Source organism: Eumetopias jubatus, unplaced genomic scaffold, assembly GCF_037043125.1.
Source record: "Eumetopias jubatus isolate StellerSeaLion01/CBP00866 unplaced genomic scaffold, mEumJub1_p1.0 scaffold_3, whole genome shotgun sequence".
Lineage (NCBI taxonomy): Eukaryota > Metazoa > Chordata > Mammalia > Carnivora > Otariidae > Eumetopias > Eumetopias jubatus.
The window spans coordinates 34772753-34892748 of NW_028274809.1; the positions used below are offsets into that span (position 1 = coordinate 34772753).

General features: G+C 41.5%; 2 protein-coding genes, 1 long non-coding RNA gene and 1 pseudogene across 11 annotated transcripts; 2 read left to right on the forward strand and 2 right to left on the reverse strand.

Annotated features, from left to right (window-relative positions):
• Positions 1-255: 255 nt before the first annotated feature.
• CASP10 (caspase 10) lies at positions 256-32959 on the reverse strand. 3 transcript variants are annotated; one of them, XR_003612139.2, is made up of 9 exons: positions 32789-32959; positions 31001-31354; positions 29444-29537; positions 23334-23469; positions 18750-18868; positions 10925-11033; positions 8260-8752; positions 4518-4757; positions 256-3454 (listed from the first exon to the last, which is right to left on the reverse strand). XR_003612139.2 is itself a non-coding variant. In XM_028122326.2 (8 exons), the coding sequence occupies exons 2-8, from the start codon at positions 31345-31347 to the stop codon at positions 4610-4612; spliced, it is 1443 nt and encodes a 480-aa protein (XP_027978127.1). In that variant the 5' UTR covers positions 31348-31354; positions 32789-32959; the 3' UTR covers positions 3462-4609. The 3 variants fall into 3 exon arrangements, 2 of the variants coding, with proteins under 2 accessions (XP_027978127.1, XP_027978117.1); XM_028122326.2 differs by lacking the exon at positions 256-3454 and having other exon boundaries at positions 3462-4757; positions 10925-11030; XM_028122316.2 differs by lacking the exon at positions 256-3454 and having other exon boundaries at positions 3462-4757.
• Positions 32960-42535: 9576 nt separating this feature from the next.
• CFLAR (CASP8 and FADD like apoptosis regulator) lies at positions 42536-98214 on the reverse strand. Of its 7 annotated transcripts, none has more exons than XM_028122304.2 (12): positions 98116-98158; positions 96074-97875; positions 74006-74511; positions 71816-71921; positions 69737-69872; positions 68799-68884; positions 63859-63916; positions 60522-60571; positions 59715-59796; positions 51540-52050; positions 49734-49814; positions 42536-49208 (listed from the first exon to the last, which is right to left on the reverse strand). In XM_028122304.2, the coding sequence occupies exons 3-12, from the start codon at positions 74284-74286 to the stop codon at positions 49196-49198; spliced, it is 1404 nt and encodes a 467-aa protein (XP_027978105.1). In that variant the 5' UTR covers positions 74287-74511; positions 96074-97875; positions 98116-98158; the 3' UTR covers positions 42536-49195. The 7 variants fall into 7 exon arrangements, with proteins under 7 accessions (XP_027978105.1, XP_087877722.1, XP_087877724.1 ...); XM_088021596.1 differs by having other exon boundaries at positions 49628-49814; XM_088021598.1 differs by having other exon boundaries at positions 42536-49814; positions 97772-97875.
• Positions 66975-67799, forward strand: LOC114223412 (small ribosomal subunit protein eS1 pseudogene; annotated as a pseudogene).
• LOC148164683 (uncharacterized) lies at positions 95971-98990 on the forward strand. The gene is made up of 2 exons (XR_015767851.1): positions 95971-96665; positions 97500-98990. It is a non-coding gene; the product is annotated as an uncharacterized LOC148164683 (long non-coding RNA).
• The last annotated feature ends 21006 nt before the right edge of the window (positions 98991-119996 follow it).

Consider the following 119996-nt stretch of genomic DNA (forward strand, 5'->3'; position numbering starts at 1 on the left):
AGATGTGGGTGGAGGTACAGATATTGGTAGTGACAGAGTTTACTGGATGCAAGACTGGGAGGACATGGTGGTTAGGCTGATTTAAAGGTGGTGGGGAAGCTCAGGGACAAATGCAGAGTGAAATCATGTGAAAGTGCATGCCAAAATGGAATCATAAATGAATTAACTCTTCTTTGTGGGTTCTTCTACCTCCCAAATATTCCACAATGTGTATATGTTACCACGTGAGCAGAAATCAAAGATATTACTCAAAGGTAAAAAGGAAAAAAAAATCCTTTATTGGTCAGTTACTACTATTTACAGGTACTCAGTCCACAAAACTCATCAAGTTATTCCAACTGTAGAGTTGCACAAGTATTTCCAGGCATCTTACAGAATCATTTAAAATGAGACCAAATGAGGGTTTTGAGTTTCACAGTGCATGTCCTTTGTTTCAAGAAATGCCTCCTTTAAAACACACATGTATTTGTATTTGTTGCGTCTGCATCTGTGTTAACAAACCCCGAGACCACCTCTGGGATTCAGAGGTGGGAGGACTGGGCATCTGGTGGACAAAAAGGCAGGCAAGACTAATCTTGAATATCTTTTTGTATTCTCTTTGAGCAACGTAAAGATATTACTTATTCAAAAATAGATTTAAAAAGTAAAAATTCATATAATTTAAAAATTTTAAAAGAGGAAAAATTCTCTTAAAAATTCATATCTGCAAAAGTTATGTTACAAAGTGGTTGTTTATGCTGGCAAATCAGTCTTTCTTCAAACAAGGAATTTCTCCTAGTACTTTTTAAAAAGGGTTCCATTTTCAGGAATTTGGCTGCTGTTTAAAGATACAAATGTGTCCTTACCACACATGCGATATTCTTACCCGGTCCTTAAAGGCAAACTGCAGACTTTAGAGAAGAGCCAGACCCTACCAGAAACAAAGTTAAATAACTTGTCACAAGCAACATGTACTTCACGGGAAGATAGTGACAATTGTTTGGCAAAGCCGGAGATACACACAATTGCAAATCCTGCACTAAGAGCTGTAAGACTTGCGTAAGCCATTTGACCCTGAAGGCTGGAGCACGGGTTCCCTAGCCACTGTCCTTCCAAGCTCCCAAATCCATGATTTTGGGTGTAGTGTGAGTTCCCTCCGCTGAGTTCAGCAGGGGCTGAGGGATGATGGACTAGGAGCCTGTCATGACTTAAGAGGATGGACTGGAGCAGGTTTCAGGTAGATTAACTGCTGGTACCTGACAACAGGTCTGAGGACCTCTAGCCCTGAACCCTAATCCGGGCTACATTAAAAAGTTCAATATAAAGTTCATCACTCCCGTGGGCACCAGGATGTGGACACAAAAGTTGCTTGTCAACGCTCAAATACAAAGAGATCATGCAGAAGAGCCAGGATCCACCTCTATTAATAGAAGATTATCACCAAAAAGAAATTGAGGCATTTCAAACGGAAGGTGGAAGACTCATACACCCTGAGAATAAATCCATAAACATCCAAGGACCCAAGAATTCCAGGTTAAGAACAACATGACTAAATCATTCAGAAAGTATCGGTCCTGGAAGATTTTAGGATTCAAATATGGCACAGAAGTTATCTACCAAATGAGGTCAGCTTCTCATTTGGTCTACCTCAGTGGAGACAGGATCACTGATAAAGAGCTGCTCTTCAGTGGCATTCCCCATAGTGTTATACTGGTCAATGGCTGTTCTGATGGATCAGTAACCACACCGTATCACCATAATGCAGGTCTGCATTACCTGAGCACTGGCTACGGGGAACCCTGGCAATATCAAACCTGCCCACGCGCATGGCGAGGCCCTGCAGCAGAGATCAGGAGGATGCTCCGGTGACTAGCATCTCTAATAACAGTTATACCAGTAGTATCATTCTTAAACAACTAACATTTGCATAATATTCTATAAACTGTTTCCTCATCCTTCATTGTTTTGGTAGAAGCTAAACTTTCAAGAAAAAAAAAGCAGAAAAGAAAGAAAAAATTAACCATAGCTCTTGTAGGTTGAGCACAACTACGCAAAATATACAGAGACCTCACTCAATCTGCACACTTCTTTCATAAATGTCTGGGCTGACGATGGCCACTGCCAAATACCTGGGACCAAATCACCTCTAGTGTTTTGCTCTCAATTCCCATACACACACACACACACACACACACACACACACACAACACACACACACAAGGGACAAGTGTGTACACATTCCGTTTAGGAGAAATGATTGAAGGATGGGTGTGTTCTTGGTGTCCGCATAGGTCCATGACTTAGAGTCATCAACGTCTAGTGACTCCAGTGCTTGCTGGAGAAGTCTAAAAAGAAAGCTCGTGGGCTCGTTTCCTGATTCCAGAATTTAATCTTGCATAAGCACTAAGCTCCAGCACAAGGGCAATATGGACTAGACCCACAGGACCGGGGCACTTCAGCATCGAACCCCAGAGGCTGCTGCTGAAGGAGAGCTCCTTAGCGGTGTTTTGTCCAACTGGACTCAGAGCCAAGAGTTGGCCTGTTACTGCTGGGGACACTGTGATCAGTGAGGGAAGAACCAGCGCTTCACTCAGAGGACACCGGTGGGGATTGCTAGGGTTGATCTGCGGCTAAAACTCAGCTGGAATTAGATGCAAAGGAACTCAAACGCTGCTGTTTCCATTGAGGTTACTGCCAGAGGCATCTGCCACCTAATGGTCTTACAGGACCTCGCAACAACTGGAGTTAAATGGAGAGATATATATTTATTATGATATACATATATTATACATTCCCCTAAATCCTTATCTTTAATAGGTCATTTTTCTCTACTTCATAGATAAGGCTCGAAAAACTAGCTTGATTTAGTGTCTCAGAGCAAGGGAGTCACAAGGCCAAACGGAAACCTACGGCTTCCCTCTCCAGATTCTTTGCTTTTTTGTTTTGAATCACACCATCCTTCACTCCCAGAGAAGGCTTTTATGAAATGGCCAAAAGCTGTGTATATTCAATTGGGCAAAGACTGTAATCACCAGCGGTTAGCTTTGACTTGTATAAACACTGGTTTTGGAAGATGATTCTGACATATCTATTAGACTCCTTTCCTTGGTCAAGCTACATTCAAATCCACATAATGACTAGCTCCATCTACATAATTACTATTATAAAAAAACTTCTTATGAGTAGTTCTCATAGCAAATACACCATAAATTAATGCAACTTTCACATGAATAACTGCAAAATCAGGCATCACTGAGAGTTATTTTTCTTCCTTCCCTGACATCTTTCATGAACATCTGCATACCCGCCCCACTATGTCCATGATATTCCAGTTCACTCAAGTGGGAAATAAAATCCTATAAACAGTAACCATCTGGGGGACTGTAGCAAATCACTTTGCCTCCTGGGGCCTCAACTTCTTCATCTGGAAATAAAGGCCTTAAGGAGAGGACTTTCAACCTCCCTCCTGCAGGAGCTGGAAAAAAAAAAAAAAAAAACTCCTCTTGAAATTGAAAAAAAAAGTTCACATAAATAAAGATATTCAAAGCCTTAATGTAAGAAGTATCAAGTCTTCCAGACAGAACCACACACCCCCAAGGCACAGCCAAACAACTCTCTGACTAAGGAGAGAACAGCATCCCCTGTGAACAGCCTCAGACTCTCAGGCTGCCTCCCTCCTCCATCCTTTGGGCCAGAGGAACAGAGAGGGGCTGCTGACCGTAGTCAGCACAGCACAGCTGTCGGGAGAACCCCTGGCCAAGAGAGACATGCTATAGTGCAGACTCAGTCCTGCTTCAAGCCTCATAGGAAGTCAGCACCACCCATCTGTGTGTTTTCAGACGACTGCGACAATAAATTCCCTTCTTTGCTTTAGTTGGCTTGACGTGGGTGTTCAGTTATCAGCAGCTTCTGAAAGGGTCTCACAAACATGGATTTAATCTCAGGCTGTAAAGTCTCTGCTCCCAGAGTTGCTGAGTGTGTCTCTCTTCATTCAGACTACCAGCATCCTAGAGCCGAACCTGTTCCCGACCCAAGAGAAACAGTTCCTGCAGGAATACCTTCCTTACACTAAAGCAGGAAAAGAGCATCGTATAGACCAAATTTTCACCTAGGTAGATATGCAGGAGAGGAGCCTTAGGAAGGGGAGAGCAGAGAAGGTCAAGGAACCATGCGTGATCTCTACCATTATCCAATGTCCAGAACAAGGCCACGCAGAGGGGATGCAGAATGGTAACAAGGGGTGGTCAGGTAGAGAGGAAATCGAAGCTCAACTGAGGCTAAGTACAGTGGTTCTTAAAGCTCAAAGGAATCTTAAAATGTTTGTGGTTCCACCCTTTACCTCACGGATGCACAAACCAAGGCCAACTGCTTTTTCCCAGGGCATACAAACAAAACCAAGACCACAACCCAAAGCTTCAAGAAAGAAAGTGTTGAAACATTCAGACTTGTCAAAAAGAACAAGGGGAAAAAAAAGAATTTGCCGCATCAAAAAATAGGGTATTTCCAATAATTAGAATGACATATGCAGGCCAGCTCACCATCTATCATTGATTCCTGTGATGGGTGGGAGACTGGAATAGATGACCAAAGCCTCCTTTCAAGTCCAAGAGTCAATGAGAACTCTCTACTATTAAAGTTTTTCCTGTGGCACAGGGAATACTAGCTTTTTCCGTAGTGTGAAAGCGGGCTGGGGCATTTGTTTCTTTGTTCCTTCTCTGTCTGCTTGTTGACTCACATCATTGTTGACAGCAGTGAGGATGGATAAGATATCTTCATTTCTGCAGGCAGATAAGAAAAAATATTTTCACTCAGGAGACAGAAATCACATCATAGAAAGGTCATAGGAAGAAACCCTAAAACATGTGGCTTCTTCCTAGTTGAATAGGCCAAGATGCTAACTGGAATCCTGCCAAATATAAAGAAATGCTTATTTCAAAGTTGAAAAAAGAAATGCTAAATTATATATGAAGTTTTTCAGTTCTACATTTTGTGTTTAAGAACACTGTAACAGTCACATGTTGCATTTTAATAAGATTTCATTTATTTGAGAGAGAGAGAGCATGAGCAGGGGGAAGGCCAGAGGCAGAGGCAGAAGCAGACTCCTCCCTGAGCAGGGAGCTGATGTGGGGCTCAATCCCAGGACCCCGGGATCATGACCTGAACGGAAGGTAGATGCTTAACCAACTGAGCCACCCAGGTGCCCTTTTTTTCTTTTTGTTAGGCAATCTACACCCGACGTGGGGCTTGAACTCATGAACCTGAGATCAAGTCTCATGCTCTTCTGACTGAGCCAGCCCGGTGCCTCACACATTGCATTTTAAGGCACTTGGTCCACAAAGGAAGTTTGCATATAATTATATATTTTTTTCCATGTTTCTCCTCCAAGCTGGTGGATATAGACAGACAGATAGATGATACATGCATAGATAAATTGGATGGATGGATGGATGGATGGATGGATGGATGGATGATAGATAGGTAGGGGATAAAGACAGAAAGGGACCCTACTATTAAGAATGCCCTCTCTCACGTTCTGCATGGAGCACTGGGTGTTATGCACAAACAATGAATCATGGAACACTGCACCAAAAACTAATGATGTAATATATGGTGATTAACATAACAATAAAAAATTAAAAAAAAAAAAAAAGAATGCCCTCTCTATTCTTGGTTTGAGGAGGGATGCAAAGGTAAACATGACGCAGTTCCTGAGCTTAAACACTTCAGATGCAGACATGAAGCACATACCAAGTATGGTATATACACAAAATCCATAATGCAAGGCAGAATGTGATCAACACCATATAAAAAGTGGACAAATCCTGTGTGGCGGCGCCTGGGTGGCTCAGTCAGTTAAGTGTCTGCCTCTGGCTCAGGTCATGATCCCGGAGTCCTGGGATCAAGCGCCACATCGGGCTCCTTGCTCAGGGGGGAGCCTGCTTAGATTTCTCTCTCCGTCTCCCCTGCCCCTCCCCCTGCTCGTGCTCTCTCTCACTCACTCACTCTCTCACTCTCTCAAATAAATAAATAAAATCTTAAAAAAAAAACAAGCGGACAAAGTCCACTGCAAGTTCAGAGGAAGAAGAGCACTTTCCTTCTGGGAGAAGACAACTCCACAGAGGAGGTTGGCTTTTGAGCCTGGGCTTGCAGGATATGTACCATTTCCCAAAATGTTCCAGGGGTGGGCAATTCATATCCTTGGAAGCAAAGCACAGGCTCTGGAGATAGACCTCGGGTGTGAATCATGGCTCTGTCACTCACTGTGCGGCCACAGACACAGTGGCTGACTTCACCCTAAATTCACTGAGCCTCAGTGTTCTCAGCTGTAAAATAAGGACTCTAGGAGTGCCCATTTTAGGGGCTGCATGAGATGTAAAGGAGGTGATTTATGTAAAGCACAGAGAACGCTGACCGTAACACTCCACTGACCATCAATTTTAGTATCATTAGTATTACTACTACTTACCCTCATCATGACTGCTATTTTCAGGTGGGAATGCAGGCCCTGCCTGGTTCTTAGTCCTTGTGTCGTGTCTCATACCAGCCGGGCCCCCCGCCCCTGGCTCTCCCTGCGGCTACTCCTTCCGGTCATTCAGTCTCACTTGCAATATCACCTCTACCAAGAAGCCCTGGTCAAGGAGCTCCCCACCCCATTCTCTATATTATCTTCTTTGCTTTCTTCACAGCAGGTATCCCTTCCTGAAATTATCTTATTATTTTAAATATTCACTTACATTTTTTTTAAAGATTTATTTACTTGAGAGAGAGAGAAGAAGGGGCAGAGGGGGAGAGAGACTCTTAAGCAGACTCCCCACTGAGCGTGGAGTCTGAAATGGGGCTCAATCCCATGACCCTGAAATCACGACCTGAGCTGAAACCAAGAGTCGGATGCTTAACCAACCGTACCACCCAGGCGCCCCTCACTTCCTTACATTTTCATTACCTCCTTTCCTCTCACTGCACAATAAGCTCCATGAAGAGATTCTGTCTCTCCTGTTCACAACTGTACCCCGAGTTCCTAGCTCAGTACCCAGTACAGTAGGCACATAGTAAGACCTTGATAAATACTGCCTTGTCCCTGAAGTCATACAACACTGGTCTTCGATGGCTACGGTGGGGATGGAGGGATTAGCGAAGAAGAGGGAAAAGCTAAAGTTGAGTCAAGACCCCAATTGTGAGTTTCCAATTCTGAATCCCCAGAAGATCATGGTGACCATTCCTAGAAATGGGGATTCAGGAGCAGGAGTCTGCTGGAGAGGGCTAAGCCGATGAATTCAGGACTAGGCATACTGAATGCGAGCTCTAAGGGCAACCCAAGGTGGGATGTCTGGCATGCTGCAAGAAATATATGGGACTGACCTGAAGAAGGAGATCCACTCAGTCAGTCATTAGTTGGTCCAGAAAATATTTATGGAGCTCAACAGCAGAGAAGGTACTGTGTCAGGTATGAGGATATAAAGCTGAATGAAACAACTCTGCTCTCTAAAAATTCAGAGATTAATGGACCAGAGATAGCAATCTGGGAGACATTTTCATGGAGAAAGTGGCTTCCAGGGATAGCTTAAGCTGCCAAGAGCTATAGAGAGCCAAGAATCGGGTCTGGGACTAAACCATGGTGAAGGCCCATTTCCAGAGTAGCAGGTAAGCAGCAGGTGACAGATCCAGAAGGAAAGTTGTCAGAGCAGTGGTAGATCAAAGGTATTATAATGCCAAAGGCAACACACAGGCACTCGGCAAGTATGAGTCACTGACAAACGAACAAATAAAAGACCCTCCTGCCTTTACTCATACTGTTCCCTCTGCCCAGCATGCCTTTCATCCCAATTATTTACCCAACATCTATCTGCCATCTCTAGAAGCTTTCCCTGATCCTTCAAATCTGGGTGAGGTACTAGTTCTATGTGTTCCCATAACACCTATGCTTTACAATGTGCATTGGCCACAGGGGATGCTCTTCCCCCCATCTATTTTTTCTATCCCTCTAGACTATGAGCAACTTGAGGGCAGAGACTGTGGGTTTTTTTCAATTTCTGTATCTTCTCTTCCAGTTATATGCTGGTGCTCAATACAGGTTTGTTGGATGGACAGATGTTTGGATGGATGGATGGATGATGGATGAATGGATGGACAGAGGGATAAATAGATGGACAGACGATGAATGGATGATGGATGAGTGGATCGATGGATGGGTGCATGGGTGGGTGTGTGAACAGACAGACGAACACGTAGACAGATGGATGGACAAAGAGGCAGGTGGATGAAACAACTCAAAACTCTCACCTTGGGACCAAGCTCTTCAGATGATTACACAGAGACTGAATATACCAGCTGCCTTTCTCCACATGCCGAAAGGATACGTAGCCAGGGACCGTGGCCAGGCCAAGAAGGAAATCCGCCTCGTCGGGAATACTGTCCTGAAGGGAAGGGGGTACACGCTCAGGATTTACAGCATCTGCTTCAATGAAAACAGGAGGTTGTATCTCTTCACCTTGACAGGCCTGGATAAAAAAGAGTTTGGGCTTATGAGCCAGACCAGGGCATTGCTGGGCTGTGAAGTGAGACATGATCTCCTGAATGGGAACAAGGGTCCCATCTGAAGAGTAGACAGCTCCAAATTTCCCATGGGTCAGAACACAGAACACAAAGCAGTCTCCATCAGAATGGCCTGGATGACACTTATATTCCTGCAGAACATTGTCCAGATGTCCTTTGGTCACATTATCATATACACGTACACTGAACCCAAGCCACTCAAACACATGCCTCAAGTGCTCTGTAAAAAAAAAGGAGAGAAAGGGGAAATGATAAAATGAAATGAAATTGAGTGGAATGCAATAAAATGAAGGGATGAAACAATGTAGTTACAAAACTTGCACAGCAAAGAGCCTGAAGCTTGGAGTTTTTTTACTTTCATAACAATAAAATTTTACAACTTACGACCTGCCTTCTTATATATAGTCCCCACCGTGCTATCACAATGGTCCTGAGAGTCGGCAGGAGGCCCAAGTTTCATCCTATTTCACAGATAAGGAAGCCAAGGCCCCAGGACTCTCCCACAGTCACAAACTGGTTAGTGATGGAAACGGAACTCAAATATGGATTTTCTCTAGCGGACGCACCATGCTTTCCCCCAAACCACAGAGTCCTAACTGGTCAGGGACTCTTGTCACTCTTTCAGTAGGTTGGTGACACCCGTGCTATGGTTTAAATGTTTGTATCCCATGAAAACATGCTCAACATCACTCATCATCAGGGAAATACAAATCAAAACCACAATGAGATACTATCTCACAACTGTCAGAATGGCTAAAATGAACAACACAAGGAACAAGCAGTACTGGAGAGGATGTGGAGAACAAGGATCCCTCCTACACTGTTGGTGAGAAGGCAAACTGATGCAGTCACCCTGGAGAACAGTATGGCGGTTCCTCAAAATGTTAAAAATAGAACTACCCTGGGGCACCTGGGTGGCTCAGTCAGTTAAGCATCTGCCTTCGGCTCAGGTCATGATCCCAGGGTCTTGGGATCAAGCCCCACATCGGGCTCCCTGCTCAGCAGGGAGTCTGCTTCTCCCTCTACCCCTCCCCCTGCTCCTGCTCTCTCTAGCTCTCTCTCTCTCTCTCTCTCAAATAAATAAATAAGAACTACCTTATGATCCAGCGATTACACTACCAGGTATTTACCCATAGGATACAAAAATACAGATTCAAATGGATACATGTACGCCAATGTTTATAGCAGCATTATCCACAATAGCCAAACTATGGAGAAAACCCAAATATCCATCAACTGATGAATGGATAATGGAAGATGTGGTATGTGTGTCTGCATACATATATAATGGAATATTCCATATATATATAATATAAAAAAAGGAATGTTATTCAGCCATCAAAAAGAATGTGGATGGAGCTAGAGAGTATAATGCTAAGTGAAATAAGTCAGTCAGAGAAAGACAAATACCATATGATCTCACACGTACGTGGAATTTAAGAAAGAAAACAGATGAACATATGGGAAGGGGGAAAAGAAGAAAAGGAGAGAGGGAAACAAGCCATAAGAGACTCTTAACACTAGAGAACAAACTGAGGGTTGATGGAGGGAGGTGGGCGGGGGATGGGCTAGATGGGAGATGGGTGTTAAGGAGGGCACTTGTTATGATGAGCACAGGGTGGGGTTTGTTTGTTGTTGTTGTTTTAAAGATTTTATTTATTTATTTGAGAGAGAGAGAGAGAGCATGAGAGGGGAGAGGGTCAGAGGGAGAAGCCGACTCCCTGCTAAGCTGGGAGCCTGATGCGAGACTCGATCCTGGGACTCCAGCATCATGACCTGAGCCGAAGGCAGTCACTTAACCGACTGAGCCACCCCAGGCGACCCTGAGCACTGGGTGTTGTATGTAAATGATGAACCACTAAATTCTACTCCAGAAACCAATATTGCACTGTATGTTAACTACCTAAAATTTAAATTAAAAAAAGTTTGTGTCCCCCAGAATTCATATGTTGAAATCCTAACCCCCTAGGTTAGGGTATAAGGAAGTGGGGCCTTTGGGAGGTGATGAGGTCGGGAGGGTACAGCCCACAGGGAGACCCCAGAAAGCTCTCTCGCCCCTTCTGCCAAGTGAGGCTGCAGCACAAAGACTGCCGTCTAGGAAGCGGGCTCTCACCAGCCATCAAAATGTCAGAACCTTGGTCTTGGACTTCCCAGCCTCCAGAACTGTTAGAAATAAGTGTTTGTTGTTTATAAGCCATTGCATTTATGGTATTTCGTTAGAGCAGCCCAGGTAGACTACAACACCAGGGACATACAAGAGGCCAGAAACATTTATGATATCATCCTTACATTTAAATGGAAGATTAAAATTACAGAAAGAAAATGTGAAAATAAAAAAGTGATTTTTTAAGATCCCAACTTGCATGTGATATACTATTCCAGATTTTCTTACCAGCATCTTTATCAGTCCCTGGTCTATCCGACATTGAGGTAAATTTGTGGTTATTGACAACAACACAGTGGCCTCTGTGTTTCCGATCCATCCTGTACACACTTGCCTTCTTGAAAGAAGAAGAGATAGAACCACTTATTAGGGAATTGTCACTTTTAAGAGTTTCATGTTTCTAACCAACCACTCCGTTTATCAGTACCAAAGGCTGAGAGTTCTCCAGATTCTGGTCCTGGTCCAGAATTAAGCACTTAAGTCTAAGGTGGAATGCCAGGTACTGATTAAAATTCAGACTGCAGACTGTCAATTAGCAGTGTCAAATAACAGAATATGTATTTTAACTTTGGTAAATCAAGAGCTTATGCAAAAGTGTCTTGCTTTTTGGATCAGCAAAGTGAAGAAAGCGTAAGTAAGGATCTAATGAGACAACAAATCTATCAAATGCTTATCATTTGGCAGACGGTAAGATCCTGGGGTGATCTGACTCCTCTGAAAACAGAGAAATCTCTTCTGTAGAGATCACAGTGAGAAGTTTAAAATACAAGCAATTTTTTTTTAAAGATTTTATTTATTTATTTGACAGAGACACAGCGAGAGAGGGGACACAAGCAGGGGGAGTGGGAGAGGGAGAAGCAGGCTTCCCAAGGAGCAGGGAGCCCGATGCTGGGCTCGATCCCAGGACCCTGAGATCATGACCTGAGCCGAAGGCAGACGCAATTATTTTTGAGGGCTATCATTAACAGCATGTGATGACAAATAAGCTGAGTTGGCCTCAGTGGGGCCTCTGTGTGGCTAACATGATCTCCTAAAAACACGGTATGTCTTTGATCCGAGCAGAAAAGAGGTCGCTTCGGTCGATGGAAAAGAAAATCCTACCCGGAAATCATTCAAAGGCCCTGTGAGGCTGTGAGGGCAACAGCATGGCCTCCATCATGGCCAAAGGTCAACACACCTCTGAGTGTCTCAGAGAAAGGTGGGAAGGGCAGAGATAATCACAAAGAGAGGAAGAAGAACAATGACAGAAACAAACAGCTCTGAGCCCTCAAAGTCATTAAGGAATGGACCCTCGAGGGAGAAGGCCTGAAGAAACCGTCTAAACCTCTGTGCTGGTTTCAGAAGGTAGAGTGGCAGGAGATGCTCCCAGCATCTCCGCGGAGACCAGGGAAAAAGAAGTTCTCAGACTCTTCCAATATCTGTCCCCAAACATTTAGGTATCCTGACAGAGGATGGGCTGGGAGTCAAGATCCCATGAATCTGCTCCAGGGTTTCTGGCAGAAAGCTTGGGTGGGCTTTAGCAGCATGGATCTGTTACTGGATCCAGAGGGGCTATGCAAACACCATGAAGCAGAAAGAGGGGAGACAAGGGAAACCCAGAGACCCAGTCTGGGCAGGGAGAAAATCAGTCCACAGCCCAGGGATTAAGGTAATCATGTCTTGAGCCCTGGCTAAGGAATGCATTGCTCTGAAGTGTTCTTGCAAACTCCTTGGTTCCTCTAAATAAGAATCCACCCCAGAGATGAAGCCAATGAGGGGTTGTCACATGACAATACAGGAAAATGAAACTTAAAGTTTTCTTCTCCCACACCCCACAAGTTTTCAGTAGAATCCAGTTAGCTCTGCCCTCGTCTCTGAGGCCTGAGTTAATTATTAACCATAGTTAAGGGTCAGTCCTGTGTGCTCAGCTCAGGCTGAGTAAAGCCAGTTTCCCCAGACCATAGAACACGCCAAAAGGGAGCCAAACTGTAGTTGTACAGAGCACCTGTAAATTCCTCCTCACTTTAGGAGAAGGTAATGCTTCAGGGAAGTCATGTCCAAACTTCCAAACCACAGAATTGCAAAACTGAAAGAAACTCTTACTTTTCAGAGAAGTGAAGCCATTGCCTGAGCTCCTGGAGCTACACAGTAATAGAGCTAGGTCTTCGGGGGGGAACCTTGGAGTCACGCTGCTGGGTTCAGATCCCAGCTTCACTCCTTTCTAGTCGTGTGACCCTTTAGGAAAGTACTAGACCTCTTGAGTCTCCACTTCCTCATCATTAAGCAAGGATAACCGTGGTACCCAACTCCAGGTGATTGAAGGATTCAATGAGATAAGCCCTAGAAAGCTCTTAGAACAGGGCCTGGCACCTGACAAGTGCTCAGTAATGGTAACTCTCATTCAAGATTGTATCATGCAATCTCCTACTTAGGCCGAAAGCAGAGATTCCTAGGAAAGCAAAGTGTCTGGACTCTGAAGTTTAAATTTCCAGAAAAAAATAAATAAATAAGGAATGGCCTCTGATAAACTTTACATATCATGGAAAGACTACACCAACAACCTATTCATAAGCCATTCAGCCGTGTAGCAGATTCTGGAATATTTTCCCCGAGGTCATGGTTTTTGGGCAAGGATTCAGGGCACTAAACACACCAGCGACTTCTCTCCCTCTGGCCTCTCTCCCTCCAAAAACTACAAACAGCATCTGGAGCCACACACCAGACATTTCCACAGAGTCAGCATTCCGCTCTGTCATGCTGGCCTGTGGGTTCTAGCCTCACCAGGGCTTCCCATCCCTCCTTCCAGAGGGTGAGCTCATTGGGGGGGGGGGGGGTGGGGAAGGAATTGCCGCATTCCCCAGATGCTATTGCGCAAGGGTTTCAAAGCACAAACCACCCCACCCTTTCCATCCTCCCACAGAAAAGCTTGGTACAATCCATGCCTGAATGGAGGTAAGAAATGAATTCTCGGGATGCCTGGGTGGCTCAGATGGTTAAGCGTCTGCCTTCGGCTCAGGTCATGATCCCAGGGTCCTGGGATCGAGTCCCGCATCGGGCTCCCTGCTAGGCGGGGAGCCTGCTTCTCTCTCTGCCTCTGCCTCTCTCTCTCTCTCTCTCTGACTCATGAATAAATAAATAAAACATTTAAAAAAATATATTTAAAAAAAGAAATGAATTCTCCACTCGTTTGTTAACCTCCCAAGTCACCTCAAATTGCTTGGTGTGTATCAGATGTTTCTATTCCTGCCACACTGATCCAAGTTATGTAAAGTGTATTAGAAACACCTACCACTACTCCTTGAAGGCTGATCTTGCCAGGAACCCTTCTGTTGAGGAAACAGGAAATGAATGAAACGCAGGAAATCCACAGTTCGGATGAGGGCTGAAAAGCTGGACTTGATGCAGAGAAGGACGGATACCTTGTCCCCAGCCACAGAAAAGATCCGCAGGGACTGACAAAAAGAGAATCGACTCTGCTTTCTCAAAGGAGGAGGTTCACAAAGACACAGTGACAAAAATATGATGTATGTCACATGCACAAGGATATTTATTCGCTGCATTATTTGGAATAACTAAAGACTAGAAATAACCCAAATGCCCAGCAATAGAAAGTTTAGGGAAGAGCTGTGGTCCACCCACACGGTGGAGCAGGACACAGAAGACACTGTATACTTCTCCACGAGATACTATTACATGAAGGAAGTAAAGTGAAGAACAGTATTTTAATGGGCTCCCTCTCTTATAATAAAGGGGAGAGATGGTTGGGGTTTTTTTCCCAAAAGTAGCAACAGGATAAATAAATAATAGACTTAAAAAGAAATGGCAATCTATGGGGGAGGGGAAGAGGGGCAGGAATACAATGCAGCCTCCTCTGAGTATACTCCCTTGATAGTTTTGACTTCAGTCCCACATAAACGTTCTAGATCATCAAATACAAAATTGAAACATCACCAAAGGCCCTCATCGTTTGTGCATGATCCTCCCCATTCACTCCGCCCCCAAACCCCTTGCCCTCAGCCTGCAACAGAAAGCCGCACAAGTGTTCTGGGGAGGTGTTAACCCTGCCACTGGCCGTGTGGTGGGCACCCCCAGGAGGCCTGTCTGAGGTGACCGGCAAGTTGCCCCCAAGTCTCTAGGGATGCCTCCCTGCTGGAGCCCTCCGGGCTTCTGGCTGCAAGAGGGAGATTTATCTTCAAGCCCAACCAAAGCTGCACCGCCTCACTCCCAGGCTGCACAATACCAGAATTCCCTGACTCGGAGGGAACAAAAATGCAAAAGAACTTCGCTTTCACTTTCCAAAACACTTCCGGCCATTCTTTCCCCAAGCCGCGTTTTCCTTCCTGCAAAATGCTAGAGCTTCTCTCGGCAACAACCAAGGGCCAAGCAAGCTGTTTACGGGGTTTGTCCAGTTGGTTCTGAAAGCAGCTGAGTGAACTTTCTGGGATTAAGGGCAACACAGATGCCTCCCCAGGTTCTGCCCCAGGTTTTCTTGATTTGTCTCCTTCCTTGTGCTGATAAAATCAGCCAGAACAGGGACGAGAGATCAGCTTTAAGGTCTGCCTGGCTCTTTCTCTGAAAATGTTGCATCTTCTGTTGACACCCCCAATTCTGTGTGTCAGAGAGGAAGGAATGAATGACATGTGGCCTGGCCACATTCAGTCTTCTTTCCACTGTTTACAAATAATAAGGGCCCCAAATAACCTTAAAAGGAAGCTGTTGTTAGGTCTCCTCAATAGAGAGACGTGGCTCTCCTTAAGAAAGTCCTATGCCACACTCAAAAATATTGATTTGGTTTTTAATGTTAAATTCATTAATTAGGGGGTGTGATACCCTCATTAAATGCAATGGTTGGCAGTGCTCTTTTACATAAGAAAACCTGTCAGGTGCAAATGAAACATGATATGATTTACCAAGTTTCATTTTATCCAGGGGCAGGATTGCCTAGATAACTTTTAAGACACCTTTCAACCCCGAGAGTCTAGGAAAAAGTATGTAATGTGAGGTGCTGCCTCCCAGAGCCTCCTACACTCTCAGCACCATGACAGCTTAGCCCCCGTCACCAGGCCATGGCCAGAGTCCAAAGTCCACAAAACAGCTACACTTCAGATACCAAGGTTGAGCCACTCCCCTTACAAACAACTGAATTTCTACAGCAAAGAGCAAAGTCCTGTGTGTGTGTGTGTGTGTGTGTGTGTGTGTGTGTGTGTGTATTTTCTACATGCATGTAAGTGAGCATACACAAAACTAGTTGAAAAAGTGGGTGGGGGGGAAGGATTGAATTTAGTGGGCAAAAAAAAACTTCTGGGGGAGAAAGGAGGGCTCTTACATATAGCAGAATGCTGAGTGCTGACATAAACGTAGAGAAAATACTAGAGTTTGAAAATCATTGCTTTTCTTTTTTAAATAAAAGATTTTATTTATTTGAGAGAGAGAGAGAGAAAGAGAGAGCACAAGCAGGGGGAGCGGCAGGCAGATGAGAGGGAGAAGCAGATTCCCTGCTGGGCAGGGGGCCCGACCAGGGGCTTGATCCCAGGACCCCGGGATCATGACCTGAGCCAAAGCACTGAGCCACCCAGATGCCCCAAATCATTGTTTTGCAACCAACAAGGTAAATATTGAATCACACTAGAATTATCAATGGGTACTCAATCTAGGGGAAGTTCTTAATGCAGAGGGGGATGTTTGTATGGTCTTAAAATGTCTCCCCACCACTTGCTTATTAGTTGCAAGGGAAAAAATAGTAACTATACAAAACTAACTTGTACAGTGAAGAAATCACACAACAACTTGACCAAATAATCAAAATTAGCATCACAAATGGGGGGGCAGGTGGACACTGCTGCCTCCATAAGTAAGGCCCTGAGAAGGGTACATCATTCAGGTAATATTCTGGTGAGAACAGGTAGCTTGACACACATCATAGGCAAACCACACACCAAAAATGAGGAAAATTCTATTTTTTTTTACAAAAGATAATAGTGGAGGTGGCTATATTCTTCAAAACTGTCATAAAGAAAAGTTGTAGAAATGTTTAAGATTAAGGGAGACTAAAGAGACATGACAATACCATAATGATCCCAGATGAATTATGTATTGGAGGGGAAAAAGCTATAAAAGATATTACTGGATCAACAGACAAAATTGAAATGTGGCACCTGAACACAGTGAAAGTATTAAGTAAACTTTCCTGGCATCGATAACTGTACTATAGTTCTGTGAAAAAAAAAATGTCCTTATTCTTAGGAAATACACTGTAAAGTATTCAGCAGTAAAAAGCCATGATGTGTGCAAGCTACTCTCAGAAAGTTCAGAAAAAAATTATGTGTTTACATAAATGGATGATAGAGAAAGAGAAAGTGCGCAGAGGTTAACGCACATGGGGTAAAAGTCAACAGGTAGTGAATCTGGTAAAACAGTATACAGCATTCTTTCAACTTTTCTGTAAGATTGAAATTATTTGCAAATTTAAAGATTAAAAATGGTAAGTGTAAAAATATGAAATCATGAAAGTAGTAAAGAAGCTATCAAAGAATTTTTTTAAGAATAAAAAATAAAACTTCCACAAACAACCCAATTAAAAAATTGGCAAAGGACTTGAATAGACCTTTCTCCAAGAAAGATAATATAAATGGCCAAGAAGTACATGTAAAGATGCTCAACATCACTAATCATTAAGGAAATACAGATCAAAACTACTAGGAGATACTATCACACACCCATTAGGATGGCTACCATTAAAACAAGAAAATGCTATTTCTTTCCACAAGGCTGTGGAGAAACTGGAATTCTTATGCATTACTGGCAGAAATGCAAAATGATGCAGCTGCTGTGAAAAACAGTACGAAGGTTCCTCAAAAAATGAAATAGAGAATTACCACGTGATCCAGCAGTTCCACTTCTATGTACATACACACGAGAATTGAAAGCACGATCTCAAAGAGATATTTGTACGCCCATGTTCATAGCAGCATTATTCACAAGAGCCAAAAGGTGGAAGCAACCCACACGTCCACTGAAGGATAAATGGATAAACAAAATGTGGTAGATACACACAACGAAATATTAGTCAGCCTTAAAAAGGAAGAAAATTCTGACATGGATGAAGCTTGAAGACATTATAGTAAGTGAAATATGCCCGTCACAAAAAGACATATACTGTATGAATCCACTTACATGAGGTAAATAGAGTAGTCAAATTTACAGAGATATAAAGTAGAATGGTGTTCGCCAGGGCTAGGGGGAAGGGGGGATGGGGAGTTATTGTTTAATAGATATAGCGGTTCAGTTTTGCAAGATAGAAAGAGTTCTGGATATTGGTCATGCAACAATATAAATGTACTTATCAGTACTGAATTGTACATTTAAAAATAATTAAGATGGTAAATTTTATGTTTTATTTTACCACAATTAAAAACAAAAAATTTCAAGGCCAAGATAACTTCATTGATACTGACTGATGTTAGCAAAATAGAACTGCCCAAATCTGCTGGGAAGAAACATAAATCCCAGGAAAGAATGTCATATGTGTCTCTCAAGGATCATGATCATGTTGTTAAGAAACAGACTGCAAATCTCCCGGTGTTTCCCCTGTACTCACCTTTCTACTACTGGGCACTACAGGAACCCAAATCTTGTCCTCTGGAAAGGACAGGCTACATAATCTGTGGGGCTCCGTGCAAGATAAAATGTGAGGCCCCTTGTTCAAACATTATTAAGAATTTTGAAACAGTGACTGCTGAGCATTAAAAAAGCATGGGCCATGTGGGGACTACACAGGCTATACGTTCAGGAAGCTGGTCTTGATCAAATCGCATCGATAAGAACAGAACCATTTCACAACAACCCAGTGGTGTCCGGGAGTCAACTCAAACCAACTAGTGAAAGCCATCTGTCAGAGTTTCAGAAATTCTGCAATTGAATTGATGTCATGTTGGTAACATGAAATCAGCATGGTGGGTGATTTACACCAAACACTACACATCAGGGTCTCTCTCTCTTTCTTTTTGGGGTGGGGTGTTGAGGGTGGAGAGAAGAGCTAGTGGTTAAACATTTACTAACACACCAATGAACCTACCGGTAAGGCTGGTAATGCTTCTAACAACTCTTCAATGTCTGAACGGGAAAATGGTTCTTCCTTTCTTTGATGCAATGACTCAGGTTCTCTGTCTACTGGAGGTGTCACTACCTGGGAGGCTGCAAATAGAATCACAGCGTGTGAGACAAAAATCATCATCTGACTAGTAGCGATCCAAGATAACCAATCATCAAAAGAAATTATTTTATAGGGACCTGAAGATTTATAGTGACATTTGCTTAAAGAAGCCTACACATACACCTAGAAAAAAAAATGTGAACTTATAAATTGTTTTTCTTTATCATTACATTCTCATTCCTTTTATTATATTTTATTTCCTTTGTATTTATGTTTTTATTATTCTTATAATTTTATTAGTTCCTCAAAATTACTATATGCTTTATTAAATACTATTTCGGAACTTATGGTATTTTTTTTTCTTAAGATTTCATTTATTTGACAGAGAGAGACACAGCGAGAGAGGGAACACAAGCAGGGGGAGTGGGAGAGGGAGAAGCAGGCTTCCCGCGGAGCAGGGAGCCCGATGCGGGGCTCAATCCCAGGACCCCGGGATCGTGACCTGAGCCGAAGGCAGACGCCTAACGACTGAGCCACCCAGGCACCCTGAGAACTTATGGTATTTAATGTGTCAGATAATGGCCAAGTAGAGATTACAAAAGCATTACCTCAAAAAATAAAACCAGAACTCAGACTATAGCAAAAAAGATAAAGAAAGAAGAAAAGAAGGAAGGGAGGAAGGAAGGAAGAAGGAAAAGAAAAAAAACATTTAAGAAAAAAACATTCAAAAGTGGTGATTAAATAAATATGTTATATATATAAAATGTATTTCTATGGAACCATTAATAACAATGAGCTATGTCTGTATTATGTACACGGGGAAATGTGAGATATATTAGGTGGGACTAAACCAAGTTATAGGATATGATTAGCATGATTTTAGTTAAATATATATTCATCTGGCTATTTACACACACACACACACACACACACACACACACACACACACACACACACAGTCTCTCTATATATACTCCAAACAGCAAACAATGATTATCTCTGGGGAATGGGCTGACAGTAGATAAACTGTATTGTCATTATTTGAATTTTTATTTAATTTTATTCTAATTATGATACATTATTTTTAATAAGAAATTTAAAATACTAAAGCAAACACCAAAGCTAAGAAATTATCTTGGTGGTCCTTAAATAGAGCTTGTGTCCTAATCGGATACAATGAACTTTGTCTTTGGATCACATACACTTGAGGGAAAGTCCAAAATCTGCATACCTACCATCTTTTCAGTTCTTTAGTCCTTCATCCTAAATGGAAGAATTAAGCCCAAGCTCTTAGGACTATACTAAAGTCAATACTGAAATATTAATTGATATCTATGATATAGTAACAAATATATATATTTGATCTCTGCCCTCTTTTTCCTGGCACAGAGCTCCTAAAACTCTTGGAATCTCTGAAATGCAAAGTGTCTCTTGCTAATAAGATGTTAATGATGACTGGTGATTGGGGCTCCTGGGCAGCCTCCAGAGGGGGTTGGGCTGGGAGCCAGAGGAATAAACCTGTGGTCAGAGGACTGGAATTTTCCACCCCACACTCAGACCCCTGGGAAGGGGAGAAGGGCTAGAGGTTGAATTAATGATAATGGCCAACGATTTACTCAGTTGTGCCTACATATGAAGCCTCCATAAAAATCCCTAACTGAAGGGGCTTGGAGAGCTTCCAGGTTGGTGAACATGTAGAGATGCTGGAAGGGTAAGCTGCCTGCCCTATGCATTTCTTACATTTGGCTGTTGCTGAGTCAAATCTTTTTATAATAAACAAGTAATTTAGTAAGTAAACAGTTTTCCTGAGTTCTGTGAGCTGTTCTAGCAAATGACTGAACCTGAAGGGGGTCCTGGGAACCCTCAGTTTGTAGCCAAACCGGTCAGAAGCCGTGTGGGTGTTCTGGGGACCGACTAACTTGTGACTGGTGTCTGAAGTGGGGGGGGGCAGTCTTAGGACACTGAGCCCTTAACCTAATTTAGTTAAGGTCTGTGCTAACTCTGGTTAGTGTCAGAATGGGATTAAATCATAGGACACCCAGCTGGTATCTGCAGAGACTTAGAGAATTGCTTGGCATGGAAAAATCCTAGCCATCTATGTTAGAAGTTTTCCTGAGCTCTGTGAGCTGTTCTAGCAAATGACTGAACCTGAAGGGGGTCCTGGGAACCCTCAGTTTGTAGCCAAACCGGTCAGAAGCCGTGTGGGTGTTCTGGGGACCGACTAACTTGTGACTGGTGTCTGAAGTGGGGGGGGGGCAGTCTTAGGACACTGAGCCCTTAACCTAATTTAGTTAAGGTCTGTGCTAACTCTGGTTAGTGTCAGAATGGGATTAAATCATAGGACACCCAGCGGGTATCTGCAGAGACTTAGAGAATTGCTTGGCATGGAAAAATCCTAGCCATCTATGTTAGAAGTGTTCCAGAAGTGTTGGTGTGATAGTAGCAGAGGAAAACAAGTTTGTTTGTTTTCTTTTGACACCCAAAAGAGATCACACAGCAGGGAGGTTGTAGAAAAGAAAAATCACAATCAGAATTCTTCTTCTGATATAAAGCTCAGGTCTCAAGACTCACTGAGGCATTTACTACATAAACACTAGAGTGCCTTCTCCAGAGTTCAAGTATCCAAAATCATCTGACCCCCTACCCTGTTTATTTTGTGGGAGATACTAACTACAGGAAAATGGCAATGTAATCAGAAAAAAAAAAAAATCTCAGCATTCAGCGTTCAGTGAGGATTCTAAATGTACTTTTGACATCAACTCCCTGCTTTTTATTTCTCACTGATAACTTTGGTTATAAGAATCATTTTTATTCTTCATAACTTTTTAAATTATGCATTTATTCATTGCTTTAGTTATTTTTTGAGATTTTATCAATTTAACAACAGGATATTTTGTTCCTCAACTCATTTTGTATTTATAGAATTCGGTTTTTTTTAAGATTTTATTTTTTAATTACTTGACAGAGTGTGTGAGAGAGAGAGAGAGCGCACACCAGCAAGGGGAGTAGGAGAGGGGGAAGCAGGCTCCCTGCTGAGAAGGGATCCCTATTTATAGAATTCTTAGAGAGAAGTTTCGTTTTAGCTAGTTTCGTTTTTAACCAAAGACATTTGTACACCAAACTGACTCACTGAATTAAAATATGGGTGTGGTATAAAAGCTTCATGAATATACTCATGCATTTTTTTTAAGATTTTATTTATTTATTTGACTTTATTTATTTGACAGAGACAGAGAAAAAGCAGAGGGAGCAACAGAGGGAGAGGGAGAACCTGAGCCGAAGGCAGGTGCTTAATCGACTGAGCCACCCCGGCGCCTCTATACTCATGCATTTTTATTTGTAGCTCTTACCTGGAAAAACACAAATACTTAGCATATTGATATACGGTAAGGCAACCAGGTTTGATTTCCACCTTTGCTATTACCTTTAGTGATACTACCTTTACAAGACAGCATTAAAAAAAAAACAAACAAACAAGGAAATAAACATCTTCTTCTCTGATAGTAATTTCTGAGAAAATGAAAGTTTTCATGACTTTCTGACAAACATATTCATAGCAACATGTTTAATTCTATGCCAGACATGCATTTTATAGGAATTACTTCATTCGATCCTCAAAACCCCACGAGGTAGGTACTGTTATTATCCCCACTTTACAGATGGGGAAAGTGAAAGGTTAAGAAAAGAACCACTACCCCATTAATAAGTGGAGTCCTGGCAATCTAACTCCATAGACCTCATTCTTAATCCCTATGCTATCCTGCCTCCTTCTTTTTTGTTATTTCATTTAAATGTTTTTTCTATACTCTCACCCCCATGTAAGAAGGAGGAAAAGACATTTATCTAAAACTACTTTTATTGGGCGCCTGGGTGGCTCAGTCGTTAAGCGTCCGCTTTCGGCTCAGGTCATGATCCCGGGGTCCTGGGATCGAGCCCCACATCAGGCTCCCTGCTCGGCCGGCAGCCTGCTTCTCCCTCTCCCTCTCCCACTCCCCTTGCTTGTGTTCCCTCTCTCGTTGTGTCTCTGTCAGATAAATAAAATCTTTTAAAAAAATAAAATAAAATGAAATTACTTTTCTTCACTAGAATATAAGCTCCAAGATAGCAGGAGCTTTGCTTTATATACATTTCTGTGTCTCCACCTTCAAAAACTGAGCCTAGGTCAGAGTATGCATTCAATAAATATGTCTTGAATGAACAGATGGGGAGGAAGTTCTGGCTTTCCTAAGAGAATATTATCAGAGTGATGAGTAAACGTCATATAGGACCAATTAGTTTAAGAATTCCCATGATCTTGGGTGCCTGGGTGGTTCAGTCGGTTAAGCATCTGCCTTCAGCTCAGGTCATGATCTCAGGGTCCCGGGATCGCTCAGCAGCGAGTTGACTTCTCCCTCTACCTCTGTGCTCTCTCTCTCTTTCGCTTTCTCAAATAAATAAATAAAATCTTAAAAAAAAAAAAAAGAATTCCCATGGTCTTGTGCAAGCAAGCAAGTGTAAGCTAGTTACCTTTCTCTCTTTTATATTTTTCTATCTTTCTCATAAGGTTAGGTACAACTCTTCTGCAGAGATCCTCCAGTAACCTCAGATTATCTTCATCTATTAGACCTTGTTTCTCCAGATATGCCAGGAAACCTAGAGAGGTCTGCAAGAGAATCAGTGGAGTCACATTTACTTGCCTTCTGATGATCCATTCATTCTTTCAACATTACCTGCACGGCGACTAGTCACCAGATTTTGCAATGATGAATAAGGAACAGTGTTTGTCAACAGTACGGGGGAAGAGGCATTTCCAAGTAAGTTATCTATATTAATAACAAATACCAAATATACATAACTTACTACGTACTGGGCAGTGTTTGCTATATATTAACCTCAAAAACAAGCCGATAAGGCTAGATATTATATAACCCCCATTTTATTTTATTTATCTTTTATTTAAATTCAATTAATTAACATATAATGTATTATTTGTTTCTGGGTATAACCCCCATTTTAAAGATGAGATAACTGGGGTTCAACAACTTGTCCAAAGTCACAGAGCCAGTAAGTGGTAGAGCTGGTATTCGAACCCTGGCAGTCTGATGTCAAAGTCCCTCTAATTAACCATTGAGCTACACTGCCTCTCACTCACAGCTGTAAAGGATATACTTAGATTAGGGTGGCAACAAAACAGAGGCACCAAAGACACGAGGGGCAAATATTTAGCCTTTTAAAAGAAAAAAAAAAAATTCTTAAATGCTGCTGGGAAAAAGCACAAAGTGGCTAGTATTATTTTAATATTGAATTACATGTGGGGTGGAAGGCACCATAATCTTTTCAGTGAACAGGGCTTCTCAGCATATTAAGCTGGTTATTAAAAAATATATACGAATGACTTTACACTAGAGCCCATAAAAAGAGTAATTCATCAAAAGTGAACCTCTGCACACTATCTCACTGGGTACATGAGCATCAGCAGGGTGGGAACTGGGAAGAGGTCTCCAGACATACTGAAAGGTTGAATGTCTGGAAAGGGACAGAATGTTCAGGAACATTGAGAAGGAGGCTTGAGTGCAAACCCTGAATAAGAGCTAGGTCATGGTCGGAACAGGAGGCTGGCATGGGACCATGAAGGAACACACAGACACACAGTACATGAGGAGTTTGGCATGTGTCCCACGCACCAAGGCGTGTCAGTAGTAGTTTTTAAGGAAAATAGTAACGTGAGCACATTGGTTTTTGAGTGGAAGTCTTGAAACAGGTTGGGGGAGGTAGGGAATTAAAAAAATATTGGCAGTAATATTAAATACTCTGGCAAAGAGATGATCAAGACCTGGTCTAAAGCCAGTGGTGGAAACACAGAGGAGGCACTGGGTTTGAGTATTTCTGAAATAGAATTTGGTGAGTTGTGGAGATCAGCTGGAAGTGGAAAGGAATGAAGGAAGAATCCAAGATAACTTTCGGTGGTGATACCACTCATTTATCCATCATTCATCTATGGCACAAAGCAGACTTGACACAAGCTGCTCTGGGAGGGGATTCTTGAGGGATGACTAGGTCTTCATTGCCAACATGGAAAAGGACATTCCTTTGCCATGTTGGCAATGGACAGGAAAAGGCAAAGTAAACCACATGTGGAAATGATGTGAAACTAAAAACCTGGTTATGAGGAGGTTCATGTTGGCTTCAGCAAGAAGTTTCATTGGAATGAAGGAAGGTAAAGTCATATGGAAATGCACTGAAATGTGACCCAGAGTTGAGTTAGTGGAGAAAGGGTTTATACAAACTATCCTTTCAAGAAGTCTGGCAGTAGAGGGAAGGAAGGAGACTGAGCAGTAACGTAGGATGAGGAAGGGTTACTGAACACATGCGAGTGTGCGTGCGTGCGTGCGGTGTTTCCAAATAAGGCACTCAAGATGGAACAAAAAAGGGAAAGGCCAGAGTTACAAAATCTTACTAGATTTCTGTTCTCATCTGATCAAAGAAAGATTATAAATTTTTTGCAAAGATTTTTATTTTTAAGTAATCTCTACACCCAATGTGGGGCTTGAACTCACAAACACAAGATCAAGAGTCACATGCTCTACCAAATGAGCTAGCCAGGCACCCCTGAGAGATTATAATTTTTTAAGAAATTCCAGGCATAGGGAAGAAGGCCAAAAAGGCAAAGAAGAGTGTATGTCCCCACCTGCAGCCCTAGCACACCAATAGCTTGGCCAGGGAATAAAGCACAAGAGAGAAGGGGGTGCAGAAAGATTTGTCCAGAATTCATCAGCTGGGCAAAAGGGTCAGAGGCAATCCACCAAAGTTCTGCAGTAGGTCACATGCAAATGGGCTCTCACTGAACCTTAAAACAGAAAACCTATTTTTGACAGTATCCTACCGGGAAGAAGAAAAGGGACTAAGACATGATTCTAGAAGCAATGATGGAAATTCTTCATACTTTGAAGACAGTTTATGAGATGTTTGGTAAATGACACCTTCTACACACACACACACACACACACACACACACACAGTCGAAATGGAGTCCGTACTTTAAGAACACCACCCCAGTAAATACTAGCAGGAAGTGTCCGAAAGCTTTTGTTCTGCTTCTTTGCTAAGCTAGTACATTTGGGTGTGGTTTCCTTTACATCCAACGTTCATTTGATTACTACCCGAGAATGGATTTCCGGACTGTTTTTGGGTCTCTTGGAAGGTGTGAAGGCAGCTATACTCCTATGAACTTGTACGAAAGTTATCAAAAAGGAATCCCAGAACACCCTACAAAGGTCATTTTTCTAACTCGAGAGAGACCGTGTGAATTTAGAACCTTTCCTTTTTGACTGAGGGAAGTTTAGGCCCTCCCCAACTGGCTGCTAAACAATTTATTTCTGTGACAAAATATTTTGCAATCTCAACAACAGATAATGCAGCCTTATGAAGCCCTGGTACTAAAACTTCATCTGGGTTGCTCAGAGATTGTCCTTTACCCACTTCAAGAACATCCAACAGAGATCAATCTGGATTATCTAGGGTATATAACTCAGCCACAATTCTCACATGAAGAAATAGATCTCCTTTGGAATAAAGCTGAGATCATTTGAAACCCAAGCAGTGTACTTTTCCTGAATCTGACCGGCTATTCCCACAGTTCTATGCCACAGGGAAATACAGTGATTGCTCCTTTTACTATCGTACTGAATAAGAAAAGCATAAAATCCTTTGGCCACTTGAGCACGGGCCTTCAATGACTTAAAAGCTAATTTAGCAGGGGGCAAAATGTTTGGAATGCTTCTGGCCACAAACCACAGATGCCTGCAAGCTAAGGTCTAAGACCCACATAGGAATACAGGAAGAAATACATTCCCCAGTTTTTCCTACTAGAAAATCATGGCTTGGTGTGAAGCACACCAGGGACTCCTGCCCATCTCCTCATCCCCCACCCTGTCGTGGTTAGTATGAACTTCCTCTCCTGACACAGGGAGGGGTATAAACCACAGAAAGTGGTTTCATTGTATTTATAAACCCAGAGACTGGAGAATTTGTGAGAGGCTGCTCTAAGCTGGAAGAGAATATTATCAGAATTACCTGGAGAGCTTTTCAAACTATAGGAAATCTCTTCTAATGCTGAGACATTTGGCCTCTGAATCCAGCTGCCAGTTTGTAGGAAATGCGGAAGACAGAGGAGTGTGCTGAACTGTACCAAGCACACACAATCAGCAAAACTCAGACTGGGAGAAATTCTACCCACCAATTGTCCCGGGCCTCTTCAACAGATAAATGTTAAAAAAAAAAAAAAAAAGAAAGAAAAGAAAAGGAGAGGTTGGAAGGAGAGGAGTTTAACCTGTAGATTAAAAAACACTCAAAAGAAAAAAACTGGCCAAGACTAAACTTGACATCTAGGGATGCACAGGTAAATGATAAAACCATAAAGAAACATCAGAACATTGTTACTATAAAAGCCAGGACAGTGGTTCTTCTAGGGGGTGGGAAGGGGTTGTGATTGGAATGGGGTAAATGGAGGGGTTTCTAGAGTGGCAAAATTCAAATTCTTGACCTGGGTGATGGTTTCAAAAGGATGAGCCTTATAATAATTCATTAATCTAGATGTTTGTTTTATGTCATTTTTCTACACTTGTGTCTTGTTGGTTTTTTTTTTAAATAAAAAGATAAAAAGAAAAGTGTAAAAACCAAAAACAGAAATGTATCAGAACTTTCAGGGGCTATCTAAGGGAGAAAATTAGTAGGTTCTGACAAGTGGCAGTACGTGTAAGAATGTTAGCCATGTATCTTTGCCCATCCCATCAAGGTGGCTTGGTTCATCCTGCTAATCTCTCTAGTTATTCATCGTAAAAGCATATAAACAGAAAGGGTTCAGGACATTTTCTCAGAAAGAGAAAAGGAAGACTGTATCCATCCCATTCAGAGCACCATTTTGTAACAGATTCTACAAGGTTCTGGACCTATAATGGGATGGGTAAGCCTCAGTCCCCAACTCCACGGAACCCACAACCAACCTCAAGAAAAAAAAGAGCCTCAAGAGATGACTAATCATAGAGGGGAGAGGGGTGGGGGGATGGGTTAGCCTGGTGATGGGTATTGAAGAGGGCACATACTGTGTGGAGCACTGGGTGTTATGCACAAACAATGAATCACGGAACACTACATCAAAAACTAATGATGTAATGTATGGTGATTAACATAAGAAAAAAAATTTTTTAAAAAGATGACTAATCAAAAGATATAGAGGCTAAAATCCCTGAGGGCTCTAAAAGAGGAAAAAAGATCTCAAAGACTGTGAGCAATGTAAACAAAATGAACCTACTCAGGTCTACAGGTCGGACACCAGGAAACATATTTAATGAATTAGTTACACGGTCCTCATTTGACCTACCCCATGTAAAACAGCTTCCCACTCCTCAGTGATTTTTCTGAAAAGCAATTTTATTTGTCAATAATATCAGCTGATCTCAGGAGAATGTGATATGGGAGGGGCTACATGTGCAATGTAGGCTCGAGAGTGTGGGTGATATTCGCATTCCTAAGCTGCATGGGGGGGGTGGTTCACTTAGTACTACATTTCATAACTTCTATACACGTTACTTGTTTTTTGTGTGTTATCAGACACTGCGTAACTTAAAATCTAATAAAAATAGCGGTTGATGGGGCGCCTGGGTGGCTCAGTTGTTAAGTGTCTGCCTTAGGCTCAGGTCATGATCCCAGGGTCCTGGGATCGAGCCCCGCATCGGGCTCCCTGCTCCTCCCTCTCCCACTCCCCCTGCTGTGTTCCTGTTCTTGCTATCTCTGTCTCTGTCAAATAAATAAATAAAATCTTTAAAAAAAAATAGCCGTTGAATAGCACAATTATAAAGTAATGTTAAAGGGTAAAATTTGAAAAGTGGCCCCTTCCTAAGTTAACTAACCTGCTTGTTACAAGTTGATATTAGAATCAAAAGAAAAACATATAAAGTTTTGAGGCCTGGAAGAGAGCCCTGCTGCTACTTTGTTACCCTTAAATATGACCTATGTAGCAATAATATTAATAGACAGCAATTATGTTATTATTAAAAATACTACTATTAGTTCAAAACACCTGTACAGCCCTCTACAAAGCACATCCTCAAACATATGTCTCATTTGATTTTCACAAAAACCCTACACAGGAGAGAATGCAAAGTTCCTCAAAAGGACACGCAGGGTCCCTCAGAAAGCACACCTAATGTAGATGACGAATGACTCATTCTCACTCTGCCATGGTTTCCTGCCTCCTCATTTCCACACATTTCTCTACAGGAAAACAAAGGGGGTGCCAACAGCAGTTTAACCACTTACCACCTGATTACTAGGTGCCAAATTTTACCCACATTATGTTGTCTAATTCTCCCAGCAGTCCTGGAAGGAAGGAGGGTGACTGTCCGCAATATGACACATGAGAAAACAGGGTCTCAGAAAGCTGCAATCACTCACCCCACATCGAGGCGTTAGAACCAGGACTAGAATCCAGGCCCGTCCAGCACCAAAGTCAATGTTCCTAAGCGCTGTATGACATCATCTCCAGCAAATAGAAACCCTTCCTGAAAGCCCTGTCTGGCATATTCCAACACTGATTATGGCAGTGCTCACAAATACCCCACTCTATATGACACACTTACCATCTGGATTTTGGGAATCGATTCCCTCAGAAGGAAGATCATGTCCTTTAAGTTCTCTGAGCCAATGCTTTCTGACAGTTCATAGAGCAGGTTTCTAAGACACACATCCAGAGAGACAAATAAAACCTCACACTTGCAGAGAACAGCATAGTAAATCAAGTGCTTTTTTTATAAACATTCTCTTTCATGCGAATGATCACAACCTATGAGTAGACAATTTTGAATCCCATTGTACAGATTCAAAACTAAAACTCCAAGCTTTAAGTGGCCTATTACATTAAGATAACACAATAAGGGGGCGCCGGGGTGGTGCAGTCGGGTAAGTCCCTGACTTGATTTTGGCTCAGGTCATGATTTCAGGGTTGTGAGATCAAGCCCTGCATCAGGCTCCACACTGAGCAAGGAGTCCGCTTAAGATTCTCTGTCTCCCTTTCCCCCACCCACCCCGCACCCCCGTGCGCACACCTGCTCGCTCTCTCTCTCAAAAAATAAGATTAAAAATAAAATAAAATATAAAAAGATAACACAGTAAGCAGTAGAGGCAGGCTCAAAGATCAACTAAACTGTGTTATATATTTGAAAGTTGCTAACGAGTGGGTTTTAAAAGTTCTCATCACAAAAATAAAATTTATAACTATATGTGGTGATGAATGTCAAATTTACTATGGCCATCATTTCACAATATATATATATATATCAAATCATGATGTTGTACACCTAAAACTATTATAATGTTATAGGTCAATTATATCTCAATTATAAATAAAAAATCTTAAATAAATAAAATCATGTTATCTAAGGTCTGACCCATGATAGACCAGATGCTTGTATGGGTAAAATGTCTGTATTTTACCTCTCTGGGCTTCACCCAAAAATGTATGAAAATTTGAAAGTGGACATGGCATAAATGATGTCCTTCCCTACCCCAGAGACATATCTCCTTTTTCATTTTGCTTATTTGGCTGCAAGAACACATGCATTCCCTCTCTTTGAGTCCCCACAGTGACTCACAGGCAGGGCTGTCTGGGAACGGGAGGGCAAAAGGAAAGTGAAGGCCTGCTTTGTTGAGGCAGGCTTCCTTTGGCGGTGAGAAGCCAACCGAGGGAAGCCACTGCCAGGCCCAGAGTGGGGCTTTGAAAACCCTTGCTGACCTCCCAACCTCTCATCTCACGAGTACCTGCTGCAGAGAGATCTCCTGGTTTAAAAGCACTGTGTCATCCGAGAACGTAGGTAAGAAAAAGATCTTAATCCCAGCCTCCCTTCTTTTTTTTTTTTAAGTTTTTTTTTTTTAAGATTTTCTTTATTTGACACAGAGAGACAGCGAGAGAGGGAACACAAGCAGGGGAAGTGGGAAGAGGGAGGGAGAAGCAGACTCCCCGCTGAGCAGGGGTTCTATCCCAGGGCTCTGGGATCATGACCTGAGCCAAAGGCAGACACCCAAGGACTGAGCCACCCAGGTGCCCCCCAGCCTCCTTTCAAAGCCCAGTGGCCCGAATGAACACTAACTAGATGGAACACCTTCCCCCCACTCCGTCTTGATCACAGACCCCTCCTCACCTGAACAGAGAGACCCTCCCTCGGGTAGGCAGCAAACTCTCCACTTGCTCTTTGCTTTGGTTGAGGTACCGCAGCAGCGATTTCTGCTTGATTATGTAGAGGAGTTCCGCTAGGAAGAAGGGATCTTCCTCACTCAGCAGCTCCTCTTCCAATAGATGATCAAATATGTCTGAGGCCGAGCTGGACTTCTCCAGCTGCCTGTGGGAGATGCAGTCTCGGCAGAGAAACTTTAAGCCCTCCACATCTTGGTTCCCCAGCTTTGAATCAATAGTCAGAAGCTTCCCAAGGAAGCTCGATTGACCATTATCATCTGAACGGAAACCCGAATTTTGATCTTGAGATGTCATGGCCAGCCTGAAAGAGACAGAGGTGAGGCAGCACATGAGAGAGGAGGTATACACAGAACCCCAACTTCCCAGGCCTCCTCCGTTCCAGGCATAAGACTTTCCCAAAAGTGCTGAAAAATAAAAATTCCTGTGAGCTTGCTTCAAAAACCAAGAGTCAAAAAAATGAGCCCAACACTTGCGTGGTGACCCTTTTGGAGGTCTGGAGGGAGCTTTTTTTGGAACCCAATTTACCTTCATTTCTCCCAAATCAAAATGTCCCTGGTGAGAGCTAGTGAAAAGGGAGGATGACAAAGCACAATCTCTCCGTTAGAACTCTTAATTCATTTCCACCAAATGGCAGAAATAGTGCTTAGATTTACACCTTTCATTTTAGAAATAAAGCAGTCTGGGGATTTATATTTCAGAAGTGTCCACTAATCCAAGAACAACCATATCACACAAAAAGAGAAGCCATAATCCTAGACCCCAAAAGAAAGGGTGGTTTTGGACAAGAGTTGCTCAAATCATTAAAGGAAGTCACAAATTCCCTAAATTAGTATTTCCACCCGATCAGTTCATAAAGTTCATATGGTATTTTCTATACTGAATTCCATTCTAATCAGAGGAGCAATGAACGAATAAAATTTTTCAGCAAAATTATTCATTCTATAAGGCCTCAAGGTATATATTCCCTTTGCAAGACGTGGCTATTTAGAAACAAGGAACCACTTTCCAAAGGAAGGAGAATATTAACAAAAAACAACATCAATAACAAAGAGTGGTTATATCTAGGTGGTATAAATACAAATACCATAAATTCTCTTTTTGGCTCCTGTCTGAGTTTCTCGGATTTTATGCAATGAACACACATAACTTTTATTGTTAGAAAAATAAAATAGAGGGGTGTCTGGCTGGCTCAGTAGGTAGAGCATGTGACTCTTGATCTCAGGGTTGTGAGTTTAAGTCCCACACTGGGTGTGCAGCTTACTTAGAGAGAGAGAAAGAGGGAGGGGGAGACGGAGAAAGAAAACAAAAAATGGTATTTTTAATGTGATCTTCCATGAAGTCTGCCCTTCTAGTAGTAGTCTGTGATACCAGAAACCAAATGAATGGGTTCTTGGAGACGGATTCCAATTCTAAGGTATCCTACGTTTGCCCTGCAGTTTCCCAAAAATTCCAATCTGTAGTCGGCCAGACCTTGTCTCCACTTGAGTTGGCCAGACTTCAGTGAGTCCGCTGGACCTTACATTTATGGACTAGCATATTTCCGCCTGTAAAAGTCTGTGTTGGAGCTTTCCTACGGCTTTTTAAACCTTCGTTTTCCCTGACACGGCTAGTAAATCCAGGCAGAAATAGTGCCATTGCCCACGAGAGTTTTTGCAACACAGTTTAGTCTGTGACTAAAGCAAGGAACAAGGCTAGAGTGCAAGACCTGAGCAGGGGAAAGGTGCTAATCACATACCTTCAGATCCAATTCCGTTGATCCTCTGGAGGTAAAAGGTTCCGGGGGAAATTGCCTGAAAATAAAGTTTTAAAGAAATTAGAATCCTCTGCGTAATCCAAGTTCCAGAGAAACTCCCATTTGCGCGGGAAGAGAACCCAAGACTTCCTGCCTCTGCAAGTGAAAACTGGATCTCCTCTTTGGGTAGCCTTATATATTTCCTGCCTACGTCAGCGCTGCCTCGCCTGCCTTTTCCCCCTCCCTCTTCCAGGTTTAGGATAACACTGACAAAAGAGCGCCTCCTACAGGCAAGAATCACAACTTTCCACAACTGGACAGCTCGGGATTTTCCCAGGTTAAACCAACGGCTCCTACAAATGTACTTTTGGAAGGCACTAAGTGTTCTAGCAATTCCCTTGGATCACTGAGGGTGAATCAAAGAAGAAAGAGAGAGGGAAGGAGAAATAAAGAAAGAGAGAGAAAGAAAAGAAAGAAAGAAAGAAAGGAAGGAAGGAAGGAAGGAAGGAAGGAAGGAAGGAAGGAAGGAAGGAAGAAGAAAGAAAGAAAGAAAGAAAGAAAGAAAGAAAGAAAGAAAGAAAGAAAGAAAGAAAGAAAGAAAGAAAGAAAAACAGGGAGGGAGGAGGGAGGGAGGGAGGAAGGAAGGAAGGAAGAAGGAAGAAAGGAAGGAAGGAAGGAAGGAAGGAAGGAAGGAAGGAAGGAAGGAAGGGGGCGCCCTGGTGGCTCAGTTGGTTGAGCGTCTGCCTTTGGCTCACGTCATGATTCTGGGGTCCTGGAATCGAGTCCTGTGTCGGGCTCCCTGCCCAGCAGGAAGCTTGCTTCTCCCTCTGCCTCTCTCTCTGTGTCTCTCATGAATAAATAAATAAAATCTTAAAAAAAAAAGAAGGACGACAAGAAAGAGGGAGGGAGGGAGGAGAAGAGGGAGGGAGGGAGGAGAAGAGGGGGGGAAGAAGGAAGGAAGAAAAAAGAAAGGAGAGTTTATTTTCCTAACCATCTCCTTCCCCAAACTCACTTAACCTTTAAAATAAAACCCAAAAAGCAGGAGAAATAGTGGTCAGCCATTTTCACTCTCAAAAAACTGCATGTGCAAATAAAATTTTAAGGCAGAAAAAGGGGAGGGAGAGCTGGACTAACAGCCCTTTTGGAGGTATTTGCAGAGAACACATCAGCCGACAAAACTGATTAAGTCTTTGGCCTCACATCACATTCAAGTGCAGCAGGAAAGAGACTTTGAAGACATTAATTCTAAGAATAAAAACAATACCTTATATGCCAACTACCACGTGTGAGGCACTATTTTTTCAATTAATCATCCCAAATCTCTAAGATAATTACTATTAGCATGACTCCTCTTTTAAGATGTGAAAACTAAGACATAGAAAGTTTAAGTAATTTGTCCAAGATTACACTGTGAACCAGCGGGAAAGCCAAAATTTAAACCAGCAAATCTAACTCTGAGTCACTACACTATAATTCATTGAGCTAATTCAAATGTTCAGGGCTCTGAGAAGTGCAGAATCTTAGAAAGATATTTTATCTCTGAAAAAAAGTAAGATTTATGATGCTTTATTAACAAATATATTAAAGTGCCATTTTCATGTCCTTGGCATCATCCAGAGAACTTCTATGTTTAAGAAAAACAAGCCCTATTACTCAGCCATAAAAATGAATGAAATCAGGGCTCCTGGGTGGCTCAGTTAAGCATCTGCCTTCGGCTCAGGGTATGATCTCAGGGTCCTGGGATCGAGCCCCGCATCGGGGTCCCTGCTCAGCGGGGGAGGCTGCTTCTCCCTCTCCCACTGCCTGTAGCTCCCCCTGCTTGTGTGCTCTCTCTGTCTGTCAAATAAATAAATAAATAAATCTTTAAAAAAACGAATGAAATCTTGCCATTTGTGAAAACATGGCTGGACCTAGAGGGTAGTATGCTAAGTGAAATAAGTCAGAGAAAGACAAATACCATGTGATTTTTAGTTATGTGTAGAATCTAAAAACCAAAACAAACAAACGAAACAAAACAGTAACAGACTCTTAAATAGAGGAAACTGTTGGTTACTAGAGTGGAGGTTGGGGGACACCTAAGATGGGTGAAGGGGACCAAGAAATACAAACTTCCAGTTATAAAATAAATGAGTGATGGGAATGTAATGTGTAGCATAGGAAATATAGTCAATAATTTTGTAATCACTCTGTATGGTGACATGGTAACTAGACTTAACATGGGGATCGTTTCATAATGTACAAAAGTATCAAATCACTATTACGTACACCTGAAACTAATGGGCTATTGTATGTCAATTGTACTTTAATTTTCAAAAAACTTACAACTTAAAGCATACTATGGGCAGAGCAGTTTAATCGATTTAGTAAACCGTTCAAAAGATACTCCTCGTTGGTCCTGGAAACAAGTGTGAAAAACCCGATTGTGGCTTTGAGTGATGGGGAAACGATTGTGTGGGTATGACTTCTATAAAACCCCTACAGACAGACATGAGCACCGAGATAGGAAGTTCCATTTATTTTTGGAGTGTATGCCATTTGGAAATGTTCTTTACTACTACTAATAATAAATAAATGGTTCAGAGAAGAAAGAAAGAAACAAGGACAGACAAGTCCTAGTGGAGATGGTTGCACAAACAGTAAGTGTACTTAATGCCGCTGAATCGTATACTTAAACATCGTTTGAACGATAAATTTTATGTTACGTATATTTTGCCACAATTTTTTTTTGAAAGATAAAGATACACAAGCCCTAAGTCTTAGTCTTCTATTCAATTCCTTGTGGCATTTCAGAAGGTAGTTTGGCAAAACTACCACTCCTCACCCTGTTCATAAAGTACATTAGCTATTTCAACTTTGATGCAACAATATTAAATATTTAGCAAGCCCTTCCTCTGTGTACAGCACAGAATTGGGCACAATTAGAAAGGAAAGGTGAATAAAACACGTCTGCCTTCAAATAATTATGACCACTCCCATTTCTTGGCCCCTTCTTTTCTGAAGAACTGTCTAAAGTCAGTGTTATTAGCTATAGTCAGTAGATGAGGAAATCAAAGTTCACGGATGCAAAGTATCTTGCCATCATCCCAAAGCTAGGAAGAGATGGGGATTCTAGGTCTCTCTGATTCCAGATCCCACGCTCTCGATCCCAAGGCTACGGCTGCCTGTACCTCCATGTGCCGTGGCGCCGTAACCACAGGGCAGGGTGTGGTGATTCCGCAATGAGGCTTCACCTAAGTGCCACAGGAGACCCAGGAACACATCTTCACCTAAGATGCCTTGGAGGAGGAGGAGGTATTTGAGCTAAGCTGGGGAAGTAGAAGTAGAATAGAGATACATGCAGTAAAACTTCACCTTTTATCCTAGTACTCAGTGGAAACACTCAAACCAAGTTAACGGAGGTGAGATGGAGCGCCATTTTATTTGTATTCAGTATTTCATACTTCTTCCAATTTAGAGCACAGTAACTGAGGACATGCTGATGGCATGTTGAGAGTGGTGGAAAGAATAAACATTTCTTACAGCATCTTTCCTGATTGGTTGCCGTCAACTGCGTCTACATGAAGAGCCAGTCAAAACCTATATAGCCTTTCACAAGTGGTGAGAGTCTGCCGCTGCCCTGGTGACTAAAGGGAAATACTGGATTGTTTCTCTTTAGTTCCGCCTTCAGAGTGGCTGGTGGTGGTAGTAGTAGGCTTTCCTTTACATCCAGGCTTTGGTCCAAGTTCTCCACCCTCAAAGTTTATAAAGGGGAACTTGATAAGTGTATACTTGTGAATTTAAAAAAATGGACACGAGTGACGGGGAAGATGGGTATGCCAGCTAGAGAAGAGCTCTGTGCCTTGAAATTTTCAGTCCCACCCCCGGTCCTGAAGTAGCAGGTCCTCCCTACTCCCTCACTCCACACCTTATCCACAGACTCCAGACCCTGCCAGAACCAGTTTTATTCTCAGTATATGGGAGCATGGTGAAGCCAAGAACTGAAGGGGAAGACTCTCTTGGGTAAGGATCCCCACAGAGATGTCCAAATAGTGAACTGGCAAGAGATTGTAGCTAGACAAGTAAAGTGTGACCCATTTTGGATTCACTATACTACAAAGTGATCTGTTTTAGCATGTTTCTTTTCTTATTACAAAATTCATAATAGAAAAGGGGGTGAACTTCCAATATTTAATGTGGAAAAGCTGAAAGATGGAGAAACACACAGTCACTTGGAGTCTATAACTACCTTACAATTTTAGTATATAGGGGCACCTGGGTGGCAGAGTCAGTTAAGGGTCTGACTCTTGGTTTCAGCTCAGGTAGTGATCTCGGGGTGGTGAGATCGAGCCCTGCGTCAGGCCCCACACCCTAAGTCGGGCTCCACTCTAAATGTGGAATCTGCCTAAGACTCTCTCTCCTTCTCCCCCTACCCCTTCCCCCCAACACACTCTCTCTAAAATAAATAAATAAATCTTTAAAAAAATAAAATTTTAGGGACGCCTGGGTGGCTCAGTCGGTTAAGCATCTGCCTGCGGCTCAGGTCACGATCCTGGGGTCCTGGAATCAAGTCACACCTTGGAATCCTTGCTCAGCGGGGAGCCTGCTTCTCCCTCTGCCTGCCACTTCCCCTGCTTGTGCTCTATCTCTCTCTCTCTCTCTCTTTCTGACAAATAAATAAATAAAATCTTAAAAAAAAAAAAAGAAAGGGGTGACAGGGTGGCTCAGTCGTTAAGTGCCTGCCTTCGGCTCAGGTCATGATCCCGGGGTCCTGGGATCGAGCCCCACACGCACAGGTTCCCTGCTCCGCGGGAAGCCTGCTTCTCCCTCTCCCACTCCCCCTGCTTGTGTTCCCTCTCTCACTGTGTCTCTCTGTCAAATAAATACATCTTTAAAAAAAAAAAAGGAAGAAAGAAAATTTTAGGGGCACGTGGGTGGCTCAGTCAGTAGGCTTCTGACTCTTGATTTTACTCAGGTCTCAGAGTCATGAGACGGAGCCCCACGTGGAGCTCTGCGCTCAGTGGGGAGCTTGCTTGAGATTCTCTTTCTCCCTCTCCCTCTGCCCTTCCCCCCACTCAATGCTCTCTCTGTCTCTCTAAAATAAATAAATAAAATCTTTAAAAAGAAAAAGAAAATTTTAGTATATATCCTTTCACTTTTCTATGTGCATATTATTTGCCAAAAATTGAATTGTGCTGTACAATTTTCTTTTTTCACTTAATAACACACACATATTTTTCTCCATATCATTAAATGGTCTTTGAAAACATGATGTATGGAATGCCTGGGTGGCTCAGTTGTTAAGGGTCTGCCTTCCAGCTCATGGTCCTGGGATCGAGCCCCGCTCGGGCTCCCTGCTCCGCAGGAAGCCTGCTTCTCCCTCTCCCACTCCCCTGCTCGTGTTCCCTTTCTCGCTGTGTCTCTGTCAAATAAATAAATAAAATCTTAAAAAAAAAAAACATGATGTATAGTGGCTACATGATATCCCCTTCCATGGATGTACCATATTTTTTAACCAATTTCTAATTATCAGACATTTAATATGTTTCCAATCTTTTGCTATTGTGAACAATGCTGCATAGAAGATAGTTATAGATAAATCTTGGCACATATTTTAATTATTTTCATTGGATGAATCCAAATGTAGAATTAGTAAGCTGATCTTTAAATCCACCCTTCCCCAGTCTGTGAACACTGAAGGTCTTCCATCTTACTTTCTTATTTAGGTGAGTTTGGGACAAGAAGCTAGGTAAATCTGAAGTAACAAAACCTCAAAGATATTTCCTAAAAGAGTTTATTTAATAAACTAACATTAGATTGTCTAGGAAACTAGGTGGATGTGGTTAAAAGAGTAAAATATATTTTTTAAGGTTTTATTTATTTATTGAGAGAGAGTGTGAGAAACAGCAGGAGAGGGGAGAGGAGAGAGCTTGAGCTCAGCACAGCAGGGGGAGCAGCAGGGAGAGGGAGGGGGAGAAGCAGGCTCCCCACTGAGCAGGGAGCCCAATGTGTTGGGGGGAGCTTGATGCGGGGTTCAATCCTGGGACCCTGGGATCGTGACCTGAGTCAAAGGCAGATGCTTAATGACTGAGCCACCCAGGTGCTCCAAGAGTAAAGTATTTTTAATGCTGTGGGTTTTTTTTAAGATTTTATTTCTTTATTTGAGAGAGAGTGTGAGAAACAGCAGGAGAGGGGAGAGGGTCAGAGGGAGAACCACACCTCCCGCTGAGCTGGGAGCCCAATGTGGGACTCGATCCCAGGACTCCAGGATCATGACCTGAGCCGAAGGCAGTTGCTTAATGAACTGAGCCACCCAGGCGCCCATGTATTTTTAATGCTGTTTAAAGAAAATAAAAAAATAATTCAAAATGTGACAGAGACCTAAATGTAAGAGCTAAAATCATAAAACTCTTACAAGAAAATATGTGTAACTCTTCATGACCTTGCAGTAGGCAATAGTATCTTACATATGATGCCAAAACTTTTAAGCAACAAAAGAAAAACAGGTCAGTTTTGGACATCATCAAAATATACACATTTTGTGCTAGAAATATACCCTACCCAGAAAGTGAAAAGAAAACACCTAGAATGGAAGAAACTATTTGCAAATCTTATATCTGATAAGAGACTAGTACCCAGAATATATAAAGAATAAGTACGGGGCACCTGGGTAGTTCACTCCGTTGAGCTGAGCATCTGCCTTCAACTCAGGTCATGATCTCAGGGGTCCTGGGATTAAGCCCTGCCTGCATCAAGCTCCCCCCCACACATCGGGATCCCTGCTTAGCAGGGATCCTGCCCCTCCTGCCGCCTGCCACTCCCCTTGCTTGTGCTCTCTCTGTCAAATGAAAAATAAAAAATCTTAAAAAAAAAGAATAATCACACCAGAATAATAGAAAGACAATCAGTTAAAATGGGAAAGGATTTGAATAGATGTTTCTACAGCGAAGATATACAAATGGCCGCTATGCATATGAAAAGATGTTCAACAACATTAGCAGTCATTAAGGCAATGCAATCAAAACCACAATGAGATACCACTTCATACCCAGTAGGGTGGTTATAATAGTTTAAAAAAATAAAAAGACATGGGAGCCTGGGTGGCTCAGTTGGTTGGGCAACTGCCTTCGGCTCAGGTCATGATCCTGGAGTCCTGGGATCGAGTCCCGCATGAGGCTCCCTGCTCAGCAGGGAGTCTGCTTCTCCCTCTGACTCCCCCCTCTTGTGCTTTCTCTCTATCTCATTCTCTCTCTCAAATAAATAAATAAAATCTTTAAAAAAAAATAAAAAATAAAAAGACAAAAACAGGGATGTGAAGAAATTGGAACCCTTATATGCTACTGGGGGGAATGTAAAGTGCTATAGCCACTTTGAAAAACAGTTTAGCAGTCCTCAAAAAGTTGAACATAGAGTTACTATATGATCCAGTAAGTCCACTGGACTTATATATACCCAAGAGAACTGAAAACATGTATCCACACAAAAACTTACATGAATACTCAGAACAGCATAATTCATAAAGGCCAAAAAAGTAGGAACGATCCAAATTTCCATCAGCTGATGAACAGATAAACAAAATGTGCTATATCCTATACAATGGAATATTATTCAGCAATAAAATAAAATGAAGTACTTATGTATTCTTCAACGTGGATGAACCTTGAAAACATTATGCTAAGTGGAAGAAGTTAGATACAAAAGGAAACGTACTGTATAATATGAAATATCCAGAATAGACGAATGTGTAGAGATAGAAAATGGATGAGTGTTTGTTCAGGCGCTGGGGAGAAGGGGAGAATAGGGAATGATGGCTAACAGGTATGGAGGTTCTTTTTAGGTAGATGAAAATGTTCTGAAATTAGATTGTGGTGATGTGCACAACTGTGAATATATATTCAGTGACTTGTACACTTTCAAAGGATCAATTTTATAAAAGGTGAGTTATATCTCAATGAAAAAATGTCACTATCAGATGTCACAAACAACCTTGTGATTGTTAACTGTGTGTCAACTTGACGGCTACGGGATACCCAGACAAACAGTAAACATCATTTCTGGGCATGTCTGTAAGGATGTTTCTGGAAGGGATTAGTATTTAAATCAGTAGACTGAGTAAAGAAAATCTGCCCTTACCAATGTGGGTGGGCAATATCTAACCCACTAACGGTCTAATAAACAGGAGGAAGGGCAAATTCTCTCTCTTTTTGAACTGGGTTGGTTATCTTCTTCTACCTTAGGACATTAAAGCTTTGGACTCCAGGAATTAAACCAGCAGCCCCCACTCCCCACTTCATCCCTGGCCCCACCCCCCACCACACTCTTATTTTGTATGCACTGGAGAACCTTGAAGGTTTCAAAGGAGGGAGGTGACAAAGCTGTTAGGGAGTTCTTCAGGTTGCCATGTATGAAGTAATTATAGAATTTAGAGGCTAGAGGCAAGATCAGTGAGAAAGCTATTATCATAGTTCAGTGGAGAGATAATGAAAGCAGGGGGAATTGTAATGATGGACATAGATAGAAAAGACATTAACAGGTACAGAACCAACCAATCTGGAAACTAGCTGGATGAAGAAACATAGGAAAAGGTGGATCAGAGCGAAAATGATATTCTGGAGGTGCTGTTAACTGAAAGTGGAGACACAGGCAGAAAAGCAGATTTGAAATGGAGGTTTTGCTTATATTTGGAGTATACTGAGTTTGAATTCCCAAAGAGGAAATGAAGTGGAATGGAAATATTTTCCAGGAAGTTGCAGGGTGAGATTTGAATCTGAAGAGTCTGGACTAGAAATATCCAAAGCGTTAGCAGCATAGGAGTAGTAGCTGAAGCAACAAGGTTGTTAAAAGAGAACATATAAAGAGAGAAAGGAGGGATCCTTGTGCATGAACATATAAAGAGAGAAAGGAGGGATCCTTGTGCATATCCACATCTACAGATCTGGAGGAGAAAGATACTTAGAAGACTTGGCCTGGATAGAACTCTAGGGTGGGATACCCTGGAGAAGTAGGAAGGAGACAGTGACCCCGTGGAATCTCGCAACTACTAGTTTGGTAACTATGGTGCAAGTCACCCTTGGATCTTGTAGATTTGGCAGAATGGTTAAGGCGAGATCCAGATAGCAAGGAAGTATGGCGTAAATGCGTGAAAGGAGAGAGAGTATAGAGTAGAGTCTAAAACATGCGTAAGACAGTGGTTTGAAAGAGAGGGACCGGGGCGCCTGGGTGGCCCAGGCGTTAAGCGTCTGCCTTCGGCTCAGGTCGTGATCCCAGGGTCCTGGGATCGAGTCCCGCGTCGGGCTCCCTGCTCGGGAGGAAGCCTGTTTCTCCCTCTCCCACTCCCCCTGCTTGTGTTCCCTCTCTCGCTGTGTCTCTCTCTGTCAAATAAACAAAGTCTTTAAAAAAAAGAAAGAAAGAAAGAGAGGGACTTTATTTGATGGGGAGTCAGAGCTTGTTTTTGGACTGAAGGATCAAAACCAGAGAGAGAGAGAGAGATTAAAGATGCAAGACAGTTGAAATAATGAGACTGAGCTATGCCAGAAGAGGCACTAAGAATGGGATGGGAATCCTAGGTTTGGGGCAAGAAGTCCTTACCAAATAAGAAAGAAAAGATGTTACTCGTATCATCATTTAAACAGTGAAAAATTGTGAATAACTTAAATATGATACAAAGCATAGATACAAACATAACTATTTGAATGAAAAGATAGAACAGTGTTAAATATTATGCCATTTATGTTTAAAATAAATACATTGTGTTTATATATTAAACAAACTGGACCCTTTTACAATATGTAATTTTTATTTTATTTTTTAAGTCACAATATGTGTTTTGTATACAATGAAACAAATAATACAATTGCATTATTTAAAATTCCCACCATGCTACCTGTATCGGATATATTGGTATACTCAATATTAAGCTCTAAATATAAAGATCAAAACAAAAAATGAATACAGACATAGACCTTAACACCTTTCACAAAAAGTTAACTCTGGGCGCCTGGGTGGCTCAGATGGTTGAGCGTCTGCCTTCGGCTCAGGTCATGATCCCAGGGTCCTGGGATTGAGTCCCGCATCGGGCTCCTTGTTAAGCAGGGAGTCTGCTTCTCCCTCTCCCTCTGCCTTTCCCCCTGCTTCTTCTCTCTCTGTCTCTCCCGCAAATGAATAAATAAAAATCTTTATAAAAAAAAAGTTAACTCAAAATGATGATAGACTTAAAGCAAAATGCAAAACTCTGGTTAATAACATATGAAAGGCGTGCCTGGGTGGTTCAGTGGTTCGGCATCCGACTTTAGGTCAGGTCATGACGTCAGGGTCCTGGGATCTGGTTCCGCCTTGGGCTTCCCACTCAGCAAGGTATCTGCTTGTCCCTCTGCCCTTCCCACCACCCCCCCCAACTTGTGTGCAAGGGCACTTGCATTCTCTCGCCTCAAAAGAATAAATAAAATCTTAAAAACAATAACAGAGGGGAAAGTTTAGGTGAGCTTGGGTTTGCTGGTGATTTCTGAGATACACACTAAAAGCACAATCCAGGAAAAAAAAATAATAACTGTAGGTTGAATATCATTAAAATTACAAACTTCTACCATAGACTGGAAGAAATAATTTGTAAAACATATCTGATAAAGGGCTTATATCTAAAATATACAAAGAATTCTTTAAAAAAAGATTTTATTCATTTATTTGACAGAGAGAGAGAGAGTGCACAGCAGTACAGCAGAGGAAGAGGGAGAAGCAGCCTCCCAGCTGAGCAGGGAGCCTGATGTGGGGCTCGATCCCTGGGATCAGGATCAGAGCCGAAGGCAGCCGCTTGACCAAGTGAGCCACCCAGATGCCCTATATAAAGAACACTTAAGGGGCGCCTGGGTGGCTCAGTTGGTCAAGTGGCTGCCTTCGGCTCCGGTCATGATCCCGGGGTCCTGGAATCGAGCCCCACGGTGGGCTCCCTGCTTGGCGGAATCCTGCTTCTCCCTCTGCCTCTGTCAGCCACTCTATCTGTGCTCTCTCTATGTCTCTGTCAAATAAATAAATAAAATCTTGAAAAAAAAAAACACTTAAAACTCACCAAGAGGGGCACCTGGGTGGCTCAGTTGGTTAAGCATCCGACTCTTGGTTTGCATTCAGATCATGATCTCAGGGTCTTTTTTTTTTTTTTTAAAGATTCTATTTATTTATTTATTTATTTGAGAGGGAGAGCACATGAGAAGGGGGAGGGTCAGAGGGAGAAGCAGACTCCCTGCCAAGCAAGGAGCCCAATGCGGACTCAATCCCCGGGACTCCAGGATCATGACCTGAGCTGAAGGCAGTCGCTCAACCAGCTAAGCCATCCAGGTGCCCATGATCTCAGGGTCTTGAGATCAAGCCTGGAGTTGGTCTCTGCACTCAGCAGGGAGTCCGCTTAAAAATCTTCTCCCTCTCCCTCTGCCCCTACCCCCTGCTCTCTCTCTGCCTCTCTCAAATAAACAAGTCTTTAAAAAAAAAAAGTCACCAGTAAGAAAACAAATAACCCAGTTTAAAAATGGGCAAAAGATTTGAACAGACATCTCAACAAAGAAGATATATAGATTTCAAATAAGGATATAAAGAGATGCTCACTATCATGCCATTAGGTAATTGCAAATTAAAACGTGTTATCACTATACATCTATTAAAATGGCTAACATCCAAAACACTAACATCATCAAATACTGTCAAGGATGTGAAGCAACAGGAACTCTGCAAAATGGTATAGCCACTTGGGAATACAGTCTTGTGTTCCTTCCAGAGTTAAACATAGGCCTGCCATACGATCCAACAATTGTTCTCCTAAGTATTTACCCAAATGAGCCAAACACTTATACCCACACAAAAATCAACCTACAAATGTTTATCACCCCTTTTCACAATGCCAAAACTTGGAAGCAACCAAGATGTGTGTTAAACATATAGGTAGCTCAGATTTTTAAGTGTGCATACATTTTTAAACAATAATCAGAAAATTAAAATCATTTAGACAAATTTTTCTCTTAAACTTATAACATGCATAAACATTCTAAATATTTTAATCAGACAATAATGCATCAGTTGGACTGTGTTAGGAAAGAAGTATAAATCCTACATTTTTTCTCTCACATAAAAATCCAGACCCTGCCCTCATCCAAGAAGGCTCCTTCCTGCTCACCACTTAGCTATCCCTACAGTGTAGCCCCCCTCCTCACAGATGGCTCCAGCCAACTACATTCTGGTCAGCAAGATAGAGGAAGGGATGAAAAGCTGAAGGACAGGGGCACCTGGGTGGCTCAGATGGTTGGGCATCTGCCATTGGCTCGGGTCGTGATCCCAGGGTCCTGGGATCGAGTCCCGCATTGGGCTCCCTGCTCCTTGGGAGCCTGCTTCTCCCTCTGCCTCTCTCTGTCTCTCATGAATAAATAAATAAAAAAAAAAGAAAAGCTGAAGGACAATAAACTGCCTTTTTAAAATTTTAATTCTAATATAGTTGACATACAGTGTTCTATTAGTTTCAGGTGTACAATATAGTGATTCAACAACTCTGTATATTACTAGGTGCTCATCATAAGTGTGCTCTTAATTCCCTTCACCTATTTCACCCATCCCCCCACCTCCCCTCTAGTAGCCATCAGTTTGTTTCCTGTATTTAAGAGTCTGTTTGCCTCTTTTTTTCTTTGTTCTTTGGTTTTGCTTCTCAGATTCCACATGAGTGAAATCATATGGTATTTGTCTTTCTCTGACTTATTTCACTTAGCATTACACTCTCTAGATCAATCCATGTTGTTGCAAAGGGCCAGATTTCATTCTTTTTTATGAATGAGTAATATTCCACTGCATATATGTATATATACCACATCTTCTTTATCCATTCATCTATGGATGGACACTTGGGTTGCTTCCCTAACTTGGCTATTGCAAATAAAATGCTGCAATAAACATAAGGGTGCATATATCCTTTTGAATTAGTGTTCTTGCATTCTTTAGGTAAATAGTAGAATTGCTGGACATATAATAATTGTTTTCAATTTTTTGAGGAACTTCCATACCATTCCCCACAGCAGCTACACCAGTTTTCATTCCCACCAACAGTGCACGAGGGTTCCTTTTTCTCCACATACTTGCCAGCACCTGTTATTTCTTCTTTTTTTTTTTTTACTTAAATTCAATTTAATTAACTTACGTGCATTATTAGTTCCAGAGGTAGAATTTAATGATTCATCAGTTGCATATAACACCCAGTGTTCATTACATCAAAGGCCCTCCTTAATGCCCATCACCCAGTTCCCCCATCCCCCCACTTTCCTTCCTTCCAGCAACCCTCAGTTTGTTTCCTAGAGTTCAGCGTCTCTTATGGTTTGTCTCCCTCTCTGTTTTCATCTTATTTTTCCTTCCCTTCCCCTATGTTCATCTGTTTTGTTTCTTAAATTCCACATGAGTGAAATCATATGATATTTGTCTTTCTCTGACTTATTTCACTTAGCACAAAACCCTCTAGTTCCATCCACGTCGTTGCAAATGGCAAGATTTCATTGTTTTTGATGGCTGAGTAATATTCCATTGTGTGTGTGTGTGTGTGTGTGTGTGTGTGTGTATATATATATATGTATGCATATATATATATATATATATGACACCTTCTTTATCCATTTATCTGTTGATAGACATCTGGGCTCTTTCCGTATTTTGCCTATTGTGGACATTGCTGCTATAAACTTTGGGGTGCATGTGCCCCTATGAATCACTATGTTTGTATCCTTTGGATAAATACCTAGTAGTGCAATTGCTGGGTCGTAGGGTAGCTCTATTTTAACTTTTTGAGGAACATTCCTTGTCTTCCAGAGTGCCTGCATTTCTTCCCTTTTTGATTTCAGCAACTGTGACACATATGAGGTGATATCTCATTGTGATTTTGATTTGTATTTCCCTCATGATGACTGATATTGAGCATCTTTTCATGTATCTGTTGGCCATCTGTATGTCTTCTTTGGAGAAATGTCTCTTCATGTATTCTGCCCATTTTTAATCAGATTGTTTTTTGGCTGTTGAGCTAAGTTCTTTATATATTTTGGATATTAACCCTTAATCAGATATGTCATTTGCAAATATCTTCTCCCGTTCAGTAGGTTGCCTTTTAGTTTTCTTGATTGTTTCCTTTGCTGTGCAGAAGCTTTTTAGTTTGATGTAGTCCCAATAGTTTATTTTTGCTTTTGTTTCCCTTGTCTCAGGAGACACAGCTAGAAAAATGTTGCTACACCCAATGTCAGAGAAATTATGCCTGTGCTCTCTTCTAGGATTTCTATGGTTTCCGGTCTCACACTTAGGTCCTTAATCCATTCTGAGTTTGTGTTTGTGTACAGTTAAGAAAGTGGTCCAGTTTCACTCTTTTGCATGTAGCTATCTCATTTTCCCAACACCATTTGTTGAAAAAACCATCTTTTCCCCATTGCACATCCTTGCCACCTTTGTCATAGATTAATTGACCATATAATCATAGGTTTATTTCTGGCCCTTTATTCTGTTCTGTTGATCTATGCATCTATTTTTGTGCCAGTACCATATTGAAAAAAAAACAACTGCCTTTGGAGGAAAGTTTTCAGCAGCTGCCAAATGATACTGTTGCCTACATGTTATTGGCCAGGACCTGGACACGTGACCACATCTAGCTACAGTCTGGAGCTTGGCCAAGTAGACTATATTCTGTGAAGCTTTGTGCCCCGTCACAAATCAAGTTTTCTATTACTAAGGAAAAAGAAAATGAGTCTGTGCGGATAGCAAGTGGAGTCTGAACACAGACAAATTGACATGGTTGACCTCAAACTCTGACCTCTTGGCAGCATAAATAACATCCTCACTCCTGAACACTTGCTCCTAAAATCTCAGAGGGCAAGAAGAGATTCTCATATCAAACACTGCAGAGAGAAGAAGGTTTCAAGTGATCCCAACGATGACCTATTCTAGGAAGAGGGTTGAAGGAACGGGGGAATGGGATAGAACAGCAGATGGGCTAGAACAGGGGTCGGGATAAGGGTCAATGAGGGGTTGACTAATCAGTCATCCTAACCAGTGGCTCAGAAAAGCAGCCCTGAGACTAGGGGTCCTGCTTCTGGAAAAGAGGGGCTCGAGAGAAGTGAGGACAAAAGTAAGAAGAGAGGGGTAGTTTTGTTAGTGATGAAGAACCAACTCCTTGAAAGTTGAAAGGAATTACCTAGGCTTTAAGGCAGAAGCCAATATTCTCAAATATGTAGACAAAAAGAGCTGAGAATTTGGAAAACAGAAAGAGAAAATATCAGCCATAGGTCTGTCACCCATAGGCCATTTGAACCATTTCTTTCTGGCCTTTTGTTTTCCTATGAGAGGGTTTTTTTCTTTTAAGCATAGTTACAATAAACAGACTATTTTGTACTCTTTCCCAGGTAACATGAATATATGAGCATTTTTCTCATCATGATGTTCTGTCAAGGCCATATTATGAACTGGTTAAGGATTTGGGCCCCAAAGTCGCTCTCTTTATAGGGCTTGAGTTTATATCCTAGTATGGGGTGACCCTGAGTAAGCTGCTTAACATCACTGTGCTCATTTTCCTCATCTATAAAATGGAAGAAAAATGATGAGAGCAGTAATACCTACCTCACAGAGCTGTTTTTGAGGGGGGATTAAATGAGATAATCCATGTAATTTATGTAATGAGCTAATAACAGCTCAAGGTAAGCTCTTATTATTTATAAACATAATTTTAATGGTTACATAAAATACCAATCAGTGAACATTACATCATAACCATACTCTTATTCCTGAACACTGCGTAAATTTTCAGTTTGGGTCTATTATAAGACTTGAAATATTTTACTACGTTTACACATAGAGATACATACCATTTAACACCAAGCCAAAAAATATAAAAATAAATAATTTTTTTTTAAACTTTAAATGATATTTTAAATAATGACCTGCTTTTAGATCATCCCATCAAATCTGAGAAAGAAAGGTATACATGATTAGCTGTAAAATACCACTTGAGTCCCAGACAGACAAGCAATCTCGAATTATAAAGGCACAGTTGTGTCCTGAATGTTTGCTTCCATCACCAAATTCATAGGTTGAATTTTTGAGGTGAATATTTGAGAATAACCCTCAGTGTGATGATATTATAACTCTCAGTGTGATGATATTAGGAAACAGAGCATTTTGAGGTAATTGGGTCATGAAGGTGGAGCCATCACAAGACAGCTTGCTTCCTCTCTCTGTCCTCTGCCATGTGAGGGCCTGGTGAGAACATGGCCACCAGCAGACCCAGAGGCGGGTCCTCATCAGACACCAGACCTGCCAGAGCCTTGATCTTGGACTTCCCAGTCTCTAAAACCACAAGAAGCAGGTGTTTCTCTAAGCCGTCCCGTCTCCGGTACTTTGTCATAGTAACCTGAACAGAGGACAGCCACCCGGTCTTCACATTCAGACATTTTTTCTTGGGTACAGAAAAAAAACTGCACGTTAACTGTGGGGGTTGGCGGTATGTAAGAGTTTAAGTGTATGTTATGTTTCCTTGTTGTGGTTTTTTTAACTTTTCTATTGGAGCATGGATACCCACAGGCTCATAGACTGTGTGACTACAATCCTATCTCCGTGGCTCTGATTTACTTGATTGCACAAACGAAGGCAACATAATCCTGAGGCACCCAACTCAACCAGTCCTTTTTCAGGTTTCAGAGCCATTTGCTTCCTAACACAGGCCTGACATGCTTTCAGCAACAGAAGCCAAAGCCTTCCGTCCAGAGGCTTTGGTTCAAACACACCCTCCTGACCCCATTCCTCACAGAGGCTCATTTCAGCACCTACGGGACCTCACCTTCCCCTACATGACACATAGACTCGTTTGAAAACTACCTCTGGCTAGTGGTGGAGACGGCAGAGCTAGGAAAGACTTTTGGCTGTTCATTTGCAAGAGAGGACAAGCTTCTTTCTCAGAGTATGCTGCAGCCAGACATAGTACCTCTCCTTAGCAGACACTCTGCTGTTCCAGTCATACACGCTGCCATTGAGTTCAATATGGAGTTCGAGGAGCGGGCGTCTTCTGGAGGGAATGAGAAAGGCAAAAATTAATGCCATGCAAATATGAAAGAGGAGACAGATCACCGTTAGGCTGAAATGAGCCAACAGATGTGACAGTGCGTTGAAATCGTTCCTTTTTAAATGCTCTACAAGCTGCTTAGTGAGTGATCCAAACCAGCTGGCAGCACTCTGGCCCAATGACCACAGTCCCCTCACCCAAGGGGCAGCTGAGTCTTATCCTGGAGACACTCCAGCCAGATGATAATGCACCTGGATCATCTATGCAAATGCAGGGTGGATGCCAAGAATACTGCTGGCCCAAGGAAGGCTGAATCATTTCTGCTACAGCCCACTCCTTGCTGCTAAGCCACGACTGAAGGGGCTCGGGGCACGGGTGTCACAGGCCTTGCGATATATTCCTGGGGTCCCCAGAGCTACAACATGCATTTCACACATGGCTCCAAAATTTCATTCTAAATTATAATGAGGGGACAACTGAAAAATGACTGCTAATCTTACATGGGAATAATCTTCTTAAGTGCAAACCAGATCACCGAGGTTTCCCTTAGAAAAGTATTCTTTTTTTTTTAATAATTTTTTAAAATTTATTTGACAGACAGAGAGACAGCGAGAGAGGGAACACAAGCAGGGGGAGTGGGAGAGGGAGAAGCAGGCTTCCCGCGGAGCAGGGAGCCCGATGCGGGGCTCGATGCGGGGCTCGATCCCAGGACCCTGGGATCATGACCTGAGCTGAAGGCAGACGCTTAACGACAGAGCCACCCAGGTGCCCCTAGAAAAGTATTCTTGCCAATAAGCATCAGAAATGTTTGTATAACAAAGACTTGCAGACGTGGGGAGTCAGGTACCACTTTCCACCTCTCAAACTGTCGGGACAGGGAAATAAAAGAGCATGCGGTGTCGGGCAGAATTTGGGGACACAGGCACTCTCCTGCAGAGTGGGTACAACTGTCCTAGAGGACAATATGATAAGATGCATCCAAGCCTTTAAAAATGCATGTTTGTTTAACACAGCAATTCTTCTTCTGGGAATGTTCCTCAAGAAAACAGTATGGATAAGCACGAATACTGAGCTACAAAGGTACTGAATGCTTTCCTTTTATGAAAGCAAAACACTTTTCAACAACTGAAAATGGGTCAAGTATGCCATAGCCGTATTCTAGACTGCTCCACAGACATTAAAATGATGTTGTAGACTACTGACATGTAAAATGTACGTGATATACCGTTATATCAACTAAAGGCAGATTATAAAGTAATAGTAGACGATGATTCCATTTTGGTTTAAAAAACATTTAGATATGATTGTGCAGGTATCCAAAAAAGATCTGGAAAGCAATACACCAAGATGTGGCTAACAGAGATTGATTCTAATAAGTAGGACTATAACTGCTTGTTATATTCAGCTTTCGGCATTTATATTTCATGGTTTTTGTTTTTGTTTTTGTTTTCAGTAAGGAGGATGTACTGCTTTTGTAATTAAAAAAACAATTAAAAATTTATTTTGAAGAATAAGATGTAAACTACAAGCTGACTAGCAAGTGACCTCCTGAAGCAGAAAGCATTCATAAAATGCACCTCCTCCTAAGTCAACTCCAACACGGAATGAAAAGTCCTTTCTCCCTGAAGAGAAGAGCATCAAAGGTGACACAGTGGCCATCTCCATCTTGGTAGCAAGAAGAGAGACAAGCGGTCCAGGGATGGGCCACAGCCGACCCAGGGGGCTCACCTTTCTTTCCCCAGTTTCTGGGAGAGGCACTGCAGGTACAATGAAGGAGGGCTGGAGGGCCGTTCCAACAGGGACACGTCCGCCTTGCACAGGCTCCAGAGGAAGTCCGCTTCTCGGTGAATGGTGCCTGGCCCAGGCTGCTTGGCTTTGGATTCCACATTGTTGATGGCTGGTCCATCCACCTCCAGCAAGCTGCCGTTGTCCAGCGGGTCCTCTGACGCCACATAGTTCTGAATAAAAAAGAGCTTTGGCTTCCCTAAGAGAGAAGGGCATGCGTCTCCCATGAACATCCTCCTGACCTGATCCAAAGGGAAACCCGAGTGTGTCTGATCCACGCCAAACACACTGTGGGAGCCGCCTCGGCTCACCAGGACACACACAAAGCTGTCGTAGTCTTCATGTTGGGGCATGCAGGCAACTTGGCGAAGAATCTGGATGATACTGTCCATCCTCAGATACAAGAAATACTGGACTTCATAGCCCAGGGAAGTAAAGGTGTTCCGAAGAAACTCTGGATAAAATAAACAAACACACAGAGAAAACAACACTCGGGTGAGAAAAGCTTAAGAGGCACCAGGAAGCAACCCTAAGCACAGTCTGATCTCCACTACTTATCCATTTCTGCTTTTGTGCCATATTTTGAGGTTTTGAAGGACCTAAGCAGGCAGCAGGAAGAAATCAACCTGAAACACACGACATTTATGTCCCAGGTTCTCAGTTCCGATCTGTCCCTGCCAGAGGCTACCTCCACATCTGGCCACAGGCACAGACTGAGCCCACTTCTAGTCCAGTGCAACCAAATGGGGAACAAATTTTTTTCTCTTCCACCAAAACAAAGTTGGGGATTTTTCAAAAGGCTCTTTCTTAAACTAACACACAAATATGTAGGAAATGGATGCATCTGCAGAGCGTAGATCCAAATCTAGGTCCAAATGGCTGCAGAGAGGATGGCCCGGGTCACGTGTTCCCTCATCTCCCCAGGCTGTGTGCTGATACAGAGGCCCCTACGTCTAAGTTGTGACCATTTCCAGACTCCCCAGTTCCTCTCATGACCTGCTTCCCCGTGTTACCTCCTAGCAGAGGAATCGAAGATTCCCTGTAGTGCCCCCAAGAATTCTTCTCCTAGTTTCCAGGAATCCTGGATTGACTTTGCCTGCAGAAACAGTGGAAGGCAGTGGAAAAGGCAGAGTTTATGCCAGACAAGCCTGCCTTCTAACACTGACCTTACCACACCTGTGGGCTGCATGACCTTAAGGAAGTGGGTCTCCCTAGCTTTAAATGGAAGTGATGATACCCACCCTGTGAGCATGTTGTGAGGATTAAATGAGATAATACAAATAAAGCTCCTGGGGCTCCATTCCCTTGTTTAAAAAATCTTGTTTCCATCTTTTAGAAATTCCTATAGCCTACCTAGGCCATTTCTTTCCCATCTGCTCAGGTTGCCTTCCTCAGAGAGGACAGTCTCCTGCTTTGTTATAAATCTTTCTAATAGCAGAGACAGACACATCTTTCTCTTCCTCATTAAAAATTCCACATCCCTTTGAGTAACCCATTAAGTTTCTGTTCCTTGTCTGAGGGATGCCTCCACTTCTTAGTTCATTTGCAGAGCAGAAAAATTGCTATTCCCTAAGCTAAACAGGCATCTCTAAATTCAGATTGTTACCCAAACCCTTAGCCAACTTCTCTGGATTTCTCTCCATGTCTCATGACTATGTACCCACCTCTCTTCATCCCCTGGGGTATGGTCTTCCAGAAGTCTACCACTACCACCCCAAATCAAACAACACACTAGTAATTCAAACAGATAGAACTTCTACCAAGGAACAAAAGGGTCCCATCTCACACCAGTGCAGGCATCACAGAAAGGAGAGAGAAATGATTCCGCTGAAATTACCATATAACTGTTTGCCACAAACTGTCAACTCTCTGCATTAAATGGAAACAACATGAAGTCTGACTAGTCACAAATAATTCAAAGACTCATAGCTTCAACCAACAGTTTCAGGCTTCTTGCCCTGCAAACGTTACCAACCACTAATAAACTATAAAAGTCAAAGGTAGCTATCACAATTTCTCTTCTGGCGTCTCAACAGGAACTACAAAGGGAAAGCTAGAAAAAGAAACATAGCCTTGTGTAAACAAAAAGCTGGAAAAACCAGCCACTGGACAAATAAGAGCTCTCCTGAGTGCTCTGAGTTTAATTCACCCAGCCCATAGACAGTCCCTGGATATGTTCATATTGGGTCTAGTAGAACTTCCGATTCAGGAGAGCTGGGATTAATTGTGGCCCCACATCTACCAGATATGGCAGTTTTAAATATGTCCGCAAATTCTTTGACACTCCTTCCTTAAAAAGAGTGTAATTCCTTTCCCCTTGAATGTGGACCATGTTTGGTAACTCATTTCTAATGAATACAGCAAAAGGGATACTATGTGACTTCCAAAGCTAGATCATAAAAAGGATACAGCCTCTACCTGGCTCTTTCTCTGTTTTGAACAGCTCACTCTGGGGGGAGCCAGTCACCATGACATGAGAACACTCAAGCAGTCCTGCGGAGAGGCTCACATGAAGAAGAACTAAGGCCTTGCACCAACTTCACGGCCACATGAATGAGCCACCTGAGAGGATCCTTCAAGCCCAATCAAGCCTTTGGATGACCCTAGCTGAAATCTGACCACAATCTGCCAAGAGACTCGGCCAGAACAGCCCAGTTAAGCTACCCCTAAATCCCTGCTCCACAGAAACTGTGAGAGATATAAATAAATTAATGTTGTTATTTTAAGCCACTAAATTTTGGAGTGATTTGTATACATTATTAGATAAATAATTCACCAGGTAAATCAGGAAAAGGGAATGATAATGATCATTACTTAAAGATGTAGTTAGGCTACGTCCTTTTCATCTGGCCCACAGGTAAGGGTGGAAAAAAAAAGAATTATATATCACATAATAATGGAGAGATATAAAGAAGGTGCTAATCTCCTGGAAACCCTATGATAAATAAATATTATGAGGGAAATGAAGGACATGATACACAGGTTGCTGGAGAAGCTAATAATAGCTCACTCATCCCCGCAGTGTGGTAGAAAAAGCCCACCAGCACTGCCCCCTGGCCTTCACCTCAGCAGGTGTAGGCAAGCCTTCCATACCCAGTACTGCGCTCAGTTTGGAACACAGGACCGGACAAAGAGCATCCAGGCAAGGACCCCAGGTCATCACTACTGTTTGATTCCCAAGTCTTCGAGGACTCTCATGTCGTGGCATATTCTTTCCTCCAGGGGGCAGAAGCAAACAGGGAAACTCCAGACTCAAAGCTATTGTTTACTTCTCTCAGACTGACTCACTTCCCTCAAAACCCTCTCCTCACTGATAGATTTCCTCCCTTATCAAAGTCCTCGAAGCAAAGCCATAGTCTGTCTTTCCGAGATGGTATGCCGGGGTCAGGGACAGAACAAGGGCCGTCCCGTGCCTTTCATCTCTTTCCTTGTTCTGGGTCCCCAGTGGGTTCCAGCCAGAGTGGGGGTTGTCACACAACCCTGAGCAGGCAGCTGCGTGGCACCAGCCAAAGAGGAACCCGTCTTGGAATCACAAGATCTGAGTTTCAATCCTGGCTCCTCTACCTATCTGCTGGGTCTGAGCCTTGCCTGGTCCTGGAAAAACTAACTTATACCAACAGAGGGGCTAGGAAGGGGATGGGAATCTGATGTCTGGGGCAGGAAGTGCTTCCCTAATAGGACAGGAGAAAGAAGAATAAAGGGGAGGTGAAGCCAAAAACGTGACATGTCCCCCAAAGCCAGTAAGAACAGCAAATCTGGAGGGACCTCAGACCAAGATGGAGCCTCTGGCCGCCCAGTCACCTCAGGAGACACAGCCGGAAGTCATCATAGTCGAGATTTCCCATAATGTCACCTCTTTTCTCTATCAGATAGGGAGGGCTGATGCTAGCTGGCCTTTGCAACTTTCTTTCTTGGGCCAGCAAGAACATGGGTATAGCCTGGTCTGATTTATAAGATCCAGGGAGTAATGACGGTGTGAGTTTGAACAAATTAACTGTCTTAGCTTATTCATCTGTAATTAATACTAATGCCTATACCATGTTCTTCAAAAGGTGCCTGTGAGGATCAGGGGAGATGTCTGTAAAGACACTTTGCAACTATGAGTGCTTACGCAAATGTCAGATATTAATTTTAAAGAAAATAAAGGCAGGGGCGCCTGGGTGGCTCAGTCGGTTAAGCATCTGCCTTCAGCTCAGGTTGAGATCTCGGGGTCCTGCGATCGAGCCCCACAGCATCAGGCCCCCTGCTCGGCGGGACGCCTGCTTCTCCCTCTGCCCCTCCCCCTGCTTGTGTTCCCTCTCTCGCTGTGTCTCTCTCTGTCAAATAAATAAATAAAATCTTGAAAAGAAAGGCAGCCATTTCACCACAAATCATGGAGCCTGCCACGCATCTCTCTCATGGAAGCTTCTCCTTAGAAGGGACCTCCATAAGGAAGTGTCTCTAGCCTACATCAAGATGGGCTGGGAGCAGTCAGATTCTGTGTCCCATTTATCACAGGAACTGCCTTGTCATTTCCCTCGAATAGGGGAAGAAAAACTTGGATGCCGAGTTTGGAACATAAAACTTGAACGACCGCAGAAATCACACTTCTCCTTCCACGCGCCCTGCGAACCTCACTCCTGACCTAGGCCTATCTCTGTAAACCTCAACTTCCCAAAATGATGAGTTTTCATGTGGCCTTGCAGTTAGGACAAGGGCTAGGGTCAGCACCACCCACAGGTTTGGGGGTAATTGAGATGAAATCCAAAAAACTATACACAGTAAAAAGTCATGAAGCCATTCATTTAGAATTTGTTCTCATCTAAAATGAGTTCACATTGGGGTGCCTGGTTGGTTCAGTCAGTAGGGCATGTGATCATGAGGTCAAGGCCCACCTGGGTGTAGAGATTACTTAAAAATAAAATCTGAAAATCAAATCAAATGAGTTTGCATTAATCTTGCCACAATCTATAAAAAGAAGTCCATTAAACCAATGTATAGAATAAGGAGGGAGTGTTTCATCAGTCTATTTACCACTACTTAATGAGCACCTTGTATGAGCCCAGTTCTAATTATAATAAAGCATACAAATGGGGGCACCTGTGTGGTTCAGCTGGTCAGGTCATGATCCCAGGGTCCTGGGCCCTGAGTCGGGCTCCCTGCTCAGCAGGAAACCTGCTTCTCCCTCTCCCTCTGCTGCTTCTCTCTGCTTGTGTGTGCGCACGCTCTCTCTCTGACAAATAAAAAAATAAAATATTTTTAAAAAAAGGTATACAAATGGAACACAGTTGGGCAGGATATTCTTAATGAGAAGGGGAGTTCTGAAGTCAAACATAAATGTGAAATGTAACGTTAAGATTTAAATAAGCTTCTTTACAGAAGGACTCCTCGGTCTTTAAGACCAATATGCAAATCTCCAAAGGAGGAACAAACTATTCATCATTTCTCAAATTCGCTTGACCCCAAAACTCATGTTTTAAGAAGTTCTTCTCCCTATGTTAAAGAAACACTGTATTTCATGTTGGGAAATACAAATGAGGTACCTGCCCTTCAAGGAGACTATCATCTAGTTGGGGAGCTTATAAATATGCACAAAACAATGACTGGCATGTCACACAGTACAGCGGGATTTTAGGCATAATAAGGGGTCAAAGGAGGGACCGTCAGTGCAATCTGAGACACCTGGAGATGAGACTGTAGTAGAGGTATAATTCAGGCGGGGGCCTGACAAAACAGCAGAAAGGGGAGGCCCCCCCAAGTAGGAGGATGATCATAAACAAGAACAGAAGAATGAGTGAGTTAGGAAGCAGTGGTAGAGTCAGCTTTGTGTAAGTCTGACTTCTCATTTGTTTCCATAGACCAACCAAAGGGTTTTAATGGACAACCTACATTCGCTCAAACTTACAAACTACTTTTTAGATATCTTCTTTTTAAATACAAATGGTTACTAGTAATTCCTTCTGGACTAGCTTTTCTTAGGAGAAAACAATATCAATAATAAATCTGTCTATTGCATGTCAAAGGTGCTTGTAGGGCCCCTCAGGCAGCCTCAAAGTACTCTTCCACATATCCGCAACTCCTTATCCACAATTCACAATTCAGAAACCCCAAAAGCTCTGAAAACCTTAAGTTCTTTTCCCTGATTCATTTTGTGGCAAAACCTTTCCTAAACCGATGAGAGGCTATTGATAATCTTTATTCCACTTAGTGTGAATATCCATTCATTTTGCTGTAGAAATAGTAATGTGTGGGCTCTAAGCCCTTTACAAGTGTGAATTCATTCACTTTTCCCAGCCTCCCCAAGAGGTAGGTCCTGTTATCTAACCATTTTATAGAAGAGAAATTGAGGGGGACCTGGGTGGTGCAGTCAGTTAAGTGTCCCGCTCTTGGTTTCCATTCAAGTCATGATCTCATGTGTCATGATCTCATGGGTCATGGGATCAAGTCCACAGGTCAGCCTCTGCGCTCAGGAGGGAGTCCGCTTGAAGATTTGCTCCCTCTGCCCCTCCCCCAACTTGTGTGCACACACGCGCACTCTCTCTCTCTCAAATCTTTAAAAAAATAAAAAAAGAAGAAGAGAAACTGAGGCTTACAGAGGCTAGGAAAATTGTCCAAGGTCACACACCAGGACATGACAGAGCCATGATTCAAACTCACACAGTCATATTCCAGGACCCAACTCTGACCATGCTCCTATAATACAGGAATACACAAATACACATTCAACCCTGGCACACAAGAGGCCCATAACTCAGCAAGGGAAGTAAACACAGACACTGGATTTTAGTCACAAACTCACAGCAGGTCGTGGCTTTATGATTCTCTTCATACAACAGATATACATCCTGCAGTTGGGAACTGCACGAATGAAACAAAACTGATTATAATAGAAAGTGGAAGACAAATACTCTCTTTTAAAGCAGGAAGTTACTCATTAAGGAAATATCTTCTCATTCTTATATCGGTACTAATGGCTAAGAGAGAAAAGACACTTATCTATAGCTGAGGAGACAGCATGTCGCACATCTAACCAAAAATAGGACATGAGAAAAATGAGATCATATCTGAAGTCCTGGGAAATTCAACCTAATATTTGCTAATTTGACCTTCTCTTAGATTCTCTTCCCATACAACTCACGATGGTAACATTTTAAGTGAGCCTAAAAGACAGATCTGACTCATTCCAAGAATTCTGAAAAGCAAGAAAACTGTGGAAATGTGATGATCAACCCTTCGGAGGGAGAGATAAATAATTAAACATGTTCTTTCACAATGAGATTCTTATTCTCTCTGACGCATCACCAGTGATTGATTCAGTTTGAATAGGACATCCAACAACAACTGAGCAAGAGAATCAGTCCAGATCCAAACAACAGTAACACACAAGTAGTACAGACTCCAGCAGACAACCCAAGGACAGGGTGGCAGAACTAAGTAACACACTGCCTCTAAGTGAACACACATTTACAATATTTTTTACTTTTTCCCCATAAAAGCTTTCATAGTCTAGCTATATGCAATGATGGGACGTCTGATAACACCGAAGCCAGAAAGCCTTCCATTTTAAACCCCACTCTGGGGTCCTGGGCCCCAGGACTCCTCCCTGCTGCAGCATCCAGCATGAAAAAGCAAGACCGAAGCTCCCAACTTTCAGCCAATCACACCATTGTACCAGAAACAATGCTTTGTACTCCCCAAATTCCCTTCCCTTTCCTTCCTGGCATGTAGCCAGTCTGAGTTCCTTGTCTACTGCAGTTAGGTGGGGTCCCAGGAGTGAGTTCGACCAATGGAATGTGGATGGAAATGATGCACCTCACTTTCGGGGCTGGTCCCTAAAATTTCTTGTGAGATCCTCCACGCACTTCCTTCATCCACCAGCCAGATAGAGAGGATCCTGTGGAAAACCCCAAGGCTTCAGATGGTGAAGTCACTGACTGATCACATGGAACGAAGCTCACTCCAGACCAATGCACACTAGGCTGTGACATGAGTGAGAAAGCACCCCTCGCTATGTGAAGCCATAGACTTCTGCAGAGGTTTGTTGTAACAGGTAGGGTTGATCACTGATGAACACAGCTTGTCTGGGCTCACTGAGACCTCACTGTGGGGCATCAGTTAATCCACAGCGTCCATACCTACCTGTGTCATTGCCAATGCAATCGATTATCAGGCAGATTCCTAGGGGCTTGCTCTGCATCCTGTATCTCTCTTCTGGTATGTGCTGGAAAGGAAAGCAGGGATTGTTAAAAAACTCTGGACATTGCTCTGTTTCCATAAGGTCCCACACATATACCATCTTTTCTTTTGGATTTCCTCAAACTTCCTGTTGCCAGGTGAGTCATGCAATAGACACAGCCTGAAGTCACCACAGCTGACATTTCCCATTAATTTCACATTTTTTCTCTATTTAGGTAATGTGCTGAAGACAAGCTGTCTCGGTTTTTAATTTTAATGAAAATCACAGTCTCTCTACACATGACTTAGCTCTGCAGGATGAAGACAATTTAAAGCTGAGAGAAAGGATGGGCCATATGTTTCTACAGTAACCTGAGGTTATACAAGTGGTATCTTTCCAAACCAGTACAAAAGGAGGCCTTCTATTGCCTCCTTATGGAGAAGGGGTTTCAACCTTTAAAAAAGAAGCCAGAGCAAGTCAAGGTTCAGTGCCACTGCTCACTAATACATTCAGCAATCACTCAGCTGAGAGGAGAACCGCCGCTCTGGAATATTCCCACATTCCAAAGTTCACGAATGCAATCCACATCAACATTTTTCCCTTGGCTCTATCCAAGTTCCTCCCTAGGAGAGTTCCCAGGAGAATGGCACTCTCAGCATCCTATTCTTGTCCCAGAGAATTATTAACGGACAGATATCTTAAAGAAGCCCGTGTTCTCCACAGATACTGTGCATACAGTACAATACCAAATCAGATCATTTATTCTGTACCCGCGGTAGAAATGTTCCTGATTCCTGGATGGATGCCTTCGCTGATTCTCCTGGAGGATGAGAGAGAAATCATTTACAAAGCTGAAGGAGAACAGACCACTCCCATGCTGTCTGGGTTTCTTTATTTCTCAGCTGTTTTCTTCCATTATTTTCTTCCCCTTACTATCTCTTCTTTGCTCTACTCAGCCCCACAGTTCCAACCACACACTGAAGAACCCAACTGATAAGAAAACACAAGTCCGCCTGCTGTGCAGGGGGTAGGTAGAAAAACTGCTTAAAGAGCAAGGGAAAAAAGGCTCTCCCTTGCCCTTCTCCAGGCGAGGACCGGGTGACTTGATGAATTTTTAAATAGATACGGAGAATCCAATAACCTCACCACCCAATAGTATCGATAGCTTTCTTTCCTATGCTGAAACTGTGGGCAGCACCGAGAGGGGCAGCCTTAGAGACTGCAGAGAAGGGATTATATTTGTCACTTGTGCAACAGATGGCCATGTTTTCTTAGTCCAGTGATATTGAGAGGTCATAAAATAAAATGGCAATGGCAAGATAGAGGACAGTGAGCCTAGCAAATGTAGATGAGCCTAAAGCCAATAACATTAGTTAAAAATGACTTTATTAGCGCAGAGAGTGGAGAAACCACCAGTTTTGAAGCCATAAACGGCTGGCTCAAACCCTAGCACCATCACCGAGGAGCTCTGTGATCTTAGGCAAGGTTCCTCCTAAAGTCTCAGGGTGTTTCGTTGTGTTTTGCTTTTAAATCCCAAAGATGAACATACCAACATCTACCTTATAAGATTGTTACAAAAATAAGAATGCCTAAAGACAAGCAAAGACCATGCCAGTATTTGTAAGGTTTGGGGGAAATGAGCACTTTCAAGTGTGTAAGCTGAAATAGTCTTTTTAGGGGCACCTGGCTGGCTCAGTCAGTAGAGCATGTTACTCTTGATCTTGGGGTTGTAAATTCAAGCCCCACATCGGGTGTGGAGATTACTTCAAAAAAATAAAATATTAAAAAAAAAAGAAACAGTCTTTTTAAAGGACAACTGGCAATACTTTCTAAACCAACATTCTGCTTCTAGAAATTTATCCTAAGGAAATAATAGAGCAAGTATGCAAAAATATCTACTGAATAATTGTTTATAATGGCCTCAAACTAGAAAAATACTTAAAAATCCACCAACATGAAACTGGCTAAATAAATCATGGTACACATAATGGATACTATACATGTTAAAAAGGATAAGAAAGATCTTTATGTATTTAACATGAAAAGATATGGGTATATTCAGTGAAAATGGATTATTGAATAACATGGATAATATTAATCCCACATACTTAAAAATACATATTTATGTGCATATACTTACACATATATATGCTTAAAAATAAGAGTCTAGAGGTATATAAATCAAATGTTAACAGTGGTCATCTGATACTTGGGATTAAAAGGAAATTTCTCTTTTTCATTTTGTATTTAAGCAATCATGGATTAACAGAATAAAAAACCACACAAAATAATCTGTGTACTATGCCTATCTCAGGTTAAGGCACTTCGTAAGAGCTTAATAAATTGTAGTGATCATCATCATCCAACCAAATCTATTTGGAAGTCCAAATCAATACAAATGCTTTTTTCTTTACTAGCCCGTAAACCAGATCCAGGCAAAAGCAGGTCCCTAGCTCTCCGAAGGGTCCCCACCGGTGTTGGGAGCCTTACCCATCTCATCTGTGTCATGACATTTTTATTAATTTAAATTCAATTAGCCAACAGATAGTATATCATTAGTTTCAGAGGTAGAGTTTAGTAATTCATCAGTTGCATATAACACCCAGTATAATTACAATTAAGGAGAAACCTGCCATCAGGGTGCGCTATGGAAAGAACACCAACTGTTTTTCTTTCCTATCCAAATCTACCAGGTCTCCTGTTTTCCTTTTAAACAGCTTTCAGAATGCTAATTCTCACCACCATGTTTTGAGAAACATGCTGTCACTTCAGGAATAAATTCACTTCTTGGTAGCTTTTGCTGGAGAGCAGAAGACTAGGTAGGGAATGACAGGCATGAGCAGTACCATCTGGCGAATCTGGGCGAAATGCTTCTCAGTTTCTAGGTGCAGGCAGACAGCATGGAGGCTGACTCAGAAGATTTTGGCAAGGGGTCTGCCACACAAAGAAGGTTCCCAATGGGCCACTGCTCTACTGGGAACATTCACAATCGCCACTGCACGCGGGATGCACTCAGGACAAATTGCAAGCCCCTCAGGGAAGACTGAGCCCTCCTTCCCTGCCTACTGATCCCTGCCTCCAGAAGTGCTGAAGCACAGTCAGCTACAATAAAGTATGAGACCGAGTCTCACCCTTCACTTCAAGGAGGACGAGAGACAAGCAAAAGAAAAACACTTTTTGGGGCGCTTGGGTGGCTCAGTCAGCTCAGGTCATGATCCTAGGGCCCTGTGATCCAGCCCCACATAGGGCTCCCTGCTCAGCAAGAAGCCGCTTCTCCCTCTCCCACTCGCCCTGCTTGTGTTCCCTCTCTTGCTGTGTCTCTGTCAAATAAATAAATAAATAAATAATAAAATATTTTTTTAAAAAAGAAATACACTTTTTAAAAATGATGTTATGGGATCAAGTGCTGATGTTTTAAGAGATAAGAGAGAGATCGTATGGGGTTGAAATGACTAGTTTTTTATTCTATTATTTTCTTTCTTTTTAGGAGTAAGGGGATGTCATCTGTAGAGATATCCTCTGTAGATTTATTAAATGAGCTATAAGACAGGGACGCCTGGGTGGCTCAGTCGGTTAAGCGTCTGCCTTTGGCTCAGGTCATGATCCCAGGGTACTGGGATCGAGTCCCACATCCCTGCTGAGCAGGGAGCCTGCTTCTCCCTCTGCCTGCCACTCCCCCTGCTTGTGCTCTCTTTGACAAATAAATAAATAAAATCATTTAAAAAAATGAGTTATAAAACAATATCCTAGTAACCTTTCTTCTTCCTGCTGCCAGACATTTGGTTTAACATGATTCATTATCACGGCTATATTAATGTTTAACATAGCCTGGTTATAGTTCCATTTCAGGAATACATAGCACATCTCTTAAAAATATAGCCAAGATGATGAAGCTGATGGAGTAAGAGGTATTTACATTCAAATAAGCTAATTCATTAAATAATTAGAAATGCCAGTGGCTACATTTTAAGAATTTAAATGCTATTTATTTTGAGAGCTTAATCAGAACATGTAGATAAAGGAAATGGGCAACTCCAAAATGCAACAATATGTACTTGAGTTATCAAGCATTTATAAAGAATGAATATAAAGAAAAATTGGCCTTACTTTGAAGGTCAAGTTGTCCCACATTGAGTCTTTGTTCTTTACTTCTCCCATTCTGGAGCTTCAAATATAAAGAATAAGGTCATATCCCCTGTTAGTTTTTTTCAGAGGCACTTTATATCACATCTCTTTAAATATCTCAATAGAATCCTTACCAGGAAAAAAATAAAAGTATCACATTCACAGTTAAATTATCTAAAGAAGAATAGCAAGAGCAGTTAACTCCATAAATCCCATATTCTATAGCCAAAGAACAAGGCAACTCTTCTTTTTAAAAAGCGAAAATACAATGAACATGCAATATGCTAAATTAGCTTATTAGGATGTTTGAAAACAGCTCAATAAAGTCAGATGTTACGGTATTGTAGAGTTGCTATAATAGCTCCAAGTAGAACAAGCTGTTGGAACATCAGATTGACATTCTACCTGACCCTTTAACACAGAGGCAATGCACGGTATGATTAAGAATGAGAGTTCTAAAGTGTTGGCAAGGATGTGGAGAAAAAGGAACTCTTGGGCACTGTTGGTGGGAATGTAAATTTGTTCGGCCACTGTGGAAAACAGCATGGAGGAGGCTCGTCAAAAAGTTAAAAGGGCGCCTGGGTGGCTCAGTTGGTTAGGCGACTGCCTTCAGCTCAGGTCATGATCCTGGAGTCCCGGGATCGAGTCCCACATCGGGCTCCCTGCTCAGCAGGGAGTCTGCTTCTCCGTCTGACCCTCTTCCCTCTCGTGCTCTCTATCTCTCATTCTCTCTCTCAAATAAATAAATAAAATCTTTTAAAAAAAAGTTAAAAATAGAAATACTATTTAATCTAGTAATTCCACTACTGGGTACTTATCCAAAGAATATAAAACACTAATTCAAAAAGATACATGTACCCCATGTTTATTGTAGAATTATTTACAAAAGCCAAGATATGGAAGCAACCTAAGTGCCTGTCAATAAAGAACAGATATGGATAACATACGTATATATACCATACATATGTAACATATTATAAATATTGGAATATTATATATATGGACTATTATAGATCTGTAATGGAATATTATGCAGCCACAAAAAAGGATGAGACTGTGCCATTTGTGACAACATGGGCGGACCTAGAAAGTATTATGCTAAGTGAAATAAGTCAGACTGAGAAAGACAAATACCACTCAGATGTGGAATCTTAAAAAAAAAAATTGAATAAACAAACAAAAAGCAGAATCAGACCTATAAATACAGAGAACAAACTGATGGTTGCCAGAGGGGAGGCGCGTGGGAGGATGGGCAAAATGGTTGAAGGCTTCCAGTTATGGAGTGAATAAGTCACAGGAATAAAAGGCACAGCATAAGGAATATAGTCAATGATATTAACTTGTATGGTGACAGATGGTTGTAGCTACACTTGTGGTAAACATAACATAATGTATAAACTTGTCAAACCACTATGTTGTACACCTGAAACTAAGGTAACATTTCTGTGGCAAATATACTCAAAAATAAAAAAAAAAAGTGGGGAGTTCTAACCCAGACAAACCTGGCTATGAATCCTGATTCTGCCACTAAGTGTAAACTTGAGCAAGTTGTTTAACCTCCATGTCTGTTTCTTTATCTTCAAAATGAGGATAATAATAGTAGTATCTTAATAATTTTTTGTGAAGAGTAAATGTACACAAAGCACTTAGCACAGTGCTAGCATATTATTGTTTTTCTATAACGTCTAGTTATTGTGTTTCTATAATGCCTAGCTGCACATAAGCCACATGTGGGCTTGGTTCTTAAATATCAGCTACCAAAAAAAAAAAAAGAAGAAGAAGAAAAAGAAAAATCGGCTACCAATTCTGAGGGCTAGAATGAAATTAATCAGAGAATGAAAGATTGAACCGACCCTTTCTCTTCTCAGATGACAGGTCCTTTGTAAGGTACATATACCACATACTGCCAACCATCTGATAGGTTCAGCTTTCAAATGACAGTCCTCCTCTGAGGCTATCCTAGCCAAAAGAGAGAAGTTACTCTTCATTAAGCTGTGTCTGTAGCTAAGTCTTTGTGTCTAAATTAAAGAAAAACATGTAACTTACATGTTTTTATCACTAATCATAAGTGACTTAGCCAGAGGCTGACAATACTATACAGAATTTGGAACCCCACATGGATGTGCATTCACATTTACATAGCTATTAAAGAAACATAACATCAAATCAAAGCTAGATTTTAAAAAGCATTGTATTGCAGAGTGACACAACTTTTTTATTCTATAATATGTTGTGTCATGTGTCATTTAATGTCACTATAATTTTTAAAGCACTTTGCACTCTTGCATGAGTTAACATCCAGGTATTTACCTCCTAATTTTATGAGAAATTCGCTGAATCCATATGACACAGTGTCTGCTTACTAAACAAATTAATGATCAGGGCCATAGATCAATACAGCAAATTAAAGGAGAAATTTAAATACAGAGCACATGGGTTCCCAATAGCCTCATAGACAGTGAATATAATTACTTTCATCAACAAAATAGAAAGACAATAGTAAAAATATGGCAAGCTTTTAACCAAGAGTGACAGTATAATTTACATTAGATATACAATAGTAGGAAAAGCTCAGAAAATCTGGATCTGAATCCTAAGTCAATTTTGTTTCATGACCTAGTATCACAGAGATTCAGAAGGAAAAAAGGAAGTATCTTTGATTCTTTAAAAAAATGACAGATAAGCCATGGCATGACTGGTATGTAGCTTATTAAATATACCATGGTGTACAAGGAGTGTGGACTGGGCCCAGTTCTGGTGTTCCGTAGAGGTGGGCAATCACCTGATGTACTTCAGGCCTAAATTTCCTTATTTGTTCAATGAGGGGGGTGGATAATATAATCCCTAATACCCATTTTAGCTCTGAAATTCTATTGCTCAGGGTTATCTCTCACAGCTCACATTCTTCATAAAACTATTTCTACTACAGGGGTAGTTAATGTTTTCCTCACACATGTTTATGAAAGCTTTTATAATTTAACATGAAATTGCACTGTGACCTAAGGCCTGACTACAAATTCCACATATCTTTATGTGGATGAGGATATTATACTAGGATTAACTTCTCGAGATAAAAAACTAACCGAGAACAGGCAGCGCCATGGCAGTCGGCAAGAACAAGCGCCTTACGAAAGGCGGCAAAAAGGGAGCCAAGAAGAAAGTGGTTGATCCATTTTCTAAGAAAGATTGGTATGATGTGAAAGCACCAGCTATGTTCAATATAAGAAATATTGGAAAAACATTAGTCACAAGAACTCAAGGAACCAAAATCGCATCTGATGGCCTCAAGCGTCGGGTTTTTGAAGTGAGCCTTGCTGATTTGCGGAATAATGAAGTTGCATTTAGAAAATTCAAGCTAATTACTGAGGATGTTCAGGGCAAAAACTGCCTGACTAATTTCCATGGCATGGATCTTACCCGTGACAAAATGTGCTCCGTGGTCAAAAAATGGCCGACCATGATCGAAGCTCATGTTGATGTCAAGACTACCGATGGTTATTTGCTTCATCTATTTTGTGCTGGTTTTACTAAAAAACGCAACAATCAGATTCGGAAGACCTCTTATGCTCAGCACCAACAGGTCGGTCAAATTCGGAAAAAGATGATGGAAATCATGACCCGAGAGGTGCAAACAAATGACTTGAATGAAGTGGTCAATAAATTGATTCCAGACAGCATCGGAAAAGATATAGAAAAGGCTTGTCAGTCTATTTATCCACTTCATGATGTCTTCGTTAGAAAAGTAAAAATGCTGAAGAAGCCCAAGTTTGAATTGGGAAAGCTCATGGAGCTTCATGGTGAAGGTAGTAGTTCTGGAAAAGCTACTGGGGATGAGACCGGTGCTAAAGTTGAACAAGCTGATGGATATGAGCCACCAGTCCAAGAATCTGTTTAAAAGTCAGACATTTAATGGTGACAAATAAAAAAATATTTGTGATGTTTAAAAAAACAAAACAAAACAAAACAAAAACTAACCGAGAACAACTATGGTAATACTTTGCACCATTTAATAACACAACAACCAGAAATGACAATGTGATATTTATGGTCACAAATCACTCACTCAGTAATATAATTCAATAACAAAAACACTTCTGAAATCGTTAAAATAAACTCAATAACAAAATGCACAGAGAGGTAAATATAAGGATATTTATTTTGAATCATTGTAGTAACAAAAGACTGGAAGTGATCTAAATGTACACGCACAAGAAAGGGCTATACACAATGTGATACATCCAGAAAGTAGAACCATATGCATGCATTAAAAACAATGACTAAATAGAGGTGGTCCCAAATGATTCATATGGAACAATTTCCAAGAATTCTCAGCTCAGGACAATGGGCACAGTGTTCTACCATTCGCACAAAAAGAAAAAAACAAAAGTGAAATATGATATGTGCATAGGCTATCTCTGGATATTTACAGAAGAAAATGGTTAACAACAGCTGCCTGTGGGGAAAGGAACCGAGGTACGCAAAAACGTACTTTAAAAATTCTTTTAGTACATCTTGAAATTTTTGTTCATGAGTATGTCCTACTTATTTATATTTAAAAAGCTAAATTTTCTAAAGAACAAAAGAACAATGAAAAAAATGTTCAGTTGTATGTGTAGATACATAAACATGCATAGAAAAAAGACTAGAAGGAAATTTGCCAAGATATTAACAGTGTTTATCTTTAGATAGTAGGATAGAAGTGATTCATTTTCCATCTTTTATATTTCTCTGTATTTTCCAAATTCTCTCAATGAACACAGGTTAGCTTTGTAATCATAAGAAGGTATACATATTTTTTCAAATGCACATTTCTATCACATTTTTTTCAGACATTAAATGAAGTACATGCTGTGAGAATATGTATATTTTTATCAAAGTTCTGAAACCGTTTCTGGAATTCTGTACATTTGCTCCAGACTCACCCTTAAGTTACATGAAGGATCCTTAAGACTCAAATTTGGGAATGATGCCTGGAGTGCATTTGTATAACTTGTCCCAGCTCCTTGAGCTGTAAGCAGAAGAAAGGTATTGACCCAAGATTTACAAGTTATTATCAAATGAATAGTCAACAATGGCTCAGTTCAGAGCCAATCATCCATCTTCCAAAATACCCTAAACTCTACCTAACTACCTTACTAAATTCAAAATATCAGCTCAGATGATTCTCCCACTGTCATTAAGAAAGGACTAAAAATGCTACACTGACCCTTGATCTTTTATTGGTCATCTGGGGGGAGGGGGGGTCTGTAGATCCCTGGGTCTCAGTTATGCCCTTTAGGCTGTGGAGGCAGTGGACTGCTAACAGAGCCCATGCTGAGGCTGAGTCTAAAAGACAATGGGGGAAGGGTGGCATGAAACAGAAGGCCACTGTGAGTCTGGTTCCCTTTATGGAGGGAGCAAAGGTACCCTTTCCCATGAGGAGGTTTTGTGAAACTCAGGACACACAGGGCAGCTAGGGGATCCCAGTGACAGGATGCCACCCAGAGTTGGATGGGGGTCAGGCCCAAGACTGGAGCAAGACAGTAGGGCTCAGCATGCACTCAAAAGCCCTGCATGTCCACAATGCAGCCAGCCTGTGCAGAAAATGGGGGTGCAGACGATTTCCTGAAGGCTGGAATGTTAAGAACTTCTTCGCAGCGTTTTGCAGAGGGCTGAAGTTCTGTGATCATGGGTATGGGGTGATGAAGTCAGCAGATGTGGGATATGAAAGATGGAAAGGGATGTGATCTCTAACCACAGGCTCATGGGGGCTGTTGACACTCAGGTTCTGTTTCCTCCACTCATCCAACAAATGAGTCTTTACCAACTGAACCTAGGATACACAGGGTACTTTCCTTAGGCCGCAGAGAGGCCTACTTACCCAATTGCTTGTATTTCTGGATTTTTGTCTTCAGGTCTACTCTGTGGATGTTCTTCAGGCATTTTTCTAGTAATTCCAATTGATCTGGAGCAATCAGATTAAGTTTCTCTAATTCGATCACAAGATCTAGGAAACTCTGAGAGAGCAACCAACAAGAAAAAAATGTCAGTAAGGCTGACTCTTAAGCCCCAAATGCAAACCTCAGGCTGTGTGATTTGTAACCGCAAGAAAATGTGACAAGGGGAGCCCCTTCCATGATCTTCAGTGATCCTAAACCAGACCTCTCTGGTTTATAGTCCCTCCAAGGCCAGGAGCAAATTACACTCCTGGATTTTATTGAGAAAGAGGTGGTTAAGTCTTTTGGTGGACAACCTGTACCTAGGTTGGGGATAGACACATGGGCCATTTTATGTCATCAAGAAGTACCACAATCCATATATATAATGGACTATTACTCAGCCATCAGAAAGGATGAATGCCCAAGTTTTGTATCAACATGGATGGGAGTGGAGATTACCCTAAGTGAAATAAGTCAAGCAGAGAAAGTCAATTATCATATGGTTTCACTTATTTGTGGAACATAAGGAAGAGCATGGAGGACATTAGGAGAAGGAAGGGAAAAATGAAGGGGGGGAATCGGAGGGGGAGACGAACCATGAGAGACTATGGACTCTGGAAATCAAACTGAGGGTTCTAGAGGGGAGAGGGGTGGGGGGATGGGGTAGCCCGGTGTGGGTATTAAGGAGGGCACGTTCTGCATGGAGCACTGGGTGTTATACACAAATATATCATGGAACACTAGATCAAAAACTAATGATGTACTGTATGGTGACTAACAATATAAAAAAAAAAAAAAGTACCATTTTTCCAAAAGGCCCAGCTGAAATTATACTGAAAAACTCTAAGGGCTTTCCTAAAAAGGGAAGAGAGAAGATAGCTGGGGGCAAGTTTCTATTAGAAAAATCCCAATGATGTCATTTTGAAGTTCCTAAAATATTTTAGTCAATGCTGGACATTCCAACTCATTCTGACTCAGGAGGTCTGAGGGGGTAAAATTTAAAAGTTAGGGTATATTGCTACTCACTTGCCCTGGACCAAAGAGATTAGGAAAGAACTACATTTCAGAAATAGGCTTTGCTTTGTGTTTTATTTCCCTTCGGTTTAACATTTGATTACTGAGGCTCTATTTTTTATTTTTTTTAAATAATCATCATCATGAAATTGATATAAATGACTGGCAGATAAGTTGATTTGGGGGCACCAAATAGAAGTTCTATTTTTTCATTTTCCTTCCCATTTGATGCATTTGATGGTTGGGGGGGGCATCCAGTCACCCTATCTGCCTAGATTTCAGGAACCAAACTCCAATGATTAAAGAACAAGAGGAAATTCTCAAGCAACACCTTACCAGAGTCCTCAAGGACAGGTCCTTTAAGAACATATTGTCATAATCTAGAGACCTGAGGCTTTCCTGGCCCGTCCTTAGGCCAGCAGTATCACACGGGGCCAGGAGGAATTTAAATACTTTGCCAGCAATTACAACATCCCTGAGATCTTGACTGCTACCTAGCTTCCAACCTTGAATCTCTGTTTTTGCCATTCCCTGGATACATGAGTCACAAGTACCTTCCCCCACCTCATCTCCACATGGAGCCTAATGACTTCACACTGGCCTTGAGCTAGCTGAGGGGAAAATAGATGCCGTTGGGAGTGGACCCGTACTTCCCACCTGTCTGCCCTCAGTGTGAGCAGAAGGGACTTCCAAACCCTCCCAGATGGTCTGTCAAATGGGGGAGAGAAACTGCTACCTAAATCAGGCCTCTGACTTTTACAGAAATAAGAATAAAATACAAGGATGAGAGAAATACCCAGGGCCACCCTATTTCCTCTCAACTGAGAAACCAATCTCTTCTTATCAATGTTATTAAGAAACAGACCTTTCTCTTCTCACTTCCTATCTTCACCCCCAGCTTGGGCTTCCCTATTCAAGGCTCCACAGCCCTCTCTTCACACCCTAGAGAGCACCCTCCACCTTCTGATAGGCTCTTGGGAATATGAACCAAGAAAAAGAAAACTCACCTTATCCTTGGCTACCTTTTTTCGACCAGTATAATCCCTCATGAGGAAAAATAATGAGGACAGATCAGATTTTTCCAAATTACCACCAATCTCTGTCATCAGCACCCTGTAAACAGGCAAGTTATTTTTAGTAAATTCAGATACCATCCTAGTGAAAAAAACAAGAGCCTATGCCTCTGCTATGCCAATAATTGGTTAAAAGGCTAGTTCAGGCCCCCATTTGATACACACCCCCATAAAACAGAAAGCCTAGGCCGCCTCAGGAAGATATCTTAAGGGAACTCAAAAAGGAAATTCATCCTTCCCCTACTTTCAATAGGAAACAGTACCTTTCTTTCCAACTAACTGCTCTAAAAACAACTCAGAGAATAAAAACTTCCCTGAAGAATCCCCTACTTCCCCCAGATGTTATGATGAAATAAGTGAAGAACATATATGACTCAGATGGAAGACAGAAATAGAATTTGAAGTGATCTTGTCTTCTCTGCTTTACAAGTTCCCAGGGGATGCTGACGCTGCAGACCCAGGGACCATACTTTTAGAGTCACAAGCTTCTAAAGCAAAGTTATACCTGGGATGTCCTGGCCAACTCTTGAACTCAAAGGGTGAAAGGCATCTAAAGCCTGGGGACTGGGGACTGTGACCATAGATGTCTTTGTCTAGAAAGCTCTTCCTGATTCAGTCACCTCTGCTCCAGTGGGTGCCACCATCACACTTTATCTGGGCTCCCAGGACACCCTGTGGTTGGCATTATTGCCTGGTCACTGTCATCACTGCTTAGAAGGCTGTTTTCCCAATTAGGCTCTCAAATTCTTGAGGACAGAAGATGCTTCGTTCATTTTGCTCTAGCACTTACCAACCACCTGGTATATGTTGACCCAAAAGAAAGGCCACTGAACAGATACATCGATGAATCTAGCATCCCACTGCCCAGCCTCTCTGCCCAGAGGCTCTGAGGTACTGTCTACACTCACCATAGCAAGGAGACAGGAAATGGAGAGTGCCCTAACATATTCACTGAAACCCACTGCCTCTGAACATTTAAGAACATTACTGGCATTACATGATAGTTGAAGAGGTGGAAAATGATCGAGAATAACTACAATAATGATGAACCCCTGCATTTGTAGATGGCTTCACAGTTTTAAAAGCACTCCACATACTAAATTATTACAATTACACCAACAAACTTGTGAAATCAGGTTTCACTATTTTTAGCTTTACAAGTAAGAAAAGGAAGTCCCAAGCAATGTTAGTGGCTGCCTAAGCTTTGTGGCCTGTAACGGATAGTTCTGGGACTTGAAACAGGCCTCTAGACCTCAAGTTTCAGGCACTTTCCAAGGTCTATGCCTCTTTCAATGCTCCTTAATATAGTTCTTGATAATACACATCTTCTCCAAATCATGCATCACTGATATAACTTAAGGCTGGTGGTCTGGAGAAAAAGGAACCATTAATTTAAGGTTACAAGGTATCTTCCTTTCTCCAGAAACGCAGCCTTTCTTGGGGCTGCTGTGCTCCCCTGAACCTCCAAGAGAGTGGTATGTAAGCAGGAGGAAGGAAAAACTCAAAGACGGTCTGAACTAAAGGGGACGCCAGGGGCCATTCCTCTCTGAACTGAAGGGGGCCTACAGCTGGTTAATCGATGGGATGTTCATTCTGCACCCCTGGCCCATCGAGCCTCTGGGGGCAAGGATCTCACTGGAACTCACAGAAAGGGAGCCCATCTCACTAACCTCCTCAGCAGGGGAAAGACTAAAGAGGACTCAGGAGGGACCACAGAGCTCTACAAAGGTCAGGAAGACCACTGTCAGACTTGCTATCTCCTTTCTCAGAATCTGCCAGTCTGACATCACAGAAAATAAGCCAGGAAAGACCACCGCAGACCTCACAGTCAGAGGATGGCAAGAATTACTAGCTCTTAGTCATTCTTATCTTGATCATTCTACCCATTATGCTACCCAGCCCTTCCACTTTCTTTATGATCTTCTACCCAATTACTTAAACAAACATGTTCTAAGAATTCAAAGACTTCAAAGAAATGAAGTAACATCATAAGGCAGTTGAACGTATGGGTAAAGAAGGTAACATCACTGCTTTTTCTTACTGTCCTCATCTCTGTTGTTCATAAGCCTAGACCACCTCCCTCCCTCGCACCAGGTTCAGCCTTGGGAATTGCTGATGAATTACCTATAGTCCGAAATAAGGCGAGGGTTCCTGAGCAGGTGGGCCTCCACTGCCTTTCTGTCCATCTTGAAGATCCGCTTGAGCAAGTCAAACCGCCTCACTCTGTAGAGCAGCTCGGCCAAGCCCATGGCAGACAGCATTCCTCTCTCACTTAAAATATCCAGAAGGTCCCTGACATTAAGCGGAGCAACATCTGCAGCCACATCCCGGCACAAAAAAAGAAGCATTTTCTTCTCGTCTTCATCAAGTGCCTCTTCAACCTGATGAATGACCTCCGTAGACATCCTGCACAGTGTCCTTCCAAAACACTACAGTAATAAAACTCCACTCTGGTCAATAAAAGGCCATGAGGCTGCTGTCTTCATTTCTGATGGTTTTCTTCATTTCTTTCAAAGTCCTTTCCAATGGAGTTCTGTGCTTAAAAGGGCATTTTTTAAATCCTCTTATCAAAGTAACTTATGTCTCAAATTCAAGGTAGAGGCTCTTCCTTGCTTGCTGGTCTCTCTTACCTAGCAGATTAAATTTACATTGTTAAGTCTATAGAAGGTAGACAAAGCAACTGATTGAAAAACCAAGACAGATAAAGAGAAACATTTTAAAGGAAATGAAACCAGAAACAAATCATCTCCCAAAAATCCCACAGGCTTTATCGGAATTTTTGAGACGTCAAATATGGTAAGAAGAAAATCACAAGGAGAGAGTTAATAAATAAATGGCATATAACCTTGGTGGGAGGAAGAAGAAAAAACCCAATGACTAAGAAGCTAAATGGACTAGAAAAACTGGTGTCACAGGGTTAACTCCCACTTGAAGTGACACCAACCAGGTAGGTTTAAACAAATATGGGTCTTGACAAGAGACCTTCTGCAGGGTATCAGAACTACTCCACACCTTTTCTCCCAGTTGTCTCCTACTTTAAAACCCCTCATAAGCAGACATCTCTGCACCCATCCTCCCAGAGTCCTGGGTCCTTTCCACAACTTCATCAGGAATGCTCATTGGACCTGCCCCCTTGCCTTGTCAAGTTTTGATCAAGGCTTCAGACCCTGAGCCCGTGGAAGTGCTAGGGGCCCCTTACTCTCAATATACTGCTTCAGGTCAGCAATCATCACAGGAGTTCCTGATGGTATCAGTGGAAGGAAGGAAGTGGGACAGAAAATCTAGGGAAAGTTCTTGGTCCCAGGGCTGGACCTGGGTGGGCGCAATGGGAGGGGATGCCATAAATGTATTCTTAATTGCTTCCATTGAAACTCAACCTATTCTTTTTCAAAATTTAAGGTGCAAATGGCAGCTGCTGCCTATTCTATTCTAAAGCTTCATAGCAATAAATATAAATAAATAAAATTTCATGGCTATATTTTTTGTTAAATAAACTATTGTGTTCTGAGACAGTACCTTGTCTATTTCTATTAGAGCATATTTAAGGTTAAAAGTTAATCTTAGCAAAAAAAAATAATTGGAAACAGAACCCCACTGTAAGTTGCTACCTATTACTATGTATTTGTGTACAAGTGTATTTATATATTTATTGAGCTATATTTAGTGAAAGGAACACTGAAGCTATTTTATTTATTTATGTACAATTCCAGTCCACAGTAGATTTGAGGCATCTTAAATAGCAACACTGAATACAAGAAAATTTTTATATGAGATGAGGGGGGAAAATTAGTTTAAAAAACCACTAAGTTAGAAAGTCGAAATGGGGTGGAAGGATAGAGAAGACAAAGCAAATATGCAGGCCAGAAAGGCCTGAACAGACTTTAGCAGACTGTGACCTTGTCCCTGAGTTTCCTGGCAGTCAAAGCAAAAAGGGGTATAAGGGACATTAAATAGTTTTTGCTGTCAAAAACAAAAAGACAAAACAGATGATTAGAGTAAGCACAATTTCCTAGACATCCAGAGTTCCCCATCAATGAAAATATTAGTAAGCATTTTAGGGTCTGAAAGTAACAAAATCAAATTTATTTTAAATTTCATTTCATTTTTCAAAAATTTAAAATATTTTATTTTAAAGTAGACCATTCATTTATATCTTTCACACTGGCCTTCCCACAATCAGGCTAAATGGTGAGTTCTTAATAAAAATAGACATTTTACCTTATGTAAACTTGCTAATCACTATTGGTGTGTCTATGCCAATCCCATGCCCATTCATCCAAACCTCACTTAAATACAGCCATTATGAATAACTGGAAAAATGGAATTTACTAAATGACTGCTCAATGAAAGTAGAAAAACTGGCACTCAGACTATTTTTTTTTAACCTGAAAGCTTAATAACAATTTTACGCATTCCAGAGACCCTAAATTTATACTTTATTCACAGGCTAACAATACTTTACCCTAAGCACTAGTTTCCACGGAAGTCAAGTACTTATTCTATTGACTAAAAGTCACAATTTTGTTAGTAGTTATTATAAATCAACCTATAAAATATTCATACCCACTAAAAGGTATAAAATAAGTAAGAGAAGAATAAATGAGATGTTATCCAAATTCATAAGACTTATCTGAAAAAGAACCAACGAGAAATCAAATGTTCAATTCCCTATTTTTATTTATTTTTTTACTATTATTTATTTATTTGAGAGAGAGAGCACGCGCACAAGCAGGGGGGAGTGGCAGAGGGAGAGGGAGAAGCAGACTCCCTGCCAAGCAGGGAGCCCACCTCACCGCAGTGTGGCTCCATCCCAGGACCCTGGGATCATGACCTGAGCAGAAGGCAGATGTTTAACCAACTTAGCCACCTAGGCACCCCTAATTCCCTATTTTTAAAAACAGTAGCCAACCTTTGCGATTCGTAGTCATCAATGATATAACAACGCCGTCAAGAAGTTAACAACATTAATCATTTTTTAAAATATTATCTGCTCAAAAAAAAAAATCATCTGCTCAGTTCATTCCCTCCAACCATTATACCAGGACTTTCTGCCAGTCACGCACACTCAGCAAGAGAACTGGCACGCTGTCTTCCCTCTGTCCTAATGGAGGTATAGTTTGGCAGCAAAATCCAAATTACTCAGTGGTAGCATCTGGCATATTCAGAAAAAATATCAAAAGGAAAACTACAGATCCCGTGCTGAGTCAGTCCAACCTGCAGCAAAATACCAGTATACATGTTAGGGTGCTGTTGAGGCAGTTAATTGTAGCTAAAGGTGACAGGCACTTGAGAAAGGGGAGCATGGAAGGGAGAAGTAGGGTTAGGGTCCAAGTAATCACTACACTGTTCGGGTTTCTTTTAATCCCAAATCAAGACATTAACATAAAAATCACTCTCAAACTAGGGAAGCCTATAAGACCTCCAGAGGCAAACCCAAAACCACCCCTATAAGGCTACCTTCACAACCCAGGGCACAGAAGACATCCATTCTGCTGGAGGCAAGTTCATGCTTAAAAAATGCCACGCACAAAAATAAAAATCACCATAACAGTAAACAACACAAATAAAATTCACATCTGAGTAACCTACATCTGAAAGAATTTAAATAAATATGAAAACTTTCAAGAAAATAAGGAAAATTTTTGCAACAGACCAAATCAATACTTCTGAATCAGTGACAGTTTTATCCCTCAGGGGACATTTGATAATGTCTTGAGACATTTTTGGTCATCAGGCCAGGGATGCTGCTAAACATCCCTCAATGTACATCCTCCACAACAAAGAATTACCAACTGTAGACACCAATAGTGCCAAGATTAAGAAACCCTGCACTAGATAATCTGAAAAAACTGGATATAATAGACACTCACATGAATTTATAAATTTAATAGCAGTCCAATCAAAAATTAAAAAGTAATTTGCCATGGACTGTGGCAAGCTGATTTTAAACCTATGTGAAGGAGGAGAAGGTCCAAGAATAGCCAATACAAGTTTTAAGAACAACCAGTTGCAGGAAGTTGCCTTACCAGATATCAAGGTTTTATACAAATGTAATATGGCACTGGGATACATAATAAAGCAACCAATAACCAGGTGAGAACTCAGAAATCAATCCACACACAGACGACTGAGGGGGTCCTGCCAATCAGTAAAGGACCAGAAATGTCCAAAAATGGTGCTGGGACAACTGGTTATTCAATACATATAGGGGGGAAATTGGGATCCTTTCCTCACATCATTTATAAGTCAATTCCACTTGTACTAAAGTCCTGGATATAAAAGTCTAAATGAAAATCTGTAACCTCCAATTACAAAAAGATTTTGTAAGACATAAAAAAGCAGGCATCCTTTTAAGAATGAAAGAGAGTAAGCACAGAGAAGACAAATGCATCATATTTACTTAACAAAGAATTTGTATCCAGAATATAGACAGCACTTCTGCAGGGTCGCCTGGCTGGCTCCGTCAATAGAGCATGTGGCTCTTAATCCAGGGTTGTGGGTTCAAGCCCCACATCGGGTGTAGAGATTACTTAAAAATAAAATCTTTGAAAAAGGAAAGAAAAGAAAGAAAGAAAGAAAGAAAGAAAGAAAGAAAGAAAGAAAGAAAGAAAGAAAGAAAGAAAGAAAGAAAGAGAGAGAGAGAAAGAAAGAAAGAAAAAGAAAGAAAGAAAGAAAGAAAGCATTTCTGCAAATCAATAAGACAAGCAACTCAAAGGAAAAATAGGCAATAGGTACTTCCCAGAAGAAAAAACCCAAATAGCTACTAACGATATGAAAAGATGTTTGAGCCATAAGAGTAGTCAGAGAAATGCAAATTTAAAGTACAATGAGGTATTATTTCACCTCAGTTAAATGCTAGTATCTGTTACCAAATATCAGAGAAATATAGAATCTCCAATGTTACTGGAGGAATCATAAATTAGTATGACTACTTTGAAGAACAATTTGACAATATCTGATAAAGATAAAAACAAACATTATGACATGAAGATTTCATTCCTACATAAATATCCTTTAACAACTCTCTGACAGGGACGCCTGTCTGGGTGGCTCAGTCGTTAACGTCTGCCTTCGGCTCAAGTCATGGTTCCAGGGTCCTGGGATCGAGCCCCACATCGGGCTCTCTGCTCGGCGGGAAGCCTGCTTCTCCCTCTCCCACTCCCCCTGCTTGTGTTCCCTCTCTCGCTGTGTCTCTCTCTGTCAAATAAATAAAATCTTTAAAAAAAAAACAAACCTCTCAGACAGGTATACCAAGGCACATACCCAATGTTTCTAGCAGCAGTAGATGTTATAGCAAAAAAACAAAAACAAAAAAAAAATGGAAACCATCAACCATCTAAAAGGCTATCAAGAAGAGACTGAATAAAATATTATAATCCTTTAATGAAACACTATACAGCCCTGAAAATGACTGAACTAGAACTACATGAATCTCACAAAAACACAAAACAACAAATATTTTTGCTGAAGCAGAAAGCAAGTTGCTAAAGCATACATACCACATGATTACTTTACATTAAAATCCTAAATGTTAAAAATAATAACCATATATTGTTTAGCAATGTGTGTGTGTAGTAAAAATATGAAAAAACACACAGTAATAATAAATACTGAATTCAGAAAAGTGGTTTCCATTACAGCATGAACAGAATGTGACTAGATAAAAATGCACAGGGGAAGTGACTGAATTTGTAACATTTTACTTTATAAGCTGAGAAATAGGTATACAGATGTCAAAATAAATGTACCTTATACCACATTCTCTGACCTCAGTACAATAAAATTAAAAAACAATAATAAACCAAAGGGGAACCCTGTAGGTTTTCTTTTTTTTTAAGATTTTATTTATTTATTTGAGAGAGAGAAAGAGAACATAAATGGGGAGGGGCAGAGGGAGAGGAAGAAGCAGATTTCCTGCTGAGCAGGAAGCTGGACAGGGAGCTTGATCCTGAGACTCCAGGATCATGACCTAAGCTGAAGGCAGCCGCTTAACTGACGGAGCCGCCTTGTCATGATCCCAGGGTCCTGGGATGCAGCCCCGTGTCGGGCTCCCTGCTCCGCGGGAAGCCTGCTTCTCCCTCTCACACTCCCCCTGCTTGTGTTCCCTCTCTCGCTGTTTCTCTGTCAAATAAATAAATAAAATCTTAAAAAAAAAAAAAAGCAAGCCTAGAGGCATTCCAAAGTTATCCTCCAAAAGAACACGTCAGATTTTATTTAACATGGTTCAAAAGATGGGGTAGAGGGGGTTAGGAGGGAGTGGCAGGTACAATGAGTTCTTTAGAAGTTTTGAGAAAGGACTGTGCTTGGCACTTCCCAGCCCCCCCTCGCCAAGTTGTCTAGCTCCGCACTCCACTCTCCTCCTCAGAAGTCACTTGCTTCTCCCTCTGCTGAAGGACAAAGGGGTAATCCAAGCCCAACTCTTGTTCTTTCTTGCTTTCAAATACCCACTCTTGACTGATCGATATCCTGCCAGTTTTGTTTCACTCTACTGTTTTAAGCAGTTCACCTTCCCTCGCCAGACAAAACTGGCATCTGGGTATGTTTTCTAAAATTTGTACGAAATCCCCCTTTTCTTTCCTCCCCTCACTGGCAAATTCTAGTTTAGTAATTGTCTCCCCTTTCTTTTCCACACCCACACAAACTCTCCACAGTGCTTCAAACTGTCCCCAATCTTCACAAGCAAAGCAACTAAACCGAAGACCAGTTCTAGTTTCATTTCTCAAGTAGAAGTCATGGAACGGTTGCTAGTTAACACCAAACAAAGCCGATGTCATCAGCGTTAATATCCACAACGCTAATAGAAGGAGTGGTGTCAGGTTCTAGAAACAGAAAGCACTCCGGGTATTTTCAGTAGAAATACATTTAATATGGATGCTTACAAAACTGTTGCAAGGGTTGGATGAAAGGGTTCTTGCCTGGGCTTCTGAGAAAAGCTCCTACAGAACCCCAAAAGATCTTGTCTAAGCCAGGGCAGTGGGGAATCAGGAGGCCGTCCCTGGGAGTGCTGGGCTCACCTGCATGGAAGTGACCCAGAGATCAGAAAGCAGTCGACCGTCCCACCTGCTTCCAACAACTCCAAAGTTGGTGACTGGACACCATAATGCTGCTGCCCAAATCCTTACCTCACCACCATCATGCTTGCCAACAGAGGAACTAAGAAAAGCAGCCAGCTATTGGCCTCTACCTCATTTCTGTTTACAAATCTTACCTGAATGCACCTAGCTGGCAGAACTTAGCTCACATCCCGGCTGTAAAGGAGTCTAGGAAATGCAGTTTGTAACTCTCCATCCTCTAGACAGAGATGAGAATGGGTCCTGAGCACCAGCTGACCTTAGTCACCACAGAAGGATAATCTACGCAATTCCTGTGCAAGGACCCCAGTGCCCAACTCATAGTAGGCATTTCATCAGTATCTGTTGAATGAATCAATGAATAAATGGAGTTTCACAAGTTGCTACCTGGTAATGACTCACTTCCTTTTCTCCCCAGACTCGACCTAGAGCACATGGGAACTCTCACTGACCAGCACCTGCAATTATCTGCCCTTTGCCTCCTGACCACCAGCTCTGCAACACTTCTGGTACAGGACTGGTCCCGGCTTGCCAGAACTTTCCAGTCTTGGCACTGAAAAGCCTGTCTGTGTTCTCAGGACACTCCTCAGTCCCAGGAGTCTCAGGATGGTCGGCTAGCCCAGCATCCCATCTTCAAATGGTGAGCCTGCCCCACTCATACATTTAAAGTAGCAAGTCATGCTGAGGAGAGGGGGAAAGATCGCACCAAACGCTTGTGGCTTTCAAGCTGAGCTGGCCCCTTATCGCTGCTCAGCAATTGCTTTTACAGGACCTTGGTCAGCTCCTTTCCCACCTCTACCAGAGCTCCAGCCTTCATGGCTTTCTTGTACCTTAACACCACCCACTGGTGCCATTTCTCATAGGTCGAACTTGCCATTTATCAGGAGTAAATTTCCACAATCTTCCACCTTCCCACCACTCCCCGTGTGCCCTCCTGTCTCCATGAGCCCCTAAAACTACTCTTTCGTCAACCTCTCTCTACCTCTAGCTTATAAATATTTTCAAGGCTCTCCTCTCTTAAAAAATAAATAAATAAAATGAAAAAACCCTTAAGCCTGAGATCCCGAAGCCAACCATCCTTTCCCTTTATTTCCCTTCATGTAAAGCAGGAACCTCATGAAGGAAGAGTCTGCACTCAGTGCAATTCCTACAACTTCAATTCACTCAATTAGCCCCTACCTGAATCCTCCCTCTCACCGTATCCTTTACAAATTGACGCTCAGTACGGAGCCATACTGGAACCGCGGCCAAAGAAAAATCCGTAAACTGATGCTGTGTCTATTTTAAATTTTGACAGTTTGTTCACTGTGAATTTTTTGCATGAATGTCAATTTTTTTCAAAATATTGCACTAAAAATTTCTCTTGATTATTGAATTGAGCACCCCCTTAAATGTTGTGCCTGAGTGAGTGCCTTACTCTGTGCACCCTGGTGTCCCAGTTCTGCCGACTGTGCTCTTGTAGGGAACTTGGTGACCTAGTGGCCACATCCAAGGTCACTTGGAAGTTTCTTTTACCTGGGCACTCTATCCCATCTGATGCTGCTGATTAATCCCTACTGGAAACTGCTTTGGCTCACCTCACACCATTATATTCTACACAGTCCCTCCCTAACCTTCTCTGACTCCTCAGAACCCTCCTTCTGCACCTGTTCCTTAAATGAGGGTGTACCCTAGTATCTACCTCTCATGCAGGACTTTTCTCCTGGCCTTTCTGTTTTTCTTGCCTCTGGTCTCAACCCCTCCAAATCAATCTTCTATCAGAATGAACTTTCTGAAGTCCATGCTTGAACTAAGTCATTTTCCTAATTCAAACCTTCCAATGATTCCTCATCTCCCATTGCAGGTTCCAATTTTCTTTGTATTCAAGGCTTCTTGTGGTCCAGCACCTGCCCTCATCTTTCATTAACACATACTTTGCACATGTGGCTTCAGCCTAACCTCAACACAGAGTTCTTTCCCACACCTCTGTGCCTTTACCTGGACTACCCTCTTCCACTTACCTGTCCAGCAAAACCCTTCTCAGCTTTTAGGGCCAGCTGAAGCATCTCCCACTGTGTAAAGCTTTCCTGGGAAGAGTCCACACAGACTTGGCCAGTAACTTCTTTGTATCATTACAGTATGATGGACATACCTCCCTGGTACCTGGCACTGGCCCCAACAGGTGACAGTAAAATGTGGTTAACTTAAGTCAGGTTTCTCAATCTTTCTCACCAGAATGTCACTTTGCCTCCAAACCGTCTGGTATCTGAAGCACACGACATTCTCTGTAATCAATAACACAGCCACCAACATGACTAATTCCCATCATATCTTAACCTATTCAAAGACATACTGAATCCTCCATTCTTTGTACTGCTTCTCTACCTGAAGCAAAGTCACGGTGTAGCAGGAAAACAAGCATGGCCACAGTATGAAAGCAAATGTAACTTCCCAGGACACCACCAAACTGGGGGGTGATGGAGGAGAGCCAGCCTCACCAGCTGCAGCAAGCAGCATGCAAAGCTGGAAATTTCAGGTGTCTGGAAATCCCCACTGAAACAGAAACATCAGGTCCCTCAGAGAGTCGCCCTGAAGACTCTGAAAGGATCAAGGAGAAGGGGTTACATGATCCTGGGCAAAAGAGGATGTGGCTATCTCACCGGAGTTCAGTGAAGTTATCCCAAACCTAAGAGAAGCCAACTTCCTCCTCCATGCGTGTACAGAATCGGTGGAGGTGGGCTGTGTGGGTAAAAGTTCAAGCAGCTAATATAATGAACCCATCTTTCCTCTTCCACGTGAGGCATTTTAAACCTAAGAGAGCGCATGAAATGCCATTTTGCACAACAGTCCCGCCCACACACAGATATTTAAAATGAGGTTTATAGAGGGGCGGAGCAAGATGGCGGAGGAGTAGGAGACCTGCATTTCGTCTGGTCTCAGGAATTCAGCTGAATAGGGATCAAACCATCCTGAACACCTACGAACTCAACAGGAGACCGAAGAAGAGAGTAGCAACAACTCTCTGAACAGAGAAGCGACCACTTACTGGAAGGTAGGACGTGCGGAGAAGTGAATCCGAGGCGATATTTGGGAGGATAGACGGCAGGGGAGGGGGCCTCCACCGGCCGCTTCTGGCAAGCGATAGAGCCCAGGAGCACAAAATCGGAACTTTGAGAAGTCGGCTCCGCTGAGGGACATCGCTCCAGTGGCTAAGCGGGGGGTGGAACCCTCACGAGACAGTGTGGTCTCAGGACCCTCGGGGTCACAGAAAGACCGGGGCTGCCTGAGTGCGGGAGAGCTCCCAGGTATCGGAGCGGAGAAGCCGGCTGCAGAGACGGAGCCGAGGCGCGGGCTCTCAGCTCGGGGTTGCCATAAACTATGATCCGCGGCCCAGTCGGGCCACTGCTCCTCCAGCAGGGACCCAACAAGCGGCAGATCTGGGGAGACTCCCCTCCCTCCCCCGGGAGGAGCGGCGCGGGAGCGCACGGCAGGGATCTGCTGGGTTTGGAGACTCCACACGGGGCCGGGTGCCAGAGATAGAAACGCTCGGTCACAGGCCGGGTGAGCACGGAGTGCGGCCGGAGACCCGGGAGACGGGAGTGACTGCTTTTCTCTGGGGGCGCACTGAGGAGCGGGGGCCCCGAGTTCTCAGCTCCTCCGAGTGGAGATTGGGAGGCCACCATTTTCACCCTGGTCCTCCAAAGCTGTACCAGAGCTTGCAGGGAACAAAAGCTCCTGAGAGCAAACCCGAGCAGCTAGCTTAGCCCGGACCGACAAGGGCGGGGCAATTCTGCCTCCGGCAAAGACATTTGGGAACCATGGCAACAGGCCCTCCCCCAGAAAATCCGCACAAACAGCCAGCAAGCCAAGACCAAGTTTAACGATCAAGGAGAATGGGAGAACTCCAGCGCTAGGGGAACACTGCACATAGAATTCATGGCTTGTTTTTACCATGATTCATTAGTTTTTCAAAGTTAATTTTTTTAAACTGTTTTTTTTATTTTTCTTTTTCCCTTTAACCAACATCTTATCAATCCCTTTTTTAAAAAAACTTTTTATTTTTCATTTTTAGAGTCATATTTTATCTCTTCATAGTAGTTACCCTTATTTTTGGCATATATATATGTTATTTTCTCTTTAAAATTTTGAGATACAGTTTCTTCTAACAGATCAAAATATACCCTAAATCACTAGTGTATGGCTTTGTTCTAGTCTCCTGCCTGATCACATTCTCTCCTTTTTTTTCTCTCTTTTTCTTTTTTTTTTAAATCTTCTTTCTTTTTTCAAACTTCTTACCGTATCAATTCCTTTTATAAAATCTTTTATAATTTTCATATTTACAGTCATCTTCCATCCCTTCATTGTATCAACCCTTATTTTGTACATATATAAGTCTTTCTTCCTTTAAAATTTTAGGAGGCACTTTTTTTTAACAGACCAAAATACGCCCAAAATCTAGTGTGTGGCACTGATCCATGCACTAGCCTGATCATATTTGATCATATTCGTTTTTTTTCGTATTGTTCTGTTTTTGTATTTATCTTTTTCTTTTTGTTTTTTTTTCTTTCTTTTCTCTTTACTTTTTCTTTCTTTCCCTTTCTTTCCCCCTGGTTTCAGGTCTTTTCTGATTTGTATAGAGTATATTTGCTGGGAACATTGTTAACCTGTTAGCATTTTGTTCTCTCATTCATCTATTCTCCTCTGGACAAGATGACAAGACGAAAAAAATCACCTCAGCAAAAAGAACAAGAGATAGTACCGTCAGCCAGGGACCTACTCAATACGGACATTAGTACGATGTCGGACCTAGAGTCCAGAATCATGACTTTAAAGATACTAGCTGGGCTTGAAAAAAGCATGGAAGTTATTAGAGAAACCCTTTCTGGAGAAAGAAAAGAACTAAAATCTAACCAAGTTGAAATCAAAAAGGCTATTAATGAGGTGCAATTAAAAATGGGGGCACTAACTGCTAGGATAAATGAGGCAGAAGAGAGAATCAGCGATATAGAAGACCAAATGATGGAAAATAAAGAGATTGAGAAAAAGAGAGAGAAACAACTACAGGATCACGAAGGCAGAATTCGAGAGATAAGTGATACGATAAGATGAAACAACATTAGAATAATTGGGATCCCAGAAGAAGAAGAAAGAGAGAGAGGGGCAGAAGGTATATTGGAGCAAATTATAGCAGAGAACTTCCCTAATGTGAGGAAGGAAACAGGAATCAAAATCCAGGAGGCACAGAGAACCCCTCTCAAAATCAATAAAAATAGGTCAACACCCCAACATCTAATAGTAAAACTTACGAGTCTCAGAGACAAAGAGGAAATGCTGAAAGCAGCTTGGGAGAAGAGATATGTAACCTACAATGGTAGAAATATTAGATTGGCAACAGACCTATCCACAGAGACCTGGCAGGCCAGAAAGGACTGGCATGATATCTTCAGAGCACTAAACGAGAAAAATATGCAGCCAAGAATACTATATCCAGCTAGGCTCTCACTGAAAATTCAAGGAGAGATAAAAAGCTTCCAGGACAAACAAAAACTAAAGGAATTTGCAAACACGAAACCAGCCCTCCAAGAAATATTGAAAGGTGTCCTCTAAGCAAAGAGAGAGCCTAAAAGCAGCATAGATCAGAAAGGAACACAGACAATATACAGTAACAGCCACCTTACAGGCAATACAATGGCACTAAATTCATACCTTTCAATAGTTACCCTGAATGTAAATGGGCTAAATGCCCCAATCAAAAGACACAGGCTATCAGATTGGATTAAAACACAAGACCCATCAATATGCTGTCTGCAAGAGACTCATTTTAGAACCAAAGGCATCCCCAGATTGAAAGTGAGGGGGTGGAAAACCATTTACCATGCTAATGGACACCAAAAGAAAGCTGGGGTGGCAATCCTTATATCAGACAAATTAGATTTTAAAACAAAGACTGTAATAAGAGATGAGGAAGGACACTATATCCTACTTAAAGGGTCTATCCAACAAGAAGATCTAACAATTGTAAATATCTATGCCCCTACCATGGGAGCAGCCAATTATATAAGCCAATTAATAACAAAAGTGAAGAAACACATTGACAACAATACAATAATAGTGGGGGACTTTAACACCCCCCTGACTGAAATGGACAGATCATCTAAGCAAAAGATCAACAAGGAAATAAAGACTTTAAATGACACACTGGACCAAATGGACTTCACAGACATATTCAGAACATTCCATCCCAAAGCAACGGAATACACATTCTTCTCTAGTGCCCATGGAACATTCTCCAGAATTGATCACATCCTAGGTCACAAATCAGGTCTCAACTGGTACCAAAAGATTGGGATTATTCCCTGCATATTTTCAGACCACAATGCTTTGAAACTAGAACTCAATCACAAGAGGAAAGTCGGAAAGAACTCAAATACATGGAGGCTAAAGAGCATCCTACTAAAGAATGAATGGGTCAACCAGGAAATTAAAGAAGAATTTAAAAAATTCATGGAAACCAATGAAAATGAAAACACAACTGTTCAAAATCTTTGGGATACAGCAAAGGCAGTCCTGAGAGGAAAGTATATAGCAATATAAGCCTTTCTCAAGAAACAAGAAAGGTCTCAAATACACAACCTAACCCTACACCTAAAGGAGCTGGAGAAAGAACAGCAAATAAAGCCTAAACCCAGCAGGAGAAGAGAAATAATAAAGATCAGAGCAGAAATCAATGAAAGAGAAACCAAAAGAACAGTAGAACAGATCAACGAAACTAGGAGCTGTTTCTTTGAAAGAATTAACAAGATTGATAAACCCCTGGCGAGACTGATCAAAAAGAAAAGAGAAATGACCCAAATCAACAGAATCATGAATGAAAGAGAAGAGATCACAACCAACACCAAAGAAATACAAACAATTATAAGAACATATTATAAGCAACTCTATGCCAGCAAATTAGATAACCTGGAAGAAATGGGTGCATTCCTAGAGATGTATCAACTACCAAAATTGAACCAGGAAGAAATAGAAAACCTGAACAGACCTATAACCACTAAGGAAATTGAAGCAGTCATCAAAAATCTCCCAAGAAACAAAAGCCCAGGGCCAGATGGCTTCCCAGGGGAATTCTATCAGACATTTAAAGAAGAATTGATACCTATTCTCCTGAAACTGTTCCAAAAAATAGAAATGGAAGGAAAACTTCCAAACTCATTTTATGAGGCCACCATTACCTTCATCCCAAAACCAGACAAAGACCCCATCAAAAAGGAGAATTACAGACCAATATCCTTGATGAACATGGATGCAAAAATTCTCACCAAAATACTAGCCAATAGGATCCAACAGTACATTAAAAGGATTATTCACCATGACCAAGTGGGATTTATCCCTGGGCTGCAAGGCTGGTTCAACATCCGCAAATCAATCAACGTGATACAATACATTAACAAAAGAAAGAACAAGAATCATATGATCCTCTCAATAGATGCAGAAAAAGCATTTGACAAAGTACAGCATCCTTTCTTGATCAAAACTCTTCAGAGTATAGGGATAGAGGGTACCTGCCTCAATATCATAAAAGCCATCTATGAAAAACCTACAGCGAATATCATTCTCAGTGGGGACTCAGCTTTTCCCCTAAGGTCAGGAACGCGGCAGGGATGTCCACTCTCACCACTGCTATTCAACATAGTATTAGAAGTCCTAGCCACAGCAATCAGACAACAAAAAGAAATCAAAGGCATCCAAATCGGCAAAGAGGAAGTCAAACTCTCACTCTTTGCAGATGATATGATACTGTATGTGGAAAACCCAAAAGACTCCACCCCAAAACTGCTAAACTCATACAGGAATTCAGTAAAGTAGCAGGATATAAAATCAATGCACAGAAATCAGTGGCATTCCTATACACTAACAACAAGACATTAGAGAGACAAATCAAGGACTTGATCCCATTTACAATTGCACCCAAAACCATAAGATAGGTTTAGGAATAAATTTAACCAAAGAGGCAAAGGATCTGTACTCAGAAAACTATAAAATACTCATGAAAGAAATTGAAGAAGACACAAAGAAATGGAAAAACGTTCCATGCTCATGGATTGGAAGAACAAATGTTGTGAAGATGTCAATGCTACCTAGAGCAATCTACACATTCAATGCAATCCCCATCAAAATACCATCCACTTTTTTCAAAGAAATGTAACAAATAATCCTAAAATTTGTATGGAACCAGAAGAGACCCCGAATAGCCAGAGGAATATTGAAAAAGAAAAGCAAAGCTGGCGGCATCACAATTCCGGACTTCCAGCTCTATTACAAAGCTGTCATCATCAAGACAGTATGGTACTGGCACTAAAACAGACACATAGATCAATGGAACAGAATCGAGAGCCCAGAAATGGACCCTCAACTCTATGGTCAACTACTCTTCGACAAAGCAGGAAAGAATGTCCAATGGAAAAAAGACAGTCTCTTCAACAAATGGTGTTGGGAAAATTGGACAGCCACATGCAGAAGAATGAAACTGGACCATTTCCTTACACCACACACAAAAATAGACTCCAAATGGTTGAAAGACCTAAACGTGAGACAGGAGTCCATCAAAATCCTAAAGGAGAACACAGGTAGCAACCTCTTCGACCTCAGCTGCAGCAACTTCTTCCTAAAAACATCGCCAAAGGCAAGGGAAGCAAGGGCAAAAATGAACTATTGGGATTTCATCAAGATAAAAAGCTTTTGCACAGCAAAAGAAACAGTCCACAAAACCAAAAGACAACTGACAGAATGGGAGAAAATATTTGCAAATGACATATCAGATAAAGGGCTAGTATCCAAAATCTATAAAGAACTTATCAAACTCAACACCCAAAGAACAAATAATCCAATCAAGAAATGGGCAGAAGACATGAACAGACATTTTTCCAAAGAAGACATCCAAATGGCCAACAGACACATGAAAAAGTGCTCAACATCGCTCGGCATCAGGGAAATCCAAATCAAAACCTCCATGAGATACCACCTCACACCAGTCAGAATGGCTAAAATTAACAAGTCAGGAAATGACAGATGTTGGCAGGGATGCGGAGAAAGGGGAACCCTCCTACACTGTTGGTGGGAATGCAAGCTGGTGCAACCACTCTGGAAAACAGTATGGAGGTTCCTCAAACAGTTGAAAATAGAGCTACCATACGATCCAGCAATTGCACTACTGGGTATTTACCCCAAAGATACAAATGTAGGGATCCGAAGGGGTACGTGCACCCCAATGTTTATAGCAGCAATGTCCACAATAGCCAAACTGTGGAAAGAGCCAAGATGTCCATCAACAGATGAATGGATAAAGAAGCTGTGGTATATATACACAATGGAATATTATGCAGCCATCAAAAGGAATGAGATCTTGCCATTTGCAACGACATGGGTGGAACTGGAGGGTGTTATGCTGAGTGAAATAAGTCAATCAGAGAAAGACATGTATCATATGACCTCACTGATATGAGGAATTCTTAATCTCAGGAAACTGAGTGTTGCTGGAGTGGTGGGGGGTGGGAGGGATGGGGTGGCTGGGTGATAGACATTGGGTAGGGTATGTGCTATGGTGAGCGCTGTGAATTGTGCAAGACTGTTAAATCACAGATCTGTACTTCTGAAACAAATAATGCAACATATGTTAAGAAAAAAGAAAAAGAAGAAGATAGCAGGAGGGGAAGAATGAAGGGAGTAATTTGGAGGGGGAGATGAACCATGAGAGACGATGGACTCTGGAAAACAAACGGAGGGTTCTAGAGGGGAGGGGATGGGGGGATGGGTTAGCCTGGTGATGGGTATTAAAGAGGGCACATTCTGCATGGAGCACTGGGTGTTATGCACAAACAATGAATCATGGAACACTACATCAAGAACTAATGATGTAATGTGTGGTGATTAACATAACAATAAAAAAATTTTTAAAAATGAGGTTTATAAATAATCGATCTATGAATAATAGATCATCATGTGGTTCCTGATTTCTGGAATGCTGCAGATATATACTCAAACATGGTCTAGAGGACCATGTACCAAGGCTGAGCCATAAACACTTTCCAATTTGAGATGTTACTGACCATTATTATGCATCGGGAGCTAAAAACATACATTAAAACATTATTTGGTTTCACAAGCCATGCGTTTCAATTATAGCAAATTGCCCACAAGCAATAGATAATCTCAATTATAAAATGACATAAAATTAGAAGATATTTTTATAAAGTTCTTTAATGGGGCTCAGTCCCGTGACTCTCAGGGAAGCTCCCACAGATTGCAACATAACCTCACCTCCAATCGCCTCCCTGGTTGATAACACTTGCATAGAGGTGGCAGAAAATGAGGGAATAAAAGAACCACAGAATGAGAAATCATCTAAACAGAGAGTAGAGTATGAATCTTCCAATTAGATACAAAAACATAAGCAGAATCACCAGGGTCAATAAAAGTAAATCCATTCAATGCAATGGCCCACTCCATCTTTTTATTTTATTTTATTTTACTTATTCATGACAGAAAGAGAGAGAGGTAGAGGCAGAGGGAGAAGCAGGCCCCCCAAGGAGCAGGGAGCCCAATACAGGACTCGATCCCAGAACCCGGGGATCACGACCCAAGCAAAAGGCAGACACTTAACTGACTGAAACACCCTGCGCCCCATCTTTTTTATTAAGACTTTATTTATTTGAGAGAGACAGTGGGAGAACACAAGCAGGGGGAGAGGTATAGAGAGAGGAAGAAGCAGACTCCCCGCTGAGCAAGGAGCCCAGACACAGGGCTGGAGCCCAGGACCCCGGGATCCTGACCTGAGTCAAAGGCAGACACTTAACCAACTGAGCCACCCAGGCGCCCCATGGCCCATTCCATCTTAACCAAAGTTAAATTTCCATGAGGGCAAACTTCTGCTACTTAGACCAAGTACCTAAGAGTATCCCCCCAAGAAGACCTAAGAGTTCGGCCCAGCTCGTAATTTAACTCGTGACAAATAGATACCTCAATGTTCTCTGGACAGGGCTGTTCTGTCCCAACCTCTTTGCTCAAGCATTTGCCTCCCTTTGGAAAGCCCCTTCCCTCTTCCCAGTCTCTGCCTATTGAAATTCTATCCCATCTTTCAAGGCTTCTCTTCCATAAGCTTATCTTGATCCCTAAGTCAGGTCATTTCCTGCTGCTTTGTAGCACTGTTTTTACTCTCTTCTGACATTTATCTTATTCTGGTTGGGTATCTATCATATGCGGTAAGGTCCTCGAGAACAGGTAGGTTCTCATTCATCTTCATTAGGCTATGCTGAGCCGTGGCCAGGCCTGCCAAGTTCACCCTCCCAAGAACTGACTGGCCATCATTGTACAGCTCCAGCACGCGCACACACGTGATGCCTACTCATTCTTTGGTAACCTACAATGAAGCAAGATGGAGCTGGTGTTGACACATGTATCATACCTGGAACCTGGTTGTTAGATCCAGGAAACAGATTGTGAAAGGAAGGTTTTGCAAATATAAGGGATAGCAATGCTATTGTTTAAGAGTGGCTTATTGTGTGACTGTAAGAGGCTTGGTGAGCCTGATATAGGACTCGATCCCAGAAGCCATAAAGGGTTTCCTAGGAGCCGACAGGACCTCATCTTGAACACGCAGAATACACTATCTCTAGCCAAACTCAGTGGATCCCCTGGCCTTTTAACAAAAGGTCTGTCTCACTGTACCTTTAGCTAAAATTTTATCCTTTACCATTACCATAATTTTTAAAACTCTTAAGATTTATGTGTCAAGATTTTCATTTTTACCAAACCTCTAGGCCAGACCTCTGTATGTGGTATAATTCTCTCAGGATGGCCTCAAAAGTGTCTAAATTTGGGGCGCCTGGGTGGCTCAGTCATTAGGCGTCTGCCTTCAGCTCAGGTCACGATCTCAGGATCCTGGGATTGAGCCCTGCATCGGGCTCCCTGCTCTGCGGGAGGCCTGCTTCTCCCTCTCCCACTCCCCCTGCTTGTGTTCCCTCTCTCGCTGTGTCTCTCTCTGTCAAATAAATAAATAAAATCCTTTAAAAAAAAATGCCTAAATTTAAGGAATTATTTCCTCAAACAGGACATCATCAAAATTGCTAATACCTTGTATGAGATGGTGTAAGTTTAAGACACAACTAATTGTCCATGAACTATCACTATATTCACTCATGTGATTGAAAAACAGCCACAGGGGTGCCTGGGTGGCTCAGTTGGTTAAGCAACTGCCTTCGGCTCAGGTCATGATCCTGGAGTCCCGGGATCGAGTCCCGCATCGGGCTCCCTGCTCAGCAGGAAGTCTGCTTCTCCCTCTGACCCTTTCCCCTCTCATGCTCTCTCTCTCTCTCAAATAAATAAATAAAATCTTTAAAAAAAAAAAAAAGAAAAGAAAAACAGCCACAGGACAGTGTGAAGCATTTACTGCATTCATCAGTTTTTGAGGCTTCCATTTCCTCAACAACAAAAAGCAACAGGCAAAGCTGAGTTTGAGCAAGATTCCAAATTTTAATGCTTCAGCAAAGCCTTAGGTCAGAAACCAGATCTTAGTTCCAAGCAGTGCAAAGGAGGGCTGTGACCTAGCCTGTTCTTTGTAGGTCACTTTATCATCATACAACCGCAATCAGGAAAATACACAATCCTTCTCCTCAAGGATTTCATCAAAGGAATTAGAAAGGGCTCAAGAAACAACCCTATCTGTCCAAGGTATCAATTATGCCACACTAAAATAAAATATTCAGCAGACATTTCTCTGCACTTAATCCCATCTATACAAGACTAGCTTGAAGTAAAAATTCAACCTAGCAGGTATATTTGTTCAGTTCATACAATGGATTCTCCAGCGTTGGCCCGTCAGGAGATAGTCCTGTTCAAAATCATAAGTTGTGCATAATACTGGAGATATAAAGCCCTTGTGATTCTTTCTATATAGCATTCTTTTTCCTAATTATAAAAAGCACTACTTGCATGCTATAGGAAAATCTGGAAAATGGAGAAAAGTAAAGAAGAAAATAAAAATTCCCCACTTGCCTCAGCCTCATCACTATCTTTGGTACCTATTTAACTGTTCTGATCTCCATCCTGCTCCCTCTTTCTAGGTTCCTTGACATTCCTGTTGACAATCCAACTAAAAAAGATAGACTCAGTAAATGCAGGTGCTCAGTAAATGCTGAATGAAGGGATTCACTTATTATTGATTTATTTTACTCAACTCTGAATCAAGCTTTGGTCATTCTTGCAAAGAATTTGGTTCATTTGCCAGATAGTATCCAAGCCAGATTTGTCATGCGTCTACTCTTTAAAACAAAATCATTGATTTTAAAAACTATACTTTTTGAAAGCTTCAAGTAAAATACAAAACCAAAAACAAACAAAAAAGATACAGTAAGCTAAAGGGAAGATCCAAAAGATTAAAAAAAAAACTCAAGAATTTGACAAGTAGGTAAGGAAGCTTTGGTTCCCACTTGTAAAATCAGATGATGGACTGAAGCCATTAGCCTAAGGAACATTTTAAACCTTGGAGCGAGTAGCTACAAGAGGATTTTTTAATTACACTGAAAAACTTAAGTATATAGATATTAATGTAAATAAAATGGGTTAATTTCTCCAATTGAAGAGTTCCCTGCAGAAGACACAAACCACCTTGAATATATAGATGAATGTGGTGTCACATGGGTGAAGGTTAGTTCTTTCATGAGCACTGAATTACCAAAGATGACAACCCAATGTATAGAATAAGAGGAAAACAATGAAGAAGCTGTTGGTCTGTTTTGCACAAAAACTTAAATTGCCAAATAAAGACAAAGTGGCTAAAAGCAGAGAAAGAAGCAGTTTTATCTGGAAAGAAAATATTTATATATATTTTTATATATATAATATATCCATATGTACATGGGGTCAAAGAAGAAAAGACTTCTCTAAACCCAGAGTTGAGGGAGAAAAAACATTGGAGACATATAAACAAGCAAATGAATTAAGTGTAAACTGTGGATACACACAATCTCAAAAAAAGAAAAGTGGTCATTAGGAAAAAAATCTTTCATTAGAAACACTGACGTTGGAGGGGAGTGAAATTCCATCTGAGAAAAGAAGAGATGTTAATAGAAAAAAATAAACACCAGTTCTGAAATGCAACTGAAGAAAAGGCATCATACAAAATAAATATTTTGAAAACATTTAAAAGTCTATATTTGAGTGCATAAAGTGTCTGGAAAAAACATTAAACTTCAATCTTCTGTTATCTTGGGAAATGGACTCCTAAGGGCTCTCTCTATTTACTTTGCATATATTTTAACACAGATAATTATAATACAACTTAACTGAAAAGTTTTTGAAGAAAAGCATTACAATACAGAGTGTTAAGTGCAATTCTATGGTAGGACAACCACCAAATGTATGAAAGTATAGAGGAAGGGAACATGCGGTGGTAGGTTATGAAGTCTTCTGAGAATAAGTGACAGGAGCTGAACATAAAGGAGAAATAGGGCATTGCAGTAATGATAGTGTTTCTTACCTCACTGATGGATAGTAAGGAAAACAAGAATGAGCATGAGTCCACGTTGCCCTCTGTTACCTGTCATTACTTCTCCAGCGTGGCCCAACTGTCTTCCTCCCATTCTTGGCTGTCAGTGGCCCCTGTCTAGGCTGCCTTGAATCTAAGTTACCCGTGTAGGTAACTTTGCTTGGGCTCCCCCAACCACTCTGTGAACTTCTGGGGGAGGAAGGAACCAAGTTCAGATCCATCTCTATGTCCCCAGCACCCAGAACTCAGCCTGGCCCATAGGAGTTCAATAAATGTTGGTAGGATTACATCGAATCAAAGGAAAGCAGGCAAGTTCAGTCCATAAACACGAGTTTAATTAGCCTTTGGGGCCCTACAAGGAAAAAATAACCAAACGGAGTCCATTCCTGAGATTTAAAACAGTGACACGCCTGGTGACTCGGGACTGCTGTAAGTGAGTCCCCAGGAGGCTCCAGAACAGACCAGAAGGGCTAAAAGCGGCTCAATCCATTTGGGGGGGGGAGGTCAGGAGCAGTGCCCTTACACCCCCGGAGCCCAGGCGACTCCAGCACAGGGGCGCAGGTCGAGAGAGGAGAGACAGACAGGATTCTTAAGTCTACTCACGCCCGGGCAGCCCCGGCTCTTCCCGCTGGATCTCAGGCGGGAGCAAGACCCACCCGTGAGGGACCTGCAGCTCCGGGAAACCGGCGTTGGGAGTACTCCAGAAACTGGAGGAGAGCGTCGCACCCAGCAACAAGTGGACTCTCCAGATGGCTTCCAGGAGCCTCTTCCAGCTAAGCGCTTGTGCGCCTCTTCCAGGCAGCCCACGAGAAACTTAAGGTTCGAGAACCCTCCGCCCCCGCACCTAAAAAAACTCCACAAGGGTACACTCTCTGCTGTCCCGAAACTCTCCCTTGGCTAGGCAACGGGTCACGTGGAGCTCGGGGGAATTACGTGCTGCTCGCGGAGAATGAGTGGGTGCTGTGGCTGCGCCCCACCTACGCGCTGAGGGTGAAGTTGTGGCTCCGCTCGCGGCAGAGACGGAACCTATTTCGGTCGCAGCTTCCAGCAGACCACCTGCCACCAATGCAAACTGCCTGAGACTACGCTCCCTCCCCCACCCTCACCGCCGTCGTGCAAGACGCTCAGGCGGCAAGGTGCACCCCGCTGCGGCAGACCTGCAGGCGGATTCACCTCCGAAAGCGGGCGCGAGCTAGTAAGTAATACAGTGTTAAAGAGAAGTGCAAATGTCAGTTACAAACAGAAGTAGAAAACGTTTAGTCGTTAGAAAAAGCCATTTTAATCAGGACATCCATCCCAGAAGCTGTAAGTAAAACAAATGTTAACATGAAAGATGAAAACTTCTGTACGGCAAACGTTCAAAATTCCCTTCCAAACCCGAGTCTTTTCTTTTGTTTTCTTTGTAATTTTGGTGTTAAGCCAAATTTTCTTCCACTGAAACTTTTTTGTAAGATTATTTAGGGGAACCACTAGAGGGAAAATACCAAAAATTCTGTTCGTCTTATCTGAACTCTCTTACCTAAAGTGGGTCAAGCCCATTAGAGCCCCGTCTTAGTTTTAGATTACCCGGGTTTGTCGGTGTCCAAAATGCTTGACATATTCTATTCTCTATTGGGACTAAAATCTCATTGCGTAAATTAAATGTCAATGTCAACAAATGAAAATAATTAGGGTTTTAGAGTCCTTACTAACCCACACCCTACTCATTTCCTGTTCGCTAGAACCAAAACATGCCTCCCTGGCCTTTGTTCTATTGCATTCCACACTGTTAATGTTTAAAAAGAACATGTCCTTCTGTCCAAATCCGGACACCATCAAGCAGGAACATCTTGAAATCAACTTAACATTTCCCGGTTTTTGTTTGTTTGTTTCTTTTTTGAAGGAGGGGAAAGGCGGGGAGCGGGGAACAAGTCTATGTTAAGGCTTTACAAAAATCTTACTAGTCATTCCAAACGTTGGCAGTTTCCTTGCAGTTTGGCAAAATATATATTACACCGCTGTGCAAAACAACCCTGACCTATTTCACCAGGTTATTGCAATAGAGTAAAAATTCCTGCCAGGCTGGCTACTACCGCGGAGACACGTAATCATGCCGGAAAAGTCTTCCTTCTCATCAACGTTTCGAAAGGACGCTGCCGAGCCTTTCCAACAGTTTGCCCCAGGAATTGAGCAACTCTCAGGATGATTTTAAGCAACGTTTACTTGTCCTCTGGAGCTTCAGTGTTGGGCAACGGTTATGTGACCCGGTGGTGGGGGGGTGCCGGACAGCATCCGGGACTCCTGCAGCCTCCGGCGACCCACCTGAGATCCGGGGTTTGGGGAGAACCGGCCGGCGGAGCCCGTTTGTCTGGAGGTTTGTCCCGCGGCTGCCGCCCCCTCCACGCCCCCTCCGCCTGCGCCGGCCCCTGCCCCACAAACAGCAAATAAGGACCCTAGCGGAATGAGTCATTTGCGGGAAGGCCCACTCCTCCCCTAACCCCTGCCTGGCATCGCCCGCCCCAGGCCAGTTCCGGGAAGAGCTAGTCCAGGAGTAGCTGCGAGGTGCGGGAGAGGCGGCACCGCCCCCCCCCTCGCCCCCCGGCCCCGCGTAGGGTCTGGGATCTGGGGAGGGTGGGAAGCCAGGGGAGCAAGCACTGGGCACGTACCGTCTTGCTCACCGCGGGGCTCTTCTTAGGCTTCGACCTATCAGGCTTTGCTGACAATGACGCCTGAAAGTTGAAGAAAAGGAAACTGAAAGTCTAAGCCTGTTAGCGGACGTGGCGCCTTCCAGTCGCAGTCCCGCCTCCATTGGCCTTTCTCAAGACTTCTCTAGGCACATAAGCCTGAGAAAGTTTGATGGCCTACCGTTCAGTGTTAGGCCCAGAGACGCCCCTGATGAGGGAGCAGAAGGGGACAAAGCAAAAGCTGACATCCCACGACCCCCTCCCCCAGATGGGACAGGTGTGACATTCCTCAGGCACTCCTGGCTGCCTTAAAGCTAAGGAAAGGAAAAACAAATAGTTAATTTACAGAGTTATATATGTTACCACAGATTCCCACTCACTTTTCTTATCAAATTCTCATAGATTTTCTTGAATAGATGTTTTTTCATTTGCTATTTTCTCTGCAAGACAGGAGTCTCCCTCAGTTTACAAATGTCTTAGCAATTTACAAGAACAAAGCATTTCTATCAATAACCTAGCTTCCTGAAGGAAATGTAGATACAATGAAATGTCCTTATAACCTGCAGCCCATTGACAGACGTGAAGCGGGCAGAGTGTAATGCTCCTCCAGGAGGCTCCCAGCTGTCTTAGTGTTACTGCCTTGCTTTCTAGGAGAAACAACCTTAACTTGACAATGGCAAAGCCTCCGGGTATCCTGTGAGTCTTCTTTAACATAAGACAATCCTTCTGAAACCTCCCTTTTCCTTAGTCCCCCAACCCCACAGTAGACAATCAGCCACCCCTCACAAACCCAGGGCAGCTCTCTCTGCCCATGGGTCCTGTCCCCTTCCTTTAATAAACCACCTTTTTGCACCAGAGACGTCTCAAAAATTCTTTCTCGGCCCTCGGCTGCACATTGCACTCCAATGAACCTCATCTGTATTCCAAAACCCCAACACTCCCACTCACCGACCCCAATGAGTCCCTTTGAATTAAAACACTCATGTACCACAGCCAACCGGCTGTTAACACTCTCGACTGCGTAGGGGAGAAAACTGTCACCCCGAAATGTGTCCCTTTGGCATGTGGATTACTTGAGGTGATTATTTTTAAGAAACAAAAGACTCTGGAAGAAACTTTGACCCTCCCTATAGCTGTGTAGAAGACTATAGATGGAGGACCTGCTCTGGGAAGAGAGTTGTCTGACCATAGTTTACTACAGTATAATAGGAACTAGGTGTTTTAGACAGAGAAGAATTTAGCAAAGTCTGTTTGTTAAAATTCCTCTCTAAGTCCCATTGTTTCTGTAAGGCCAGCAAACATTTGTTTACCATTTACTCTTTCATCTTCCTGTGAATTGTCTTCCTTCCCTTTGAAGTCCCAGACCTCTTACCCCTTCTCCTTACCTCTCAATTGCCTGATTGCTTGATAGGCAAATAAATTTTATATTCTCCTGTTAATCTGTCATATGTCAATTTAATTCTTAGACCAGACAAAAGAATCTTGAGGGGTAAAGTGAAATTGTCCTCTTTTTCAATAACTGGATATGCTATGAACCCCAGGTGTTTGTTTAAAATAGTTGTAGCTGTCATAAGGAGCAAGCAAGCACCACTAGTGTTTCTTATCGATGCTTGGGAATAATAATAAATAACAAATGTGAAAGCACTTTGTCTTTTAATCTATTTAGTCCTAGTAACCACTTTCTTGTGTTTTTTTTTTCCCCTTAACTTTTCAATTCAATTTAAGCTTATAGGAAATTTACAAGAATATTGCCAAGAGATTAACTACTGGCATGACAGCATGAAGAGCTCAGGTGACCCACTCCCTAGTGAAACTGATGAAAATTATTTTTTATTTTTTAGAGTGAGAGAGCTCGCATATGCGTGAGGTGGGGGGGGGGGGCAGAGAGGGAGAGAGAGAATCCCAAGCAGCCTCCATGCTCAGCATTGAACCTATCTTGGGGCTCAGTCTCACGACCCTGACTGAGATCAGGACCTGAGCGGAAATCCAGAGTCCTACACTCAACCAACTGAACCACCCAGGCGCTCCTGATGAAGATCATTTTAAAACAAGCAAACCACAAACAGTCATTTAAAGCCTTGAAAATAGCGAATGAAAAAACATCTATTCAAGAAAATCTATGAAAATTTGATAAGAAAAGTGAGTGAGAATCTGTGGTCTTTCAATCAAGACCACTTGACCAGTCTGCTGCAGTCAAGAACACAGGGCTTCCTCTCCCCACCATCCCAGTGGGAGGAGCAGGGTGTCCGCAATTCTCATCTTGCCCCGAGCTCCCTGATATTAAGGCTAAGTCCAGGGTAAGTGTGGTTGAGAGATGGAGGCTCCTTTTTCCATCCAGCCCACTCATGGAACAGAGGATCTACCTTGGTCGGGAATGCTGGAATACTAGGGTCCTAATCACCCTTACCTCAGTTCTGAAGTGGTAGTTCTGTTGCAGGATTTCTTTTCCTTTGGTGCCGAGGTTCTTGGTCACGCCACTTCGAAGAATGAAGAGGTAGACCAAAGAGTGGTGGGCAGCAAAGCAAAGATTATTGAGTGTAGGAAGCTTCTGGATAGGGAGGGGACCCGAGAGCTGTTTGGTGTTGGTTGTTTTAATCTGATAAGCCCCCCACCCGCCTGTCACCCAATCAGGTTTTTGTCCACGTGCTTATCTACCTATCAGGTAGATGTTCACATGAGAGAAGGTGGAGGGCTCCTTGCAGGCCTGTATCTTGTAGCCTAGGGGACCAAGAAGGCAGTGGCCACCACTGCCCTAAGGCATGCCGGCTAGCTGCAGGCCACCAGATCAAGCTCCTTGTTTAAATATCCCACTGGCTATTGAGCTGGCCCCCTGGGCCTGGGTTAAGGGGCACCTGGGTGGCTCAGTGCGTTGAGTGTCTGCCTTCAGCTCAGGTCATGATCCTGAGGTCCTGGGATCGAGCCCCTGCATTGGGCTCCCTACTTCTCCCTCTCCCTCTGCCCCTCTTCCTGCTCATGCTCTCTCTCTCATAATTAAATAAAGGGTTAAAAAATAATAAAATAAAATAACTTAGGAAAAACATCAGTTTCCTAAAGCTACAAATAGGAATGGCTCACCAAACCCTGCAGCTATATCCTGATGCTGGAAGATATCTGTCTTGTGTAGTCCTAAACCAGTTAAGGTCAAATCGCTCCCACGCCTCAGAGGCACCACTGCCGGTACCACAAATGTTCAAACCAGATGTATATTTACTGTGTGTTCTGTAACTTCTGATTCCTTCACCTGAACCCAACATGCCAACTCCCTCTCTCTCTCTCAAATAAATAAATAAAATCTTTAAAAAAAAATACAGTGCTAGCAGAAATGTAAAATGGCACCACCTAGAAAACTGTTTGGCTATTTATTATAAGGTATACTTACCATATGACCCAACAAAAGTACTCTTCAGTACTTATTCAAGATAAATAAAAGCATATATCTGTACAAGGCTTGTATATGAATGTTCATAGCAGCTTTATTCATAATAAAACCAAACTGGGAATAACTTAAATATCCATCGCTAGGCAAATGGTATACTACTCAGCAGTAAAAAGGAACAAGCAACAGATTTATGCAACAACATGGATAATTATGTCTGATATGCATGCTAAAGTATTTAGGGGAAATGTACTGACGTCTTTAAAATACATCAAAAAATAAGATGGGTTGATAAATGGACACAAGAATGTATTAAAGCAACTATAGTAGAATCTAATACAGTCGACCCTTGAACAACACCTTTGAACTGTGCAGGTTCACTTCTATGCAGATTTTTTAAGGTACTATAAATGTATTTTCTGGGCGCCTGGGTGGCTCAGTTGGTTAAGCAACTGCCTTCGGCTCAGGTCATGATCCTGGAGTCCCGGGATCGAGTCCCGCATCAGGCTTCCTGCTCAGCAGGGAGTCTGCTTCTCCCTCTGACCCTCTTCCCTCTCATGCTCTCTATCTCTCATTCTCTCTCTCTCAAATAAATAAAATCTTTTAAAAAAAAAAAGATAAATGTATTTTCTTTTCCTTATGATTTTCTTAATAACATTTTCTTTTCTCTAGCTTACTTTATTGAAAGAATACAGCCTATAATACATAAAACATACAAAATCTGTGTTAATCAACTGTTTATGTTATTAATAAGGCTTCTGGTCAGCAGTAGACTATTAGTAGTTAAACTTTTGGGGAGTCAAAAATTATACATGGGGGCACCTGGCTGGCTAAGGTGGTGGAGCATGTGACTTTTGATCTCAGGGTTGTGGGTTTGAGCCCACATTGGGTATAGAGATTACTTAAAAAAATTAAATCTAAAAAAAAGTTATACATGGATTTTTGACTGTATGGGTGATTGGCACCCCTAACCCGCACATTGTTCAAGGGTCAACTGTAGTATAATCTAGTGGTAGGTATATGGGTGTTTATTGTAAAATTCTTTCAGTTTTGTTCTATGATTGAACATTTTTATAACAAAAGGTTAAGGAAGAAAGCATTGTGCTGAGTGAAAGAATCCAGGCACACAAAAAGTACAAATATGGTTTATTCTACAGTACACAAAGTACTGTAGAGTTTATTTGTACGACATTCTATAACACAAAACAAATCTATGGTGACAGAAAGTAAATTGGTGTTTGCGGGCAAGGAAAGTGTTGATTGTAAAGGGGCATAAGAAAAATTTGGGAGTGATGGAAATATTCTGTATACTGATTAGATGGCCGTTACATGGGAGTATATATTTGTCAAAAGTACTGAACCATACACTTTATTTATTTTTTTAAAGATTTTATTTATTTATTTGTGAGAGAGAGAGATCACGAGCAGGGGGAAGGGTAGAGGGGGAAGCAGGCTCCCCTCTGAGCAGGGAGCCCCATGCAGGACTCGATCCCAGGACCCCGAGACCATGATCTGAGCCAAAGGCAGATGCTTAACCAACTGAGCCACCCAGGTGCCCCTGAACCATACACTTTAAATGAGTGCATTTATTTATGCAAATTATACATTGATAAAGTTGATTTTAAAACAAACAGGCTAACAAAAGTGTATTGGAAGCTCTGAGCTTCTAGATAGGTCTAATCCCTTCCAAACATCTCAGGGTAGGATCTGGTTGAGCTATTTCCTTGGCGAACCTCCATTGTCAGTGCGTTCAAAGTTTTCCTTTAAATTGTCCAGATTTAGCAGGGATGACTCTTTTAATCTGCCACCTGCAAAGGAAAGGCCTGGCTGCCAGAGCTCCCCAAGTAGAGTGGAAGAAGATTGATGAGGTCTCCTCATCCAATAAACATACTTCATCTTAGATGGACACATTTGATCTGCCCCCCTTCCCACTTATTAAAACACTTTCTTCCTTTCTTTCCCCCTTTCTTTGCTTCTAGGAGCCAACTCTCTCCAGATTAACCTCCCATCTCTCTGATCATTCCTGGTCTCTTTATAGATAGACTTCCTTTCCTTTGTTTGCTCCTTAAATATTGGCTCTGTCCTTGACCCTCTTCTTTTTGTCAACCAGGATTTAATTATCTTTTGTTGCAGTGATCACACATCCCTCTACTGTGTTTCTCTAGTTTCCATGTCCATCTGATTTCTCCTATGGTCCGGTTGGAGTTCTGTCATCTGCCTTCATGAAGCACTAAAGGAATATGTTGAGTACAGAGTGTGATAGAGTGAGACAGTCAAGGTCAGAGGAAAGAAATCATCAGAGCCCAAGGCCACCAGCTGGTTCAGTGATGTCCCAGGCCGGGAGGGGGATGCTGACACAGATGGAGGCCAAGCCTAGGTACAGATGTGGCATTTCTGTGTCATACTGCTGCTGTTCCTTACTTTCAATGACCTACTTCCATGCTGCTGCCCCACAGTGAGGAGCCCTTTCCTAACGCAAAGTAAATGTTCAGACACTCTGGTTTTCCTTTCTTTATGAATGAACATTTTTATAATAAAGTGTTAGGAAAGAAAACATTATGCTAAGTGCAAGAAGTCAGACATGGAAGAGTACGTAGTGCTTCAGGGCCTAACACTGAAGTTAAAAATAGGGCTAAGCCGCATGGCTCAGGGCGGACTCCAGTGGAAAAACTGTCATGCACATATACCCTCCTGGGTCCTGCAAAAGTACTTTGACAAGGGGAGCTACCATTTGAAAATCGGCATGCAGTAGGTGATAGCTATGATTTTATCATGGGCACATTAGTATGCTCTTTATACACATCAATTCATGTAATTCTATGTCGGAACCATTGTCCTCATTTTACTAATCAAAATAACAGAGGCTTAGAGAGGTGAAACAAGTAAGTAATCAGAGTTCAAATAATTGGCAGAGCTTCGGTTCAAAACCAGGCTATCAGGCTTGTTGACTGTTGCTAACTAGAGGTAGCTATGTTGAGAATAGAATGCCCTCTACCCCCACTTCATATGGAAATAGTGCTACCACTGATCTACTGTCTCCATAGTTTTGCTCTTTCTAGAATGTCACATAGTTGGGATCATACAGTATGTATCCTTTTCAGATTGACTTCCTTCGCTTAATAATATGCATTTAAGTTTTCTGTGTGTCTTTTCATGGCTTGATAACTCATTTCTTTTTAGCATGGAAAAATATCCCATTGTCCCAAGGATGTACCACAGTTTATTTATCCATTCTTTTACCGAAGAGCATGTTGTTGCTTCCATGTTTTGGCAATTACAAAGAAAGCTGTTATAGACATCTATGTGCAGGTTTTTGTGTGGACATAAAATTGCAACTCCTTTGAATAAATACCAAGAAGCAGGATTTCTGGATTGTATGGCAAGAGTATGTTTAGTTTTATAAGAAACCAACAAACTGTCTTCCAAAGTGTTGGTATCTTGCATTCCCACCAGCAACATATGTAAGTTTCTGTTGCTCCACATCCTTGCCAACATTTGGCGGTGTCAGTGTTCCAGATTTTGGCCATTCTAATAAAAGCGTAGTGGTATCTCATTGCTATTTTAGGTTGCATTTCCCTGATGACATATGTTGTAGAGCATCTTTTCATATACTTATTTGCCATCTGTATGCCATCTTTGGTAAGATGTCCACGAATGTCTTTGGCCCACTTCTAAATAAGATTTTCTTGTTGAGTTTTAAGATTTCTTTTTTTATATTTTGAATAAAAGTCCTTTATCAGATATGTCTTCTTTTGCAAATATTTTCTCTCAGTCTGTGACTTCTTTTCTCATTCTTGATATTGTCTTTCACAGGAATAAATTTTTAATTTTAATGAAGTTCGTCTTATCATGTATTTATTTCATAAATTGTGCTTTTGGTCTTGTATCTAAAAAGTGATTGCCAAACCCAGGGTCACTTAAGTTTTCTCTGATGTTATCTTCTAGGAGTTTCATAGTTTTGCATTTTACATTTAAGTCCATGATCCATCTTGAGTTAATTTTTGTGAACAGTGTAAGATCTGTGTCTAGACTCAATTTTTTGCATGTATATGATCCCGTTATCTCAGCATCATTTGTTGAAAAGACTATCTTTGCTCCATTGCATTATCTTTGCTCCTTTGTCAACAATCAGTTGACTGTCTTTATGGGGGTTTGTTTCTGGGCTCTCTGTTCTGTTCCAATGATCTATTGCCAATGCCACACTGTATTGATTACTGTGGCTTTATAGTAAGTCTTGAAGTCAGATAACATCAGTCCCCCAACTTTGTTCTTCTTCAATATTATGTTGGCTATTCTGGGTCTTTTGCCTCCCCATATGAACTTTAGAATCAGCTTGTCAATATCCATAAAGTAATTTGCTGGGATTTTGTTTGAAATTGCACAGAATCTATGGATCAAGTTAGGATTAGTTTAGTTTTGGGGAGGACTTATAATTACTGGGGAGCAGGGGAAGTATTATTTTGGAGATAAAGGAATAATAAGTTAGTAAAAATCAGCTATAGACAAGGGAGGGATTTTAGCATAGGCTGTATACTAGATAATATTGCATATTTACGTTAAATTTCTTGGGTGCAATAGTGGTATTGTGATCATGTAGGAAAATGTTCTTGTTCATAGGAGATAAATACGGAAATATTTAGGGATAAAGTATCATCATGCCTGCAAATTAGTTTCAAATGGTTCAGCAAAGTCTCTCTGTGTGTGTGTGTGTGTGTGTGTGTGCGCGCGTGCACGCATGCACGCACACGCACCTGCATGTTTATAAAGAGACATATATCAAATATGGCTGATTGTTACCAACTGGTGACTCTAGATGACGTGTATGTGTGTATTCTTTAAACTTTTCTGGTTTTCAAACTTGAAATGTTTGAAAATTAAAAGTTGAAAAATATTTATATGTGATTCTGATATTCTACCAATTGTATTTGAAATGCAATGCAAGATATTTCATACACATCATTTTGTTTTAAAATGTATTGAGTTTGGGGGAGGATATAATATAAACATTACCTGTACAAATATTAGTTAAAAAACACTGTATCAAGGGAAAAGTATGTTCTCTGAAGTTTGGTTATTAAAAAGTAAGATACAGGGCGCCTGGGTGGCTCAGTTGGTTAAGCGACTGCCTTCGGCTCAGGTCATGATCCTGGAGTCCCGGGATCGAGTCCCACATCGGGCTCCCTGCTCAGCAGGGAGTCTGCTTCTCCCTCTGACCCTCTTCCCTCTTGTGCTCTCTGTCTCTCATTCTCTCTCTCTCAAATAAATAAATAAAATCTTTTAAAAAAAATAAAAAAATAAAAAGCAAGATACAAAAATAAATAAATAAATAAAAATAAAAAGCAAGATACATTCTACAGGAAGTCAGGAGTCAAGGAGATGCTTTGCCGGATGTGACTGTATATATTTGGCTTTTTTCTTGTTTATTTTTACCCTTCATGACTAACTTTTAAGACTCATGAACCAGGGACCATGACTCTTTTGCTTCTCATTGTACACCCAGCATTTAGCACAGTGCTTGGCATATAGTGGGTCCCTGAATAAGCTAGGTAACACTCACTACTTTAACAAAGTAGTCCCAAAATAGTAGTGTTTTAGTACAATAGAAATTTACTTAGTCATCACCTTGCTAAACAATGCAGATATTTCTGGCAGGCAGCTTCCTGCCATGCAGTGATTTCAGAGACTGACACTCCTTCATATTTTGGCGTCATCATTTCCAGGGGATTTGTTATCTTCAGCGGTCAGTCCGCAGAAGGGGAAAGATTGTGAAGAATGCATATCTGCTTCTTAAAATCCTTGTCCTAGAAATCATACATCTCATTTTCACTCATGTTCCATTGGTGGATACTAAACATATGGCCATACTGAGAAGCACAATGTGTATGTGTATGGGTGGAGGGTAGGGGGTGTATGGAAAACCACAGTGCCTGAGCTGGCAGTCCCTCCCCAGGCACAATTCTATCATATGGAAAGAGAGTGGATTTTAAGTAGACTGCTAACCATTTCTGCCATAGTGTTTAAATGTTTGTTGAGTGAGTGAATAATGCTTCTGGGACTGCCTTATTCTTTGCAAATGTAATACCATCTAAATCTCAGAATGTGGAGAAGCTCAGATGCAGTTCATGCAACCACTCGTGGTTCTGTTGATTTTATAGTTCTTCTCTGGCAAGATGTAGTAAGAAGGCCTAGAGTACCCTCCTGTCTAAAACAACTTAAAAACCAGATCAACAAAATGTATGAAACAACAGTTTGCAGACATTGGATGTCAAATAGTGTAGGACAGTGATCCTTGAGAGAGGTGAGCCCTATAATTTTCCTAGCTTGCTGCCTGGAAAGTTTCCAGGTTGTGGCACAGGGAGAGAGAACTCAGGCAAAGCCTAGTCATCTCCTTTAACTGTGGAGACACAGTCTTGGGAGGCTAAAGTGGCTAGAGGTTGCAGAGCATAGTACCAGAGATGAGAGCAATGCACAGAGAGACAGCTCTAAGGATCTTCAGAGAGTTCCCCTGAAGTTTTCAGCTAACTACTAATCAGTGCACATGAGGGGAGAAACCATCCAAGTACGTGGGAGAACTACCTGAAAGAAGCAGAGGAAACAATTCTTACTCACCCAGAGACAAGAATGAATCAAGTTTGCACCAGACAGTAGAAAATCTTATATTTCATGGATCACTGAGCAGGGGAGGAACATTAGCCCTACACTCAAAGCTACTCTAGACTCATATATATATATAAGTTAAGAGCAAGCCTCAAAAAGATTGAACTGTTTATAAATAATTTAACTGCATCTCAGGACAAAGCTCAAAAATATTTATAAATACAAAACTATCTAGCACCTGACAAAGTAAAGTTCACAATGCCTGGCATTTAATTTAAAAATTACAAAAATATAAAGAACCAGGAAAAGGCAACCCATAATGAGGATAGCAATCAATCAACAGAATCAGCTCCAGAAATGCCACAGATAATAGAATTAGTAGACAAGTTTATTAAGATGAAACTATAACCATATTTCACATGTTCAAAAAGACAGATGACAGATTGAGCATATTAAGTCAAAACACTAAAAATATTAAAAGATCCACAATAAATTCTAGATTAAAACTATAATGTCTGGGGTGAAAAATATACTGTATGAGGGTAACAGTAGATTAGATACTGAAGAAGAAAAGATCGGTGAATTTGAAGACATAGCAATAGAAACTATGCAAAATGAAACACAGAGAGGAAAAACACTGAAAGAAAAAAATAAACAATATCAGGAAATCTGTTATATAATTTTAATCAGCCCAATATATATGTCATTAGAGGCCCAGAAGAAATATATGAGGGACAGAAGAAAATACTTGAAGAAATAATGGCTGAAAACTCCAAACTAGATAAAAACTACAAATCCATAGATCAAAGAAGCTTGATGAACCAAAGAACCCCAAGTACAAGAACCATGATAAAAGTACACAATATAACATGATAAATTGCTTAGAACCAGTGATATGCCCCTGGATATGACTGACCTGTCATTCTGTCCCATAACTTTCCCTTTGGACAGGAACTGAGCTAAAGATACAATATCTCTAGAATGGCGCCAGAATATGAAGTCTAGTATCTGCTACATTCCAGAATCTTTAAATGAATCAGAACAGCCCTAAAGTGTAGATCCAGCCCCAGGCAATACCAGCTGTCACTAGTGTTCATCCAGATAGCTGTCATTTACTGTCCAGAATTGTTTCATTTTTTTCTTTGCCTGCCTGGCTTGGTGGTCCCCTTGAGTTTTAATCTATCCTCACATCCTTTTTACTTGCACAATTCATTTGGACAGGATTTTTTGGCTTTAGCTTTCAGTACTCTTTCCAGACCTGGTTGGATAAATGCCCTCTACCCCAGCCCTCAGGACCAGATAGGCCAGGCACCATCCTACCAGTTTTCCTGTGAAAATTTTCCAGGAAATTTGAAAGAGTAGATCTTAAAATTTCTTATCACCAGAAAAAAAAATTTAGGTATGTGAGGTGATGAATGATAACTGATTCTGGTGATCATTTTGCAATATATGCATATTTTAAATCATTATTTCATATGCCTAAAAAATACTATGTTGTATATCAACTATATCTCAATTAAAAATTTTTTCCAAAAATAACTTAAACTTTCTGACTATGTGGCCAAACTCTAGGTAATGTTGGGATCTACCTGGGTGCTATGAAAGTTTTATCAAGTTGAGAATTTCATGGAACTAGAATATATTATGCTAAGCAAAATAAGTCAATCAGAGAAAGACAATTATCATATGATCTCACTGATATGAGGAATTTGAGAAACAAGACAGAGGATCATAGGGGAAGGGAGGGAAAAATGAAACAAGACAAAACTCGAGAGGGAGACAAGCCATAAGAGACTCTTAATCACAGGAAACAAACTGAGGGTTGCTGGAGTGGAAGGGGATAGGAGGGATGGGGTGGCTGGGTGATGGACATTGGGGAGGGTATGTGGTATGTGCTGTGATGAGCACTGTGAATTGTGTAAGACTGATGAATCACAGACCTGTACTCCTGAAAAAATTAATACATTATATGTTAATTAAAAAAAAGCAAAAAAAAAAAGAAAATTGAGAATTTCAATCATATGAATATGGAGCCTGAATTGAAACATGCCTTCACATCAATTATGCTTTAAGAGAAATAGCTATCTTCTTACCACCTCAATCAAAATTGAGTGATAATTGGGGCACCTGGGTGGCTCAGATGGTTAAGCATCTGCCTTCGGCTAGGGTCGTGATCCCAGGGTCCTGGGATCGAGCCCTGCATCGGGCTCCCTGCTCCGCGGGAAGCCTGCTTCTCCTCTCCCACTCCCCCCCTGCTTGTGTTCCCTCTCTTGCTGTGTCTCTCTCTGTCAAATAAATAAATAAAATCTTAAAAAAAATTGAGTGATAACTACTAATGCCCTTGACACAAATACTAACTCTATAACAAGATGCTTTTATATAAATAAAGTTGAATAAAGTATTTTTGGACATCTGTATTACTGCAAAAAATTAATTTTGGGGGAATTGTTTGCTTCTATAGCTATCATTAAAAAACTAACCTACATACATGGATATCTGATCATATTGCTCTTTGTTAAAAAACACTTGGACATACTTCTGCTGTATAAACAATGTTCAAGTATTATTGTAGAGTCATATGTGGCTTATGTGTACAGTCCTAAAATAAACCAGAATGGGTGGTGCAGCTTTGTAGTCCCAAAGGAGGCTAAGACAAAAAAAGATTTGGAACACAACTTTATTTTTATTTTGGTAGACCTTTGGTTCCAGCATGTAAGACAAGGAGTGAAAAGGAATGTGGGAATTCAAGAATACAGCCTGGGGCTTCAACAAGTTGCTAGATGGTGAGCTTTGGAATTCTTACGGCACCGCAGCTAAACCTATGCGATTTGTGTGTTAGTGAATGGAGGTAATTGTGTAAAGAAGTTTAAATGAGAATTTATACTCTTCATTTAAAAAGCAAAATTGATAGGGCACCTGGGTGGCTGAGTTGGTTAAGCATCTGCCTTCAGCTCAGCTTGTGATCCCGGGGTGTTGAGATCGAGTCCCGTATCAGGCTCCCTGCTCAGCGGGGAGCCTGCTTCTCCCTCTGCCTCGCCTGCTGTTCACCCTGCTTATGCTCATGCTTTCTCTCTCTCTCTGTTAAATAAGTAAATAAATAAAATCTTTTTTTAAAAAAAGCAAAATTGATGCATAGACATTTTTTAAAGAAGACCTACTGATGTCCAACAGGTACATGAAAAGATGCCCAACATCACTAATCATCAAGGAAATGCAAATCAAAACCACAATAAAAAATCACCTCTATCTGTTAGAATGGCTATTATCAAAAAGACCAAAGGTAACAAGTGTTGGTGAGGATGTGAGAGAAAGGGAACACTTGTACACTGTTGGTGGGAATATAAATTGGTGCAGCCACTATGGAAAACAGTACGGAGGTTTCTCAAAAAACTCCAAGTAGAACTACCATATGATCCAGCAATTCCCCTTCTGGGTATTTATCTGAAGAACATGAAAACACAACTTGAAAAGATATCTGCACCCCCATGTTCATTGCAGCCTTATTTATAATAGCCAAGATGTACAAACAACCTGTATCCATCAGCAGATGACTGGATAAAGAAGATGTGGTATGTATGTATGTATGTGTGTGTGTGTATACATATTTAAATATTTAAATAATTCAGTAAATATTTAAGTAAATGAATAGAATTTAAAGAAAAGAAACTGAGACGTCTGCCTCTTTTCTTGTTAAAATTCCATGGATCTCCTTGACTTGGATCTTCGAGGAAGGTTGGACAAGAATGCTACATTATTTGCACTCAGGAGTTCTGTTTCTTGTAATTCTGACAAAAAAAGCAAATGACCAATGTGTTAAAGAAGAAATGTTTATTGCATGCAATGGCCAGAGAATAATTGGTTGCATGCTGCAGAAATTGGTCTTGACCTCTGATGGTTAGTATTTGTATCACCAACTCAACAAATAAGAAAAGGTTATATAGTATGTGTCAAAAAGTTTAGCCCTAGCTCAGTTCTAATGTCCTTGCCATGGGTTTGGGGAAGGGCTTTCCAATCCCAGAACACATCACCATTACAGTTTTTTTGTGGGTTTTTTGTTTTGTTTTTTTAAAGATTTATTTATTTGACAGAGAGAGGCACAGCGAGAGAGGGAACACAAGCAGGCGGAGTGGGAGAAGCAGGCTTCCTGCGGAGCAGGGATCCTGATGCGGGGCTCGATCCCAGGACTCTGGGATCATGACCTGAGCCAAAGGCAGACGCTTAATGACTGGGTCACCCAGGTGCCCCTCACCATGACAGGTTTTTTTGCAAATAATGTCAGTTTTCTGATAGGCAGCTGGAATCCTGGAAGCCTCTTAGACATTGGAAAATATGTGAATCTCCCCATTCTTCATTCCCTAAACCTTTATAGATTCATAAATGAGGTGTTAATATGTGACAAATCATCCCTATCAGTCACTTGTATTTTTAGATCTCTAATGAATTCATTCATTCAATAGATGCTTCCTAAACACCTATCACACAGGTATAGTCCCTGTCTTCAAAGAGGCCATGGTTTAATGAGGGAGTCAGGCAAGTAAATGAATAATTACGATGCATTGTAAGTGCTATAATAGAAGTATGTCTAGGGTATAGGCTATAAAAGATTTCTTTCATTGTCTTATAAATGTAGAAATTGATAGATTAGACTTATAATTACTGATAAACCCAGATCAAATATAAGGAAGCATTTACAGGTCATGAATTAAGGAATTAATACCTTGAGTTTAATCCCTGTATTGTTAAATATATGAATTGTTGGGTTTGGCCAGCAAACCCTGAGGCAGTGAATGAAAAGATTACTCCAGACATCTAAGTAGGAGAAAGGAGAAGGCAAGGGGGGACCAGACACTCTCGTGGTGAAAGGTCCGGAGCCAAACTTTGCCTCCACTTTTATTGTGAATGTTACCAATACCATAAGGGAATAAGAAAAACAAAACGGAGGGGCACCTGGGTGGTTCAGTATTTAAGCGTCTGCCTTGGGCTCAGGTCATGATCTCAGGGTCCTGGGATCAAGCCCTACATCAGGCTCCCTGTTCAGTGGGAAGCCTGCTTCTCCCTCTCCCACTCCCTCTGCTGTGTTCCCTCCCTCGCTGTGTCTCTATCAAATAGATAAATAAAATCTTTAAAAAATAATAATAATAAAAAGCAAAAAGGAGTGAGAAGCCTTAAAAATCAGGGCAATGGCATAGGGAGTATTGTGTGATTAGAACAAGCTGTGCTCGTGACGCGTGTGCAGACAGGGAGTACATGGAGTACATGACCGCCAAAGATAAATGTTTCTCTTAAGTCAAGCATTTACTCCCTGGATGAGTACATTGAGCTGCTATGAGGATCCAGCTGTTTTCAGCACAGAAACTACAAAGGAGACCCAGTTTTCTGGACACTCCTTCTTTGCTTTTCAATTAGTCTCATCCAGGGAGGCATGCGTTTATTAAATCTTATTTATTTATTTTTATTTTTTATTTTTTTAAAGATTTTATTTATTTATTTGACAGAGAGAGAGAGACACAGCGAGAGAGGGAACACAAGCAGGGGGAGTGGGAGAGGGAGAAGCAGGCTTCCCATGTAGCAGGGAGCCCGACGCGGGGCTCGATCCCAGGACCCCGGGATCATGACCTGAGCCGAAGGCAGATGCTTAATGACTGAGCCAGCCAGGCGCCCCTATTAAATCTTATTTAGCCAGGCATTATGAATTCCCATAAACTGTGACCTGTTTCCTTGTTAGAATTTAATCAGCATCTACAGATATAGTTCTAGTTTTAATTTTGTTTCGCTAGAAAGTCCGGTCTCCACATATGATCTAATTTTAAGACTATATCTGTGTTAAACCCTCACGGGTTTATGTTACTATGACATGGGATTCCCAGGTCTAGATGCTACCACTGTCCATGAACTTCATTCTTCCTCAGTAAAATGATCCCGTCTGCGCCACCACAGGCATTCTTTATTTTTAGGACCCTTATAGCTACTGTGAACCACAAAGTTGGCTTTCAGTACCATGTCTCTGAACAGTTAGTATTTCCCACGGAAATTTGGTAGCAATAAATGAAATAAAATATATCATACATATAGCACAAGAAGAGCTACAATCACACAACATTCACTTAATTGTGTAATTCATTTAAATGTATAATGCAGGGGCTCCTGGCTGGCTCAGTTGGTGAAGCCTAGGACTTGATTTTGGGGTTGTGAGTTTCAGCCCCATGTTGGGTGTAGAAATTTCTTAAAACTTAAAAAAATAAATGTATGATGCAAACATTTTTTTCCAATCTCCTTGCTCTTTTGCAATAAGGTAAAAATGTCTGATTAATGTATTTAAATAACTAAATTTAGAAAGATGTTGGGTTAATTACCAGATCAGCAGGAAAATGTAGGTTTAATGCTTTTATTATTTCCAAATTCAGTTTGGGAATTGAGTAATTAAGATTAGAGTAGGTGGAACATTTGTAGGGGGTATAAATTCTTTTTTTTATAATGAGATTTAATTAATTTTCAAATACTGTAATTGGTAAAAATCTAAAAGCAAAATATTTCTTTTTAGACATAATTTGCTTTGAAGAGCACTGTTTGGAATATTATTAAAAGTTACTCTTGGGGTGCCTGATTGGCTTAGTAGAGTCTGAACTCTTGATCTTGGGGTTATGTTAGAGCCCCATGTTAGGGGTAGAGTTTACTGAAAGAGTTAACTTTCAGCTTTAAAACACAGAATGAAAATTTATGACTTTTCCAAATGGCAGAAAACCTGATTTACATTACATTTTAAGTGTATGTAGTCTTCTTGTTTTGTAATAGATTCCCAGAAGCATAAGTCTTTTGCAATGACCAAAATTCTTTTCAGTTAGTTTTATAATTTGGGGCCACATTTCAGGAGTTACTTAATTTTCTTTCTTTCTTTCTTTCTTTCTTTCTTTCTTTCTTTCTTTCTTTCTTTCTTTCTTTCTTTCTTTCTTTTCTTTCTTTTTCTTTCTTTCTTTCTCTTTCTTTCTTTCTTTCTTTCTCCATGTGAGATTAAACAGAAAAATACACAGACCTTGAGACAAGAGATTTTTTTGTCTTTTTTTCTAAGATTATTTATTTACTCTATCTTTTTTATTTTTTTAATTTATTTTATTTTTTTATTTTTAAAAGATTTTATTTATTTATTTGACAGAGAGAGAGAGAGCACAAGCAGGGGGAGCAGCAGGCAGAGGGAGAAGCAGGCTCCCTGCTGAGCAAGGAGCCCAATGTGATGCAGGGCTCGATCCCAGGACCCTGGGATCATGACCTGAGCCAAGGGCAGACGCTTAACCAACTGAGCCACCAAGGCGCCCCCCCTTTTTCTTTTTAAAGATTTATTTATTTATTTATTTATTTATTTATTTATTTATTTATTTGACAGACAGAGGGAGCACACAAGCAGGGGGAGTGGGAGAGGGAGAAGCAGGCTCTCCACTGAACAGAGAGCTCGATGTGGGACTCGACCTCAGAACCCCGAGATCATGACCTGAGCCGAAGGCAGATGCTTACCCGACTAAGCCACTCAGATACCCCTTATTTATTTACTTTAGAGAGAGAGAGAGAAAGAGAGAGAAAGCAGGGGGAGGGGTAGAGGGAGCAGGAGAGAATCTGAAGCAGATTTGGGGCTGAGCAAGGAGCTGAGGTGGGGCTGGATCTCAGAATCCTGAGATCAGGTCCCAGGCCAAAATCTAGAGTCAGACACTTAATGGACTGAGCCATCCAGGTGCCCTGATTTTGTCTTTTTTTTTTTAATAGCTGAAGCTATGTTTTAAATTGTTTATATATATCAACGGTAATTCAATTTAAGACAATATACGGAATTTGGGGCGCCTGGGTGGCTCAGTCATTAAGCAACTGCCTTCGGCTCAGGTCATGATCCCAGGGTCCTGGGATCAAGCCCCACATCGGGCTCCCTGCTCGGCAGGAAGCCTGCTTCTTCTCCCACTCCCCCTGCTTGCGTTCCTGCTCTCGCTGTGTCTCTGTCAAATAAATAAAATCTTAAAAAAAAAGACAATATACGGTTTTTAATAATGTAATCTTTATCTGAGTTAGCATTTTGAATATTTTATTATATATAATATTTATAATATATAATAATGTAATAAAACATAAAAATAAAATATTATATACTTTTATGTATAATGCAATATATAAAATTAAGGTAAAACTTCTCTTTGCAGTAGATCCTTTCTGATAGAATCATTGGCAAGTAAATGCAATTTCCATTAGGTGTTCTAGTCTCTTAGTTTCTGGAGCTGATTTTCCAACCCAAAACAAAAATATTTTAAAAGCAAGAAAACCGGGGCACCTGAGTGGCTGAGTCTTTAAGCGTCTGCCTTTGGCTCAGGTCATGATCCCAGAGTCCTGGAATCGAGTCCCACATCAGGCTCCCTGCTCGGCGGGAAGCCTGCTTCTCCCTCTCCCACTCCCCTTGTGTTCCCTCTCTTGCTGTGTCTCTCTCTGTCAAATAAATAAATAAAATCTTTACAAAAAATAAAATAAAAATAATAAAAGCAAGAAAACCCCCCAACACCAAAGCCCTCCTCCCCGACTTCCCAAATTGATATTGGAGGTAAGCCAAAACTCACTAGGAGGATTCCACTCCCATTAGCATGGTTATTTGAATTTGAATACCTTGCAACTCTAGGGATTTTGAGGATCAGAAGGATTATATCAAATTTTGAAGCTCATGTTGCCAACTGAATGAGAGGCTGTCATGAAAGAACATTCAATTTTTGTTGTAAACTACCTGGGTTTTATGTAATAAGCCATACATTGAAAAAATACTTTAAAAATTTATGAGTTTTTTTAATGCTATTTTTTAATGACAACAGAATATTATGAAGAGAAATCACATTAAACTCCAATCTTTGTCTTAACATTTTATATGTAATATGTAAATATTATCATCTATGTACATTAAAAATGCACATAGAAATTAAAGTTAAAGCAAAGATTAAACATTTTAAAATATTTGCTTATCATGATGACTACATGCTATCATTAGTTAATATATCAGTGTACTCTTCATGTTTTAAGTTTTTATTTAAATTCTAGTTAGTTAACATATAGTGTAATGTTAGTTTCAGTAGTAGAATTTAGTGATTCATTACTTACATACAACACCTAGTGCTCATTATGACAAGTGCCTTCCTTAATCCCCATCACCCATTTAGCCCATCCCCCTGCACCTCCCCTCCACAACCCTCATTTTGTTCTCTATAGTTGAGTCTCTTATATATAAGTTTGCCTCCTTCCCCCCGCCCTTTCCTTTTTTTCTTTCAGATCAATGTACTCTTAGGGCAAGGTTCATTGTACTAGTGGGTCCAAGTCCATATTTTGGTCTTCTTGATTTTTTTTTTTTCTGGCTGGCTGTTTTCATGATTAGATTATCGTATTGACCCAGTAATGTTGCTGACAAGAGTTCATAACTGTTCTTTTCTTCTTGTTTCTTGTTTTTGCATTACCGGTATTAGCTTCCATCAGCAGTTTCTTTGTAAAAACCTTCCTAAGTCACTTATCTACTTCATGAAGATTAGTTTAGTTAAAACTAGTAGATAATAGGGGTGCCTGGTGGCTCAGTTGGTTGAGCGACTGCCTTCGGCTCAGGTCATGATCTTGGAGTCCCGCATCGGGCTCCCTGCTCAGCAGGGAGTCTGCTTCTCCTTCTGACCCTCTCCCCTCTCATGTGCTCTCTTTCTCTCTCTCATTCTCTCTCTCAAATAAATAAATAAAATCTTTAAAAAAACCTAGTAGATGATAAATTCCACAAACCAAACACATACAAAGTACCATGTGTAGCAATTTGCTGAAAAGTTCCTTTATTCTCTCCTCTGGAGGGTAGAACTCCCACTTTCCCTTCAAGATACCCTATTTACTATAAATTCTATGTGACCACTTGGAATCCACCAAATGAAGAAAATCCCACTGTCAATTTATACAATAAACTTCAGCAAACTTGAATTAATTTTTATTAAACATGAAAAAATATATATGTAAGTTTAAATATTTTCTTTTCTCTCCTTAATGGGTAGTCTTTGCACCTTCCCTGAGTTGCATGTATCCCATTTGGGGGACCATCATGTTAGAAAATAAGTCTATTTTCTTTTTTTTTTTATTTTTCGACAGAGAGAGAGAGACAGCGAGACAGAACGCAAGCAGGGGGAGTGGGAGAAGCAGGCTTCCCGCTGAGCAGGAAGCCCGATGTGGGACTCGATTCCAGGACCCTGGGATCATGACCTGAGCCGAAGGTAGATGTTTAACGACTGAGCCACTCAGGCGCCCAAGTCTATTTTCTGATAACCAAAATTTTAAAAGAAAAATGGTAAATACGATCAGAAATAGGGAAGAGAATGAGAAGAATGAAGGGTAGGACTCAAATTATTTTTCCTGGAATACTTCTCTCTAGCCCCTAATTAAGTGGGCCTTGCCAATGTCCTATGTCTCCATGAAGCTAAAAAAATTTACTTTAATATGCAGACTGTGCATTTCCTTTGAATCCCAATATAAAGCGTCTTCCTTTGGGGGTGCCTAGGTGGCTCAGTTGGTTAAGTGTCCAACTCCTGATTTCTGCTCTGGTCATGATCTCAGGGTCATGAGATTGAGCCCAGCATCAGGAGTCTGCTAGAGATTCTCTCGCTCTCCCCCTCCCCCTGCTCACATGTGCTCTAAAATTAAAAAAACAAAAACAAAAAAACGAAAGGATCTTCCATTCCACAGTATCATTAAAATCTACATTTGATTGAGGTGGCAAGTGGATGACTGTAAATACACCCTATACCTGTAATTATACACTGAATACTAAGTTCCGCTTGTCTGTACTGTTCCCATCATGCCAATATCCTGCAACCCCTTCTTCTCCTTTTTCGTTTTCTTCTAATTTGTTTCTTCTATCATATTGGCCATTCACATGTATAAATACTTATTGTTTCCATGTTTTTTCTTTATGTACATTTTCTACCCCACTTTATCCCCTGACGTCCTCTATGTTACTTTTTTCCCTCTCACTTTTTTAAAAAATGTGTGAATCTGCTTTAGTAGGTGTATCAAAATAGTTTTGTTCAAAGTACAGGAAGACAATAAAATTACTGTAAAATTAGATAGTTCTGAGATAAGATCTAAAAGAATAATTTTATGGCATTTTATAGTACTTATCACATACATGATAGGTAATGTAATATGGTGGTTACTATGGAGTCAGACCTGGATCGAAAATCTAACTCTGGAACTTACTAGCTGTGCCATCTTAAGCTTTGTTACTTCACCATGGACTTGCCCTACATACAAAATGGAGCTAATAATATTTTTACATATAGTCATCTACAGTGCTTATTTATGAGGCTAGGAAACACATAATTAACATTACTTCCAAATGTACTTTGGTCATACATTTTTTTTAAAGGTTTTATTTATTTATTTGAGAGAGAGAGAGAGAGAGAGCATGGGGGGGGTGGTCAGAGGGAGAAGCAGACTCCCTGCCAAGCAGGGAGCCTAACAGGGGACTCGATCCCAGGACTCCAGGATCATGACCTGAGCCGAAGGCAGTCACTTAACCAACTGAGCCACCCAGGCGCCCTGGTCATACATATTACAGGGGCGCCTGGGTGGCTCAGTCGTTAAGCTTATGCCTTCGGCCCAGGTCATGATCCCAGGGTCCTGGGACTGAGTCCCACAATGGGGCTCCGTGCTCAGCGGGAAGCCTGTTTCTCTCTCTCCCACTCCCCCTGCTTGTGTTCCCTTTCTCACTGTGTCTCTCTCTGTCAAATAAATAAATAAACAAATAAATGAATAAATAAATAAAAAGAATGAATATTACATTTAACTGGTTCTAGTCCAAGTAATGGCAACAGCTAAGATGACAGTGGTTTGTATTCTCCGCAACTCCCAAGGAATT

Coding starts and splice junctions, on each gene's coding strand:
- CASP10 (XM_028122316.2), bottom strand. CDS start 31,347: ATGACATCTCAAGATCAAAATTCGGGTTTCCGTTCAGATGATAATGGT. Junction 29,538..31,000: donor GGGAGGGTCTCTCTGTTCAG/GTGAGGAGGGGT, acceptor TGTGTGTCTTAG/AAACCTGCTCTATGAACTGT. Junction 4,758..8,259: donor CTGAAGAGCTTGGTCCCAAG/GTGAGAGTTTTG, acceptor ATCTGCCTGCAG/AAATGAAGATATCTTATCCA.
- CFLAR (XM_028122289.2), bottom strand. CDS start 74,286: ATGTCTACGGAGGTCATTCATCAGGTTGAAGAGGCACTTGATGAAGAC. Junction 68,885..69,736: donor CCAGAAATACAAGCAATTGG/GTAAGTAGGCCT, acceptor TTCTGCTTACAG/CTCAAGGAGCTGGGACAAGT. Junction 60,572..63,858: donor GGGACAACTTGACCTTCAAA/GTAAGGCCAATT, acceptor CTCATCCTCCAG/GAGAATCAGCGAAGGCATCC.